General features: G+C 48.7%; 4 protein-coding genes and 2 pseudogenes across 8 annotated transcripts in view; 3 read left to right on the top strand and 3 right to left on the bottom strand.

The window, feature by feature from the left end:
• The first annotated feature begins 19,908 nt into the window (after positions 1 to 19,908).
• On the top strand, positions 19,909 to 44,832 carry Vsx2 (visual system homeobox 2). Its single transcript, XM_013125484.2, has 5 exons — positions 19,909 to 20,278; positions 21,529 to 21,613; positions 25,983 to 26,106; positions 42,603 to 42,783; positions 43,516 to 44,832. The coding sequence occupies exons 1-5, from the start codon at positions 19,909 to 19,911 to the stop codon at positions 43,896 to 43,898; spliced, it is 1,143 nt and encodes a 380-aa protein (XP_012980938.1). The 3' UTR covers positions 43,899 to 44,832.
• Positions 44,833 to 54,074: 9,242 nt separating this feature from the next.
• Abcd4 (ATP binding cassette subfamily D member 4) lies at positions 54,075 to 71,598 on the bottom strand. Of its 3 annotated transcripts, XM_005086384.4 has the most exons (19): positions 71,483 to 71,598; positions 69,497 to 69,615; positions 69,247 to 69,374; positions 68,018 to 68,157; positions 66,907 to 67,023; positions 66,446 to 66,571; positions 65,843 to 65,893; positions 62,970 to 63,064; positions 62,562 to 62,683; positions 62,392 to 62,483; positions 62,162 to 62,251; positions 58,207 to 58,415; positions 57,987 to 58,078; positions 57,367 to 57,403; positions 56,981 to 57,030; positions 56,356 to 56,408; positions 55,317 to 55,393; positions 54,650 to 54,765; positions 54,075 to 54,506 (listed from the first exon to the last, which is right to left on the bottom strand). In XM_005086384.4, exons 1-19 carry the CDS (start codon positions 71,518 to 71,520, stop codon positions 54,438 to 54,440), a joined length of 1,821 nt encoding a protein of 606 aa, XP_005086441.1. In that variant the 5' UTR covers positions 71,521 to 71,598; the 3' UTR covers positions 54,075 to 54,437. The 3 variants fall into 3 exon arrangements, 2 of the variants coding, with proteins under 2 accessions (XP_005086441.1, XP_040598696.1); XR_001197511.3 differs by lacking the exons at positions 54,075 to 54,506; positions 54,650 to 54,765 and having other exon boundaries at positions 55,378 to 55,393; positions 57,123 to 57,403; XM_040742762.1 differs by lacking the exons at positions 68,018 to 68,157; positions 69,247 to 69,374; positions 69,497 to 69,615; positions 71,483 to 71,598 and having other exon boundaries at positions 66,446 to 66,566.
• LOC106022556 lies at positions 64,555 to 64,961 on the top strand (annotated as a pseudogene).
• Positions 71,599 to 97,433: 25,835 nt separating the features above from the next.
• Positions 97,434 to 107,682, top strand: Vrtn (vertebrae development associated). Of its 2 annotated transcripts, none has more exons than XM_021223229.1 (2): positions 97,434 to 97,618; positions 105,177 to 107,682. In XM_021223229.1, exon 2 carries the CDS (start codon positions 105,180 to 105,182, stop codon positions 106,962 to 106,964), a length of 1,785 nt encoding a protein of 594 aa, XP_021078888.1. In that variant the 5' UTR covers positions 97,434 to 97,618; positions 105,177 to 105,179; the 3' UTR covers positions 106,965 to 107,682. The 2 variants fall into 2 exon arrangements, with proteins under 2 accessions (XP_021078888.1, XP_012980939.1); XM_013125485.2 differs by having other exon boundaries at positions 104,813 to 107,682.
• A 24,123-nt stretch (positions 107,683 to 131,805) lies between these two features.
• Positions 131,806 to 135,639, bottom strand: part of Syndig1l (synapse differentiation inducing 1 like) — a 21,570-nt gene continuing 17,736 nt past the window's right edge. For both annotated transcript variants that reach the window (XM_005086381.4, XM_040742761.1), the window contains exons 2-4: positions 135,357 to 135,639; positions 133,415 to 133,555; positions 131,806 to 133,265 (exon numbers count right to left, since the gene is read on the bottom strand). The exon at positions 135,357 to 135,639 is cut by the window's right edge and continues 191 nt beyond it. In XM_005086381.4, coding sequence (XP_005086438.1) covers positions 133,107 to 133,265; positions 133,415 to 133,555; positions 135,357 to 135,639 — 583 coding nt within the window. In that variant the 3' untranslated portion in view covers positions 131,806 to 133,106. The remainder of the gene's footprint in view (positions 133,266 to 133,414; positions 133,556 to 135,356) is intronic.
• On the bottom strand, positions 134,170 to 134,623 carry LOC121139293 (annotated as a pseudogene).

The raw sequence follows: 135,639 nt of genomic DNA, 5'->3' as shown, positions 1-135,639 counted from the left end.
CAGGACTGATGAAAAGACTCCGAGTGTCTACAGTAAATCCGCATCAGTATCTTCCTCTTCAAACCGCTGCTCTGAAACCAGAAGACAGCGCATAATCAGGTGCTTAGGCCCAGGGTCTGACAGAGGGAACCAGGTGTCAGTACCGAAGTGGGTGTTATCAGTGGCACACGCTGCCAGCTTCAGATATGCCAAAGACCCTTTCTGGCCGAGGGCAAGTGTCACAGGAAGACCTGGACTCAATGTTGACAGTCCTCCTAAGAGTGTTGGGTGCTGCTAGCTTTGTACTGAGTTCCTTACTGCCAGGGACGTAGGCTCTACCACACTCTTAGAAGACAGGTCCTGTAGTACTCCCATTTTGCAGATGTAAATACTGACGTTAATGGACAGCTTTGCGGTGATACAGCTGCAAATTGCTTCACTCTGGAATTCTCCAAGGCATTCTATTGCTTCTTAGGACACACTGAAGAGCACAACTGATCCCCAAAATAACTATCCCCCATAGTAATACGCTTCCCATCCTCTGGGAGTGTTTGGTGTGATGCACTCCCATGTGCCCCCAACCCCCAATCACACCCAGAATGGATGCAGTGCTGCCCCTCCTCACCCTGGGCATTCAAGGGGTCCTTTTGGATCTGGGTCCCTCTCTCCCCCACCTTCTGCTGCTACTCCTCATTTACATAAATTATCTCTCCCCAATTATCCATCCAGCTGTCACAACGGTGATCTGTGAATGAATTAAAAACGGAATATAATTTAATAATGGCTGATTAGAAGATTAGTTGTTATATAAAAAGGAAAAGCCAAGAGCCAGCTAGTTGCCCTTAATCTGAGCCAATACCATCGTTATTCAGGAAAGCTGCTCTGGCCACCATCAGGCAAGGCAGACAAGGGGGCCCAGGGCAGGAGGAGCTCAGGGGTGGGTGGTAGACCACCCCAGAGACAAGAGCCTGATTCCCACTGCGGCATAGAGACTGGGTGGCTGATGTGACTTCTACGTTGTTCAAGTGGTTCTAGGCGTCTTTTCATGCCCTGAATTCTAGGCATCCTGGAACCAAATCACTGTGCTCTCCAATGGCAGTCCCTCTTATGGAGAGCCCCTAACATTTCTATCAGCCTAGGATACAGGACTCCCAGAGCACAGAGGAGTGTGGACACACAGGTCTTACCACAAAGGAATCTGCTTCTTTAGGGTGGTGGTCATTGAAAGAATTGGATGGGTTAGCATAGAAAGGCTGCCTGGAGGCACTGCCCCAAACAGGAGACTTGGCCCAGAGAAGGGAACTGGAGTTCCCTTTTAGCTTTTCAATATCAGTTCTCTGGGCAGCCTGGGCTGGTTCCCCCAATCTCCCATGCAATTTGCTTTCTCCATCAATACCTGTTGCCACATCTACTTGGGAGACTTGCTGTCCCCACACTGAGAGTTGCCTGAGGGAAAGGACCGTGGCTTTTTTGCCTGTGAATCAGCAGCGTTCTGTGCATCAGTCAAAAATGATACCAAACCCATCTGTGACTGCCTTCATGCAGGTCGGATGCTCCTTTCTGCTCTCCCAAAACAACCCCTTCCACAATACAGCAGATCGGTCTGGAAAGATGGCTCAGCAGGTAAAGACACTTGCCACCAATCCTGATAACCTGAGTTCGATCCCAAAGACCCCACATGGTGGAAAGAGAGAACCGAGTCTCAAAAGTTGTCATCTGTGTGTACACATGACCATGCCCCACTTCACAACATGGTAAGTAAAAATGTTTAAATGCTTTTTAAAATGTAGCAAGGTGATGTTGTTCAGGATGTCTGTCCATCCATCACTCTGCCTGGGTTCAGGGGTATGCCTGGGGCTCTGGGGTCTGGGCAGTGTGGCGGGCATGAGTGGACATCTTCCAGGATGGAGGACACACCAGGGATCAAGAGGCAGGTTGCCAGCAGAAAGGCCAAACAGGTACAGCAGTGGACTTAGGCAACCCGGGCCACCATGGGTCACAGTAGGAGATGGTCTACACTACTGAGGATGGGGTCCTCCCTCAAACACTGGGAGAGACAGAGTGTGTGAAGTGTTTGTTGATTAGCCAGCTGAGATTCCCCCAAACTTTCCCAGTTTCTTTTGAGACAGGGCTGGTGTATCCCAGGCTGTCCTGCAACACAATATGGAACAGAGGGTGACCTTGAACATCTGATTAGCCTGTCTCAACCTGCTGCTCGGATGACAGGCATGAGCTACCCATCCAGAGCTTCCTACATGGTAGGCCAGTACCCTACCAGCTGAACTACAGCCCCAGACTATCCTGGTTCCCCACGTCTAGGGATCCCCAGAACCTGTGAGTTGTGCTTCAGTATTGAGAATTGGTTCCAAGATACCCATCCATAGCAACAGCTGCTCAAGTCCCTAATATACAACGACAGAATATTTGCATGTAACTCAAGAGAGTCCTTCAGGACACCGGTAGGTAGAGCTCTCACATTCCCCAGGCACTGACCACGCCCGTTTGAGCATGGCCACAGGTACATGGGGAGAGGCAGGGATAAGAAGAACGCTGACCTCAGTTTCAGCTTCTCTCTCTCTAATAAAGTATCATACGACTCCCCTGCCCGGTATCCTTGGCGTGGCTCGTTTTCAGTATTCAGACACCTCAACTGCTCTCTCTATTACTTACCTAATACAACGTGAGTGCCGTGTAAACTGTACGATCGTAATGGTTGTATTATTATTACATTATACTGTATTATTAACTGACAAGAATAACCTGTCCATGTTCTCCGTAGGTGCGGGTTCTCTGAATAGTGTCCATTCATGCTTGCCTGAGTTCTGGCCAGTGTGTTTGACAAGGGCTCTAGGTCAGTCTCTTATCAGGACATTTCTGTTTCACCCTGTCCTACCACTCAGGCCTGGGCCTGGGAGTTGCAGTGGTTTATAGGAATGGGTCTGACTGGTGACTCTATCCCAAGACCCTGACACCCATCAGCATCCTCCTTCCCAGTCGTGTCTATCCTGTGTCCCCCATAGAACCCAGAACACATCCGTCCATATTGCAATGGGGGATGGGGGTAGGAGACGCTCCCAGGCCAGCCCAGGCTATGGGATAATTTGATATTCAAATCCTGGCAAAGACCTGCTTCAAATTGCTACAAATTAAGCTGATTTTGGCCCTCTGGATGAGGGATTTGCTCCTGTGGATCAGCCTTCCCGGGACTTGATGAGGTCAGATTACAGAAGAAGGGACAAGGGAAAGAAAGCAGAGGGCTGGGAATCGAGGGGAATGGGCAGCTGAGATACTGTTGTCAGGGAAGGTTCCAAAGGCGTCCAAAAACAGCTCTACTCAGGGGGCAGGGCATCTGGTCCCAAATGGGTCAGACTGTCCCCTGGATTTCAGGAAAGCCCAGACCCTGCTGTGAACAAGGCAGTCAGAAGAAGGCCACCACCGCCCAGGTCATCCAAGCCAGGGCAGAGCCAATCACCCCATTTCACTGATGGGGAAGCAGAGGCTCTGAGGGTTGAGACGAGGTTGACTCTGCAGACCAGACAAGCTGGACTCAATGGCTGCCGCCAACTTGCTGTGTGACCTTGAGCTGTTGACTCCTCTTATAAGGAGTATTAGCCATGCACACACAGCAGAAGGCCCACGGCCAGTATTCTGTACACACTGGCCAGGGTTCCAGGCAAAGTCTGAGGCTCGAAGTGGCTGAACAGGACCCAGAGCCTGGGATACTCTGGGTTGCTCTCAGTTGCCCAGGGAAGAGTCAATCCCCTGCCTCCTCCTCACTCTACCTCCCTCCTGACAACACACCCCCCTCGCCCCCGCAGAACCTCATTTCCATCTGCTTGATCAGGGCCTGCACTGTATATTGCAGCGATTTCAAATTGCACCATTAAAGATTTTATGCTGGAGACGTTAAAATTAAAAAGATCTATGTGCAAAGAGTCACAACGAATTTAATCAACTTGATTTAATAGAAAACAGCAAATGGAATTTATGATGCTCCAAAAGACAAGGGAATTTTTCCCCACACACATACACAAAAAATAATAATAAAAAGCACTTTGTAGAAAACAGAAAGTGGGGTGTGGAGGGGGCCCCCATCTGAGAGTTTATCAGAACCTAATCTGGGGAGGACAACGCTGGCTAGGGCCGTTTGCCCGCTAATCCCAGCTGCCATTAAAATATTAAAGCTAAATCTAATCGTCTCTTTATCCAAAATAAGCGACTTTTGTGTGGAGAGAAAACGTCTAACCCCTTAGGAGGAGAATTAGTCCTAATGCATCAAATGGAATTCGGTCCAGGCCGAGGCGAAATAGGGTTTAGAGGCAAATGAGACGGTAATAGAACTAAAACCCAGAATGACAAATTAAAAACCCTCATTTACACGAATTAAAACGGCTCACGAAAGGGATAGAAGCAGAGCCCTGCCCTCCTCAGCCCCCTGCTGCCTCACCATCCCACAACTCCCCACCATGGTCTCACCACCTAGCTCATCATCACCCACCACGGGTGACCTCATCCTGCCCGCCTCTGCCATCCTAGATGCCTCCAAGCAGAGGGGCACAACATGCCCTGTCCAAACCCAAGTCCAGGGGTTCTAGGTGCTTCTAGACCGGGGCTCCTGCCTCTCCCCACAGCTCTGGAGTCAGACACAGCTCCCTCCTGTCCTAGAGGGTCACTTGTCTGATTTTGTTAGATAGGCTCTCACTATGTGTATAGGCCATGCGGACCTTAAACTGGTGGTCCTCCTGCCTCAGCCCCCTGAGTGCTGGGATTTATAGGCACGCTCCACCATCTTGTTCTGGACTATCCTTAAACTCCAGCAGCTCCTGCTAGCTTGGAGAAATAGGGGTCATAGCCTCTGTCCTCACACAGCTTCCGTCCCCAGCCTTGACCCCTCGGTGTTATTGCCTGGCCGGGCTCCACTGGATTTCATTAGGCAATATCACAGAAAGCTCTAGAATAGGCCTGGTACATGGTAACCACTTGCAGGTTCTCATTTATGGCGCCCTTCAAGACCTCACAGCTGGCTCACTGAGGCACCTGGGGAGCTGGACCTCTGTTCCCCACCCCACCCCAGGGAAAAGGGAATGTTTAGCAAGGATACCACAGGGAAGCAGAATGGGCAGCCAGCAGCCAATCTGAACACCCTGGGTAGTCACTCATAGGGGCCAACCCGTATGCTCTGACTTCTCATCAAGCAGCCCCCTGTCTCAGCACTAGCATTGTGGCTCCCCCTTCATGCTCTGTCCCCATAGGACCCCTTCATGCCCTGTCTCCATAGGACCCCATTCATGCCCTGTCCCCATAGGACCCCCTTCATGCCCTGTCCCCCTCCTCTGGCTGTGTTTCCTCACTCAGTTGTCCTCCTCCCTTCCATAGTCCCCACAGCCCTCACTGCAGGAGGTGCTTTGTGGAGGGTGTTTTCTCTCCTTCCACCATCTTCATTCAGCATTTCAGGAAAATGGCCTGGCCCTTGCTTATGACAAGAGATAGCTGGGCATGGGGTATAGATAGCCTGAGGGCCTGCCAACAACTCCAGGACGGCTGAGGGCAGCCAGGGGAGGTCTGTTGAGTGGGAGGCATCGCTCCTTCTGTATCTTAGTTCACGGAAAAGCACTGAGAGGAGACAGTCACAGGCGAAGGAGTGGAAGGGGCGGGAAAGGCGTGCGCCACCACTACCCAGCCTGGATTTCTCTGTGCAACAGCCTGAGCTGTCCTGGGACTAGCACTGTAGACCAGGCTGGCCTCAAACTCAGAGATCCGCCTGCCTCTGCCTCCCGAGTACCGGGTTTAAAGGCGTATAACACTACACCTTTGTTCTTGCAGGAAGTCAAGACGTAGGGATACTGGGTATAAGAAGGCAAGCGGACTGCTAAGAGCATCTTACCTTAAACTCCTTGGTCTAGCAACCTTCCTTTCTTTCTTTCCAAGGACATAGGCAGACATCGACACTCCTTAGCGTTTTCCTTGAGGGTCCAGAGGCGTGAACAGGGAGGAGCAGGTGTTACTTCAGCCTGTCCCATGAAGGTCATCTGATGTGGGAAATACTTAGACTAACAATTATGGGGTAATTACTTAAGTCAGAGCTAGCCAGTAAGAAACAAGCAAGGCCAACAGCTTCATAATTAATATAGACTCCTGTGTGTTTATTTGGGACTGATGCGGCTCTGGAACCAGGCTGGCAGGAAGGCTTCTCTCAAGTAAAAGGTTTCTCTTTACAGTCATCTCCTGTCAGTCAGAGTCTCTTTTCCTGAAGCTGTGATGAAATGTCCTGGCAGAAACAGTTCAAGGGCACCGTCCATCATGGCAGGGACATCCTGGGGACAGTTGTATGAGGCATGTCCCCTAGGGGACTCCAAACCCTGTCAAGTAGACAATGGTGGTGGTTTGAAAGGAAATGGCCCCCAAGGGGAGTGGGACTGTTGGAGGTGTGGCCTTGTTGGAGGAATGCGTCACTGTGGAGGTGGGCTTTGAGGTCTCATGCATGCTCAAGCCATGCCCAGATTCTCAGTTTACTTCCTGTAGCCCTTAGATCAAGTTACGTGTATTCTGAGCTCCATCACCACGTCTGTCTGCATGCTGCTTTGCTTCCTGCCATGACAATAATGGACTTAGCCTCTGAACTGTTAGTGAGCCATCCCAACTAAATGTTTTCCTTTATCGGAGTTGCCGTGGTCATGGTGTCTCTTCACAGCAATAGAAACCCTAACTAAGACACCAATCAATGTCAACCATCAGCCACCTCCAGATACAATCAGGACTAACTTAAGGGCCTCATCTGGGCAGAATCCCTCTCACTAGGTTCAGCTGCCCACAACCTCCCTGAGCCCTTCCTTACCCGTCAAAATAAAGGAAAGACACCGACACACACTGCCCTGTTCACCTACGGCCACGGTTCTCAACCTTCCTAGTGCTGTGACCCTTTAATACAGTTCCTCATGTTGTGTTGACCCCCAACCATAGAATTGTTTTTGTTGCTACTTCATAACTGTAATCCTGCTACTGTTATGAATTGTAATATAAATATCTATGTTTTCTGATGGTCTTAGGCGACTCCTGTAAAGGGGTCATTTGACCCCCCAAAGGGGTCAAGACCCATACGTTGAAAACCTCTGGCCTACAGATAGATGAAAGTATGAAGAAGAAAAGCAGGCCCTAGTGTGGAGATGTCAGGATGTAATAGAAGTTTCTAGAGGGGAGATTTGGTTTCCTCTGTTTTTTGTTTTTTTGGGGGTTGTTTGTTTTGTTTGTTGTTTTGTTTTGGGGGGTTCTTTTCGAGACAGGGTTTCTCTGTGGCTTTGGAGGCTGTCCTGGAGCTCGCTCTGTAGACCAGGCTGGTCTCCAACTCACTGCCTCCCGAGTACTGTGATTACAGGCATGGACCACCACCGCCCAGTTTGTTTTTGTTTTTGTTTTTTTTAAGAGAATTTCTCACTATGTAGCTCTGGATGTCCTGGAACTCACTGTGTAGCCCCAGCAGGCTTCAAATTCAAGATCTTCCTGCTTCATTCTGCCAAGTGCTGGGGATCCCTAGATCATAGGTGTGTGCTACCATGCCTGGCAAGTATGTATTCCTTCAACAAATATTTATTGATTATCTGCTATCTGTGAGATAATACTCTTTTATTTTAAGGATATAAATATATAAATACAAAAATATATACGAACTATATATATACAAACTACACAGGGTTTCTCTGTGTACCCCTGGCTGTCCTGGAACTCTCTCTGTAGACCAGGCTGGCCTTGAACTCAGAGATTCACTCTGCCTCCAGAGTGATGGGTATAAAGGTGTGTGCCTTCACTTCCTGGCAAGGCTTTGTTTATTTTTATTTCATGTGTATGTGTATGAGCATGCAATGCCTGTGGAGGCCTGAAGAGGGCATCAAATCCCCTGGAAGTGAAGTTGCAGATGGTTGCAAGCTGTCATGTTGATGCTGGGAATGCTCAGTTCCTCTGGAAGAGCAGTCAGTTCTTTTTTTTTTTTTTTTTTTTTTTTTTTTTTTGGTTTTTACGAGACAGGGTTTCTCTGTATTGTTTTGGAGGCTGTCGGTCCAGCCCAGCCTCGAACTCACAGAGATTCACCTGCTTCTGCCTCCCGAGTGCTGGGATTAAAGGCGTGTGCCACCACCGCCCGGCTGAGCATTCAGTTCTTTTAACCACTGAGCCATCTCTTCTCCACAAGATACTAGTTTTGTTGGCAAGAAAAATGTAGTGTAAGTAAGACCCTGCTTCACAAAACAGAGCAAAACCTCTGTTGTTAATTAGCTTTTTCTATTACTGAAACAAAATCCTTGAAGCTAGACATAGTGGCTCACACCCTTAATTCTAGCATGGGAGGCAGAGGCAGGCAGAGCTCTGTGAGTTTGAGGTCAACCTGGTCTACAGAGTGAGTTCCTGGAAAGCCAGGACTGTATAGAGAGATCCTGTTTCAAAAAAGAAGAAAAAAACTAAATAAATAAATAAAAGTGAACAAGCTAAACAACAAAAGAAACCCGAGATAATGAACTTAGAAAGAGAAAAGGACTGTTTTGGCTCAGGTTTCAGAGGCGTCATCGTGGGTCCTTTGATTTTGGGCTCAGCATGAGGCAGTACACCCTGATGAGAATACATGATAGAACAATTCTTTCCTTCTGAGGGCAATGCGCCTGTGACATGATTGCCTTCTATGGCTGGGGCCCATCTCTGAAAGGTCCCCCCATCCCAGCATCACCACACTAGGAACCAAGCTTGTAACCAAAGCATGAATGCTCTTGGCAGCAAGTGTACAGGCTTTGGGGAGAGGCCATGAGGGTTTTTCTTAGGATGAACCAGAAGGCAGGGGCCAGAGGGGAGGGCTGAGAGTAGGCTAGCCCTTGAAAGGAGCGCTGCAGAACCATTGGCACTGGGCTCTAATGGGAGACATGGTTCCTCTGGGGACAGAGGGTATCCCTGTAGGTATGCACCATCACACCCAGCTCCATGGGAATGATAAGACCTTTCCACGGTTATTGTGTGGATTGCATGGAACACCATTATAAAGCCCTATGATGGATATTATTATTGTAGGGTCATGGCCTGGACCTTACCAGTCTTGGCCTCCTACTTTTTTGGGAGAGTCTTTCCCTTGATGCCCAGCATCCTTTGCCCAACCAGAATATGGACATGGTTCAATCCCGATTTACTTGTGGTGTCCTTCTGGGTGGATGGTCATTTAACTCCTCTGTGCCTCAGTTCCCTTATCTGTAAAATGGGGACAGTGATGCTGGCCCTGGCTTTCTTAGAGGCTCTGGGAGACAGACACTCACAAAAGAGCCCAGGAGATGGGAAAGGATCATTTAGAAGTCCCTTCATTTGCTTCTTGATTACAAACGATGATCCCCTCTACCCACATGTGTTAGCTGTTTTTTCTGCCTTGTTCTCATCCGCAACCACGGCTTCCCTGCCTGCCTTTCTCAGCTCCGGTCTTGTAAGAATCCACCTGAGATTTATTCCTGTTGACTTGGTATTTTACTGTCTAGCATTTACATAGTGTTTGCACTTATCTGCTGAGATTTACAGCCACTTCTCAATCCCAGTTAATATTTATTGAGTGCTTACTAGGTGCTAGCCATTTTGTGTGGCATTAATACACAGATTACCTTATTGAATAGTCACAGAGAAACTGAAGGGGTGGATGTGTCTGCTTCTTACTGTCACAGATGAGGAAACTGAGCCACAATTTGGCCACAGTTGGCCAGCTAAGTGGCAGTGTCACTGGTGTTTGAACACGGTGAATTGGGTTGTACGGCAAGAAGACCATATATGGTACAGCAGCTCCACAACTCCTACAAATACTATGTAGCAAATGATTTTATACCATAGGGGGTTTCTCTCAGTCCATCAGGTATGCCTACCTGGATGTGGTGGTTTGAGTAGGGATGGCCCCCATAGACTTGCGTGTTGGAACACTTGGTCCATTAGGAGTGGCACTATGAGGAGGTGTGGCCTTGGAGTAGGTGTTGCTTTGTTGGAGGAAGTATGCTACTAAGGATGAGCTTTGAGATTTCAGAAGTTCAAGCCAGGCCTCGTGGCTTGCTATCTCTTCCTGCTGCCTGTGGATTCAGATGTAGAACTCTTAGCTACCTCCGCAGCACCGTGTGTCTGCATGCTGCCATGCTTTCTTCCATGATGATAATGGACTAAACCTCTGAACTGTAAGCCAGCCCTAATTAAATGTTTTCCTTTATAAGAGTTGCCATGGTTAGCTGGGCAGTGGTGGCTCATGCCTTTAATCCCAGCACTCGGATCTCTGTGAGTTCAAGGCCAGCCTGGTCTACAGAGTGAGTTCCAGGACAGCCTCCAAAGCTACACAGAGAAACCCTGTCTCAAACAACAAAAACAAACAAACAAACATACAAAGAGTGGCCATGGTCATGGTGTCTCTTCACAGCAATAAAACCCTAAGATGCTGGCCTTGCTTAAACTATGGTTTGGTTCATGATTAACTTCACGTAGCTAATTCTGGGACTGATGACTTCCAAGGCATGCCCTTCTCCTGGCAGAAGTCAAGATGGTTGGAGATTGAGCCAAATGATAATGATCCCATTAGATCCTTGGGTTGAGTTGGGTTAGCTTGTGTCTACAGGATGATGGCAGTTGTGTGGTTATTCCCCAAAACAATAGGTTAGAACGACAAGTTCACAATCCCCACCCCCAACTGGGGGAAGCAGGACACCATGTGAGTCCTTTGTCCTGTTGCTGCTGAGGTTGAAGGGTCTCTTCCACCCGACTGGAGAATGTCCTGTGATCCAGCAGTCTCTCTCAGTTGGGTTCTTTCACCCGAAGCTAAAGGAGATCTTTGCTAAGGCTCTCCACACGTTGTCTGTCGTAACTCCCATTGGAGAGAAGCCTTAGAGAGGCGTGTCTAAAGACACAGGGAAGTGAGTGGCAGAGATGGGCTGAGTCATAGTGGACTCCGAAAGCCATGTTTTGTGGCCTTCTTTGTCGGAGCAGTTTCTTCAGCCAATCTGGTCACCTCAACAGCCTCGCTCTGTTCCCAGGCTGTCACAAAGATGATGAAGAATGAGGAAGGACAATCACCCAAGTGTATGTATGCTCTGGGAGGATAAAAATTAAAGTTAAAAAAGGTGTAGATATGGAATAAAGCCAACTCAGAATAGCAGTAAGAATCCCTGGCTGACAGGCCCTTGGCAATTCTGTCTGTTCCTCTCTTGTGTTTATGGTGGAGATGGGGTGCAGAGACTACTATACCAGGCAAGCGCCCACCACTAAACCCCACCCCAGCTCTGAGAGTCTCCTCTCACCATCCAGCCTCTGGGGTGAATCATTATCTTGTTTTGTTTGGTTTTGTTTTTTCCAGACAGGGTTTCTCTGTGCAGTCCTGGATGTCCTGGCTGTCCTGGCACTCACTCTGTAGACCAGGCTGGTCTCAAACTCACAGAGATCCACCTGCTTCTGCATGTGCCACCACTACCCGGCTGTGAATCATTATCTTAGTAGCTCCAGAAACTGTCTCTTCAGGGCCATTTGTTATCTGCTCTGGGCCCTGAGCCTCATGCATTTCAGAGTCACTCCCTCTTTCCAGGGCCTCAATCCAGTATGCAAAGACCCCTGGCTACCTTCCTACGGGTTCATTTCTGCCTTCTCTCTCGCAAGGTACCGTGGTGGCTATTCTTGGTTGTCAACTTGACTACATTTGGAATGAACTAAAACCCAAATGATTGGCAGGCCTGTGAGGAATTTTTTCTTGATTACATCATTTGAAGTGGGAAGACCCTTGTATAATGCTGACTGGGAGGTGGGAGGATCTGCCTTCAATCTGGACCACACCTGCTGGCAGCCCTCCCTGGCAGGTCTATTCCTTCACTGGTGGCTTTAGCACCTATTTCTTCAGGGTTCTGGCACACACTGAGGACCAGCTGAGACACCCAGCCTCATGGACTGAACACCTCCTGGATTCTTGGACTTCCATTTAAATGCAGCCATTGTCGGATTAGCTGGGCCACAGACTGTAAGTCGTTCTGATAGATCCCCTTTATATATAAGATTTATTAGAATTAATTTATTAATTGTAAGATGAATATATATGTAGATGAATATATATGTAGAGTAACAATTCTGTTACTCTAGAGAGCTCTAATACAGCACGTGGAGATGCTGACTCTTGCCTTTGCCTCGTCAGGCTGAAGTCACCAGTAAGGCAGGGCTAAGGTACTGGCTCTGAAGTCAGCCCCTGGGCATTGAGTACAGAGCCCTGAGCATACTAAGCAATGCTCTACCACTAGGCTACCCAGCTCCCTTGTACCACTGAAGAACTGCATGACCTTAGCCTTCCTGTGCCTCAGTTTCTTCTCCTTTTTCTTTTATAATGTTTTCCTGAGACACGGTTTCTCTGTGGCTTTGGAGACTGTCCTGGAACTCACTCTGCAGACCAGGCTGGCCTTGGACTCACAGAGATCCGCCTGCCTTTGCCTCCTGAGTGTTAGTATTAAAGGCGTGCACCACAACTGCCCGGCCTTTTCTAATTTTTTGTATGTTTTTTTTGTTTGTTTGTTTGTTTTCGAGACAGGGTTTCTCTGTGGCTTTGGAGCCTGTCCTGGAACTAGCTCTTGTAGACCAGGCTGGCATTGAACTCACAGAGATCCGCCTGCCTCTGCCTCCCGAGTGCTGGGATTAAAGGCGTGTGCCACCACCGCCCGGCTCCTTTTCTGATTTTTAGGAGACATTTTTTACTGATTTCCGCAGCCACTTCCCACAGCTGATCTGTGGAGGTCAGAGGACAGCTTTCAGGAGTTGGTTTTCTCCCTCCACTTCTATGTGCATCCTCCAGGGATTGAACTCAGGTCCTCAGGCTTGGCAGCAAGTGTCTTTACCTGCTGAGCCATCTTGCTGGTCCCCCACACACACCCTTTTTCCCCATCGAGACAAGGTCTAAATAAGTTGTCCTATCTGGCCTCGAACTTCCAATTTTCCTGCCTCGTTTCCTGAGTATCTGGGGTTGTAGACATACTGGACAGCCTTCCTGAGGGAGACAGTGGCTGAACTCTGAAGCCCCAATGCTTACGGGAACTCCCTATTCTTTGCCTTGGTCTACAGTGTGAGTTCCAGAACAGCCAGAGTTACATAGAGAAACTCTGTCTTGGAGAAAAAAAAATATTAAAAATCTTTCAAGATAGTTGGGAAGATTCATTGAGATGATGTGAAGAAATCCAGGAGGCTGGGAAGATGGGTCCATGCTTAAGAACACTGGCGAGGGGCTGGAGAGATGGCTCAGAGGTTAAGAGCACTGACTGCTCTTCCAGAGGTCCTGAGTTCAATTCCCAGCAACCACATGGTGGCTCACAACCATCTACAATTCAATCTGGTGCCCTCTTCTGGAAAAAAAACACTGTATGTGTAATAAATAAATAAATCTTTAAAAAAAAAAAAAGAACACTGGCGAATCCAGGGGGCCTGAGTTTACTTCCCACGTGGCAACTCGCTGACATTTTTAACTCCAGTTCCAGAAGATCCAACGCCCTCTTCTGGCTTCTGTGAGCACAGCATGTACATGGTACACAGGCAAGTATGTAGGTAAAACACCCAAACACATTAGCTAAAAATAAATAAATCTAAAAGCCATTAAAAAAAAGAAGTATAAAACTTAACAAATGTTAATTAAATGTACATTAAATGTGAGTTAAAAGTCCTCTTGAAGGAACTGAAGGTTAGCTCACAGTTAGAAGCATATTTGCCCGGAACCATGTGGAAACAAGAAAAAGAAAAATCCCTCTCCTGGCATCTGGCTCTTTACTGAACAAAGAGAGCAGAAGACCAAGCCCAGCATCTGAGGAGAAGGAAAGAGCAGGCCATCTGGGTGTGGACCCATCCTCAGGCTGTCTGGGGAGAACTGTCCAGCACAAAGACAGATGAAAAAGCCCTAAATACACAAGAGCGTTTCACCAAGTACAGCGCAGTCCTGGGTGGCAGATTTATCATGGTGCTAATGGCTCAGCACCATCTCCTTCCCTTCCTTGAAGTTTCCAGCCCCTCCCCAAAATGTGTTGCTGACTGAGTGCTGAGTAGTGACTCATGGACACAGCAGCTGGGAAGAAGGATTTGGCTTCGGCTCGAGCAGACACTGAGGCCACACCGACACAGGAACCTCCCAAACTCTCAGCAGAGCTCAGAGGATTAAATGTGTTAAGAGGCCATGAATAATTGCATGAGTCCCCAAAACCAGGCTCCAACTCGGTGCTGAAAGACTACTCACTCCGGGGCTCAGCAGTTAAGAGCACTTGCAACCAACCCTTCCGGAGGGCTCACACTTTGTTCCCAGCTCTGGCATGGCAAGCTCTGAACTATCTGTCACTTCAGTTCCAGGAGATTCAATGCCCTCTTCTAACTTCTTTCTGCACCAAGCACGTGTGTGGTACACACACGTACATACATTTCCACCTCCTTGTCACCAGCTCAGGTTCTATGGAGGCAGGAGCTAGGTCACACAACACTGTGTCGCCAGTCTCTGAAACAGTTTCTTACTGAGTGGTTAGTCACAGCAAATACTCCCTGCAGCCTTATTTTGCTGTTTTATGTAGCAGATTGTCATGAAGTTCTGAAGGGCTGGTTTTGTCCCGACCCCTGTTTTGTGGGTGAAGAAACTAAAGGCACAGAGGGTTTGGGTGCCTTTCCCCAAAGTTGCTAAGCAAATTCTAGAGGTCAAAGCCTAGGCAGCCTAACTCTGAAATCCATGCCCTTGATCTCTGCATAGACTCAGGGTCAGCGGGTATAGACAACTCTGGGTTGTCCCATTAGTTGACTGGTTGGTTTGATTGTTGGATTATTTTGTTCTTGAGGCAGATTCCCACATTGTGCCCAAGCTGACCTTGAACTTGTGGCAATCCTCTTGTATCAGCTTCCCAAGTACTAAGATTGCAGGCCTGTCCCCATGCCTTATTATAATTCTGACATAGGTTGCCTTCAGGGAAATCAACTAAACCTGAGAGGGAAATTTAAATGATGCAAGCAGAGCCAGGATTTGAACCCACTATGATCAGATAAATGTCTCTGAAAGGGCACAGTTTATGTCTCCCAAGACCTAACCCAAGCTTTGGGAACAGTCTTTCTCTATAGACATCCTTGATGCCTCACAAATTACTTTTTAGGTGCAGAGGTTAAAACAGGGTCTCACACACTGGCCTCAAACTTGCTATGTAGCCAGAAATAAGCTTGAATTTGTAACGCTTCCTAAATTCTGGGATTACAGACCAGCACAGCCACACCCAGCTGGCAGCTGTGGGCCAGTAGCCATCAAAGCAGCATGGGGTAGCCCTCTTTACCCTGGACCCTAAAATCAATTGAGGGACCCCGTTCCCAGGGTGTCTTTGTTTGCTGGCTGACACTGGTCCCTCCCTCCACCTGAAGCAAAGGTGTTTCTCAGACAGTCAGAGGCTACTACCCCTGCTAGTAGCCTCCTGGGGCAGAGTGGTCACTGTTGCCTTAGGATTGGGAGCTTGCAGCTTCAGAAACAGGGACCGGTCAAGAGATTCTTCATCCTCATCTCCTGGCAAGAGCCAACTTCATCACTCACTCTCTCTTTTCATCACTCATGTCCTTGCCCATCGGCTGGCATCGGGCTCAGCGTGGCTGTCTCATGATAAGTCAGAAATACGACAGATGCCATTAACATAACATTTCCATCTACCCTCCCAGAGTACGGAGCATGGAGAGAAGGCCCAGAGAGGTACAGCATCAAGAGAGAGTAGATTTTTTTTCTTTTATTGGTTTTTCAAGACGGGGTATCTCTGTGTAACTGCTCTAGCTGTTCTGGAACTCAACTTTGTAGACCAGGCTGGCCTTGAATTCACAGAGATCCGCCTGCCTCTGCCTGCTGGGTACTTTGGTTAGAGTCTAGAGAGAATGGTTTCTGACTGCAGATGTTGGAGATTAAGTCTGGCCTCTGCAGCTCACTCACTAGCTAAAGTCTTGGGGAACCCAAGGGTCTGTCTTCACAGTAAGAAAGTAGCAATTCCTCCCCCTCCAGGCTAGCACAGACAACACTGCAAAGCCCAGAAACTCTGTTCACAGTGTTGTTAGTCATATGGAAAAGAGACACAGCTCACAACAATACTGTTAGCAATGCCAAACTGTGTTTTGTTTTGCTTCTTTTTTGTTTGTGCATGAATTCACTTGTGCAAATGTGCATGCATGTGAGTGCACATGCACTAGAGAACAGAGGGTTAATCTAGAATGTTCTTTCTCTAGACACCCTGGGGTTTTTTTAGACTGGGTCTCTCCCTGCCACTCAGGGGGTCACTCATCAGGCTAGTCAGAAAGTTTGGCTTCTTTTCCTATTGTTGTGATATATTCTGACAAAAGCAGCTTAATACAGAAAGTGTTTGTTCTGGCTCAAGGTTCAAAGATACAGTGTATCTTCGCAAGGTAATTCAAGGCCAGAGGAGCTTGAATATTGAATCCAAAATCAGGGACCGGAGACTGATGAGTGTGCATTGCTGCTTAGCTCCTCCCTTTTTACTTTATTTTATATGTATGTGGGTTTCGCCTACATGTATGTCAGTACCCAAGGGGGCCAGAAGAGGGTGGTGGATCCTCTGGAACTGGAGTTACAGACAGTTGTGAGCCATCATGTGGGTACTGGGAATCAAACTCAGGTCCTCTGGAAGACCTGTAGGTACTTTTTTTTAACTGCTCCACCATCTCTCCAACTTTCTAACAGGACCTCAGCCAGCACATGGTACCTCTCAAGTAAGAGGGTCTTTCCTCCTCAATTAATACAATCAAGGTAATTTCCAGGACTTAAAGACTTGAAGACATGGCTCAACAGTTAAGGGTGCTTGCTCCCAGTCTAGTGTGGTGGGGGCACACTTTTAACCCCAGCACTTGGGAGTCAGAGGCAGGTGGATCTCTGTGAGTTCGAGGCCAGCCTGGTCTAAAGTTCCAAGACAGTTAAGGCTGTTACTCAGAGAAACCCTATCTCAAAAAACCACACACAAACGAAAGAGTACTTGTTGCTATTACAGACTACAAATAATCTGACTGTGGTTCCCAGCACTCACATCAGGCAGCTCATGACTGCCTCCAACTCCAGCTTCCGGGAGTCTGACACAGTCTTCTGGCTTCCAGGGACACCTGAACTCACATATATCACACCCCTACACAGACACGCCTAAATAAAAGCAAACACATGCACACAAATAATGGTTGTTTTGTTTGTTTGTTCGAGACAGGGTTTCTCTGTGTAGCTTTGGAGCCTATCCTGGCACTTACTCTGTAGACCAGGCTGGCCTCGAACTCACAGAGATCCACCTGCCTCTGCCTCCGGAGTGCTGGGACTGAAGGCACGTGCCACCAACACCCAGCTCACAAATAATGTTTTTTTTTTGTTTTTGTTTTGGTTTTATTTATTTTTATTTTATATGCATTGGTGTTTTGTCTGCATGTATGTATGTGTGAGGGTGCCATATCCCCTGGAAGTGGAGTGACAGACAGTTGTCAACTGCCATGTGGGTGCTGGGGATTGAACCTGAGCGATCTGGAAGAGCAGCCAGTGTTCTTACATGCTGAGCCATCTCTCCAGCCCATTTGTTTGTTTGTTTGTTTTGTTTTTGCTTTTTTTTTTGTTTTTTCAAGACAGGGTTTATCTGTAGCTTTGGAGTCTGTCCTGGAACTTGATTTGTAGACCAGGCTGGACTCAAACTCACAAATCCACCTACCTCTCTGCCTCCCCAGTGCAGGAATTAAAGGTGTGCACCACCCCTGCCCGGCACAAGTAATGATTTTTAAAAGACAATCCTCCATAGATGAGCTTAGAGACTTATGTCGCAGGTGATTCTAGATTCTGTCAAATGGGCGATTATCATGACCATCACAGCTGGCTTGCACCAGCAAGGCCCAGAAAACTGCCTGCCTCTGTCTTCCCAGCACTGGGATTTCAGCCATGCGCCACCATGCCCAGTTTTTTAAAATCAGGGTGCGAGGATTGAACTCAAAGTCTGACACTTGCAAGGCAAACTTTTTACCAGTGGAGCCATATCCTCAGCTCCTGTTTTGTTTTTTGTTTGTTTGTTTTTTGAGAACAGGGTTTTAGGTAGTCTAGGGTGACCTTGAACTCACTGTGTAGCTGCAGATGATCCTGAACTCTTCCTCCTCCCTCCACCTCCCAGGTGCTCACATTAGTGGGCACTGCCATACCAGGCTCAACAAAGCCTGATTTCCACACCCCTCATAGAGTCCCAGGCTTCTCAATCTGACCCTATAGAGAGGACCAGGCTCGTGGCAGCCCACAGAGGATGGCCAGAGAGTTCCCTGTTCTTTGGAGGCTCACAGCTAACAAGACAAAACATTCTTAATGAAATCCCCTGCCAGTCTGGTTTTCCATTTTCTGCCCAAAGCAACTGACTCTGTCTTTGCCTTCCTTCTGGGGATGCCATTGAATTAAAGAAACGTTTATTAAAAATCATATGTTTTGCAGAGTGGGTAGGGGAGTTCCAAAATAAATACGATAGTCTCCAGTTCTGGAAGGTGACAGAGGCTCTAACTGGAGGGTCTATAGCGTGCACGGACACATGCTCACGTTGTCTAGTGACTGTTGGACCAGGCTCTGATCTGAGAATTGAAGTGGGAATATGTGAGAAACCAATAGCCCCGCCTCCAGCTCTCGAGCTCAGTGTACCTACTCCCCAGGCAAAGCCTGCCTGAAGCACTGTCCCTCCTCTTCTGGTTATGGCTCAGCTGGCTCCACCAACTGCTCTTATGGAGAAGGAGGAGGTCAAAGGGGCCCCACCTACTGGGGAAAGCGGCTCACTCTTAGTTACCCCCTACTCCCTCCTCCTCTACATGGGCAATCCCAGGTTCTCAGGGAACTCCAGGGAACTCCGAAGGCCAGAAGGCCCCCCTTGCCTTACCTATCTGGTTTGTGGTAGAACTCCAAGCTTTTGGCTCAAAGCTGCTAACTGAAGACCAAATAGATGCAATCCCTGAGTGAAGTTGGACACACTCCGTGATTTTTCTATGAAGAGCTTCAGAAATACATAGTTAGTTGGTCAAGTTAGTCCAGATAAAATCCCAGCACTCGGGAGGATAATGCAGGACAGTGAGTTTGAGAACAACCTGGACTATATAGAAAGGTTCTGTCTTTAAAAACCAGGAAGAGAAGTAAAGCAAGGAGGACGGGCTAGGGAGAAAGAGGGAAGGAGGAAGCCCCCATATTTGTTGTCAAAGAAAATCCTAGCTGTTCCTTTTCCCCACCAAGGCCTAATCCTATTCCTGATCCCTCTAAGGTGGCTCACTGTTCATTGAGCAGCTCTTCTGTACTGGGGAGACAAGCCCGACCCACATATCTCCCTCCCCATGCTTAAACCAATTCCTGTATCCCCATTCCCACCACACAGTTCAGGGCCCTGCAGCCTTTCTTGTCCCATATTTGAGTCTATGTGAGGCTGCTGAGTTCAGGGAGGGAGGAGGTCTCCTAGCCTCTAGTCTCTGCCTGCAGCCCATCCCAAGGCCCCCCAACCCCATGTCAGGGAATCTGTCTCCGCTAACCTCGGGACTGGTCCCAGGCAGGTTATACAACTCAAAGCCCTTATCCACTGTGCCTCAAGGAACAACCCCAAACCTAGCTGTTTCTCCTCCGCCCCCGGGATCCCTGCACAAGGGCACCCTGCAGAGCCCACAACACTTGGGCCTGCAGCGCCCTGGCCCCTTGGTGCCGGTGGCGGCGGGAGCTGCCAGCTTTTTGGAATTCCTAATCGCTCCTGGCCCCGGTGATTGGCTGTTCAGCTCTGACCCCACTTGGGCAGCCGCCTGGTTGGATAAAAAGGGAATCTCCTTGGGGCTCCAGAGCATTAGACACCGGAGGGGGCACCTGGGACCAACTTCGCGAAGCGGGGAGCCCGGAGGGGGGGTTGGGGGAGCAAAAGACCCGCGGCCTCAGCCCCTCCAAAGAACCGGGAGATGACGGGAAAAGCGGGGGAAACGCTGAGCAAGCCCAAATCCGAGGCAGTGGCCAAGAGTACCTCGGGGGGCGCCCCGGCCAGGTGCACAGGGTTCGGCATCCAGGAGATCCTAGGCTTGAACAAGGAGCCTGCCAGCTCCCACCCACGGGCTGCCCTCGACGGCCTGGCCCCCGGGCACTTGCTGGCTGCGCGCTCGGTGCTCAGCCCGGCAGGAGTGGGCGGCATGGGGCTGCTGGGACCCGGGGGGCTTCCCGGCTTCTACGCGCAGCCCACCTTCCTGGAAGTGCTGTCCGATCCGCAGAGCGTCCACTTGCAACCACTAGGCAGAGCGTCGGGGCCGCTGGACACCAGCCAGACGGCCAGCTCGGGTAGGTGAGGGCGAGGCTGCTCGCCTGCCACACACTTCTTGGAGAGCCGCAGCCTGGAGCCGTCGGCTCTCGCCTGCGAACCGCGATCTCCCTCGGGAGGAAAAGTTCGTGCAGGCCTAGGAACCTCAGCCCAGGGTTTTCAGAGGGTTTTCAGGTTCAGCTTGTCCGACCCCCTGCTCAGTTCTTGTGGGTTAGTACCTGGCCCTGCCCGATCGCATCTCTGGGTTGGGGCCCCACTGGATGCAGGGCTCGGGGTGGCTGAGTCCTTGTCGCATCATCTCCCAGGGAGCTAACTGGAGGGTTCCAGCTCTGCTGCTCACCATGTCCCGGGCCTTGGGCAGGACCTGCGCTCCTGAAGCCTGATGCTGCTCCGAGCGCTAGCGGGACAGGAAAGAGGGGCCGGCCCTGGCTCTTGCCCCAGTGTCCAAAGTTGTCTCCTTTTCCTCCCCTCTTCTCCTTCCCAAACCCCTGTTTCGCTCAGCTGAGGTCCGATTTCCTCCCCCTACGAACTGGGAAAATAAAGCCACCACGGCATCTAAAGGGCATCTATCCATCAGATCCAACCTGAGCGTCACCCTGTATCGGATCCCGATTTTTCTCTGGATCAGGGACCCTGGATGAGTTCCCTTTCGCCCGCCCTTCCAGGGCCACTTTGCTGGCGGTGTGTTCTAGCTCACCGGCTCGCAGTAATTTCCCAGATTTTTCGTGCCATTGTTCACTATGTATTAAATATAGAAGGACAATGAAAAGTGATTCATCGCAGGCTCTCCGCACTCGAACAGAAAAACGTTTTGTGGGCGCCACGAAAAAGACAGCGAACCCGCAGTCCCCAGACCTTCCCAGAGCCCCAGCTCTCCACCAACAAGTCTCCGTTCCTCAGGTCAACTTTTCGACCTGGGACTTGGACTTGGCTTTGCCGCAGGGCAGAGCTCAGGGCTGAGAGCATACTAACCCGGGTCCCTGAAACCTCATTCTGCCTCATTCTCCCTCGTCCCTGCCTGCCCGCGCGCCTGGGCCTTGGCCTTTCTTGCAACGAAATTTGTTCAAAAGCTCGGGTTTCAGAAGCAGACCCGGGGAGGGCCAGCCTGGGCTTAGGGACGGGGACGGTCGCCCAGGCCCGGGAGGGCTTGGTGGAGACCACAGGCCCGCTCAGCTCGCCCAGGCTGCAGAAGGTGGGGTCCTCACCGTTTTCTGCCGCTCTGCGGAGCTCACTCCCCATTCCGCCTCCTGCCTCTCCGCCCGCTTTTCAGATTCCGAAGACGTCTCCTCCAGTGACCGAAAATTGTCCAAATCGACTTTAAACCAGACCAAGAAACGCAAGAAGCGGCGACACAGGTAAGGGCCTCACAGTTCTTTCCTGTTCCCATCCCCAGCTTCCTTCTCCCGGGTCGGGTCACCCAGATTTTGTTCTCTGCGGATCGCAGATGTGAGGGCCCCCGGCTGCAGCGGGGCAAAGACACCTGCGTGGTTTGCTGGAGCCTGCCCCCGAGGCCCTGGCACCCGGTGAGGGTGACTGAGTGTCAGCCGGAGCAGCCGCACCATTTCGGGTTTCTCCTTGTGCTGGGGAAAGGAAAGAGCAACTGGGGCCAGACCTGAGCTGCACAAACCGGGGCCCAGAGTCACAGACCCAGTGGAGAGCAGATAGATCCCACCTCCCGCGGGAGTCAGATCCGTGCAACCTCGGCCCTGGGGGCCCCGTTCCTCATACACTGCCCGTGCCTTGTCAACTCTCCAGTTTTCTGTTGCTATCGCCCCCCCCTCCCAACTCCAGTGACAGCTGGACCTTTGCTTTCGGCCTCTGCTCGTTTGTGCTACTGAGTCGGTCGCTACCTTCCGTGAGCCTCAATTTCCTAGTCTGGAAGATGGGGAAGACAGTGGGCTGTCTGGTTCCACCTGCGGAGACCCGAGTTGGGCGGCCTGCATTGGTGTACTGACTGAGGAGAGTTGGTCAGCTCCAGGGGACCCATGCATTCTTCTGGCCTCCTGGGGCACCATGTACACATACTAATAACCAGACACATACACATATTTTAATGTGAAAATGTCTTTAAATAGACGTTGCATGTCCAACGTTAAAATTCAATGGGTCTGTCTTAAGAAGTATGCGCCCTTCGTCCTGGCCAGGGGTGGGGTGGGGGGGTCAGACTCTCTTGTCAACACCAATTCATTCCTAGCGGAAATCTTAGGAGGATTTTTTAAAGCAAAGGGAGGTGAGGGTCAAGAAACCTGAGTTTCTGGGAGTGCTGGTCCCAGCTGCTGCCCCTGCGCCCCGAGAAGGCCAGTTTCTTCACTTTTCTCTGTCCTAACCCAAGTGGGGAAGCCACGGGGACAGCGGCTCTCTGGCTTGTGGTCTCATCTCTGAGTCTGTGCATCGTGTCTCTCCCCGCCCCCACCCCGGGCTTCTCTTCGTCCTGAATTTCCCTAGCCTCCCCCCACCCGCAAGGGTCATTACTGACTCTCTTTCCTGACCCTTTAAGGGAAAGCGCACTTCAGCTTGGGTCTCTCGAAGGGGTGGGGGACCTCACTTCATTACCTGCAGGCAGCTGCTGGCTTTAGTTCAGTTCGTTTTATTCTTTTTTTAATTTATGTTTGTTAGTGGTACGTGTGCGTGTGATGGGGGGGTGAGGGAATTCACGTGAGCCACGGAAGCATACCTGGTGGTCTGAAAACAACTTTATAGAGTTGTTTCTCTCTTCCTTTTGTGGGTTCCAGGGAACCTACTCAGGTCTCTAAGGCACATGCCTTTGCCTTAATGTTGAGCCATCTGGCCAGCCCAGTTTATTTTAAACGTGAATTTTTTTATTAGTCCAGTCACTGATCTTTTTTTTAATCATCCAACAAATATTAATTAAAGCATTACCTGTGCATCTGTGTCCTCCTGGGACATGGTCAATGCAGTGGGAGGACTCTATCCCTGTCCTGGGGGTGGCATGGAGCTCCCTGGAAAAAGCACTCCCCAAGCTCTGGGAGCTCTGGAAATGCTGGGAAGGACCGCTTACTTCGCTGTCCACGTGGGACCGAGTAAGGCTGCCTTAGCTCTAAGTGTACCCAAACCCCTCATTTCCACCCGTTCTGAAAGAGAAACATTTTGGGTTTTGGTGGATTGGGAGTTGGGTAGGACAGCTCACTGATGTCAGCCAACTAGTTACCCTGGGCTTCTGTCTATTTCTGGTTCTTGAGGGTAGCAGACAATTGGAAAGAAGAATGGCTACAGATACGGGGGAGGGGGGTCTATGGAAAACAAAATACGTGTGCCCGAGCTTCGGTCACATGAGGATTTTGAAGAAGAGCCCCTGGAATCCTGTGATGAGAGATGGGCTTCAGGAAACAAATCAGTTTCAGCAGGACTTGAGGGTAGGCGGGGGAGGGGGTAGACGGGGGGGGGGGTTTGCAGGGCAGGGTCCAGGAGGGGGAGGGAGCGTAGATAGGGGTGCAGGGCAGGGTCGAGCCACAGACCCGGCTCCAGAATTTTGTTCTTGGGAAAACTGCAGATCCTCTTGCAAGAGATCCTGGACTCTGCCTCAGCTAGGAGCAGAGTTTGGGGCCACTGGGTGGGGGAAGGGACCCTCCTGAAGAGTATGTAGTCATCAATAGGAAGACCAGCTCGGAGGTAGGAATGGGGGAGGTGGGGGAATTTAGTTTGCTTCTCTCTCTTTCTTTCTTCCCTCCTTCTGTCTGTTTTCCTTCTTAGTTTTAGTTTGTGTCTTTCTTCCTGCAATGTGGTCCTGACTGACCTGAACTATGTTGATCAAGATGGCCTTGAACTTGCTCTGTTCCTCCTACCCAATTCTCCAGCACTAGTAGCACAGAGCAGTTCCCACCACACCTGAATTTTGTTTCTTGGACGAGACTCTCCCAAGTGCAGAAAGGCCCTTCATCACTCTAAATGCTCGAAATCAGCTCCCTTTGGGCTTTGGCCAGGCCACACCAGTTGTGTTCCTAAGTTTTCCTAGTTTTAAAGGGGACTTGCATATTTTGATTGATTTTATTTTGATGATCTGTTCAAGGGATCTCCAGCAAATAAACAGACAGAAATAGAGAGCGGCAGATTTTCAAAACCCCTAAGAATGAACCTTTTTCTTTCTTTTTGTTTTGTTTTGAGATAGGGTCTCACTGTGTAGTCCTGGCTAGCCTGGTGTACACCAGACTGGCCTCTAATTCACAGAAATCGGCCTGTTTCTGCCTCTGCACCAGGATAAAGGCATCACTACCACACCCAGCCTATGAATTAACTTTTCATGTATGTAAGAATCCCACATATTGCCATCAAGAGAATAGACAAAATAATTTAAAAGCAAACTAGTCATTTTCTATAAAGAACACAACCTTCCTCGCTCATACACTCTTTGTAATATCCCTGGGGATATTGAGGTCCATATTAACTCAAGAAATGGGGACTATGTGTGCACTTTTTCTATGCTCTGGGGAGGGGGCGCACAGCGGGGAGATACTCTACAAAGAAACCTGTACTGGCCTCAGGGTCCAAATCTCAGAGGCTCAAGAAGGGACATGCCACTTTTTACAAGTTCTGTTTGTAGAAACTGAACCTGTTTTGTTGATGAGGGTGTAAGATAAGGGACAGGTAAATGCAGTGATGTAAAATCCATGGAGAGAGTTTGCATCTATAAGTGAGTGGTTCCTAGTTTGCTCTAGAAGGGGGATTAGGAACCCCTTAACATTGGAGGCTTGTTATGGGGGAGAGAATGCAGCTTTTGTCAGCTTGTCGTTGTTGGGTTTGTTTGGTTTTGGGTTTTTTTTTTTTTTTAAGACAGCGTCTCTCTACATAGGCTGTCCTGAAACTTACTATGTAGACCAGGCTGGCCTTGAACTCACAGATAGCCTCCTGCCTCTGTCTCCTGAGTGCTGGGATTAAAGGTTTATCATCTCTTTAAATGAGTCAGTGGGAATCATTCTGGGGGTAGGAGAGGGGATCAGTACATCCTTGCATTTTCATGTGAGAAACTGAATCTGCATGGTGGGTCTGGGTGGTACAAAGGGCAGGTGCGGAGGATGGAGGGATGGGGGTCAGAGGGCGTGTGACTCCATTCTCACTGGACAAACACTGAAAGGGAATCTTTACATTTGCCTAGTGGGAGGAGCTCTGGATGCAGGCAGGTCCTGTGAGCCAAGGCTTTTATGTATTCGATGAGACCTCCTTTGGCTTGTCAGGGAGGAAGACTGACTTTCGGTCTTATAGAATTTTCTTCTTAACACACTTCACCCCACAGCAGTGTTTCTGGAAAGATTCTGAGTGAGATGTCACTGAAACTAAAGTAATGCCCACCACCAGGATAATGTGACACCTCTACCTCGGATAGAGGCTAGAGGGTCAACATGTGTGAATGTGTGTTCATGGTGTGTGTGTGTGTGTGTGTGTGAGAGAGAGAGAGAGAGAGAGAGAGAGAGAGAGAGAGAGAGAGAGAGAGAGAGAGAAAAGGAGGAGGGGGAGGGAAGGAGGGAGAGAGGGAGAGACAGGGAGGGAGAGGGAAAGAGAGAGAGGGAGAGAGAGAGAAGGGGAGGGGGAGGGAAGGAGGGAGAGATGGAGAGGGAGGGAGAGAAGGAGGAGAGGGGGGAGGGAGAGGGAAAGAGAGAGAGAGAGAGAGGTATCAGTTGTGACCAAGGCACAGGAGAGAGATATCCTGCCTTCTCCAAGGTGGGCTCCTCCAAGTTTCCAGGGTTCTGAGTTCCGATCTTGCTCCCTTAGGACAATCTTTACCTCCTACCAACTAGAGGAGCTGGAGAAGGCATTCAATGAAGCCCACTACCCTGATGTCTACGCCCGGGAGATGCTGGCCATGAAAACGGAGCTGCCAGAAGACAGGATACAGGTAACAGCTGCCAGCCCCTCCAGACACCTGGAGTCATCTCTATCCCCAGGGGCAGCAGCCCTCCTCTAACCACATCTGCCCTTCCCTGGGGGCAGAGTCTTTCGCCAATGACCCTGTCCTCAGTAAAAAGAGTTTATTTAAGTTGATTAAACTGACAGGCATTCGCTGAATACCTACCATGTATAGGTGGACAAGAAACTTGGTAGATATGTCCTGTCTGCTCTTGTGAGTAGCAGACTTCCTGTGCTGAGGATATAGCTACGTGGGGGCGTACTTTTCCTAGCGTGAGTGAGGTCTCGGGTTCTATTCCCAGCCACTGCAAAACCCGAATCAAAGTGCAGATGGTAGGCTTCCTGAGAGTAGGTTGCAAGGGCCGTGAGAAGGCCTGGAAATAAGAGATAGAGTTGACGGGGGCGGGGCATCCTGAGCGAGTCTGTCATAGCACGTGACTGTTTTAAGGCCAGAGGTAGGACCAGGTGGCCGCGGGTGGCTGAGAAGGGAAGCCGGCTTTTGCGGCTACCCTGGTCTGCTGCTCCTCTCTCCTCCCCATGAAGAAGCTTTGCTCTTCTCTTCCCATCCCTGGTCACGGCACCTTGCATCCGGCCGCAGCTCTGCGCGCCCCTCGTGACCAGGCAGCTGCGGTCCCTGCCCACAGCTCCTGCTCAATGCTTCTTCCTGGACTGGCCCAGAATATGGCTGGGGACACATGCCCTCTAGTGGAACTCACCAAGCCCCTCCTCCTCTCCTGGGTCCTGTGGTAGGAATGGGGGGGGGGCTCCCAGCCACATCTTCCCAGGATACAGGAACATCATGAGGCAGAGAATTGAGTGGGAAGGGTGGAGTATTTCCAGAAGAGCCGATTCCAGGCAGATTTTAACCTTAAATGAAAGCTGCCCCAGGAAGGCCTGGAGGGGGATTCCTGCTGCTACAGAACTGGGGGCAGCCAGTGTTGGCCTTTAATCCCAGCAGAGGCCGGCAGATCTCTGTGAGTTCAGGGCCAGCCAGGTCCATAGAGTTCCAAAACAGGCTCCAAAGCTACCGAGAAACTCCATCTCGAAAAACAAAAACGAGAGAGAGAGAGAGAGAGAGAGAGGGAGAGGGAGAGGGACAGGGACAGGGACAGGGACAGGGACAGGGACAGGGACAGGGAGAGGGAGGGAGAGGGGGGGAAGGGGAGAGGGAGAGAGAACTGGTGGGGGTGGGTGTTGAGGGGAGGTCAGGTCCTGACTTCTGCAGGCCCAGCATCTTCCTCCTCTCTGTCTCCACTGGAGGTTCTTTCTGTCACCAGGTGTTTGGTGGAGGAGAGCATCCCAGGCCTTCTAAAGAAGGAAGCAGAGGTTACGGGTTGGTCAGACGAGAGAACCAAAGACTGGAAATGAGGCCAGAAGCTGTTTTCCCAAAAGAGATTTCCTTTCACTAGAAGTCAATTCAGAATTTCATCTCAAGGCTTTAGACATTGACACTAACAATAAGCTCAATTATCCATAAGCAGCTTATGTTTATCTATGGAGACCTGGGGCTGCGTTCCAGAGGGGGTGACTTGGGTGTTGACTCTGAATTGTTTGTGAGTGCACACATGGGCATGGGGGGGTGTGCTCTGTAAGCCAAGGCCTGGTTTGTCTAGTCATCTCCTTCTGACCTTCATTAGCATCAAGTTGGCTTTCACAAGCAGCTTTGAGGCCATTGCTGACAGGCCCACGTTTACACAGCTCATTAGTAAGAAGAGCCTCTGTCTGGCTAGTACGCTGTCTACTCTCTGATTGGCTGTGGCACGGTCGGCAGGGTTGCTGGAAGCCGGAACCTCCCTGTAACTGCACTGCCAATGCTCCCAACAGGCCCAAGGTTAGCTTCATTAAGTTACCTGGGGGTTGCCTATAGGGAGGGGTTGGGAGTCACCACAGCCATCACAGGGAGGGGTGGGAAGCAGAGAGCATTGCTCTGGGACTCTGACGCTGACTATTGGGTGGATACAGGAGAGTTGAGGCCGGTCTTGCCAATCTCCTGGGCACTCCACAGCTAAGTGCCGCCCCTGCAGGAGTTTATTGCCCCCCAGCAATCTAACTAAGTGACCTGGGGAAGGTCTTGGTAACAATTCCAGGTATTCCAGAGTGCCGAGGGTATGTGTAGGCAAAGCAAGGTGAAATAGGGCTGGTGACACGGATTCCAGGCCAGACTCGGTGGGTTCACAGCCGGGCATCTCCCCAGAGCCTCCTGTACTCATTGGATTGGAGCGGACAGACCCTGGCCCTGGTGCAGATGCAGCAGGCTGCATGTGGACAGAGCAGAGCAGTGAGGGACATGTGTCCCTGGTCACTCAGAATCGGCTCGGTTCTCATTAAACTCGGTGACAAGCCGCAGGGTAGACCAATAGCCTCCGTTAGAGCTAGGGAAATGAAGGTTGACAGCTTCCTATGCACAATAGCTAGTAAGTGGAGGGTGTAAGACTGGAACATGGGTCTCAAAGCCCACCCTCTTGCCTTGGGCTTCTTGGGTTTGAAGATGCTGAACCCAAATCTGGAAGAACAAAGGTGATCTGAGGTCAGGAGAGGGGCCTGGGCATGCTGATGGGTGCAGCTAATGTATCTGGAGATGGGCAGCTACCAGCTTAGTGCTCCCTTGCCTGCTCCAACACAGGGTCAGCTGTGTGTGTGTGTGTGTGTGTGTGTAAGAGACAGAGAGTCTTTAGAGCCGGGAGCTGACAAGCAGAATGGACCAATGGTTGTTTTGGGTTTGGTTTTTGTGGTGGTGGGTGGGGAAGAGCTCACGTCCTCTTGCCCAGCACCCGACCCCTGAGCTAAGGGATCAGGATCAGCTCTCTCGGGATCACCTGCCCCCCCCCAAGGCTCTAAGTGGCCATTGATGTGATGGGAGTGCGGGCCAACCAGAGTTTAGCAATCCTAAGTAGACAGTTGGGAAGTTTAGCCCTTGCTCCTCCAAGCCAAGTAAACTTGTGGTAAAGCTGAGGTCTCCTGCCCAGTCTAATGACAACCCTAGGCATACCTGCTTCCATCTTTGTCCACTGCCAGCAAGTCACAGGCTGAGCCCCATGTGACTCATTTGTAAGAATAACATTTTCCCCAGTTCTTACCTTGCTGATGGGATTGGATCTGGGGCCTTCACTAAATACTCACCATGCCCTAGGTATTCAGTACCGCGCATGTCTGTGGCATTTCATCCTTCATACCCATTTTCTGGATGAAGAAACTGAGGGGCTGGAAGGTAAAAATTGGTAAGAGGCTAGGATTCAGAGCCCAGTTGAACTGCTACCCCATGAGATGAAATGACGCTATCTATACAAGTGAAGTTAGGGCGAACGGCAGTGACTGTGGACCAGGGCGCACTGGGTAGCTCTGGTCTGGGAATGCAGGGATGAGGTTCACGTGGGGAAAGAAAAGATTCTAAAGCCACCACTTAGACTTGACCTCATGGTCCTCTTCATGTGTCACATTTAGAATGTACGTTCTGGAAGCCTCTTCAAGATGTCGGTCCTGGGGAATAGGAAATGGAGCTCCAGACTAATCTTATTTTCTCTGAGGTCACATGTTGCTAGGATTGGAAGAGAGGGCTGTATACACAGCTTTTGGGGTTTGGGTTTTCGTTTTGGCGCTAGGAATGGAACCCAGGGCTGTGCCCGTGTTTGGCAAGCGCCCTGCCGTGAGTGTCACATGTCCCTGCTCCTGTGAGTTTCTATGTTTTTAACTGTGTGCACAGTGTCTGCAGAGGCCAAAAGAGGGTGCTGGATCCCCTGGAGCTGGAATTATGAGCCACTATGTGGGTTCTGGGAAGTAAACCCAGGTCCTCTGCAAAGCAGCCAGTGTTCTTAGTCACTGAGCCAACTCTTAACCCCCTTGGCTCTCTTTTAAAATATATAACTTTTTTTTTTTTTTGGTTTTTCGAGGCAGGGTTTCTCTGTAGCTTCGGAGGCTGTCCTGGAACTCACTTTGTAGACCAGGCTGGCCTCGAACTCACAGAGATCCGCCTGCCTCTGCCTCCCGAGTGCTGGGATTAAAGGCGTGCACCACCAATGCCAGGCTAAAATATATAACTTTTTTCTTCCTTAAAATTTGATTATTTTTGGGTTTTCGAGACAGGGTTTTTCTGTATTGTTTTGGAGCCTATCCTGGAACTCACTTTGTAGACCAGGCTGGCCTCGAACTCACAGAGATCCACCTGCCTCTGCCTCCCGAGTGCTGGGATTAAAGGTGTGCACCACCAATGCCAGGCAAAAATTGATTTTTGTTCTCAGTTTGTGTGGTGTTTGCGCGTGGCTTGTGGTATAGTTGCCTGTGGGCGTGCAATGCCTGCCCTCAGTTATGTTCAGAGACCAGAGGGGATGTCGGGTGTCCCACCCTATTGCTCCAAATGTCCTCCAGACAGGGTCTTCCCCTGAATTTGGATCTAGACTGGCAAGCAGTCAGCCTCAGCAATCCTTCTGCCTCAGCCTCCTAAGTGCTAGGGTTATAGGCAAGTGCCACTCAGGTCTGGCTTTATTTTCTTAATGGATTACTCGGCTATTGTTCTTAACAAAAGATTGTTCTCAACAAAAGAAACCCTTCTTGGAGAAGAGGAAACGTGCAAACTGGATGGATACAGCCCCACACTGCCCCTAGCAACCTATTGTGTGGGGGAATGATGAGTGTTCCACCTTGACTTTTAATTTTTTGTTTAATTTTTTTTTAATTTTTAGACCTATTCTTGCTATGTAGCCCAAGCTGGGCTGGAATTTGAAATCCTCTTGCCTCACTCCTGAGTGCTGGGGTGGATCTCTGTACCCAGTTACTACCCAAGACTTCTGACATACTCTTGACTGGAGACCGCTTTATAACAGGCATGGTGGCCCATGTGATCCCAGCATTTGGGAGGCTAAGCCAGGAGGACTAGAGTCCCACTATAACCTAGATTCCATGGTTAAGGCCAGCCTTGGAGACACAGTGAGAGTGTCCATCCCATCCACAAAGCTCCACTCCAGAAGTTCAAGGTAGCTGTCCTGGTGGGAAAGGGTTGTAGGACCCTGGCTTGCTGTGCTCATTGGTGTTTATTTTATGTATATAAATGCTTTGCCGTCATGTAGGCCTGTGTGTGCATGCCTGGTGACCTCATAGGTCATAGAGGGGGGCTTGGGTCCCCTGGAACTGGAGTTACAGATGGTTATGAGCCACCAAGTGCATACTGGGAATGGAACTCAAGTCTTCTATAACAACAACAGGGGCTGAAGAGATGGCTCAGTGGTTAAGAGCACTGGCTACTCTTCCAGAGGACCTGAGTTCAATTCCCAGCAACCACACGGTGGCTCACAACCATATCATGAGATATGGTGCTGTATATAATAAATAAATCTTTTTTAAAGACATTAAAAATAGAACAAGTGCTCTTAACTGCCAAGTCATGTTTCCATTTCCTTGTGCATTCGCATACAACTTTTTAGAATAACCTGTGGCACCATCCATCCAGATTTAACTGGTCTGGAGTAGAACCTTTGTCCAATTCGTTGCTTCTGTGAGTCTCAGGCTTAGGACAGGGCTGTAAGTGGGTTAACAGAAGTGGAAGCAGTGACAGAGGGGGGTGACGAAGAAGGAACTTGTCATGGTAGACAGATGCTGCTTGCAGAGTCCCAGAAATGTGTGCAGCGCTGCCCCCTAGTGGGCATCAAACACCATGACAAGCTTCATCTTGGAGCCTTAAACTGGATGGGATGGAAGAAGTCTGCTGAAATATGGTGTCAGAAGTGTTACGTGCACCGGGGAGACTGAGGCAGGAAAATTTCTGCAAGGTAAGATGGCTACCATGAGTTAGAGGCCATCCATGGCTACATGCCATATCTCAAAAAGCCAAAAAAACCACACACCTTAACTCCAGGACTCAGAGAGAGGCAGGTGGGTCTCTGGGAGTTCCAGGCCAGCCTGGGCTATATAGGGAGTTTCAGATCAGCCACAGCTATATACTGAGGCTATGTTTCAAAGAAAAGAAAAGAAGAGAGAAAGAAAGGAAAAGGGCTTTGTGACACATGCCTTTAACACCAGCTGTGAGTTCAAGGCCAGCCTGGTCTACAGAGTGAGTTCCAGGACAGCCAGGGCTGCACAAAGAAACCCTGTCTCAAAATAAATAAATTAACAAACGAACAAATAAAATAAAGGAGTTTAAGTCTGGGCTACCTGAGACCCTATCTCAAAACAAATGACCGCCCTACAACATGCATACACGCATCTGTGGGCACACTCTCGTGCACGCACAAGCACACACACACACACACATACAACACACTATGCTGTGGAATGTTAGATCACGTTAGCAATGATCCCAAGTTCACCAGCTCCCAATCAGAGAAGAGGCTGGGTGAATGTGACAGCCATAATGCCAGACACAAAGGCACACAGCAAGCCTGGAAGAGAGACACCTGGGTGTGGTGGTTCACGGCTACAAGGCAGGCACTTGGGAGGCTGAGGCCAGGAGACGAGAGTTTAGAGCCTTGGGTGGGAAATGCCGCTCAGTTGGCAGACCGCTTGCCTAATTTGCACAGGCCCAGGTTCAGCTGTGAGCACCACGTTAACCAGACCTGGAGGTTTGTGACTGGCTAGGGAGAGGCAGGCTGGTCAGATGTTCAAGGTCATTCTCAGCTACATTGTGAGTTTGAGGTCACCCAGGGATAATGTGAGACTGTTCTCAAGCAACAGCAGTGAAAATTAACCAGGGAGCCGGAGAGATGACTCAGCACTGGCTGCTCTTCCAGAGGACTCGGGTTCAGTTCCCAGAGCCCACACGGTGGCTCATGTCCGCCACTTACTTTAGTTTCAGGGGGTCCAACCTCCTCTTTTGGCATCTTCTGACCTTGAGGAACATACTGCATATACACATGCAGACACTCACAGGTACACACACACACACACACACACACACCAAACCTTAAATTAAAAAAACAAAGCAGAGCTGGGCGGTGGCGGCACACACCTTTGATCCCAGAACTAGGGAGGCAGAGGCAGGGGACTCTCTATGGGTTCAAGGTCAAACTAGTCTACAGAGCAAGTTCCAGGACAGCCAGGACTGTTACACAGAGAAAGCCTTGTCTTGAAAAAAAAAAAAGAAAGAAAAGAAAGGGAAAACAAAGCAGGATTGTTTGGAGCCAACCTGGGCTATATAGCAAAAACTTGTCTCAAAGAAAAGCAAACTTGCAGAGTGTGGTGCTCATGCCGGTAAAGGGAGCATTTGGTACGCAGAGACAGAAGGACCAGGGGTTCAAGGTTACCCTCAGCTGCCTGGGAAGTTCAAGGTCAACCTGAGCTACCAGAATCTTATAAAACAAAACAAACAGAAGGCAAAATCTGGGTAACAGAGTGACAGATATTCGAAGAGCATGTATCCTGCAAAATGTCACCTTCAGAGGGGTGATCCTGGAAGGAGCCCCATGGCATGTTGTCCTGTGGGGATACTAGGGCGGGTCTGCAGGGCGGGGCCGATGTGAGGGGGGCGGGAACAAGAGGAGTCAGTTATAGCTACAGCTACTGTCACTTACAAAGTGGGAGGGAGACCTGACCTGCTGGAGCTGCCTGGCTGGGATGCTTGCAGCAGAGTGTCATGTGGGCTATTCACCTGGGTGTCACAGGTGCCCTGTGCTAGCTGGAGAGACAACTCCACCAGCTGCTGACAGCTGGCTAGGGCCACCTGAATGCTGACAGCTTCAGGGCATCTCCTCTGAGGGGATATATACTTAGAAGTCCAGGCTCTTTCCCAAAGCCCCAAAGCATCCCAGTGCTTTGCTGGGGACTCCAAACTTGGTGGCCATTTGGGTCACTTTGGGACTTTTGCCAGGCACTCTGTAAGGCGGGACTCTGGTCCTCACCGGGACCAGATTTCCACAATAGAGGGGCTATGTTTTTTAGATAGTAGAACATCGGGAAACCCCAGCGATTCTTGGAGCTTCTCAGAACAGAGTCAAATAGAAGCGGGGGCTGTTATGAACTCTGCAGGGTAGGAGGCAGAAGGACCCCCTTTCTGGGACCCTAAAACTGGGGCTGGAAAGAGGCGTTGTCACATAGCACTAAGGTTCACAGAATCCATCACTTGTCAGGCTGGTTCCTCCTCGTTCTTGCTCCATGGCAGGCATTTCTCACAGGCTACTTTACTTAATTTCCCCCACAAGCTTGCCAGTAGGTGGCAACATAGGGCATTTGAGAAGCAGGAAGGGAGGCTGTGCATGTGCGTGACCTCAGCGGCAGCCACAGACAGAGCAGCAATCGCCAATGTAGACACATTGAGATGTAGGCTCATCTGAACCAGCTCTGGGCAGGCCAGGCTCTGCAGGTTTGCTGCCGTTTGAGCCTGGACTGGATTGGAAACGTAGAGTTTCAGCGCCATCTGTCTGGATCTTCAGATGCCACCAGGGAAACTGGAGGCTGTCTGTGTTAAAGCATGAAAGCCCAGCCTGGAGATGGCTCAGCAGCAAGGAGCCTTCGTTTTGGCAGGAAGGTCTAGGTTCAGTTCCAACACCCACGTCAGACGGCTCTCAACCTCCTGTAACTCCAGGTCCAGGGAATCCGATATCTGCTGGCCTCTATGGGTACTAGCATGTACATGGTACACATGCAGACAAGCAATCGTGTGTGCGTGCACACACGCACACGCACACACACTAAAAAAGAAAGGAAAGCCTCAGGCTTGGAATGTGGCTTGATGACGGAACACGTGCAAGGCCCGGCTCCATCCCGACATGGCAGGGAGATTATAGCCTGGATTAGTGAGTCCTCCCTTTTCTGCCTTCAGTCGCACTCACTGTCATCTGTAAGTCCAGCTTTGCTAAAGGTAGAGTGTAGGAGGTCAGAGGGACAGGTAACGGTATTGATTAACCTGCCCTTTAGGCAGTCTCCCATTGGTTTTATGTGTCTCCTTTGAAGTAATAATAGCTGGCAATTATTGAGCACCTTCTGTATGCAAGCACTGAACTTAGGCATTTTCACATATTTCATTTAATCTTCAAATAACCCTGAAATGCGTGTCCTTCGTTCGTTCGTTGTCCAGGGGGGTTAGTTCTAGCCTTTCTCCTCAGGAACACTCAAGTCCCTTGTATAAGGTGTCAGAGGTGGTGATGTAGTGCAATGGCAAAGCCCCAGCCTGGTATGTTAGTGGCTTCTATTATTACCATGGCAGAAAAGAAAGCATAGGATTTGTACATTGGCTGGGTGCTGGTGTCGCACGCCTTTAATCCCAGCACTCGGGAGGCAGAGGCAGGTGGATCTCTGTGAGTTCGAGGCAAGCCTGGTCTACAGAGTGAGTTCCAGGACAGCCTCCAAAACAATACAGAGAAACCCTGTCTTGAAGTATGTACATCCTCATGTATGCTTTAAATTATCTGCTAATTATAATATTTAATGGATGTAAATTCTATATAAATAGTTGCTACACTATGTAGTTTGGGGAAAGACAGCACACACACCCAAAGCATCTCTAGGACCGGGGTGATGGCTCAGTAGGTAAATGGTTGTTGTTCAAGCAAGTCTGAGTTCTGATCCCCACTACCGTGAGAAAAGCCTGGCGTGGGGCATGCACTGTGATCCTAGATTTGCGAGGTGGAGACAGAGTTGTATAGAGGTCTCTGGCCAGCCTGGCTAGCCAATCAGTGAGCCCCAGGTTCCGTGACAGAGCCTGCCTCAAAAAAGAAGGTGGAGCTGGGTGTTGGTGGCGCATGCCTTTAATCCCAGCACCTGGGAGGCAGAGGCAGGTGGATCTCTGTGACTTCGAGGCCGGGCTGGACCTACAGCCTCCAAAACAATACAGAGAAACCCTGTAAACTCGTAAAAACCAAAAAAAAAAAAAAAAAAAAAAAAAAAAGAAGGTGGAGAACAATCAAGGAAGGCAACTGACACCAACCTCTCCACCTCCACGTGTGTACATGAGTGCTTGCTAATGCACGCGCGCGCTCGCGCGCGCGTGCGCGCACACACACACACCGGTACATGTTTTTTCAAACAGATTTGTTCACAGTTGTTGAGCCCACTGACATGGACACAGAAGGTCAATTGCATTTTTTTTGTTTGAAAAACCTAAGAGAGTTGCTGGAGAGACGGCTCAGAGGTTAAGAGCACTGGCTGTTCTTCCTGAGGTCATGAGTACAATTCTCAGAAACCACACTGTGGCTCACAACCATCTGTAATGAGATCTGGTGCCCTCTTCTGGTGTGCAGGCATACATGCAGACAGAACACTGTATACATAATAAGTAAATGAATCTCTTTTTTAAAATATTTTATGTTTTTACCAGGGTACCAGATCTCATTCAAGGTGGTTGTGGGCCACCATGTGGTTGCTGGGAATTGAACTCAGGACCTCTGGAAGAACAGGCAGTGCTCTTAACCACTGAGCCATCTCTCCAGCCCATGAATCTTTAAAGAACAAAAAAGAAAGAAAGAAAAAGAAAACCTAAGATCACACAGCACCTTTCAGTTCTGACTGCTTTTGGCTGAGATCAAGCCTAGTGACTTTTTAGGGATTTAAGTTAATTGAATCTATGTGGGTGAGTTTTTGCCTCCATGTATAGCTGTGCACCTCATGTGGGCCTGGTGCCCAAAGAGTCCAGAAGAGAGTTCTAGATCTGAAGACACAGACAGTTAGGAACTGCCATGTGGGTGCTGGGAATGGAACCTGGGTCTCCTGGAAGAACAGGCAGAGCTCTTAACCTCTGAGCCATCTCTCCGGCCCTAGTGTAGTGAGGTTTTTGCTCATTACAAGTGTAGTGGCTTTCAAGCTCTACTCCATACACGCTGGTTGCTTCCATCAAGACAAGAGACAGGGAGCTATGAAAATGCCTGACTAATCCTTTATCTGCTTCCCTCCAAGGCAGTTATCATTTTGATGCCAGCTGCCCTAAAACAAAATTGTTTTGGCTGTCCAGGTTTCCTCCATAAATTGGAGCCACATCTGGTCTTCACAGAGAGTCAGGCATTCCAGGAACTCATAATTAAGGGTCCGGGTTCAAGCCACCAGCTGGCAGCATGTTCCCCTGGGAGAGTGTCCTGGGCAAAAGCTGATCTCCACTGTAGTGATTCATTTGCTAGAGGAGAAACAGGAAAGAGGGATCTGTTCATGAGCTCAGGATGGATCCGCAAGCCTGCACCCCCCCTCTAGGTCCTAAAATATTGTTCCCACCTGACAGCCCCACCCCGCCCCACCTCCAGCACTTCCTGGACCACCCAGGGGATACACCTTCTATGCAGGGCGGCCAGGAATGTTTTGTTATCTGCACAGTTCACAATGCCCTCTCCAGAATTCCTCAGTCCAAACTGTGCTGAAAAGAGAAAGGCCTTTAATGATGTTTAGCAACAAAACTCACTTGTGGCAAAAGCAGACTAGACCTTGTGCGGTTCACGAGTGTCTCTTAGTGTGGGTGTGAGTGTGTCTGGCTGCAGAAGCTGAGGCTGGTGGGTACAATTATGCGGCTCCAGGGGCAGGGTGGCATGAACACGTGGTCATGTATCCTTCCTTCCTTCTCGGTTTTTCCGACAAGGTCTCATTTGACCTACTGGCTTTAAATTTCCTGTGTAGTTGAGGCTGGCCTTGAACTTCTTATCCATATGCCTCTCTCTCCCAAGTGCTGGGATCACAGATCTGTGCCTCCGTGACTGGCTACATATATTTTCTTCAAAGATTTGTCTTCAATTCTGTGTGTGCCGGAGCCTGGTTAGGCCATAAAAGAGCAGTGGATCTCCTGCAGCTAGAGTGATGGGAGGGTGTGAGTTGTCTAATGTGGGTGCTGGGACCTGAACTCAGGTCCTCCGAAGGAGCAGCCATCTCTCCAATCCAGGCTACACATAACCTCTAAGATCCCAGATATCCTCTGGCTTCACCTGACCTCGATGGCTTCCAAAGCACTGCGCTCCTGCTGGACTGGCCGTCTCCTGATTATGCGTAATTTTGGTGGGTGGAATCTGTCCCTGGCTATTCTGCACTGTCTTGTATGAGGAGCTGAGGACATGGGAAGTCACTTATACTCAGGTTAGATTCTGCCTCTGTTGGGAGAAGGAAGTTTGGGACAAGTAGGTACTTTGTAGATGGGGACGTGAATAGATGGGAGACAGAACAAGACGAGTCCCAGACAGACCTCACACCCAGATACAGCAGACAGGCAGGCAGCCGTGCGGAGGACCTACACACAGAGTGAGACCAGGCAGGACCAGCAGATGGCTTATAACGCTGATGCACAGAGGACGGCCATCTAGTGGCCATCACTTTTTTTTTTTTTAAAGATTTATTTATTAGCCGGGCGGTGGTGGCACACGCCTTTAATCCCAGCACTCGGGAGGCAGAGGCAGGCGGATCTCTGTGAGTTCGAGACCAGCCTGGTCTCCCGAGTGAGTTCCAGGACAGAGTCCAAAACAATACAGAGAAACCTTGTCTCGAAAAACAAAAAACAAAAAACAAAAAGATTTATTTATTTATTATGCATATAGTGTTCTGGAAGAGGGCACCAGATCTCATTATAGAAGGTTGTGAGCCACCATGTGGTTGCTGGGAATTGAACTCAGGACCTCTGGAAGAGCAGCCAGTGCTCTTAAATTCTGAGCCATCTCTCCAGCCCCAGTGGACATCTCTTTCTATGAGCTCTTTCCCCCTGAGTTTCCCAAAGTGGTGGGGCACCAGGAGGAGCTCTTGTGTCTTTGCTCCCCGGATCTAAGCAGAAACTACAGATTCTAATAGGTGGGGGTGTGTCAAAAGTGCCACCACCCAAGAAGGATCCAGCAATGGCTTTCTAAAGTTTTTGGTCACTGCTAGGATGGGGAGCTTCTGAGGCTGTGATGTTTCCATTTTGATTTTATTTCCTTTATTTATTTGTTTGTTTTTGAGAGAGTCTCACTGTGTAGCCATGGCTGGCCTAGAACTCACTCTGTAGACCAGGCTGGCCTCAAACTCACAGAGCTCCACCTGCCTCTTTCTCCCCAGTGCTGAGATTAAAGCCCTTTCCTGTTTTTAAAGGCTCCTAGTTATTTGCAAAGAGGTCCCTAAACATGGCCATATGGGTTAACTTAAAGGTACTGTAAAAGATGAGGTCTTTCCCAACTGGGAATGTGCTTCCTACTGGCACACCTTACTTAATAAATAGCGTCAGGAGCGCCCCCTGCTGGGTACGGCCGGCTCTACTCTAGACTATACTGTTAAAGAATGATAAGCGCTTACTGCGCCACCTGGCGGCAATGGCGAGAAGCGCCAGTGAGCCCTCCTGCTGAGCCCGTATCCGAGCCTTGGCTCCCGGCTGCCCAGGCAGCAAAGGGTTAAGCTGTCAGCCGTTCGAAGTTAAACAGGTGTCAAAGGCGACCCATATATCTGCAGATTGAAATCAAATTCTTTGCCGTATAAAAAGATAAATTACCCAGGCGCTGCCGCGCGTCCCACTCATCACGCCAGCGCCAGACGGCAAGCAATTTTTTTTTTTAATGTGCTAACGACCTAATCAAGCAATCAAGTCGGAGAAGATTGCAGAGTGACCGGGGCAGCCATCTGCCGGCGAGCCCCGCATTCATTTCTGCGCCCCCGCACCGGGCGGGGGCCGGAGAGGGAGCTGCCGGGGGAGAAGTGGGGGGGGAATCCTAAACAAATTAACACCCAATTTTCCTCGTCTAATTAGTTAAATGAGAAGTGTTTGGGGTCCCCCGGGGAGGGGGAGCAGCTCACGGTGAGGCGATCACTGCCTCCCCAGCATTAATTAGTGCGGGTCAATGCTGCGGCTCCCAGGAGAGAAGCCGCTTTAATTTCCCGTGATATTTCAGTGCCTGAGGCCCATCGATTCAAACTGAAATTAACTTATTTTTCAATCAGCCTAGGGCTGCCCCTGGGGGTGACTCTTCTTTTGCCGCCTCCTGAAGAATAGAGCAGGAGCAATTTTTCATCAAAAGCTGATACCTTGGCCGCCCAGGGCGGGGGAGGGGCCCGCAGGGGAGGGCGGGGGCGCCAGAGGCGAGCGGATGGAAGGCGCCCAGGAAACTGCTTTTCTGTTCCTAGTTTCTTATCCTGGGTCAAGATGGGACCAGAAGTACCCGGGGCCCTCCAGCCCCCCCCCCAGTTTCCCCGAGAGAGCATTGAGGATGGATAAGTCTGGGTTCTCTCAGCAGCTGGCATCAGGAAGGCTGCTTGGGAGAGAGGGACACACCCTGAGCCCCTCAATAGAGCTGGGTGATTGAATTTCCTCCTGGAAGCTGCTGTGGGGTTGGGGACATAGCTCGGTGACAGAGTGCTTACCTAGCAAGGGGCAAGCCCTGAGTTCCATTCCCAGAGCTACAGATGATGGTGATGATGATGATGATGATGATGATGGAGGCTGCAGCTGCAGACGCCCCCAGGGACCCCAGTGTCATTCCTATTCAGCCAAATATTCCGTCTCTAGGATGTCGCCTACCAAACCCTCTGCTAGGTCCCTACTCTTCTCTTCCCTAGTGCTCTAGAGAATGTCACATTCCTTACCTGACCCAAGAATGTCGCCCATCTTTCCAAAATTCCATTCAAAGTTAGGCCTGAAACGGAGGGCAGCAAATCGTGTGAGAGGCTATGGTGACTCAGTTGGCAGTGGTCAGGGAAACATGGCAGGATCAGTATTCAAGAAGTCTGCAACCTGTTGCTAGACCCCCAGACCCCTGGATGGTGATATCTCAAGTGTACCCACTCTTCTGAGCTCCACAGACTCACACTCTTGTTCTCTTCCTGGACTCTGGCAGATAACAGGGCCAGGGAATTTGTTCTTTAAAAAAATAAAAATACCCAGCACTCGGGAGGCAGAGGCAGGTGGATCTCTGTGAGTTCGAGGCCGGGCTGGACCGACAGCCTCAAAAACAATACAGAGAAACCCTGTCTCCTAAAAACCAAAATAAATAAATAAATAAAAATAAAAATAGCTGGGTGGTGGTGGCACACGCCTTTAATCCCAGCACTTGGGAGACAGAGGCAGGTGGATTTCTGTGAGTTCCAGACCAGTCTTACAAGAGCTAGTTCCAGGACAGCCTCCAAAGCCACAGAAGAACTCTGTCTCAAAAAAACAAAAAAAAGAAATAATCTGCCAGAACTGATATACACAGAAACCATGCCTCAAAAAAAAATTCTTGCTGGGCAGTGGTGGCACATGCCTTTAATCCCAGCACTCTGGAGGCAGAGGCAGGAGGATCACTGTGAGTTTGAAGCCAGCCTGGTCTACAGAGTGAGTTCTAGGACAGCCTCCAAAACAATACAGAGAAATCCTGTCTCAAAAAACAACAACAAAAAAATTCTTATTTCATTTAATGTGTATGGGTATCTTGCCTGTGTGTATCTCCGTGAACTTCTTGTGTGCCTGGTACCCTCAAAGCCAGAAGAGGGTGTCAGACTACTGGAACTGGAGTTATGGAAGGTTGTGAACACATATGGGTTCTGGGAATCAAACTTGGGTCCTCTGGAAGAACAGCTAATGTTCCTAATCACTGAACTATCTCTCTAGTCCCTGGAATTTGTCCTTTTGCAAACCAGAGGGTCTGTTACAGGGATGGCCTGTGGGTTGGACAGCTATGAATGTGATTCAACACGAAATTATAAACTTAATTAAAACAGGATAAGGTGGGCTGGAGAGAGAGACTCAGAGGTTAAGAGCATTGGCTGCTCTTCCAGAGGTCCTGAGTTCAATTCCCAGCAACCACATGGTGGCTCACAATCATCTATAATGAGATCTGGTGCCCTCTTCTGGGCTGCAGACATACATGCAGGCAGAACACTGTATACATAATAAATGAATAAATCTAAGAATAAAAATCATGGCCGGGCGTTGGTGGCGCACGCCTTTAATCCCAGCACTCGGGAGGCAGAGGCAGGCGGATCTCTGTGAGTTTGAGGCCAGCCTGGTCTACAGAGCGAGTTCCAGGACAGCCTCCAAAGCCACAGAGAAACCCTGTCTCGAAAAACCAAAAAAAAAAAAAATCATCATGATAGGGTTTAGGCTTTGGGGGGGCATTGAGACAGGGTTTTTCTGTGTAGCCTTGGCTGTTCTGGAACTCATTCTGTAGACTAGGCTGGCCTTGAACTCACAGATCTTCCTGTCTCTGCCTCCTGAGTGCTGGGATTAAAGGAGTGTATCACCACCACCTCTCTGGCTTTTATATTTTATTAAATTTGATTGTGTGGTACTCAAGCCAGAGCTTCATAGATAATAACGGCCTGTTGCAATGTCAGGAGGCAGGACACACCAGTACACTGAAGGTGTGAACGTCTGCAAGACCCTCCGCACTTGGGTGGGCATCCTGGCTGCAAACGGAGGACCATACTAGATGCTGCCCACCTGCCGAGCCTTGACCAGAAGTGTCCTTAGCCTATCTCCCCAGAATGACTTTGATCTAAAACAACAAAAAGACCTGTCTCGTCTTGATGCCACCCTCCCTGAATCAGATACCTCGGGGACTCCATGGGTTAGAGGAACTGGGTTAAGAACCCCCTCTGAGGCAGACAGGGTACGGGCCTCGAGCTTCTCAGAGCACGGCTCTGACCATTTCTCTGCACTGCCAGGTGTGGTTCCAGAACCGCAGAGCCAAGTGGAGGAAGCGAGAGAAGTGCTGGGGCAGGAGCAGCGTCATGGCCGAGTACGGGCTCTACGGGGCCATGGTGCGGCACTCCATCCCCCTGCCTGAGTCCATTCTCAAGTCGGCCAAGGACGGCATCATGGACTCCTGTGCCCCGTGGCTACTGGGTAAGAGCCCATGCGGGCTCCCTGGGGGAGGGAGCAGAGTGCTGGGTAGGGAGCCCGGGCCACAGTGACCCAATGGCAGCTCTTCCTTTGCACCCACCTAGGGTGTCGAGACTCCCACTCTGGAGTCCCTGGCTTTGTTCCGTGAGGAGGATGTGACTTTGTATTCCTTTCTCCCTGACTGAAAATGGGCTTACAGTGAATGATACAGCCCCCTTTGTGTTAAGGGTACTTCCTATGCCCCCTTATAGTGAATATATATGTCCCCTTATAGTGAATATATATGTCCCCTTATAGTGAATATATATGTCCCCTTATGGTGAATATATATGTCCCCTTACAGTGAATGATAAGCTCCCTCTGTGTGGTAAGGGTACTTCCTATGTCCCCTTGGCCGCTTCTCTTGTTTTGCCCAAGAACTTCTTTGCCCCAACCCTTCCCATCTGCCATCTGCCATCATCTGTCATCCGGGCATCGGCTCATCTTGGGGTCCTGGAGTCCTTTGACAAAGGGGGAAGGGAGATGCCCTGCAGGGACGGTTGCTCAAGCCCAAGGATTTGGTGTAGAGAACTCTCCCGAAGGGCTGGTCCCCAGCCGGTGGCCTGAAATTCTAGCCCTACCTGCCACCCCATCGCCCCCGACCCCGGTCCAGCTGTGGGACTTGACTGTGGTGTGTGAAGAAAGGCTTTCTGCTCCTCCTTAATTCTGGCCTCTCTCTATCTTTGCCGTTTTCAGTTCAAGATGGCTTTCCCAGGCGCTTTTCTAAACCCGAATACCAACAATTCTTTTTAGGGATGCACAAAAAGTCGCTGGAGGCGGCAGCTGAGTCGGGAAGGAAGCCCGAGGTGGAACGGCAGAGCCTGCCCAAGCTCGACAAGATGGAGCAGGAGGAACGGGGCCCGGATGCCCAGGCAGCCATCTCCCAGGAGGAACTGAGGGAAAACAGCATTGCCGCCCTCCGAGCCAAAGCTCAGGAGCACAGCACCAAGGTTCTGGGGACTGTGTCGGGGCCGGACAGCCTGGCCAGGAACGCTGAGAAGCCGGAAGAGGAGGAAGCCATGGACGAAGACAGGCCCGCAGAGCAGCTCAGTCCGCCCCAGCTGGAGGACATGGCCTAACTCAAGAGGAGCTGGCTCTGGAGCCCCGGAACTCTGCTCCTCTCGGGCCTGTGGTGCAGGGAATTCTCTCCGAGGCAAGGCCAGGGCTGGCCTCTGTCTGTCTTTCCTACACCACAGGCTCTCTATTACCCCATCAACTCTAGGCACGGGCCAGTGCTGGCCATCGCGTTGGACCATGCTGACACAGTCTCCTCCTGTATCGCTCTCTTCCTCGTCCTAACAGCCTGCCTCTGGAGCCGTCTTGCCACCCTTGGTGACTCTGGTTGTCCCAGCCTACCCCTTGCTGTCTGCTCCCTAGTTTTCCCTCGCAGCCTCGTGGACTCCACCAGCCCATGCCTAAAGCCTGTTGCTGTGCGCCCACAGCCTGGCACAGCTGTGACTTGGTCCTGAGCACCCCGGAACTCAGGTCCCCTCCCGCTCCATCGATTCCTTTTAGCAGGCCTGGACCTTAGGTCCGGCTGTGTGAATATATTGCTCTACTGGTCCGTGTGTAACCTCTGCATATTCTGCCCTGATGACCAGATTCAAGACTAAACGGGCAAGTCTCAGACTGGGGTCCTCCCCCACCCTGTCTCATGCCATGCTGCGGACCATCCTCAGGCGCTTGCTCATAACCAGCCTGCCCTATAGGTTCCTCCACGGAGGTGGGCAACACCGATAAGCACCAATGCATAGACCCTGCATCCTGCGAGAGGGGGCACTTCTCCCCAACGCTGTGGCTCAAACCCTTACCCAGAGCTCTTGCGCCCCAGGGCCTGTGTTTCTGAAGCATTCTGACTCTTCTGCCTGTGACTTTGATCTGCTGTGTAAGGCTTCCTTCTGCTAGAGAGTCTTGTAACCCAGTGGTTCTCAGCCTTCCTAATGCTACAACCCTTTAATACAGTTCCTCATGCTGTGGTGACCCCCAATCATAAAACTATTTCGTTGCTACTTCCTAACTGTAATTTTGCTACTGTTATGAATTGTAATGTAAATATCTGACATGCAGAATATGTCTCATATGTGATCCCTGGGGGGGGGCGCGACCCACAGGTTGAGAACCCCTCTTGTAGCCTATTGGTTCACATGTGCCTGCTTTGGAGAAACACGGTACAGCTTGGAAGCCAAAGACTTGGCCTCACCCTGACCTAGGCATTCCTAAAAGGTCAAACCTAAAGCAAGCCTGGGCTATGCGTATGTATCACGGATATGTGACAAGGCAGGTTCAGGGGAAAATCCATAGGAAAACAAGGCAGGTGGCCAGTGAAAAACCCTACACTGAGCCGCAGGCACTCATGGCTTCCTGCTAGCCGTTTGGCCAGAAGCATGCCCATAGAGAAGGAGCCATGTTGGACTGAGGGTAAGTGGAGCTGTCCATACTGATGTCCTCTCTGCAGATGCCCCTCCCCCGTCTCTATATTGGTAACAGGTGCCCACAGCCTATGGAGGCCTCTGCTCCTGGATTCCCAGGCCAACCACAAGGCCCCCTTCACCCTGTGAAGTTAGGCACCCACCCACCTTTGCAGAGACTGCTTCACAAGAAAGGCCTGAGACAGTGAGTTGTGATTTTAAATCTCTTTTGACAGTTGGTTTCTGCTTCATTCCGTTCATAGAACTCTCCCTCTCCCAAGTTCTTGTCTTCTTCCAGCCTGAGATTTCAGACTCTAGCCCTGGCGTGTAAATAATGTACATAGCGTGAGAAGGAAGAAACTGGATGTTGAGGTGTTTGAAACACCGAACTGTCATAACTTTTAGGTTTTCCAAGCATAATTTCTGTGCTGTTTTCTGTAAACACACAAGCAAGAATAAAATTCGAGCGAAGACTGCTGGAAATGGACGGAGGGACTGTTTCTAGGTGGGGTCAGTTGCTTCCATGTGTTCATAGGTGGCATAAAAAGTAAATCCACAAAGACTTTTAGGCCAAAACTAGGTTTCCTCTTTCAAAATTATTCCCAACTCCAGCCAGGAATGGTGACACACGCCTTTAATCCCAACACTTGGGAGGCAGAGGCAGGTGGATCTCTGTGAGTTTCAGGACAGCCAGGGCTACATAAAGAGACCCTGTTTCAAAAAACAAAAGCAAAACAAATTACTCCAGACTTCAAGGAATAACTGGTTTGTCTCTCAGTGCTGAGCTCATACCACATTTGTGTGACATTTGTCAGTGTATTGTGGGACCATTTTCCATTGCAAGCCCAATTTACATCTCCTGAGTCATTACCTATATAAGCTCGACCCCACACAGAAAGGCGACATTATCTTTTTTCCCTCTGGTACTTCTTTCTACTCAAGGCTGTCTCTCTGGAGATGCCCACAGTTCACAGCCTTGCCTCATTTAGTACACCCCCGTGTGCTTGAGTGTCTCACCTTCAACCAACACAGCAGCACATAGGAAAGGTGCATGCATCAGACGATGGTAAGTCCCTGCCAAAGAGGAAGGGGGACCAGAGAGATGACTCAGCCATTGGAAGTGCTCTCTGCTCAATTCTAAGGACCAGAGTTCAGATGCCAACACCAGCATAACAAGCCAGGTGCCTTGCAAAATGCCTGTAACTCCAGCTCTGAGGGATTCTGGCCTCTTGCTCAAAGGTACAATCACTATGCACATACACAGACACACAGACACAGAGACACACACAACAGACAGACACACACAGACATACACATCATACAAACACACAGACACACAGACACAGAGACACACATAACACATGCACATCATACAAACACACAGACATACATAACAGACACACACAACACACACACAGATACACACACACACAGACATACCCAGAGACACAGATACATATAACAGACACACACAGAGATAGAGACACACACAACAGACACAAACACACAGACATAAACATCACACACACAGACACACACGACAGACACATAACAGACACACACACAGACACGCACAACAGACACACATCACACAAACAGACACACACAACAGACACAAACACACAGACATACACATCACACACAGACACACACAACAGACACAAACACACAGACATAAACATCACACACACAGACACACACGACAGACACACACACAGACACGCACAACAGACACACATCACACAAACAGACACACACAACAGACACAAACACACAGACATACACATCACATACATAAACACACAGACATACAAATCACACACAAACACACAGACATACACATCACACACACACAACAGATATACACACAGACATACACACACACAACAGATATACACACAGACATACACACACACAACAGACACACACACACAGATACACACACAGACATACACATCACACACACAGACACAGGAGGAGGGGGCAAAGAATCGGCAGTTCCCAGAAGGTGCATGAAATTGCCTGCAGACAACTGTGCCCGCAACTTGATGATGTCTTGAGTGGAATTATAAGATGAGAGAGTGCAGCGAGCCCTCTATATGGGTGGTATTTGGGTTCAAGAAATCTCATAAGACTGTTTCAAATTGGCTCAAATCGTGGAACTCTCTGGCAGAAGGGATTGCTGGCAGCCCATCAAGTTGAATGACAGGAGGGGGAAGTCTTCATCCCGATCAGCCCGGATGTGACCCTCCTTATCCTGGAGCCGAGGGTACCAGTGGGAACCAGCTGGCTCCTAAGTGGTGAAGGGACAAAACTCGTCCTGCCTGATTGGGCTCCCTATGCAAAGGAGACCCCTTCTGCATTCACACCCCTCAGTCTAGGGAGGTCCTTCCTCTTCCTACCACACCAGCCCTCCAGGAAAGCGCACTGCCACTCCCCGGTCCTGTCCCTGCAGTCAGGGTTTATGGTCTCCACTCTTCACAGCACCTAGCACACCACACCATTCTGGCATTTTCCCTATCACCGTGTAATTTTTAATTTGCAAGTCTATCTTCCCCACCAGATTGATTCTCTTAAGGGTAGAGTCTACATCTAATTTATCCTTTGATCCCAACACCCATCAAAGGGCCTGCTACTCAACCATTGTTAAGTGAATGGATGGATGGATGTTCCATGTATAACTTATTCATCAATAGCTTACCAAGATTTACTGATAATCTAACGTGTATGAGATCTAATACTCATCAGCCTCTGGCGTGCATCATCGGGAAGGCACCGGGCAACAACGGTAGGCAGAGCTGGCCTGAGTGTCTGTTCTCATGGAGGTTACAGGCAGGGGAGAGACACTGATCCCAGGAATCACATGTAAAACAGCAAAGGTCCTAAGGTCTCAGAAGCATAAGGGACCACAAAAACAAACACTACAGTGACATGGCCATCTGGGGGACCCAGGCCAAGGCGCTTCACCTGTGAACCCTGCCTTCTTCCATCTGCTCCCATAGCTCTGGAAGGAAGAATGGAGGACTCTGGGAAAAGTCCCACAAAAACACCAGCCAAGGTCTGATCCCTTAGTGGCTGCTCCATCCCTAGGTAGATCTGGGTGACAGACAGCTGGAAAAATCAGGATGCTTGGGGGATTCTAGCAATCACCCTGGACCTGGAAAGAGGTAGACACTGGCTATCAACAAGCAGCATGAGTCAGGGGGCTGGCTACCAACAGGAGGAGGGCCGGCTACTGCTCTCCAGATAGTCAACAGCAGCAAAGCTGGCAGGGATGGCCAATCAGGACAGAGCACAGAGCGTGGCTGGTCAGTGCAGACCCTGTAACCCCACCCCTGCAAGGGCTAAGGCACTGGGGCCGCAGCCCCGCTGGCTGCCCGGAGAACGTGATAGAAAGGGCAGGAGGGACTGATTGATGAGGGCTGTCCGAGAGCTGCTGCGAGGGTCTGGCAGGGATAGATGAGGAGGAGGCCAGCGGGGACGGGAGAGTGGAGCATAGGGAGGGGGAACTCCTGAGGCCAGGGCCTGTGGCTTGGAGAAGACGCTGACAGGAGAGACTTGGTCTGTGTAGCCACTGGGACCTGGTCTCCACTCCATGCTGGCCTCTCCAGCCTCCTATGTCACCTGCACCCCACCCCACTGTGGCGTTGGGGTCTTTCTCTTGCTCCATGAGAGATGCAGTACTCTGCCTTCCCAGACACCCCTGTGCTACACCCGGCCCATCAGTTATTACTAAGGAGGCAAAATAATGCCAGATGTTAATAATTGGAAGTGGACCTCAGTTCTCAGTTCTGAAGAGCCAGGTGTGGGGAACACCTGTCACACAGCCCTTAGTAGGTGGCATCTTTGGATTAGAAGTTCCAGACCTGCCCCTTGCCCTGTCCCTAGTCCCTAGGCCCCTGATTACCAAGTTGGTCACCTGGCACCCTCTGGTCAGAGGTCAGTGGCCTCTGTTTCCTGAGGGCCTCTCTGCGGTCCTCTCCACCACCCCTGTCCCTTCCTATGCTGTTTCTCATCCCAGGCATCAGGGCAGACTGTTTAGTCCCAGCTGAGCAGAACCAGTGGCCCTCCCTCCGTTAATTTCCCACTACGAACAGTCCCTCCAGTGCCGATGGTTCGTGTGGATTGGCGGCCTCACCCCCTCCCTACTCCTCTCTGCCGTGCCTAGGAGCCCCCTATTAATCTCCATGGCTTTGTTCCCAGTGTGGTTGAGCTAGGTTGTGTGTGGACCTCAGGGAGTCTCTGCCACAGCAAAGGGGTCAGGAATGGTGAGGTAGGTGGCCTTGTGCTAAGCTGTCCTGTAGTACATCAGGTGGACATTACCCTCCATGGTATTTTGAATGAGAATGATCCCCAGAGGGCTCATATATTTTGGATGCTTGGTCCCTAGTTGGTCAAACCATTTTTTTTTTTTGATTAGGAGTTGTGTCACTGGGGGTGAGCTATGAGGTTTGAGGTTTCAAAAGCCCAGATCCAGTTTGTCTCTGTCTCTCACTGTGTGTGTGTGTGTGTATGTGTGTGTGTGTGTCTGTCTGTCTGTCTATCTGTCTGTCTGTCCTAGATCAGATGTAAACCCTCAGTTACTGTTCCAGCACCAGGCCTGCCTGCTACCAGGTTCCTCGCCATGAAACTCTGCAACTGTAGGCAAACCTCTAACTAAATCCTTTCTTTTTAAGTTGCTTTGGTTAAGGTGTCTCTTCACAGCAATAGAAAGGTGACTAAGAGACCCTTCTACCACGGCTTGGGGCTTCTTGAAGCCTGGGAAGGGGTGGTTGAGCAAGGTGGTCATGGTGGCCTCACTTGTGACAGGTGGAGTAGAGCAGGTTTGTATGTGATGCTGGGGATCAAATTCAGGGCTGGATCCTGCTCAGAAGCAGAAGTGGCCTGGAGAGATGGCTCAGTGGTCAAGAGCACTGGTTGTTCTTTCAGAGGACCAGAGTTCAATTCCTAGCACACATCCAGCAGTTCACAACCGTTGTAATTCCAGCTCCAGGGGATCTAGTGTCCTCTTCTGGCTTCCAAGGGCATCACATACACATGGCACACACTTATCAATACACACACACACACACACACACACACACACACGCTTTAGAAAAAAGTGGCTCAGCTAATTGAAATCGCAATGACACAGGAATTAGATGGACAAAACAAGAAATTGTTAGGACGGGTGCCGAGCTGAGCAGTAATAGACACAGGGTTTGTTCAAAGGCCCACATTCTTCAAAGGGTCTCTTTCCCTATATCCCACGTCCTTGTTCCCCACAGTGTGTTACGGATGGCTCGGCAGTAAGTCTGCCCAGGGTTTCCATGTGTGCACAAGGAGCACGTCTCTGTGAAGGGGTGGTACAGAGCAGCATGAAAGACAAGGCAGGGAATCAACTTTGAGCCAGCACAGAGAACTCCCTCATCTGGGGATTCCTATGCTTATGCCTAGGGGCAACAGCATTCCACAAAAACAGTGCTGCCTGGCGATGGGAAGAAAGTCAGGGTAGATCCGAAAGATGTCACTTTAGTGCAAACTCTTACCTCCAACCTGATGGCGATGGGAAGAAAGTCAGGGTAGACCCGAAAGATGTCACTTTAGTGCAAAGTCTTACCTCCAACCTGAGATGGCAGAGTCATCTACCATGACACCACCTCACAGGGCACTGCAATTGTCTGAGGAGATGGTGAGAAATGATTGGCACTAAACTACTTCCCCTGAAGTGTGTTTTCAGTTTTGCTGATGGATTTCTTCAGTTGTTATTTCAGTTTTGTGTTCAGGAGACCAGATCTCATGACTCAGGTTGGTGTCAAACTAGTTACTTATCTGAGATGCCAGATGCTCCAGCCCTGTTCTCCCAAGTGCTGGGATTCAGGCACAGGCCACCATGTTTGCTTCTTTCCAATAGCTACACTACAGCCTGTAGGATGGCTATGCCACACCCCAACACTCGCTTCTAGCAGATGAAGAGAAATGGATGGAAGACTTGTTGGCCCTGGACATGGGTTGGAACAGGGAATGAATGGGTGTCATAAGAAGGGGTTGTTCTGTGGGATGTGGCACATGACTTTAATCCCAGCACTTGAGAGGCAGGAGCAAGTGGATCTCTGTGAGTTCCAGGCTAGCCTGGTCTACAGAGCGAGTTCCAGGACAGCCAGGGCTGCACAGAGAAACCCTGTCTTAAAAAACAAAAACAAAACAAAAGAATGGGTTGCCCTGGGGGCTGGAGATACAGCTCAGCAATTAAGAGTGCTTGTTGCTCTCGTGGAGGACATGAGTTCAGTTCCCAGCACACACACACACACACACACACACACACACACACACACACACGCATGCACATCACACCCACGGTGGCTCACAACTATCCCTAACTTCAGTTCAAGGGGACCTGACATCCTCTTCTTAATTCCACAGGCATCAGACACACATGTGGTATAGATATAAGGAAAGCACTCATGCACATAGAAATAAAATAATATATCTCTTTAAAACAAAAAAGAATGATTTGTGCTGGGCCGGATGTGGGAGCACACACCTTTAATCCCCACAAGAGGAAGAGGCAGGCAGGTCTCTTTGAGTTCCAGGTCAGCCAGAACTACATAGTGAAACTCTCAAAACAAAGGGGCTATTCTCACTGAGGCGGCTGTCTGGACAGTGGCACTGGTTGACTTCACGGGGAAAGGCCACCAATTTGCTTTGGGATATTTGCAGTGTTAGTCTATTTTCTGTTGCTCTGAGACAGTGAGTCCCAACCCCTTTGGGAGTTGAATGCCCCTTTTACAAGGGTCACCTAAGACATCAGAAACATTCATAATAGTAGTAGCAAAATTAGTTATGAAGTAGCAACAAAAATAATTTTATGGTTGGGGGTCACCACAATGTGAGGGTCACAGCAGTGGTTAAGAACCACTGCTCTAAGAGAATACCACAGGAAATAGAAGTTTATTTTTGTAAGACATTTTATAATAAAATATAATAAATTATAAAATAGAAGTTCATCCTGGGACTGGCAAGCTGGGCAAGCTAAGACTAAAGAAGTACATCTGGAGAGGGGCTTCTCCCTGGGTCACAGTATGTGAGGTAACAAGCAACAAGGCAGGGGGCATAAGGAGAGATGAGAAAGGACACAGAGGCAGAGAGAGGGAAAGAGATCAGCCCCCGCCCCTTACAATCAGCCCGTCTATACTGTGACTGACTCAGAGCACTCAGGAGGTCAACGCACTCTGAACCTAATCACCTCTAGGTGTCCACCTCTGGGCCAGTGAGATGGACAGCGGGTAAAGGCGTCTTCTGGCAAGTCTGACCATCCAGGCTTAGTCCTAGGGACTTCCGATAGGAGAGAATGAACTCCTGAAAGTTGTCAACTGACTAGAACAGCATGTTCACACACCAGTGCACATGCATACACACATACATGCACTTGCACACAAATAAAAAGCAATTTTCTTTCTTTTGGTTAAAGGTCCCATCCAAGTCGGTGGTTTAACCCTTTAATCCCAGCACACTCAGGAGGCAGAGGCAGGAGGATCTCTGAGTTCAAGTCCAGAACTGGTCTAAATATTGGACTATTCTGGTCTAAAAAGTGAATTCCAGATAAGCCAAGGCTACATAGGAAGACCCTGTCTCAAAATAAAAACAAAAACAACAAAAAAAAACTTGGGTGGTAGTGTACACCTTTAATCCCAGCACTTGGGAGGCAGAGGCAGGAGGATCTCTGAGTTTGAGGCCAGCCTGGTCTACAGAGTGAGTTCCAGGACAGCCAGGGCTACACAGAGAAACCCTGCCTTGAAAAACAAAAACAAAAACATGGAAAGGATCTGAAAGAGATCAAAATACATTGTATGAAAAAACTTAATACATTTTTTAAAAAGTTTTAAACCATGTCTGTGGGAACAACAGACTCTGGCCGGAAACCCACTCCTCCATCAGCCTGGCAGCAGGCAGCTGCGAGACAATGTTTACTGAAAACAATCCAGTGCCCTAAGAAATGTTTACCGGAGCCATAAATTCCTGATAAAGGCTCGATAAGGGCTTGCTCACTAAAACACCCTGACTTTGATCTTCCCGGTGGCTAGCCACTTCCTGCTCCCTGCTGTCACCGATTCTGGTGTCAGGGATTTAACCACCAGCCAGGAGGAGAAAGAGAGATGTGTGGGAGATGTGTGCATGTATGGATGGCAGACGTTTTTCTGAAGGGAAGCGTTTTCTTGGGACGTTCTCTTAAGCCGACTTGGGGAGCATAAAGATTTCTTAACACAACCGACCTGTCTCTGTGTCATCAGTCCCGACACCCTCACCACACTCTCAGATACAGGCTGCACAGCAGGCGCAGCACATGTCCTATTCTCCAGCAGTGAGGCAATACATATGTACATACACACGTAAAACACAGAAATCTGGCAAAAAACAAAATCTTTATTCTTTTGAGGTGTGCCTATTTAACTTGTAGGGATCTTATTATGTAGCCGAGACAAATCTTAAGCTCATGATCCTCCTGCCTCTGCCACTATCCTTTTGGGATTACAGGTGTTATTTGGGATTACACTTGGACTATAAAGACAGCTAGGTAGGAAGACAGCTCAGTGGTAGAGCACTTGCCTGGGATTCGTAAGGCCGAAGGGTCAGTCTCCATCCAGTAATGAAACAAACAAACAAAAGATAGCAAAGACAGAGGGTCCCCAGGGTCAGTGGTTCAGGCACTGGCCACACTGTGCCCTCTCCAGGCCGTCTGGTGGAGGGGGAGGGACCCAGGGTGAGCGGAAACGCCCATCAGGTGCAGGGCAGGAGAGTGTACCTTTAAACCATGACGGACAAGTCTGGAGGCTCAATCAGAAAGACCACTCCACGGTAGAGAAAAACCACGTTTTTAATGTTTATTCTTTTTTTAAAAACTTACAAAATTGAAGTGGTTAATTAAAGCTAAAGAGTCTGACTGAAATTTAACCGGCTTTCTCGAGTCCGATAGTCGTCTCAGGGTGGTCTTTCACTTCTTAGCTCATCCAGGTTTTCTTCAGCGTCATCAAGCAATTGGTAGAAAATCTTAAGAGCAGCACTATGAGGACCTCCGAGGTCCCTGCAGGGCCACCCCTGGGCAGGGTCTGAGCTGCTGGGGTTCCCACACAGGACCCGAGGCTCCTTCCTGCCTCCTCAGTCTTTGGCGTCTGCCCCGGGCACTGCAGGCCTACCCAGGGTTTGGCCGTCCTGCTGTAGCCATGTTTGGCTTCATTCCATTTTGATTCTAGTCAGTTCCCACCTTCCTCCTCCACAGAGCTTCAGAACCCAGGAGTGAAACTGCAAGAGACCGTTACCCCACTGAGGTCAGGTGGCTGCCACGGCAGCCACCCATGCCCTCGGCCACCCAGTGCCGCCTTTGAGGGGCCTCTGGTCCCCGCCAGGCCCAACCATTGTGTTCTTCACCCCTGTCACATGGGCACCTTCTCAAGGCTGGGCCGATGTCCCACGCTGATAAACGTCATTCCCAGTTGCTGGCCAATGCGATAGAGCTCACTCTCCACATCCTCTGTCAGGGCACTGGTGGCTTCATCAAGCACTGATGGCAGCACGTGGTGACAAGGGGTCACAGACCTGCCCTTGCCCTCTGTCACTCCTCCAACCCATATTCACCCTGGGGTGTGCAGGACTGACAGCTACCCCAGCTTAGAGGATCCCTGTCTCCAGGAGGCGACTGTCCAAGAGCGCCACACCAGGACAGAGGACACTCCTGTGAACGTCACCCAGGTCTCCCAGCCGCCCACAGATAAATAACATTGCGCCCTAAGACTGTACAATCCAGGACGTCCACACCTGTCATACATACACACACACCCCTGCCAGGCACAGCTGGGGGGTTGCCTACTCTTCTATGACAGAACCCCAAGAGCTATAGTCACAGCCCCTCTAACTGAGGCTGCCATGGCAGGAAGCTTAATAATGGGTATTTACATTCCCAGGGCTATGCCAAAGTGCCAAGCACTGCTCATCACAGGGAGGGGACCCAGGGATGCCTGGCCGTGCACAGGTGTGCACAGGAGGGTGAGAACATGCTGTGGGTACCTGGGGGTACACCCGGCGCCTTGCGTGTCACCCACGTGTGCACCTCACCTGCGTACTTCGGCTGCAAGTAGAAGAGGCGGGCGAAGGACAGTCTCTGCATCTCCCCTGGGGACAGGACGTCATACCTAGGAAAGCAATGAGAAGGGGTCCTTAAAGACAGGACGGTGTCACTTTTGCCAGGAATAGGCCTTGGAAGAAGGAAGTTCCCTGCAGAGGTTGGCTCTCGGACAGGGGCTCTCCCACTTAGTGACATGAGAGGTGAGGCCCAAACTACACCCGAGGTACAGGTCCCAAACTACACCTGAGGTACAGATCCCAAACTACACCCGGGGTACAGGTCCCAAACTACACCCGGGCTACAGATCCCAAACTACACCCGAGGTACAGATCCCACACTACACCCGGGGTACAGATCCCAAACTACACCCGAGGTACAGGTCCCAAACTACACCCGAGGTGCAGATCCCACACTACACCCGAGGTACAGATCCCACACTACACCCGGGCTACAGATCCCAAACTACACCCGAGGTACAGGTCCCAAACTACACCCAAGGTACAGATCCCACACTACACCCGGGCTACAGATCCCACACTACACCCGAGGTACAGATCCCAAACTACACCCGGGGTACAGGTCCCAAACTACACCCAAGGTACAGATCCCACACTACACCCGGGCTACAGATCCCAAACTACACCCGGGGTACAGGTCCCAAACTACACCCGAGGTGCAGATCCCAAACTACACCCGAGGTACAGATCCCAAACTATACCCGAGGTACAGGTCCCAAACTACACCCGAGGTACAGGTCCCAAACTACACCCGAGGTACAGGTCCCAAACTACACCCGGGGTACAGGTCCCAAACTACACCCGAGGTACAGGTCCCAAACTACACTCGGGGTACAGATCCCAAACTCCACCTGAGGTACAGATCCCAGATCCCAAACTACACCCGAGGTACAGGTCCCAAACTGGTGGACCAGCCCCACAGCTGGCTGTTGGGGTCAAGAGTCATTCTGTTTACAGGCCTGCTGGGACCACTAACTTCACGGAGGAGCTGCCTAAAATAGCTCAACCTTACCAGTTCCAATCCACCTGCTGGTCCAGACCGCCTGTCCTTGCCACCAAGCTGGACTGTAACAGACAGAGGACATAAAGTCCACACACAGTTCAGCCCTGGTTTCTGCAATCCTAGCTCCCCACCACAAATGTCTGTGACACAGACACCTCAGTGGTAAACCAAGGTGGGCATTGTCACCTGTACTCTAGGCTTGCTGGAGTATGGTGACAAGAAAAAGCAGACAGATCCCATCAGTTTTCTTATTGTTTTAAAATTTTCCACGGAGGCAAGATGGTTCAGTGGGTTGAGTGCTTGCCACACCAGCCTGCCTGGCAACCTGAGCCTGTCCCTGGGACCCACACAAAGGCATCCTCTGACCTCCACGTGTACAACGTGGCATGCACACCCACACATGTATAACACAGTATAACACACGCCCCCAAAAATGAAGACACCATCTCTACAGAGAGCAGGAGCACAGCTCCTTACTGTCTGTACCCCGCCTGCAGTTCCCACTGCTAACTTGAACTCCCACTGTTTGCCCCAGTCTTGGGCCCAGAAATGGCAACGGCTCTGACGGCCGGCAACTACCTGTGCCCAGTGCTCTCAGTTGGGCCCGAGTCCCTAGGGTCCCTGTCCTACTCACCAGGCCTGCTAACTCCAAGAACCTCATGATCCTCTCATCATCAGCAGAGCCTGCAAAACAGAGGCTTCCTCAGCACACGGGACCTCAGGCCGGCTGGGGGGGGGGCACGCATCCCAGCAGGGGTAGACGCCCCAGGACAAACCTCATAGTAGAAGGGCCTGTGAAAGGAATACTCGCTTCCCTTCTCCAATGGGGGTCTCTCCTCAGGAAAGGAAGACAGGGCAAGAGGAGTACCCCAAAATAGTGAACAGATAACGGGTGAGACCCAACCTGAAACCAACAGCCTGGCTAGACACCCCGGCTAGACACCCCGGGCACCGGGAGGCCAGTCAGGCAGAGCAGGGGCAACTGTGATGAGAAGACACAAGCTGAGGAGGGCGGCTCACCTGAGTCAGGGTAGATCTCCTTCAGCGGGTATATCACCTGAAAAAAACGTCTCTGGCTAGGACAGGTGATGACGGAGAAACAGCTGCGCTCAGAGAGAACAGCTGCACCTAACCCACCCCTTAGCGTCCCTAGGAGCCACCCCCCAGAAGCCAGCCTCCTCCCCGCCTAAGCATCCAGCAGGAGAGAGAGATGCAACCAATGGGGCAACAAGAGCCTTCAGAAGTGTGCTTGGGAGGCAAGAGTCGTGGAGCCTCCTGAGGGCAAACTCTTTTTTTTTTTTGGTTTTACGAGACAGGGTTTCTCTGTATTGTTTTGGAGGCTGTCGGTCCAGCCCAGCCTCGAACTCACAGAGATCCTCCTGCCTCTGCCTCCCGAGTGCTGGGATTAAAGGCGTGCGCAACCACCGCCCGGCCGAGGGCAAACTCTTAGTGTCCAACAAACAAACTGATGAGATACCATAAGAAGTGACTCTGGGCTCAGTCCACAAATACTGCATAGCATGTTCTCAGAAGCTGGGCGCTCCCTAACCTCCTAGGGAGTGAGGCCTGTCACTCTCTTAGAAGTCCTAGATACACGTGGACGGCATGAGGTTGGAGGAGGGGACCCTCGCCCTGCTGACCTGCTCCCGAAGTGTCCCATCAGTGAAGAACGGCTTCTGTGGCAGGAACAGCACCCCATGGGGCCCAAAATCAGCCAGCATCTGCACTGAGCCTGAAGAGCCCACAGAAGCCTCCATTGGGAGACCTCGCAGAGAAGGAAACCGCCTTTTCTCTCATCTCACCCGCTGCCCACCGGGGTCAAGGCTGCGTGAGGGGGGGGGCGCAGGAGGATTGGCTCACCCTTCATGCTCTCCCATAGGCCTCCCAGCACCCGCAGCAGGGAGGTCTTGCCGGTGCCTGTGTTGCCTGTGATGAGCAGACTCTGCCCCTCACAGATCTTCAGGCTCAGGTCCTTGATCAGGGGCTTATCAGAGGAGGGGGCCACAACGGAAACCCGATCAAGCAGAAAGGCTGTGTCTGATGGCTCTGCGATTGGCCACCCTGGGGCCCTAGAGAAGGGAGGTGGAAATACAGGTCTTGTGAGTGGTACAAGGGAGGTGCCTGGCCTACAGGCATTACCTTTGTCCTGAGGGCCTTCAAACTCAGACACTGACTGTCAATCCCCATGCCTCAGGGTGTAAAGGCATTTGGGAATGGGGTGATATTAAAATGAGGCTGTTAGAGTGTGACCCTAGGAATAGGACATTTGGAGAGGCCAAGTGACAACAAATGTGAAAGTGACCATCTGTGAGCCAAGGGAAGATGCCTTGGGAGGAAACCAAGCTCAGCCACTGTAACCTGGACCTTGAATTTCTAGTTGGCAGAACTATGAGGAATGTTGTCATCTAAGCTAGTCTGTGGTATAATGCCACAGCAGCCTATGAATTATCAAGGACATGTAGCTGGAGCACTAACATGACCCACTGTGATCAGCCCTGCCCTACATGACTGATCTTAATCAGCGGTAAATGTTGCCCTGCTTGGCAGATAAAACAAGCTCAAGTAGCTAAGTGACTTGCCCAGGGCTACACAGCTTCACTCTGGTGTTAGTGGGGTTTTTGTTGTTGTTTGTGTAGCCCAGGCCATCCTGGCACTTACTACGTGGACCAGGGTGGCCTAGAGATTCTCTGCTTCCTGAGTTCTAGGATTAAAGGCATGGGTCACATCAGTCATATTTCTATTTTTGAAAGCTTACTAGGTGGCCACTGTCCGAGCACTTTCCAAGGATGATATCTAATCTTTACTTCTGAGGAAGAAGATTTCGTTATTATCCTTTTTAGAGATGAAGGAAATGACGCTCAGAACAGGTAAGTGATTTTCCATGAGATGAAACAGGGAAGCCAGAAACATTGCGGGCCCCAGAGACATATGAATAAAGACATCTCAGGGTCTGAGGGACGCATGGAAACAAGGGACACCCTAGGAAAGGGGCAGTGGTAGGCTCAGCAGGAAGACACAAAGAGGGCACCATTCAGACTTTTGTTCTTTTTTAAGAAAACAAAACATCATTTTTGTCCTGTGTGGTGCATGCAAGTGTGTGTACATGTGTGGATACACATGTGATATCAGAGGTCATGTCATATGTGTTCCTTCTTTGAGAAAGGATCTCACTAAACCTGAGCTCACTGTTTGCCAAGGCTGACCAGGTATTGAACCCTTGATAGCTACCTGTTCCTAACACCCCATGCTAGTGTTTATTACAGGCACACACACTGCCACACCACCCTGTGCTAGTGTTTATTACAGACACACACACTGCCACACCACCCTGCACTAGTGTTTATTACAGACACACACACTGCCACACCACCCTGCACTAGTGTTTATTACAGACACACACACTGCCACACCACCCTGCACTAGTGCTTATTACAGACACACACACTGCCACACCACCCTGCACTAGTGTTTTTTACAGACACACACTGCCACACCACCCTGCACTAGTGTTTTTTACAGACACACACTGCCACACCACCCTGCGCTAGTGTTTATTACAGACACACACACTGCCACACCACCCTGTGCTAGTGTTTATTACAGGCACACACTGCCACACCACCCTGCACTAGTGTTTATTACAGACACACACTGCCACACCACCCTGTGCTAGTGCTTATTACAGACACACACACTGCCACACCACCCTGTGCTAGTGCTTGTTACAGACAAACACACTGCCACACCACCCTGTGCTAGTGCTTATTACAGACACACACTGCCACACCACCCTGTGCTAGTGTTTATTACAGACACACACACTGCCACACCACCCTGCACTAGTGTTTATTACAGGCACACACTGCCACACCACCCTGCACTAGTGTTTATTACAGGCACACACACTGCCACACCACCCTGTGCTAGTGCTTATTACAGACACACACACTGCCACACCACCCTGCACTAGTGTTTATTACAGACACACACACTGGCACACCACCCTGCGCTAGTGTTTATTACAGACACACACACTGGCACACCACCCTGCGCTAGTGTTTATTACAGACACACACACTGCCACACCACCCTGCACTAGTGTTTATTACAGACACACACACTGCCACACCACCCTGCACTAGTGCTTATTACAGACACACACACTGCCACACCACCCTGCACTAGTGTTTATTACAGACACACACACTGCCACACCACCCTGCACTAGTGTTTATTACAGACACACACACTGCCACACCACCCTGCACTAGTGCTTATTACAGACACACACACTGCCACACCACCCTGTGCTAGTGTTTATTACAGACACACACACTGCCACACCACCCTGCACTAGTGTTTATTACAGACACACACACTGCCACACCACCCTGCACTAGTGTTTTTTACAGACACACACTGCCACACCACCCTGCATAGTGCTTATTACAGACACACACACTGCCACACCACCCTGCGCTAGTGTTTATTACAGACACACACACTGCCACACCACCCTGTGCTAGTGTTTATTACAGGCACACACTGCCACACCACCCTGCACTAGTGTTTATTACAGACACACACTGCCACACCACGCTGCACTAGTGCTTATTACAGACACACACACTGCCACACCACCCTGTGCTAGTGCTTGTTACAGACAAACACACTGCCACACCACCCTGCGCTAGTGCTTATTACAGACACACACACTGCCACACCACCCTGTGCTAGTGCTTATTACAGACACACACTGCCACACCACCCTGTGCTAGTGTTTATTACAGACACACACACTGCCACACCACCCTGCACTAGTGTTTATTACAGGCACACACACTGCCACACCACCCTGTGCTAGTGCTTATTACAGACACACACACTGCCACACCACGCTGCGCTAGTGTTTATTACAGACACACACACTGCCACACAACCCTGCGCTAGTGCTTATTACAGAAACACACACTGCCACACCACCCTGCACTAGTGTTTATTACAGACACACACACTGCCACACCACCCTGCGCTAGTGTTTATTACAGACACACACACTGCCACACCACCCTGCGCTAGTGTTTATTACAGACACACACACTGCCACACCACCCTGCGCTAGTGTTTATTACAGACACACACACTGGCACACCACCCTGCGCTAGTGTTTATTACAGACACACACACTGCCACACCACCCTGCGCTAGTGTTTATTACAGACACACACACTGGCACACCACCCTGCGCTAGTGTTTATTACAGACACACACACTGCCACACCACCCTGTGCTAGTGTTTATTACAGGCACACACTGCCATGCCTGGCTTCTGTGTGGTTGCTAAGGACCTGAACTTAGATCCTCAAGCACTTTACCCACTGAGCCATTTCTCCAACCCCTGTCTTCTTTTCTTTCTCTTTTATTTAATATAATCTTTATTGATAAATTAAAAAAATATTTATTTTATTTAGGCAGGATCTCATCATGTAGTTCAGGGTGGCTTTAAACTCAAAGCAATCCTTCTGCCTCGGCCTCCTAAGTACTGGGATTAATAGCATAAGCCACCACGCTTGGCTTTTTCTTTTGTGTGGTGCTGGGCAGAAGGTGTGTGCATCTGCTTGCCCTGGCTGGAGAATGATGCAAATCTATCCAATGGGTGCCAGAACGAACGAAGGTGTCAGCCAACAGCGCACGCTTGATAGAACATGGAGATTGCTTCCACCCTATAACTCTGCTACCTAGCTGGGAGGGCTCCATGTTAAAACCAGCTGGTGATGATTGTATTCTCCCAACCACAGTGTAGCTTGGTACTCACTTGCTCAAATCCCACTCACTCTCGCCTAGGCTCTCCCAGTCTTGTGATTTTCGGGACATGTCCAGCAGGGCCTCCTGAAGCTCTCCAATCCTGGGCAAGAAGTAAGAACGAAGGCAGGGTCTAGATGCCAGGTGAAGGGGAACCCCTTCCCGTCTCACGGCCACCAACACTCAGTGGGGCTTCTGTGCTTTTCCCACTCAGCACTTTCAAGTGGCGCACAGTCTGCTCACCTGTGCGTGTAGCCAGCGACGTCTGAGAAGGTGGTGGACAGGTCAATGAGCTGGGTGAAGCAGTTGATGAGGTAGATGCTCACAAAGGCATTCTGGTCAGAAAGGAGAGCAGTTAGTGCAGGCCCCAGATCCTGGGCCACAGTGTAAGCATTCATCAGAAGGGACCTCACCTTGCTGACCAGGATGCTAAGCTCTGAGGGGCTCAGGTCTCCATAGATCCCATTGAAAATGGGGATTGCGATGACAACATAACTCAGAATGCCGCCCAGATAGTCAAAGGTGTTGATGCCAACTGTAGGAAACAGACTTTGTGAGACCCAGGAGACACTCGTGTGATCTGCAGGGGACATAACCCTGAGGGTGGGGAGCATAAGCTGGAGGAAGGTCACACTTCCTCCAGCTACATTCCCCTAGGATACCCACAGCAAAGGCAATGGCTCCCCCCGGTTAGTCCTTTTAGTAATGGAACCCTGACCAGGTCAGGCAGACTGTAGGGTGTGTGGTGACACGGTGTGCAAGTGAGGTGTTAATGGACCATCCCCATGCTGCAGTCCCACTCCCAGGGCCCCTCTGCCTACTGTAGAGCCAGAGCTCTCTGGACATCAGCTCTCTCTGGGTTTGAAGGAGTCTCTGCAGCCTGCGGTCTGTCCTCATGTGTTCTACGAGCCCAGCTCTGAGGGAATAGGATGAGGTGTCTATAGGACCCGCAGGGGCTCAGCAAGGCGGGGTCACCCACTCCCCCCACAGCCTCCATGCAAATGATCTTAGCCGCAGACACTTCTTCCATGACACTCATCCACAGCTTGAGCCCCACGACCCAGTCTGGGGTCATGAACTCTGAAGCTGACCAGACCTGGTTCAGATCCAAAACGCTAGCTCGTTTCTACTACGGTAACAGTTACCTAAGCTTCTAACACCTTTTTCTCACTTTAAAAACTGAACTAGCGGCACCTATATAGTAAGTTAGCTCGTGATTTAAGAGGTCTGTTCCCAGGGGCAGTGGCTCACACCTGTGATCCCAGCACTCCAGAGGCAGAGACAGGCGGGTCTCTGTGATTTCCAGGCCAGCCTGATCTACAGAGTGAGTGCGTGCCAGGACAGCCAGAGCTACACAGAGAAACCCGCCTGGCAAAACTAAAATTTTTAAAAATTAAAAGCAATTGAATTAAAAAAAAAAAAAAGGAGCTAGGCATTGTGAGTTCGAGGCCAGCCTGGTCTACAGAGCCAGTTCCAGGACAGCCTCCAAAACAATACAGAGAAACCCCGTCTCAAAAACAAACAAAAAACAAAACAAAACAAAAAAGGAGTTCTGTTGATTTTTTTTTCTTTTTTGTGAGTCTCATACATCTAGGTCAGTCTTTAGTTTGCTATGTGGCCAGAATGACCTTGAATTACTGCCTGCCTCTACTTCCTAAATGGTAGGACTTACCGGCATGTGCTACCTACCACACCTGGTCTATGTGGTGCTGGGGACCGAACCCTGGTACTCAGTCACACTAGGCAAGCACTCTGCCAGCTGAACTACATCTCTAGCCGTAGAGTTTCTGAATATAAAGCGCCATGTACATGAGGGACTCTGAATAAATAAGAGCTATTATTGTTGTTGTTGTTATTGTTGTTACTATTATAGTGTTGGGGCTAGAGCTCAGGACAGTGCGCATGCCTGGTAAATGTTCTACCACTGAGCTGCACCCCCAACCTCAAGAGCAACATTTGATACAGGGTTTCTCTGTGTAGCCCTAGCTGTCCTGGAACTCACTCTGTAGACCAGGCTGTCCTGGAGCTGACAGAGATCCGCCTGCCTCTGCCTCCCATGCTAGAATTAAAGGCCTGCGCCACCGCACCTGGCCAAGAGCTATTATTATTAAGCAAATTAAATGGAGCAGTCAAGCAGCAGACCCTGTGCCGGCAATCATCCAGTGTAGTGGAGAAGATAGATGGTCCCTGTCTTTAAGAAACTCGCAGTAGAAGGCAGGTGACCTTGCTACATTCTTCACTAATCACCAGGAATATGGAGCGTCAAGCACGTCCTTAGGACTACGGCAGCAACAGGCGTGTCCACAAAGGGAGTCTAGGACAGCTCCCCAGGGGAGGTAACTTAAGGCTTCAAACACAGGCAGAAATTCCCCAAAAGAAAAGTCGGAGGGGCTTCTGCCCTAGACCATGGCCAAGTTCATCCTTAACTTCATGGAGAAGGCCGGTGCTAGTAAGCGCTGCTGTGACTTATTTGAAGCCTCGTTTGGCCACATTTTGGCACTACACCAAGGTTGGACTGGTTCCCGCAACTCCTGCTGAACTCCCTGCAGGTATTCAGAGTGTGAAAAAAATAATTCAAAGGGTTAAAACTAGTAGCTTCAAACAGCTTACAGTTAGGGAATCTATGCTGAATGGTTTGGTCGCTACTGAGGTGTGGATGTGGTTTTATATTGGAGAGATCGTAGGCAAATGTGGCATATTTGGCTATGATGTTTGAAGACTGATCTTTAACATCTGATTTTAATTGAGTTTTTATTTGAATGTTCTTGAACCACATGTAATGAGACTGCTATCTGAATAAAATACTAGCTGTCTAGCTAAAAAAAAAAAAGTTGAAGGGAAGAAGGGGGTATTTTAAATTTTGCAGAGTTGGCAGAAGAACCTGCTGCAGCTGTAAGAGCGAACCTGCCAGATTCTCACCAGCAGAAGCTGTAGATTCCAAAGGAGATTAATCGCTGGACTCATCCTACCACCACAATCTGGGTTTTATTATCATTACTGTTGTTGTCATCATCAAGACAGAGTCTCACTATGCAGCCCTGGCTGGCCCTCAACTCATATAGATATGTTTGCTTCTGCCTCCTGAGTACTGGGATTAAAGGTGTGAACCACCACGCCTTCCTAGCTCATCTCAGATTCTTAGTGTTCCTGGTGTCCCCAAGCGGAGATGACTGCTAACCGCAGTAGACACTGATGGAGAGCAAAGGATCTATTAAATTCAACCCACGAACAGGTGATCCAGGGAATAACTGAGTTCCTTAAATACAGCCCATGCCACCAGTCCAGACAGCGACACCAGAACCTGCCCTGGTCTAGGAGGGCAGCAACTTCACAACACCCAGAAAGACACCAGGCCCTTGACTCCGGCAGTGTGAGGAGCCTATCCCCACCTGCTTGCTGCAGAGACGAAAGGAAGCCATTCCACAGACAGGAAAAGAGACAAATGCAGTACCTCAATCAAGATGAAGCCACCCGCTCATTTAATTCCTTGGTCATTTTAGACCCCATGTTTGCCACTAAGACTAAGGAAGCCACCAGCTTCAGGAGCACTCCCTGTACTTGAGGACAGCGAGAAGGCCGGGGAGAAGGTCACAGCTAAGTGTGACAAGCTCCACGGTGCCAAGAGGGTTGTGGACTTTATCTCTCCTTTGCTAACACTAAACGTGGGGAGGAGAACCTCCTCCACTAGACTCACCTGTAGAAAGCAGCGGGCTCGGCATTCACTCGAATCTGCATGTGCTTGAACCTGGGTAGACAGAAGGGAACCGCTGATGCTGAGAGCCCTGGATGGCGAGGAAGCCCACTCCCACACAACACAGAGTCCAGCTCCACCCCAACACTGTGGCTGCCTTTCCCTGGACTGTCACAGGGTGAAAACCCCAGGGCTCTGGTGGGGCAGCAGGGGCTGTACCAGCATCGCTGACCTCAGCTTTGAGCTGACCTCAGCTTTCTGGGATGGGCCAGGTGTATTCTTGTGTACGGATCTCATGCCCCACGTCTAGCTTAACCAGGGCAAGAGGCACAGGGCAGGGGCGGTGTAGGTCAGACTGGGCAACTGAACCATGAGCTTGTGAAAATGTCCCCAGAAGACGCTGTGATTGCCAGCCCATACCTTCCTTACATGCCTGACCTCCTTAGGTCTCAGTTCTCTCGGTTGGCAAGGACATCGTTTACTTCAGAGATGAGAGAACGGAAATCTCAAGAGGCATAGGACACCCGTTTCCCCCACGAGGTGACACATGGCTGGTAGCTGGCACAGCAGTGACCCTGTCCCTTAACCTCAACCAAGAAGACGCACCTAAAATCCCCCTCCAACTTCTCCTGCTGCACCAGCTTCGTCACGATGGGCCCCATCAAAGTTTTGTTCACTATGGTTCCCAGGAGGAAATAGCCAAAGATGCTCACAGGTCCAAGCCAGCCTGTGCTGAAAAGGAGAAAGGGAGGGTGACAGAGGATATGGGATGCCACACAGAGAGCTCTGTGAGCCTCCTTCGGGTCTCGTCCCTCTCAGGGAGGCCCTGCGTGAGCTTTGTGTCACTGTGACATCTGACACCTGGTTAAAGCCAGAGTCCCTGGCAGTGAACTATCACAGGACCAAGAGGGGGCGGGGTCATGAGCATGTGAGCTGGGAAGACTCCCTGTGGTGCGTGTGGGAAAAGATGAGCCTCCCTTGGACTGGACCCTGCCCTGCCCTCTGTGTGGGAGGCTCTGGGTAAACAGCAGGCTGGGGATGAGGGCTCCTGGAGGGACAGGCTGCACCTTCGGAAGCACTGGTATGTGTAGTAGGCCAGCGTGAACGGGGAGATGATCAGCTTGCTGGTCACGCTGCTGATCTGCCGGCAAAAGCGCTCCACATCCTGGCTGATGCGCTGGTCCCTACAGCCAAGGACACAGGGGCTGAGTCCAGTGAGCGGGGAACCTCCCCTTCTACCCCTGACTCAGATGGACCCAGACAAATAGTTCTTAGACTCTAACCAGGATTCCAGACAGCTGTCTCACTTTTCCCCATGGGGGTGGGGTTGAGGGAAGCCAGCAGAAGACCCAAGGGCCTGAGCCAGCTCTGCAGAGCCTAAGGAAAATGTGAGCATAGAGCTGTCTTTCTACATGGCCAGGATCACGGTCTCCTTAGTCTCAGTCCTCCCCTGTCTCTCTATGGACCCCAGGCCACTCCAGGTCAGGGTTTGGTTGTGACAGCTTCTCCGGGAAGCCCAGCCAGAGCTGAGGAGACAGACGTCACCATCACCGAGGCAGGCGGCACCTGCTGTGACCTGGTAGGTGTGAGATCCCCCAGCTCACCACCAGGGCCACACTGACCCGGATTCCCAGTGGGAGACAGGAGTTCGGCCAGGTCACTTGCAAGCCCTCACCTCTGAAGCTCACACTGAAACTCCTGATGCGGGTACCACATTGTACCCGCCAGGGACGGTGCTAGTTCACCCCCACTACGTCCTTTGAGACAGGAACCATTATGATCTTCATTAGACGGAAGATGAAGGTGGGACTTACTGAACGTAAGAGTTAGAGGCAGGAAGGTGACACCTGACTCTCAGACAGCAATAGTAGTTTTCTTTTTCTTCTGTCTGCCCTCCTGCCCCGAGGCACATCCAAGAACTTGTTTCCTGGCAAGGATGCTTTCTTCATTTGCTTCATTTCAACTCGAGACACAAAACGGACTACAGAGACCTGCTCCTAACTGCTTCCTTTCAGCTCGCTATTCTCTGCCGCAGGGTCTCTCTGCAGAACACCTTCCCTACACTGCTCTCTGGGCAGCAACTCTGGCCTCCTGCCGATAAGTGTGGCCAGGAGTCTGCAGGACTAAGCTAGTGGGATGGGGCACTCAGGAGACAGCAAGGACGGAGAGGGTGCCTACGGATTATCGATGTCATCCCGCAGCACGTTGAGGGTGTAGTACACGCGGGCCCGGAAGTACAGGTTATGCAGGTGCTCGGTGAGGTCCTTCCTCCAGCTCACATACAGCAGGTTGCAGGTGTACTGGTCAAAGCTCTTCAGCTGCACATGGGGAGTGGACGGGGTGGATGGGGGTGAAGGGGGAAGGGGGTGGAGGAAGGCAGGGTAGGAAAAGATAGCTTCCTGCAAGTCTAGGTTCAAAGCTCAGAGCTGGCAGGAGCTTCTGCTGATAAGGCAGAATCCACTTGGATGGCTTCGGTGCAGTTCCCTTTTACAGCTTCCCATCACGAGATTTCCTTTCCCGTTCACTCAAGTGCCTATTCCTTCAACAAATCTTAGCCCCTCTCTACAGCGCATGTGTCACACTGAGAGCAGAGGTGCGGCTGGAGACAGGGAACCATACGGTCTGCTCCGTTTACAATTTACCTCCTCTGGTCCCAAGCGTGGGAGAGGTCTTACCGACAGGAAGCACACACCCAAGTGGCCACATTAGGATAAGAAAGGGCAGCCCGAAGAAACTGCTAGAGGGATGGGTCTTGGTAGAGCCTTGCTCCGTCCCCTGCCATTTCTAGAGGGCCACATGCTAAGCACTAAGGAAATGGTGAGGAGTTCACAATCCAGCCAGGAGTAGAAGATGACAAGCGTGTAAGGAGTGTGGCAGCAGCTGTCAGCTCAAAGAGTAAGTACATACAGAGAAGGGTTTGAATTTGATCGAGGAAACAAAAACAAAGTTGAAGAAGACTCAAGAGAGGTACCAATAAAGGTATCTTGAAAAACAAGTAGGGTGTTGCCAACTCAAGCAGAAGGCAGCTACCGGACGAGAAAGAAGCAGGTAAGAGGGTTGGAGGTGTGACACCACTCAGGATTGTGTCACGGCCTCAGCTGCCAGAGTAGCAGCAGCTCTCTGGCTGCAGATCTGGGTTCTAAAGGGCTCTGGGCTCCCTGAAATGAGAGTTCTACGATGGGAAGGGGCCTTGACCATTTCTACTGAATGTTAAACCAGAAAATCCATCCCAAGTAGGCCAATAGCAACATCAAGGTCCTGCCTCAGGTTCTGACCTTCGGGGAAACTATTAATTCCCAGAAAAGGGCAGAGACAGCCAGAGCTTAGTTCCTGCTTCCTGAACACAGTCCCCCAGGCATTCCACTAGGCTGGAGAAGGGGACCACAGGGAAAAGGAGAGTCCTTTACCGTGGAGTTGAGGACAATGAGAACCACGGCCAGGAAGGTCAGTGCCTTAAATCCATCCAGGTCTTTGTTTCCCAAGACCCCATAATACTGACTGGGGATCAAGCCAACTTGGTAGATCACCAGTTGCTCTGTGGGGAGGGAGAGGAGCCAGAAATCAAAGGGGGAAGGAAAGACACTTCTTCCTGCCAGAGACAAGGGAAGGAACCCTACGCCCAGGCTCCTCCCCATCCCCCAAAGCCCATTCACTCACCCAGGAGGGTCACACACAAGAGTGTCATGAACATTAAGGTATTCTGTGATGACCACGAAGGAAAGAGAACCTTCTGTATCCTCAGGAACCGCCGGACAAGTTGCAGATCCAACCTGGGCCTGCAGATGTCAGACATGAGAGAAGGCTCAGAGGACAGTGGAGCCGTACAGGAGGTACCCGCCTTAGCCTCATAATTTACAGAGGGTCCAGGCTTTGGACCAAGAATGGCTGATGAATGTTGAAGATGGTGGGCTACAGGACATCAATGTAAAAAGTGGCACTACTAACCTAACAGAAGCAAATGCAAAAAAAATTTTTAATAAAGATACCTTAATACATTTCTCAAATAAGATCCCAAACCTACAAACTATACAGGGTAAAACTTATGGGCTTAATTTACAATCAAGTATTTTTATTCAACACAGTACCACAGACTTTGGTTAGATGAGAGAAGGCATTTACAGAATGAAAGTTGTAAGGAATTACAATCTGGAGTATGCAAGGAATTTCTGCAAGTCAGAATAATATTTCATGGGAAAGTATATAAACAAGCAGTCTATGAAAGGGACACTCCACAAGCCAAATACATGTATTAAATCAGCACAATGTGGAAAAAAATCAGCACAACGTGGTTGACAAGATGTTTTGTCAGTAAAAGTGTTTGTCTTTAAGACCTGAATTCCATACCCAGAAAGAAAGAACCAACTCCTAAAAGTTGTTCCGTGACTTCCATACATGTGTCATAGCACACACATCGCATGCACACGCACACACACACACAAAATAAAAATAAAGTTAGTACAATAGAACACTATCTTACACATCAGACTGATACATTATTAGTAAAAAACAAACAAACAAACAAAACTAAGCCCGGTGTTGGTGGCGCATGCCTGTAATCCAGCACTCGGGAGGCAGAGGCAGGCGGATCTCTGTGAGTTTGAGACCAGCCTGGTCTACAGAGCGAGTTCCAGGACAGGCTCCAAAACAATACAGAGGAACCCTGTCTAAAAAAAAAAAACAAACAAACAAACAAAAAACAAAAAAAGAAAAGAAAAAAAAAGAAAAACTAAAAAAATTAATAGTGCCAAATATTGGGGATGGAAATAGGAAAACTAGAACCTTTATATACATACTGCTGTCAGTAAGTATAAACTGTTTAACCACTCCAAAGAGCGACCTTGTAGAATTAATTAAGTGCAGCTCAGCATCCTATTTCTAGGATGGATAGCCCAGGGTGGGAAACAGCGATATCTACCAAGAGACAACTCCAGGGATACTCATTACAGTATATTTTGCCGTGCTTTTAGTATGGGAAGTAATCTACTAGGGAAATGAGCGAAATAATCTAAATAATAAGGCTGATACCAGGGAACATTCAGGAGTGAAAACTTATAGCGTGGCTGATCTCAAAACCCAAAGCTCAGTTTTAAGTTTTTGGTGCCTTTGTTTGTTTGTTTGTTTTAAAAATCACAGCATATAAATCAGACAGTGGTGGCGCACACCTTTATTAGTCCCAGCATTCGGGAGGCAGAGGCAGGTGGATCTTTCTGAGTTTGTGGCCAGCCTGGTCTACAAAGTGACTTCCAGGACAGCCAGAGCGGTTACACAGAGAAACCCTGTCTTGAAAAAACAAACAAAACCCCCAAATCACAGCATATTACTTACATGAATTCAAAATCAGTATATGTATACCTAAGGTAACATGACAATTTAAGTGAGGGAGTCTGAAAAATTAATATACGGGGGGGGGGAGGTGAGGGGGTTTCCGAGGAGCCGATTGGGATCGAGAATGTGAACCACGGAGAAAGATACCAGAAGGAGGTGTCCGCGGTACCAAGAGTGGAGCCGAGTCAGCTCCGTTCTGTGAAGCGAGGTTCCAAAGAGCGCGGAGAACTGAAAGGACCCGGCGGGGACAGCAGCCCCTTCCCCACTGCCAGGCGGGGCGTCCCCGCCAACCCGGCCGAACTCACTAGCCCTCCTCACCTGGCGCGAGCCCGGGTTGCGGGCCCTGGGACCGCCATAACCTGCGATGTGGCCGACGAGCCAGCAGGGCCAGCCCGGGGTCCACTCCGGGCAGAGTCCGCAAAGCTCGGGGGCCCCGCCCCGCCCCGCCCCGCCCCGCCCCACCGGGGAGGAAATGGGAGGGACTCATCGACCACAGAGACGCGGCGGATAGAGAGGACGACTCCGGCGCCGCGGCCGCTCCCGGAAGCGCAGGCTTTCCGGAAAGAGCAAGAGAATAGTCAGTATTTATGGGGCTGGCTCGGCGTCTAGAGCGTCCCCTCTGGGTCTGGGAGGTTTCTTTTGACAACTGGTAGTTTGGAATGTAAATAAAATGTGTGTGTGTGTGTGTGTGTGTGTGTGTGTGTGTGTGTGTGTGTGTGTGTGTGTGTGTGTGTGTGTGTGTGTGTGTGTGTATGCATGTGCTCATGCGAGCCGCGAGCCAGGGCACAAGTGTGGAAGTCAGAGGACAACTTCAAGGAGTCAGTTTTCTCCTTCCATTCTGAGGGCTCCTGGGAGCAAACTCAGGTTATCAGGTGAAGGCAAGAGCCTTCACCGGGTGAGCCAGCTCATTAGGCCCAGCACAATTTCCATGATTTTTAAAAAAATACATAGTTTGGATGTTTTGCCTGCCTGGGTCTGAGTAACACGTGCGAGCCTCGTGCTTGCAGAGGCCAGAAGAGGGCATCAGAGTCCCTGAAACTAAAGTTACAGACCCCAAATCTCAGAAAGAGCTGAGCTGTCTCTTCAGATCGTTCAACTTGATTTAAGATGTAGCTCAGGGGTAAAGAGCTTGCCTGAAATACATAAGACCCCAGTTCAGTTCCCAGCGCTTTAAAAACAAACATATAAGTCAGTTTTCCAGTCAAACATGGCAGCTTGAGCCTATAATTCTAGAACTGAGGAGGTATAATAAGCAGGAGAATGGAGAGTTCAAGGTACCCAGTCACATGGAAAGCGCTGAGTTCATAACCAGCCTGGACTACAGGAGACCTGCCTCAAGAAAAAAATAAGGAGGGGGGAGTATTCTGACTTAATCATTGCTGCTTTCAACACTGCTAATGTTTCGTTTGTTTGGTTAGTTGGTTGGTTTGGTTTGGTTTTTGTTGCTGTTTTGTTTTGTTTTTTCAAAGCAGGATTTCTCTGTGTAGCCCTGGCTGTCCTGGAACTCACTCTGTAGACCAGGCTGGCCTCCAACTCAGAGATCCACTTGCCTCTGCCTCCTGACTGCTTGGGTTATATATAGTGTTTAAAGATGAATGATGGTTTGAGGCCAGCCTGGTCTATAGAGCTAGCTTCAGGAAAGCGAGGGCTACACAGAGAAACCCTGTCTCAGGAAAAAAAAATGAATGGATGAAATTCGTATCAACTGACTGATTTAAGTACCCAAAGAAAGATTCAAGAAATCAATAATATCAGCCAGGCGTTGGTGGCGTATGTCTTTAATCCCAGCACTCGGGAGGCAGAGGCAGCTGGATCTCTGTGAGTTCAAGGCCAGCCTGGTCTACAGAGCAAGTTCCAGGACAGCCTCCAAGACTCTGTCTCGAAAAACCAAAAAAGAAATCAATAACATCATCTCAAAGAGCCCCAAATTTGATTCTAGATGTGTCTTCTTATTGTCCTTCAATCCTTATGATCAACTCTTAACAAACACTCGATAGGTCTACAGGTCAGCACATATCAATTGTCTTCAGGAGCTTCTAAGTCTCCAGGAAAGGTCTGCCAGGTGACAAGCACAGGTGTCTTTATGGAGTTCCATGTCAAAGATACAAAACAACAACAACAAAAACCCAGGCTTCCCCAACTTCAACACCAACAATTGTTGGGGCCTGGTCTTTGTTGGATGAGTTATAGGAGACTGAGCAGTGCCTTAGGATAGAACAGCTATAAGACACCCATAGCACTGCCCCGACTCAACCAACAAAATGTGTTGCTAAATGTCCCTTAGCAGAATGGAGGACCAAAATTCTGACTTCACTAACATTGGAAAGCAATGTTTCTGAATGCCAGAGAGGGGCAACCAGCCCAGGATAGAGAAACAGAAATCCAGGAAAACTGCAGAAGAGGATAGCAAGGGTGATCTCTGCAGGGGGAAGAGCTTAACACTCCAGGACATGATTTTCTAAGACTTGTATTTAAGGGAATGAAGGAAGGAAACAACCAGAAACATCAAGATACAAATGCTGAAAATCAATAAGGTATGGGGCTAGAGAGATGGCTCAGCAGTTAGGAACACTGACTTCCAGGGAGCCTGGGTTTGGTTCTTAGTATCTAAAAGGAAGCTCACAATTGTCTCTGTGACTCCAGTTCCAGAGGATTGCAGGCCTTCTGGCCTCCATTGTGCCTTCTCAAATATGGTGCACACACACACATACATGCAGGCAAAACACCTATACATATAGATAATGCATAAAAAGTAAAAGGAACAAACAATGGAGGAAAGACATCTGATGTCGGTTTGGGTTTCTAAGTATACCCACACTGGCTAGTATATACACCACACACAGGAACCTCTCTCAACACACACACACACACACACACACAGAGAGAGAGAGAGAGAGAGAGAGAGAGAGAGAGAGAGAGAGAGAGAGAGAGAATGAGAGATGCAGCCTTTTTTTTTTTAAAGATTTATTTATTACATATACAGTGTTCTGCCTACATGCCAGAAGAGGACATCAGATTGAATTGCAGATGGTTGTGAGCCACCATGTGGTTGCTGGGAATTGAACTCAGGACCCCTGGAAGAGCAGTTGGTGCTCTTAACCTCTGAGCCATCTCTCCAGCCCCAGAGATGCAGCCTTTGTGTTAGAACTCGCCCAAGGACTTCCTGACAGTGATGTTAGTTGTAAAGGCACTGGAGCACAGAAGGTGACAACAGTGACAATTCATTCGGCTGTAATTAATACTTGTGGACACAGTTATTCTGCTATGTCAGGCCTGATCCTAGGGACTGGAGACATAGCAGTTTCAACATCGTTTCTCTCTGGTTGTGTGGTACACAACATTTGGAAAGTAGAGTACGAGTTGAAAGCCAGCCTGAGCTACTTGAGACCGTTCTCAAAATAAAACCAAAACAAAACAAAAAAATAAATACTAAAAAAATTCTCATCTGGGAATGGTGGCACATGCCTTTCATCCCAGCACTTGGGAGACAGAGGCAGGAGGATCTCTGTGAGTTAAGGCCAGCCTGGTCTACAGAGTGAGTTCCAGGACAGGGCTGTTACTCAGAGAAATTCTGTCTCAAAAAACCAAAAAAAGGGAAAAAAATTCTCAGGGGCTAAGTACAGATGCTCAGTGGTTATGAGCTCCTGCTACTCTTGCAGAGGACCCAAGTTTGGTTTACAACATCATGTCAGGTGGCTCCCAACTTCATGTGACTCCAGTTCTAGGGAATCTGATGCCCTCTTCTGGTCTCTGCAGGCATCTCTACACATGTGGTGCACATATCTACATTTAGGCACACATATTTTAAATGATGAATCTTTAAATTTTTTCCCTACTTTCATAATTGCATTTGGCCTTAAGTCCATACAAACAATAAACAAATGAAATGATACACAGATCAGATCATACTAAGAAACCATAGCAAGCTGTCAACAGTTGGGTCCATGGTCCATGCTTTTAGTCCCTATGACATTTTTTTGTTGTTGTTGTGCTTTTGGAGACAGGGTTTCTCTGTGTAGCCCTGGCTGTCCTGGAACTTGATCTGAAGACCAGGCTGGCCTCAAACTCAGAGATCTGCCTGCTTTTGTCTCCCCAGTGTTGGAATTAAAGACATGTGCCACCATGCCTGGGCCCTTTGATATTTAAATGAACGTTTTTGGGATCACATCTGTGGAAGAAAGCAACATAGGAAATTCACCATGTGAGGATTCAGCTTCTTGGGACATCTTAAGAAGTTCCAGAGCGCCGGGCGTTGGTGGCGCACGCCTTTAATCCCAGCACTCGGGAGGCAGAGGCAGGCAGATCTCTGTGAGTTTGAGGCCAGCCTGGTCTACAGAGTGAGTTCCAGGACAGCCTCCAAAACAATACAGAGAAACCCTGTCTCGAAAAACCAAAAAAAAAAAAAAAAAGTTCCAGAGCTAAATGGTGCATCTAGGTTGTTCCCTGCTGGGCCTGAATAGATGCCCTCTCTTCTCTACTTGGTAAGTCTTAGAATCTATGTTATTTCAAGAAGTCCATGGCCTCAGGCAAGTCTGCTCCGAAGAAGTCTGCATGAGGCTTTAGGTCCAGTCCCAGAACCACAGAGAAGAGGAAAGGGTAGAGGGAGAGAGCAAGGCCGACCAGTTCTTAGGTGTTGTTGAAAGGTTCTGGGTGAAGATTGAACTGTCCCCTGGCATTGCCTAGAGGAGCTTATCCATGTCCATGGGGCGAATGGAGGCTGAGGGAGGACTGTAGATACTTCAGAACTGTGCCATAAAAAGAGGAACAAATAAAATGCCAGTAGCTAAGAGGAGAATACGGAGTCAGACATACACATGCACAAACCAGAGGACAAGATTCCGGAGGGGAAATGCACGGTTGTTACCCTATTTTAATTACTTACTAAGACTTGGGAGCTATGCTGGACTTTTTTTCTTGTTTCTTTTTCTTTTCTTTTTCCTCTTTGAGACAGGGTCTCTTTATGTATCCTTGGCTGTCTTAGGACTCACTATATAGACCAGACTAGTCTTGAGCTCACAGAGATTCATCTGTCTTTGCCTCTGGAGTGCTGAGATTAAAGGTGTGGGCTGCCACTGCCCGGCAAGTGTTGCATATTTTATTTGAACCATTTACTTTAATCTGTAAACTCAATCTGTAAGACTGGTCATTTCTTGTAGAGGAATCAGTTACATAAATTCAGTCTTTGACTGCTAAGTGAGGGAGGGATTGGGGATATAACCAAGACTTCTCTCTGGCTTTGGAGCCCATAACTTACTTCCATTTTAACCCGAACTATCTCTTAGTTCAAATTTTGACTCCTGGCTAATATTTATGCCTGTTACCGTTATAACTACTGGTCTTTCAAGACTAGATGAAGCAAGGTAGTGGTGGCATACACCTTTTTAAATTTTTTCATTTATTATTATTTATGAGACAGGTTTCTCTGCATTGCTTTGGAGACCGCCCTGAAACTCTGTAGACCAGGCTGGCCTCGAACTCACAGAGATCCGCCTGCATCTGCCTCCCGAGTGCTGGGATTAAAGGTGTGCACCACCAAAGCATGGCTAATAAAACAGTCTTTTAAAAAAAAAGGTGGACTGTGGTACTGGGGTTGTACTCAGTGCTTGATAACTTGTCTAGCATGCATGAGGCCCTGAGGTCTATTTCTAGTATCGGGGTGGGGAGGTAAAATTCCTGAGTAGTGTAGCATGTACTGATGGAATATGTGCTGATGGAGTGTGTACTGATGGAGTGTGTAATGATGGAGTGTGTAATGATGGAGTGTGTGCTGATGGAGTGTGTAATGATGGAGTGTGTAATGATGGAGTGTGTGCTGATGGAGTGTGTAATGATGGAGTGTGTAATGATGGAGTGTGTGCTGATGGAGTGTGTGCTGATGGAGTGTGTGCTGATGGAGTGTGCAATGATGGAGTGTGTAATGATGGAGTGTGTATGATGGAGTGTGTAATGATGGAGTGTGTAATGATGAAGTGTGTGCTGATGAAGTGTGTGCTGATGGAGTGTGTAATGATGGAGTGTGTTATGATGGAGTGTGTATGATGGAGTGTGTTATGATGGAGTGTGCAATGATGGAGTGTGTATGATGGAGTGTGTTATGATGGAGTGTGTATGATGGAGTGTGCAATGATGGAGTGTGTATGATGGAGTGTGTTATGATGGAGTGTGTAATGATGGAGTGTGTGCTGATGGAGTGTGTAATGATGGAGTGTGTACTGATGGAGTGTGTAATGATGGAGTGTGTTATGACGGAGTGTGTAATGGTCGAGTGTGTGCTGATGGAGTGTGTGCTGATGGAGTGTGTAATGATGGAGTGTGTAATGATGGAGGGTGTAATGATGGAGTGTGTACTGATGGAGTATGTATGATGGAGTGTGTAATGATGGAGTATGTATGATGGAGTGTGTAATGATGGAGTGTGTAATGATGGAGTGTGTGCTAATGGAGTGTGTAATGAATGAGTGTGTTATGATGGACTGTGTACTCATGGAGTGTGTTAACGATGGAGTGTGTATGATGGAGTGTGTAATGACGGAGTGTCTACTGATGGAGTGTGTAATGATGGAGTGTGTGCTGATGGGGCTGGAGAAATGGCTCAGAGTTTAAGAGTACTGACTGCTCTTCCAGGGGTCGTGAGTTCAATTCCCAGCAACCACATGGTGGCTCACAACCGTCTACAATTAAATCTGGTGCCCTCTTCTCATGTGTAGGCAGAACACTGTATATGTAATAAGTAAATAAATATTTAAAAAAAAGAGTATATACTGATGGAGTGTGTAATGATGGAGTGTGTACTGATGGAGTGTGTAATGATGAAGTATGTGTGTACTGATGGAGTGTGTACTGTTTGAGTATGTATTGATAAAAGTATATACTGATGGAGCGTGTAATGATGGAGTGTGTGCTGATGGAGTGTGTGCTGATGGAGTATGGGTCAGATCCCCAGCACTGTAAAGAAAAAGGAAAAATAAACAAAGGAAAGTGAAAAGCCTTAAGCTTATTTCCCCACACAATATGTCATGGGTACGGTTTTGCATTAGTGAAGTAGGACTCTTGCTTTGCAAAGAATTACATATTCTCAGCACTAGCAAGGCTGAGGCAGGAAAATCAATGCAAGCTAGAGGTCATTCTGGGCTATACCGTAAGTTCCTGGCAGCTAGGGCCACATAGTTAGGTCCTGTCTCAAAAACCAAGCAAATGTGTCAGGGGAGACGGCTGTGCATGTAAGCTGCCAAGCCTGGCAGCCCTTATGGCACCATTTACATACAAGTCTTTCAAGTAGCCCTCTGACCTTCACATCTGCATAGTGGCCTGTTCACATCCACACACATCACACAGATACATACATACATACATACATACATACATACATACATACACACACACGTAATTTTAAAATTTAAAACCAAACTATCCCATGCTCTAACAATGGAAGTCAGGAGGTAGGGGAACTTGGAATTCTATCAGTGACCATTTAGGTTGGGCTCCCAATAAAATGCAATGTTTGGGGCATACTATCCTGAAACATTATGAGTTGCTTACATTCAGTTCAAAATGCAGTGGGTGTCCTCCATGTGTCTAAGCTCTACGTGGCAACCTCCCAGCTGGGTGATCCTGGCCAGGCTGCATAGCTCCTTTGAACTTCTTATCTACAAAGTGGAGAAGCTGGGACATTCCTCAGGGTGGTGAGAGTTAAGTAGGATCTTCATGTAAAGGTGCTTAACACAGCAAATGGCACATGGTGAATACCCAAATAATGAGCTATTAGAATTCATAACTTTCCTTTTCATTTCTGTATCTCCTAGAGCAGTTAAGTATAACCTATCACATTAGATTTGCATCAGCTTCTCAGAAATGCATCAGTGAACAGTGAATTAAGAGGAGTCTGGCCTGTCTGGCAGCTGTCTGGGAGCTTGAGTCAGCCCTGGGCCCCAAAGAGATTAGTGACACTAATTTATCAATCAGATGGAATTTCTTCAAGGGGCAAACCAGGAAACAAAAACAACAGCAAGCTTCTTGAAGAAACCACTGGGGGGAGTGTGTGCATTTTGGACCAGATCTGGGATACATTACAAGTTGCAAGCTTTCCATAGTTTGAGAACAAAGCAATGCATAGGGAAGCCCTGGGAAGTGCCTGGCTCCTGAAGGAATGTGGAGCTGCAAAATGCCCAGAAAATCAGTCTGTGTAAGACCATTGCCTGTGGAACATCAATGGGGAGTAAGACCATTGCCTGTGCAGCATCAATGGGAAGTAAGACCATTGCCTGTGCAGCATCAATGGGAAGGGGCAGGAGAGGAGAGACCAGGGCAGTGCGTCAAGAAGGGAAAAAGAGGATGAGTACGCTGAAAGAATTTAAAAAATTAAGTTGTGTAGCAGATTCCAGAGTTCCGGAATGTATAAAGATCCCATTACCAGCTAGGTGGTGGTGGTGCATGCCTTTTATCCCCCAAGTAGAGCTGGGATATAGCTTGCTAGAAAAGCACTTGCCTCCAATGTGGGAGGCCCTAGGCTTGCTCTCAGCTCTGCAAAAGAGAATAAAGTAAACTAATGACCTCAATTTGGAGGAAGGAGAGGCAGAAGGGTCAGGAGTTCAAACCTAGACTGGACTATTTATATGACGGACTCTGGAGGGAAAAAAGACGGCAGAGGATGGGATACAGGGATGGATTTTAGTGGTACAGTCCTTGCCCAGAATGTGAGGCTCCGAGACTGATATAATTAATTAAAGGATTTCTGAAGCCTTTGAATGACTTTGCTCCATGGGGCTTTAAGGGGCCCTCTTCTACTCTGTCCCCCTTTTTAATAGTTGAGGTTCTAGGCTGGCTCAAGATGTGCCTTAGATGGGATTACGATCTGACAGGACAAAGTATAGGAGCCCTGAGGGTTGCATATGGGGCTTTGGACATGTCTTTAAATGGGGTTTCTGGTGAGAGTCCTAGGAAATTGCAAGAAAGCAGGAAGGCATATGTTATTAGCTGTGTGGCAATTCTTTATTCTTAGCTGATGAGAGATGTCAATCAAATTCTCAGTTGAGGGGCTCTGTCCTTCACATCTGCATAGTAGCAGGAGAATCAGGAGCTCAAGGTCAGCCTGGAAATGAAGAGCTGGGCTGAGCTCAACAGAGGGTTTGCTAGGGAGCACAAGGCCCTGAGCTTGACGCACAGCAAGGCAAATATAACAATAACAAATAAGTAAAATGAACTGTGTGGAGGTAAACACCTGTAGTCAAAGCACTCAGAAGACTGAGGCAGGAGGATTCTCTGCTTCATGGAGAGTTCAAGGCCAGCCTGAGCAGCTTGAGATCATATCTCAAAAACCAAACCAAACCAAACAAGGGCAGTGGTTGAGTGTTTGCTGCTCTTGCAGAGGATCGCAGTTTGGGTTCTGGCACCCGCACTGGGTTGCTCGCTCATCACCTTTCTTGGGATCTGATACCCTCTTCTGGCCTCTGTGGGCAGTGGACACGCGTGGTGCACAGACACGCAAGCAGGAAAAACACTCAGACACATAAAATTAAAATAAAGATAAAAGCGGGCTGGAGAGATGGCTCAGAGATTCAGAGGACTGGCTGTTCTTCATCTGTAGTGAGATCTGGTGCATTCTTCTGGCCTGTAAGCAGACATGCAGGCAAAACACTGTATACATAATAAAAAAATAAATCTTAAAAAAAATAAAAACAGCCGGGCGGTGGTGGCGTATGCCTTTAATCCCAGTACTCCGGAGGCAGAGGCAGGCAGATCTCTGTGAGTTCGAGGCCGGGCTGGACTGACAGCCTCCAAAACAATACAGAAAAACCCTGTCTCGTAAAACCAAAAAAAAAAAAAAAAAAAAAACAGAAATGAAAAAGCCTGCTTTTCCGACAGGGACAACCTCCCTAAAAGAACACGCCAATTGCAAAGGCTGTCCCTCATCTCTCTACAGAGAAGAGAACATACAAGGACAAATGCCCATACAGAGCCCCACTCCTATTCATGGATGTGACATGCCCAGGATGCTATAAATCATCCCTGTCTTTGGCTATGCACAAACCTCATAGTCTTTGAAAGTCCTGCTAGCCTATAGGTGGGAAGGCTCAGGGAAGGGGGAAGGGGGGAGGGGGCAGTAAGGTGGCCAGCCAATCTAGCCCAAACAGCAAGCTCCAGACTCAGTGAGAGATAATTGCCTTATTTCTGCTCAGAAAATATGAGGCATGAGCTGACAGGATGCTTCAGCTAGGAAAGACTCACCTTAAAGCTTGGAGACCAGATTTCAGTTTCCAGGACCCATATACAGGCAGAAGGAGAACTACATCCACCAAGTTGTCCTTTCAGACTTCCACACATGTGCTGGTGGACTTCATACGCTGTCTTTTCACACTTGCACACATGTGCCGATGGACATCACAAGCATGCTTTCTCGGGCACACATACATACACTTTTTAAAAGGTAGAGAGATGGGCATGGCTGCACATGCCTTTAATCCCAGCACTCTGGCCACAGAGGCAGGTCTATATAGAGTTCCAGGCCAGTCAGGACTCATAGTGAGACTTCGTTTCAAACAAAATAGAACAAGGTAAAAGCCATATAAATTTTTTTTAAAAAATTGAAAACACAAGTAAAAATGGTAGAGAACAACAGAGGATACCCAACATTGACATCTAACCTCTAGATGAGAGTGTAGGGATATGCGCAAACTTACAAGTAGGTATGCATATAATGCACACACACACACTATACAAACAGTTATGTATATAATATATAAATAAGATTATGTATAACTATGTATAGTTATATAAAACTATATAATTAGCCGGGCGGTGGTGATGCATGCCTTTAATCCCAGCACTCAGGAGGCAGAGGCAGGCGATCTCTATCTCTGTGAGTTTGAGGCTAGGCTGGACCTACAGCCTCCAAAACAATACAGAGAAACCCTATCTCGTAAAAACCAAAAAAAAAAAAAAACCAAAAAACTATGTAATTATATAGAACATATTGTACATATAATTATATATATGTATACATATATGTATGTATATATACTCCAGCAATGCTGGAGTTCATGCCTTGAATCCCCATGATTATTAAAGGAAGTGACAGCCAGCAACCACTGACTGTGTTGCACCAAGAGCTTTCCAAACATTAACTCAAGCCAGGAGTAATGACTCATACCTATAACCTTAGCACTCAAGAGGCTGAAGCAGAAGGGTTATATTGAGTTTGATGCTACTAGTCTGGGCTACACAGTGAGTTCCAGACCAATTTGAGCTACTGGGTGAGACTTTGTTTCAAGAAACAAAAACCAAGATATTAATCCAGCAGTTAATCTGTACAAACCCTCAGGGAATGAGGAGTATGATGCGAATTTTACCTGTGGAACTCAGTGTTGGACCTATCCAGGCTCCCTAGTGCACTGCATTTCTTGGATGTACCTTCCTCTTTCATAGTATCTCTATTTCTGTAACTGGAATAAATAGTTATAAAAGAAAGGGTGAAAAGAGAGAAAGAAGGGATGAGAGGAAGGAAGGGAAAGAAGAAAGACAACCAAGTTGTCATCCTGTCTGGGGTTCACCGGACTGGAAAGGAGACGTGGGTTTGGACCCAGGTCCAAGTCCATCGGCTCCCGACACTGGTTTGTGTAGAACCTCAATAAAAGTGTCAGTTAGCCTCTGTGCCTGAAGCTATGAGTACCAAGCGGGAGAATCATGGAAAAATTAAAACAAGACATCTTACAAACTTCAGAAAATCCAGCAGCCCTAGTTCTGGGGCCCTGGAAGCGTCTGGGGAGGATTTGGGGACTGGAGAGATGGGGGCTCGCAATGACAATGAAGGGTGGGGGACTCAGTTTGTGACCAAATTCTAATAAGCAGGATGGAGTCTGGCTGGTCTGGAAGTTCACAAGCTGGGAGGCAAAAAGCTGTGGAATCTGTTTGTCCGGTCCAGGGCATGCTGAGTCTCCATTCTCATTTCTAAACCTTCCAGGACTTAGTCTGCAGAGCCCTCCCCCACTATCGCACCTGCTGGCAGCGGGGGCTCCAGTGAATGGACAAGTTCCAAGAATTCTTGCCCCTTCCCCCACCTTTTACATAGCCAAGCCCTGAGACAAAAGGCGCCCGGAGTCTAGAGCTCCTTCCTTGGCCTCTGCCAGCTCCGGGGAGTGCCAGACAGCTGGAGCCGAGTCCCCGCCACACCATTTACACTTTTACCGCCTGCCCACCCCACTCCCTTCTCTCCACCCACGGCCCCGAGACCCCAGCCGCCTCCTCATAGTTATCCGGAGGTTGAGGGTGGCTACCTGTGAAGTGGGCGGGGAAACCAGTGCGCGTGGAACATTCACGGCTTAGACTGCAGGTGCAGATTTTTTTGTATGGGGCAACACAATGGGACACAGCCGCGACTGGAAGGACAAGGATAACTGTGTTTCTTACCTGGTCACCGCACTGATTTCTGGCCTCACTTCCCCGAAGGACATTCATCCCCATCTTTCTCAGACAGCCCCTTTATCCACTGATAAATATACTCCCTGAGCCCTTACTGTGTGCCAGGGTAAGAGCTTTTGAACTTGTTTCCCCTTCTCATATCAGCCCAAGCTAAAGTAAGTATGCGCCCCATTGAGGAAACAGATCAGTTCTGTTCTCTACAATGTCAGCAGTAGCATCAAGATAGGAATCCAGGTCTTGAGTGCAAGACTAGGGGCTGACGTCTTGTCCAAATCCCTCCAGTCTGTGCTGTTTACCTGTACACGGATATTCCCAGATCTGTGGATAAGCATCATCCTGCCTTGGCCTGGTCCTCAAGAGTGATCCAACGCGGCTCTTCCTAACCTCTGAAATGTACATCGTGTTCCCATCGCACAGTGCCAGAGCAGGCTGGGAAAAAGGACAGTTACTCCTCCGTTCTGGGGAGCTGGGGGTTCCACGCTTGCCTTGGATCAGCTGCCACAATTCTGCCTCCCTCTTGCAAGTTTTGGCCCACTGGACTAGCTCCACCTTAAGAGAAAATGAGAGCTGGTTAACTCTTGTCATTTAAGATCCGCCCAAAGTGCTTCCAACTCTGAAGTGGGCCAATGTATCGAAAACAGTCTTGTAGGGGCAGGAGGGGCAGCTGGGCACTGAAGACTTAAGACAGCTGCTCTCGTGTTTACACATTATCATTCCTTGGAATCATAAAAAGGGAATTATTCACCCCTTGGACCCCTTCCTGGGAGTTCTTTGTACTGTCCCTTAATAAATCTGTTGACTGTGCTCACACACACACACACACACACACACACACACACACACACACACACACACACACACACTTGCTTAGTATGCATGTAGAGGTCAAAGGACAGCTAAATGGAGTTAGTTTTCTCCTTCCACTTGGAAGGTCCCAGGGATGGAATTCAGTTCCTCAGACTTGGTGGCAACCACCTTTACCCCTATCCCCTGAGCCATTGATCTGGCCTGAAGTTATTACTCATAATTGCATTCTATGTAGCCTCAGAAAATTTTAATTTAGAGGCAAAGGGGCTGACTTTTTGAAATAGGATCTCCTTTGTAGCCTAAGCTGTCCTGGAAGTAAGCATGCATGTAACCCATAATGTTGGCTGTTTTCCTGACTCAGAGCTGGGATTACAGGCATAGGCCTCCATACCCATCTTCATCTTTTGAGTTGTTCAACAATACCTAAATGAGATAATGAACCACTCAGAATGAATGGTTTAAGGAACTCAGTAACTATCAGTATACTGTCATTTATGACCTCTTGTTTAAAATGCAAGCCCTTGAAATCTTATTAATGTATCTCTTAATTATTATTTTTTTTTTGGTTTTTTTCGAGACAGGGTTTCTCTGTGTAGTTTTGGAGGCTGTCCTGGCACTCGCTCTGTAGACCAGGCTGGCCTCGAACTCACAGAGATCCACCTGCTTCTGCCTCCCGAGTGCTGGGATTAAAGGCGTGTGCCACCACCGCCCGGCTCTCTTAATTCTTTTTAAAATATCTTTAAAATTATATGTGTGTGTGCATCATGTGCATGTGTGCATCATGTGCGTGTGTGCATCATATGCATGCAGTGCCCATGGGTCCCCTCGAACTCAGTTACAGACAGTTGTGAGCTGCCCTGTGGGTGCTGGGAATTGAACCTGGGTCCTCTGGAAGAGCAGCCAGAGCTCTTAACCACTAAGCCATTCTTCTAGCCCCCATCCCCCCTTAATTCTTTTTTGTTTTGTTGTTTTTTGTTTTTTCAAGACACGGATGGTCAAAGAAAGATGGTCACTCCAGAATGTAATCTGGCTTTGAGGCATGGGGAGGAACGGTTTCTGTTGGACTGAGCCCCAAACAGCCATGCAGAAGTGTATTTATTGATTGTTACACGACTTGATTTTTGGATAAAACAAGTTCTTCATACTAAAGCCCTGGATCTAATCTATGTTTCGTGAAGGAAAACATCACACTCTAGTTCTTACTGTGCACTGTTTGCAGTAGTCAACAATGCAGGTTCCAGGTTTGCCAGGACCATCTGTGAGGTTCCGTCAGAAAAACAACTCCAGCAGGGCGATGGTGGCACACCCTTTCATCCTAGCACTCAGGATGCAGAGTCAGGTGAATCTTTGTGAGTTTGAGGCTAGCCTGATCTACTGAGTGAGTTCCAGGATAGTCAGAGCTACACAGAGAGACCCTGTCTCAAAAAGCCAAGAAAAAGAAAAACGAAAAAGAAGAAAAATAACTCTATAAATTACAGAAAACAGTTTTCTACAATGATTTCTTCAAGGTCTAAGTGCTTCCAGACAACAGCTATTTCATTCTAATGTTTACCCTAGATACAATGACTCTACTAGATTTCCCTCTACACACATCACACTCATCCAGCAAAAGATCAGCAGTCGCTTCCCCCTAGAGCTGTGTCCTTCCTAGTCATGCGCTTCTGTCTTTACAGGGTCAGATGTGAATTTTCCCTCATGGAGCCGTCAGCGAATCTAACCGGAAAGCATTGGTTACTCCAATATAGACTTGCCATTATTGTACCAGTGAACTTACCTGGTCTGGCTGCTCAGCACGGTAGTACAAAAAGACCACAGGTAAGTAAGAGTTTTGCTTTTTGGGTTGTTTTCTTTATTGTTTTTTTTAAATATTTATTTATTGTGAACACAACATCTTGCTTCCATTATGTCTGAACACCAGAAGAGGACACCAGATCTCATTACAGATGGCTGTGAGCCACCACGTGGTTGCTGGGAATTGAACTCAGGACCTCTGGAAGGGCAGTCAGTGCTTCTAACCTCTGAGCCATCTCTCCAGCCCTCTTTATTGTTTTTTGCTATATCCTGCATGTCACTGTAAGGGCTAGCCAGTAGGGAGGAAGCTTTCGGCTCAGTTTAGTTTAGTCTATTTCCTCTGACCAAGGCATATGTGGTATCTTTATGATAATGGTCTTACCATCCAATTCTCATGTGCGACCAACAGTAACAATTGTCTATATTGTTTGGGGGCCTGGGGACTTTCCTGGCCAACAATTCATAGAGCAATAGCCAGCACTGGGATTTTCATTTAGTTACCCATACTTCTGGGAGCAGCTTTATTCATTCACACAAGCTTTTTAAAATTCAAATTATTATTGTTATTTTATTTTTTGATTAGTTTATCAAGTACCAGATTTCCTTATGGCTCTTCCATGCACCGTCAGATGACCCTTCTTCCTACCCCTCCTACCCCTCCTACCCCCTCCTACCCCTTCTCGTCCCCTCCTCTTCCTCACACCCTTCTGAAAACCTGTCCACCCTGAGATTACATTAGCTCTTTGTGCATCTTCCATAGCACTCAGTAGACTGCCTAAATGCATTGGGTTGAGCTTTCCCAGTATTCGGAGATTCTCTATAGCCAACAATAATATTGGTTGTAGCAGACCATCTCATTGGCTCTGTAAAGAGGAGAGAATTGCCCTCATTTAATAGAGGATATAGTAACTTGCCTGAGGTCTCATAACTGGGAAGTGAGGAAAGCCAAGACCCCATCAAGTTTGGCTGACTCTCTCAAGCCTGGACTAATTGATCATCTACTTCTTGGTAGTCCTTTAGCTTTTAGCATTTATGTAGTTTATTATTTTATGTTCATGAGGGTTTGGTTTGTATGTCTGTGTACTGCATGCCTGGTGCCTGTGGGGGCCAGAAGGCGGCTTTGGATCCCTGGAACTGGAATTACAGATGGCTGTGAGCCAGCACGTGGGCGCTGGGAACTGAACACCTGTCCACTGGAAGAGCAGTCAGTCGTCTCGACTGCTGAGCCGTCTCCCCAGCCATCGTGGTAATCCTGATGGCCTCTGATAGGATAGTGAAGCCTTGAAACCTGGTTAGAAGAAAAGAGGGTAAAAGAGAAGGGTGGGAGAGAGAGAAGAAAGAACAATTAGGAACAAAGAAAAGGAATCCAGGATTTCCCAGTGCCATGGAAGTGAAAACAGGCAGCTACCAGAGTGGCACTAAGGATGCCCGTGAAGTCTTAGGAGCCTTCGATATTGCAACATGATGTTATCATCTGCTTGTTTTTCTTTCTTTGCCTCTTCTCTCTCTCTCTCTCTCTCTCTCTCTCTCTCTCTCTCTCTCTCTCTCTCTCATAAATACCTCTCCATTGAGTTTTTAAAAATAGTCACAAAGGAGCTGGAGAGCTGGCTTTGATGCATGCTGTTCTTGCAGAGGACCCAAGTTTCATCCTCAGCACACGTCAGTGAGCTCTATCTGCCTCTAACTCCTGCTCCAGGGGTTCTCATATGCTCTTTTGGCCTCTTTGGGCACCTGTACACTTGTACACACACTCATACACTCCATGTCATTTAAAAATTAAAAGAAAATTAGAGTACCATTAAAAATAGTATTCCTGCCAGGCATTGGTGGCACATGCCTTTAATCCCAGCACTCGGGAGGCAGAGGCAGACAGATCTCTGTGAGTTCGAGGCCAGCCTGGTCTACAAGAGCTAGTTCCAGGACAGCTTCAAAGCCACAGAGAAACCCTATCTCAAAAAAACAATAAATAAATAAATAGTATTCTCCCAGAAACCCTGAGTTTGGTCCCCAGCAGCTGTATCAGATGGCTCACAAACATTTGTAATTCTAGTTCTATAGGATCCAATCCCCTTTTCTGGGCTCTGAAGGCATCTGCGCACGCATGAGTGCGCGCACATGTGCACATACACACACACACACACACACACGCCAAATAAATCTTCAAAAAAGATGTTATACTGTTTGAAGCAAGTTTACAACTTTGTGTTGTGTTGTAGTCATAGCTCTCCTTGGCTACATGGCCTGTGGTCTAAAGCCTAGAGTCATGTCTATATATGATTGCATGCACATCATTGTAGATGTGTAGCCTGGGACCATACACATGTCAGGTGTGACACACTTCCAGACCCGACATGTTAGAGGCTCCCTTCTGACCTTAAACTCTAGCGCATGGACCCCAACAATACCAGAATAGAAGCAAAGACCTAATCCATCAAATCCATCAAGGACCTAGTCCATAGTCCCAGGAAAGTCTTTTTGTCTTTCAAAGACCTAATCCATCAAGGACCTAGTCCATAGTCCCAGGAAAGTCTTTTTGTCTTTCAAAGACCTAATCCATCAAGGACCTAGTCCATAGTCCCAGGAAAGTCTTTTTGTCTTTCACGTGCAAAAAAACACATCCTGGTTGTCATACTTCAGTTAGCAAAAAACAGAACTACAGAAATCAAAAAGCAAGGTTAGCACATTTAGAGACTTTCCCAGGAAATAAAAACTTTCTTTCTGCTTTTAGAGTGTTTGTGTGGTGGTCTCAGGCCTACCTTCACAGCATTGGGCTCCTGAGTATCTGCCCAACTGGTATCTAGACACAAGTGAGTGAATGATGGATTACATTGCATGATACACATTATTTTCAGTAAATCACTGAGTGGTTGAAGTAATGCAAAAGATGGGAAATTCTTTTTTTTTTTTTTTTTTTTTTTTGGTTTTTCGAGACAGGGTTTCTCTGTAGCTTTGGAGGCTGTCCTGGAACTAGCTCTGTAGACCAGGCTGGCCTCGAACTCACAGAGATCCACCTGCCTCTGCCTCCCGAGTGCTGGGATTAAAGGCGTGTGCCACCAACGCCCGGCTCAAAAGATAGGAAATTCTTGATTTTCCTTTTCTACTTTTCTTTCATCTCTTTCTTTTCTTTTTATTTTTTTTTAGATAGTCCCTTATCGCCATGTCCAGAAACAAAGGGATGAATTCTTTAAATCTGTATTGGTCCAGATATGGTAGCAATCACCTGTCATCCCACACTCAGGAGGCAAGCAAGAGCAGGAAGATCAATCCAAGTCTGAGGCCAGTCTAGTCTGTAAAGCCAGTTCTAGGCTAGTCAGGGATACATAGTGAGAACATGTCTTTTTTTGCTGTTGTTAAGATTTATTTATTTACTATGTATACAGTGTTCTGTATGCATGTATTCCCTGCAGGTGAGAACACGTCTTAAAAAACAAACTGGGATTGGGTCGGTGGTTAAGAGCCTGGCTGCTCTTACAAAGGACCCAGGTTCAATTCCCAGCACCACACCACAGCTCACTACTGTGTATGACTCCAGTCCCAGGGAATCCTACACCTTCACACAGATATGCATGTAGGCAAAACACCAGTGCACATAAAAACAAGCAAGTAATAATAATTTTAAAAAAAACAGACAAACTGGGAATCAAAGAGATGGCTCAGTGATTAAGAATACTTCTTGTTCAGTTCCCAGCACTCACATCAGGTCATGGTGAGCTCAGATAACTTCCAGCTTCAGGGAATCCAACGTTCTCTCTTGGCCTCTGCAGGCCCCTGCATTCAATACATGAACCCACACTCAGGTACACATCCATATACATAGTTAAGAAGAAGGGTAGTGAGTAGGTAAGAGCATTAGCTTATCAGCAGGGATGGCTGAGCATGGGTGTGGCCTGCACTGCAAAGGTCACAGCAGCCTCTTTTCCACCCACAGCAACCTAGTGAAACCGGCTCCTGTGGCTCAGAGAGCCTGCCCAGTGTCACACGGGACAAAGCTGGAGCTGATACTACCTTTCTACTGGACACCTGGGCTTTTTACCACTTATCCGTGTGCAGCGAGTGCTTTACCACCACAAATGTGGTTTTGGTAGAAGTAGGAACAGGTGAGCTGTGAACTCTCCGCTAAGCTCTGCCTGGGAAGCTGTAACTTCCAACAGTCCATTCCCTAGCTTCCTTTAGTTTAAAGATAGCCTTTCTTCTGCATGTCCCTTTATAAGTGACAGATCTCTGTTGACTTACCTACTTCCTCATCTGGATTTTGTTCAAAGCCAGGAATGTATTTACTAAAGATGTCTGCTTGTAGACACCAGCTTAATTATTGCTAGGAACTTGGGAGTTTTTGGTGTTTAAGTAAGAACTTTAGGACCAAGGCCTCAGGTCCTTCCTTTTGTGAGACCCCACTGTCTGTTTTTGTGTATGCTTGAGAAAGGGTGTTGTTATGTAGCTCAGGCTGGCCTGGAACTCATAAAAATCCTGCCTCAGCCTTCTAAATTCTCAGATTTACAGGTGTAAAAAGAGCCACACTTGGCACTTTTTTTGGGGGGGGGCATGTTTTAGGAGTTGAACATAGTCTACTATTGAGCTTTGTGTGTGTATGTGTGTATGATTTTATTTTATTTTTGAGGAAGGGTCTCACGTAGCTCAAGATGTCCTTGACCTGAGGGGCAAAGAAACACATTTTCTGCCTACTGGATTGACAAAAAGTACAAAGAATTTTTGTTGGGCATGATGGTAACATTCACCTTTAGTCCAGACCTCAAGAGGCTGGGTCAGGAGGCTTGTCATTAGTGTGAGGCCAGCCTGAGCTAAGCAATGAAATTCTAGAACAGTCTAGACTGTCTCAAAAACAAAACAAGCAAACAAAACCCAAACAGAGTTACTTCATTGCAATTCACTTTAGCATAGTTTAATAACAAAATATGAACACAATTTTTTTGTTGTTGTTGCTGTTGCGGTTTGCTTTAGAGACAGAGTTTCTCTGTGTAGCCCTAGATCTCCCTCTGTAGACCAGCAGTCCTCAAACTCAGAGATCTGCCACCTCTGCCTCCTGAGTGCTGGGATTAAAGGTGTGCACCACCACTACCTGACTTGAAAACAATCGTAACCATTATCAATAGCTCAAGACAAACTGCTTCATGCCCAGTTCATACTGTGTGTACATTTGTAATAACATAGATGTCATTAGCTTATGAAATGGGACACCCCAGCCAGACATGGTGGTGCAGGTCCATAATCTCTGAACTCTGGGGCTGGAGGCAGAGGATCTTGGGTTCCAGACCAGCCAGAGCTAGAAGAAGTTGTCTCAGAAATAAAAAAAAATTCGAGCGGTGTGGCACACGCCTTTAATCCCAGCACTCAGGAGGCAGAGGTAGGCAGATCTCTGTGAGTTCCAGACCAGCCTGGTCTACAAGAGCTAGTTCCAGGACAGCCTCCAAAACAATACAGAGAAACCCTGTCTGGAAAAACCAAAAAGAAAAAAAGGAAATAAAGAAAATGTCAATGTTAACAAACAGTTGTGGAAAGAAAGAAATGTAAGTTTGGGGATGTGGCATCATTCGTAGAGTTCTTCCTAACACAAATAAAATCCTGTTTCCATCCCTAGCACCTTGTACGGGCCTGCACACACTGCCTTGCTTTCTAAATCCATCTCTGGAAAGATACACTAAAAACAGTATTGACTGGAGTCTTAGTTAGGGCTTCTATTGCTGTGATAAAAACCAAGACCGAAAGCAATTCGGGGAAGAAAAGGTTTATTTTATTATTTTATCGTACATTTCCAGGTAACAGTCCTTCACAGAGGGAAGCTGGTGGTTAATCAAGCAGGATGGGACCTGGAAGTAAGAACTGAAGTAGAGGTCATGGTGAGGAGCTGCTCACTGACGTGTTACTCATGGTCTGCTCAGCCTCCTAGTGCTCAGGACCACCAGCCTGGCATCACCCACAGGGCCTGGCCCTGCCCACATCAGTCATCAAGTTTTTTTTTTAATGATTTATTTATTACAGTGTTTTGCCTACATACCAAAAGAGGGCACCAGATTGAATTGTAGATGGTTGTGAGCCACCATGTGGTTGCTGGGAATTGAACTCAGGACCTCTAGAAGAGCAGAGCAGTCAGTGCTCTTAACCTCTGAGCCATCTATCTGGCCTTTTTTTTTTTTTTTTAAAGAAGTCATCAATTAAGAAAATGCAACACAGCCTTATCCTCAGGCCAATCTAGTGGGGCATTTTCTCAACTGAGATTCCCTCTCCCAAAAGGGCTCTAGCTTGTGTCAATTGACCAAAAATGAGTCAGAACAGGTGGCGTTTACTTAGAAAGAAACTACTGTCAGAGGACAGGATTCACCTTTGAATTCCAGATCTTTTTTTTTTTTTCTTTTTGAGACAGGGTTTCTCTGTATTGTTTTGGAGGCTGTCCTGGAACTCACTCTGTAGATCAGGCTGGCCTCGAACTCACAGAGATTTGCCTGCCTCTGCCTCCTGAGTGCTGGAATTAAATACGTGCACCACCAATGCTCGACTGTATTCTAGATCTTTTCAGAACATTTTGAGTCAAGGTGTATAAATATTTTGAATATTATATATATATTTATTGAATTTAAAAATTATGTGTATTTATGTGTGTCGGTGTGAATGCATGCCACATATGTACCTGAAGAAGCCAGAAGAGAGTGTCAGATCCCTGGGTTGAACTACAGGTGGTTGTGAGTCATCCTATAATTCAGGTACTAGGTACTGGGAGGCATTCTTTTTTGTTGTGTTTCGAGGCAGGGTTTCTCTGTATAGCCTTGGCTGTCCTGGAACTCTCTCTGTAGACAAGGCTGGCCTCAAAACTAAGATCCGATTGGGTCTGCCTCCTGAGTGCTGGGATTAAAGGTGTGCACCACCACTGCTGGGCTAGCAGGGAACATTCTTGATCTCTGAGCTGTCTCTCAGGTTCTGTACATTCATTATTTGTTGTATGTGTGTGTGAATGTGGGCAAGCACCATGTGGGGGCCAGAGGACAACTTTCAGCAGTCAACTCCGCCTTCCACTTTGTTACAATTTGTCAACAATAGAGGCAGCACCTCTATTGTTCCTGTTCTTGCTAGGCTTATCACTGGCTAAATGGCCGCCATACCAGGCCTGGGGTTCAGGTTGTGGGATCAGGTTGATCATCAGATCTGTAGGGCTAGAGCTTGTGTAAGCTGTGCTACCTTCCTGCCTCTATTATGTATATTTTATACATATCATGACACATTATTTATTTATTTAGGTTTTTTGAGACAGTGTTTCTTTGTACCTTTTGGAGGCTGTCCTGGAACTTACTCTGTAGACCAGGATGGCCTCGAACTCACAGAGATCCTCCTGTCGGTCTCTGCCTGCAAGTGCTGGGATAAAAGGCATGTGCCACCACTGTCTGGCTTATTGTTTATGTATTACATATGTATATAATGCATTTGATCCCAATTGTAAAGTCGTAGCTGTCTGATGGTTCAGGTGTGTGATCCTAGCTACTTGGGAGGCTGAAGTAGAAAGGTTGAAAGCTTACGGTCTTGCCTGGGCTACAGATAGAGTGAGTTCAAGATCAGCGTGGGCAATGCAGTGAGATCCTGTCTCAAAAAGTTTGGGGAGGCTGGGGCTACAGCTTTGCGGTAGAGCTCTTGCCCTGTGAGTGCAGCCCTAGGTTGAATTATCAGAGTTGGAAAAAAAATTAAATCCTTAACACAGAACAAAAACATCCAACCAGAGAAAACATCCTCAGATAGAAATACACCGAGATGGCGCTGGCGGATAGATAGGGACAGTGCTGAGCGTGGGAAAAGAGGCTGCTCAGATTACTCTATTTTTAGAGACCCATTTCATTTATTCCGGTGTGTGTGTGTGGTGTGTGTGTGTGTGTGTGTGTGTGTGTGTGTCATGTACCATGGCACACATGTGGAGATTAGAAGGCAATTTGTTGTAAGCTTTCTCTCCTTCCACCACGTGGTGCCCAGGGACAGAACTCATCGACAGGCTTGATGGCCTTTTCCGGCTCAGTCATCCCAGAGTCTTCTTCACTCTGTTTTTACTCTGTGCCACTTGAATCTTTTTTTTTTTTTTTTTTAAAGAAAATGCTTAAGTTGCTCTAATCATAAGGGGGAAAAACTAGATTAGGAACAAAACATATAAAAATGTTCACAATAGCTGCCTTTAAATCATGAAATTACATGTAGTTTTCTTTCTTTCTTTCTGAAGTAACATTTTTGTAATGGAACAGTCTCCAAGCTCTTTTTCTCCAATATGTCTTCTTTAAAAAAACATTTTAAAAGATTCCATTAGCCTTTTAAAGAATTTTCAATTATCCTCATTATTTAAAAAAGATATCAATCCATACAGCTCCTTATAAAATGTCAAACAGCACAGGAAGATAAGTGAAAAAAGTTTCCTGTAATTCTATCTCCTTCTATGTGATTCCCACTATTCTCTCAAACTTTAAAAATACTACAAATTTACATTAAAACATAAAAAGCAATTTCAAATCACCAGAAGGCTTCAGAGTTCAAATATACTCCTTTGGTGCCATGCAGAATCTAAGATACTTTCGATTGATTGGGCATCAAATGCTATGCCCCAGTAACCAAGAAGTCAGCGTTCTGAGGGTTAACAATTTGCCCAAGGCTGGCATTCAAATCCAAGATGGAGAGAGTAGCTAAACCACTGCCTCAGGCCATTGCCATCCCGGTGGGTAGAGCTGGTAACAGCCATCATAGAGCCCTTAACTGGAACGGATGTCTAAGAAGGGATTTTTGAGTGATATGAAAGCCCATAATTGGGTCTGGGAAAAATGGTAACAGTGACTTTGGGTATAATGGATCCCGAGGGGCAAGCGGCTACTGAAGGGAGGGACCCTGGTCGACATGGAAGCTTGGGTAAGAAATGAGCTACTCATAGCACTCCAAAGGGTTAAAAACAGGCAGGAAAACTCCTGGAGAGAACCCACTTCCAAAGGCCGCCATTGGAGCTCCTCACCTCCCCCACTGCCAAGATCCAGACAGGCAGCTGGGATTGGATCCTTTTGGGATTATTTAAAACCCCCAGGGCCCTAGGTGCACTGCGGGAGGGATTAAAGCCCTGTGGGCCCAGAGTTTAGGTGTGTGGAGTTGCACCCTGCCCCCCAGCCCCTGCCAGATGCAGTTTAGGCCTAGGCAAGCTTTGGGAAGAAGTGGTGTTGAGCCCCAAGCCTGAGGGACGAGCGAGGAATGGCGGGACATTCGTTTGGAGAAGACTCTGTGAGGACCAGGCCTACACCAAGATGGGGGCAGGGAGCCGCTTCCCTGTTTGACCGCTCCAGTCTTGTAGGGCCTATTTAGGCAAGCTGGCAAAGGCAGAAATGCATTTCAGGGGTTCGGAAAACACCAAAGTCTTTCTCTACTCAATCATCCATGGCTTTTTCGGGACGACAGCAAACTGTCACTCCCCAGCCCTCAAGCTTAACTATAAACTTTTCTCTTCCTTCTATCTAGTCATCTTTTCCTCCCCTCCCCCCAAACTTTTAGGAAATCTTTCGATTTTCTTTTAAGTTTTCCCTGGGCCGAGAGGGGTCTGTTTCAGAGCTAGGTCAGGGCATTTTAACGCGCCCAGCGGGGGACAGTGGGTAAGACAATAGCCGCTATCACTTTACCATTGGAAGTGACCCCCGAATTTGCACCTCTTTCATCTTGGGACCAGAGCCCTGGAGGTGGGCGATTTCCTGGGGGGAGTGGCTTAAACCACTTCCCCACCAGCCAGTTGGCTGTAGGCCGGTCCACGCTCAATGGTCCACTACAGATTCGAGACTGGCGTGGCCTTGAGCGTGGAGCTCCTCAAGGGACGCTCTCCGGGAAGGCCTCTCGCTGTAGGGTGGCCTAAATGACCCAGGCTGGAAGGTGGAGAGAAGAGTGGATGCTCCCCAGGGCTCTGGACCACCCTCGAGGTCAGTAAAGCAGGATTATTTTTTCCAAACTAGAAAGGGCCGGCTCCTCGTTCAGCTTGACGCCCTAGGCGCCTATGGGTTGACTTCAGCATAGTAAAGGGCTCAGGTCTAAGGCCCACCGGTGGAGATGCTAGGGAACTGCGTGGTGGACAGGGACGCGAGGCATTGTTTTAAATTCCCCCTACCCCCACACCTCCTTCCCCACCCCCCGCCGATCAGCCTTTCTTCCCTCCCCAGCCGGCAGGCACAATGGTTTGGCCTCAGCCCCTCCCCAGACCTCGAGCTTCTAAAGTTAGGTCCCTGGTTTTGCCGCTCCAGGTGGGCCAGCTCTACCCAGCCACCCAGCGTCTCCTGGCACCCCCAAGGGTGCCTGGTGGCCAGTGTCACTTCCCTTGTGGACTGCCCTCACCCTTGTCCCCTCCAGACTCAGGGTCCAGTAAAGCAACTGAACTTGGTAGCTAGCCACTGAGGTCCTTCCCTTGGTGCACCTGAGGTGCACCCCGTTAGTTCGTGGTGAGAGCTTCGTTAGGAAGTCTAAAGAAGCCACCAGTGAGTCCCAGGAGCCTGCTATGTCTAGTTTGGTCTCCAGGACACAGAGGAGGGAACCAAGATGGCTGGCAATCCCTTGGTCTCACAGTCTGGGCAGCCAGGCCACTGTGCCCTGGTTAATTGGAGCCAGGCTGCCTACACAGGTAGTAGTAGGTAGCAACCACACTTACTGAGCCCTAAAGTCTGTGGGCCCACATGCTTGTGGGTTTAGCAGATTACAGATTGCAGGGTGTGCTTTGAGAGGGACAGGGAGAAAGGGGGAGTTCTCCCAGAAAGCTCTGGATGCTCAGTTGGCCTCCTCGGAGCTCAGGATACAGTTGGTAGCCGAGGAGCTTCTTTTCTCCTCCTTATCCTACACGGAGCCCTGATTTACTAACACTCCTAAAGCGCAGGGAGTAGAAGCCCGAACCCCGCTCTGCCGCTTGGGTCTGCTTGCAGACAGGGAGCTGAGGCGCCTGGTGAAGGTGAGGAATAGTGTTCTGTGGCGCCAGACCCTTCCCCAGCAGCAAGACGATGTCTAAAACTGGTGGCCCAGACTTAATACTTCCTACCTGAAGTCTGTATCATAGCAGGGGTTGCCTCTTTGGTTTAATTAGTACCTTTTCAGACCCTTTCCAGGAGTCATGTGGGGATTCAGGGAGGCCAGCCGCGGACTGGACTCAATCCTTGAGTGCACCTGGCCCTTCGTACACTTCAGGAGGGGCGCCATTGCCAAAGTGCTGCACCTGAACCCCATCACCAATTAGCTACTTAAGCTTCCTCCTGCATCCCCCGCCCTGGCTGTCTCCACACTGGCTGCCTTCTGGTAGTCCAGTCCTATTTTGTATGCAGCTGCTTTTTAAAATTTTATCTTAGAAACAGGGTCTCCCTACTAGACTAGGCTGGACTTGAACTCAAGAGTCTGACGAGTGCTGGCATTGTAGGCTTGTGATGCTCCCAGCAAGTGTTTGAGGAAGCCAGAAGCGAGGTACTGCTACTTACATCTCCCTCTTGGGGGGGAGGGCGGGAGGAAAGAGGGTGGAGTCGGTGTGACTAGGCCAGGGAAGATGAGGTAGGGTAGGACCCGGGAGGGTGAGGAGGGTAGGGCTGTACTGGGACCCCTCAAGTGTGCAGCACCTGGACGCTGTGTTGGACACTGCTGGAGGATTTCAGGCAAGTCAGCTCTATTCTCTGCCTCCGTTTCCTTGTCTACGAAGTGACTGGGTGCATCTCAAAATGCCAAGGAGTTCTCTGGATCGCTTAAATAAAAGCTTTAGAGAATTTTATGTGATAGAATTGCAGCAGTTAGGAGTGCTGGAGTCAGCTTTTAATAGCTGTCTGTTCTTTCTTAATTTAACCCCTGCCGAGCCTCCTTCTCCAGGTGTGAGCTAGGAATGTTGACGCCTGGGCCCCGGGTAGGTGTGATAGAGCTGTAGTTGCAGGGAGGAAGGTGAGGCCTACAGGGTAATAAAATTACCTTTGAAAACCTGGAATCCAATGCTCACTGCCCCCAGAAGTCCACAGGAACTTGCGATCACCCTGGGGAGCATCTCCATACACGTGGAAAGAGAAGCAGGGAGAATCGGTACATGCTTTAGATTGTTCTTTCTGAGACTTTGGTTGAATTACCTGAGTTAAATGCATTTAGTGCAGAGTCAGTAAGTGGCAGCTATTTTCCTAATTTTGTTTGCAAAGTATCTCAAAGCACTCATTTGCATGCAGCTGTATAACACTACTTAATGAGTGACATCATGTAAGGAAAACAGAGACCATTATCCTGTTTCTTGGGATGATTTTTCTGACAGTGAAAAAAGCTCTTTGTCTTTAGAACTTGTTTTGGGGGTTCCGGTTTTTCTTTGTGCATGTTAAGTGTTCTAAGGATCTGTATATAGTTTATCTCCCAAGTACAAAGAAAAATAAGATTTTTTTCCCCATCTTTTAAGACAAGGTTTCTCTATGAAGCCCTAGAACTCACTCACTCAGAGATCTGCCTGCCTCAGCCCTCTGGGATCAAAGGCATGTGTCATTACCACCAGGCTTAGATTTTTAAAATGTATTATGCATGTATGTGTGTTGTTTATATGATATGTATTTGTGGGCATGTGTGTCCCACCAGATGTGGCAGTTAAAGGACCATTTAATGTGAATTCCAGGGATAAAACCCAAGTTGCCAGGCCTGGGTAGCAAGCACTTAACCTGCTCAGCCATCTCAACAGCTCTGCTATAAGAATCTTCAAACCTGTAAAATGCACGCCTTTACCAGCACTTGGCAAACACAGCAGGTGAATCTCAGTGAGTTCGAGACCAGCCTGGTCTACAAGTTCCAGGACAGGCAAGGTTGGGGGACAAGGGGCTCAAGGGTGCACTTCTATAATCCCAGAGGCTGAGGCAAGACTATCTCATTCAAGACCAGCCTAGGATGCATAATGAGAACCTGTTGCTTAAAGAATAGCAACAAAATCTATACCCTCCCCCCCAAAAAAAACCAGAAAGCAAAAAAAAAAAAAAGAATCCAAACATTGCACAAGTATGAATTTGGTGATTTTATGCCAGATTGTTCCTAATATACACATGTGTCTTTTCCAAAGACAGGGTTTCTCTGTGTAACAGCCCTAGCTGTCCTGAAACTCCTCTGTAGACCAGGCTGGCCTTGAACTCCCAGAGATCTGCTTGCTTCTGCCTCCTGAGTGCTGGGATTAAAGGTGTGCACCACCTGGCTGGGGTATAATTCTTACATATATTTTCTTAATATGCACATTTTGAAGACTTGACAGCCTGTAATGTTAACTAAGGGTAGCTCTGCTTGTCACTACTGAGAAGGTTCTCCTTTCTTGCCATCTAGGAAAATTCTGGCCGCCCCTTCCGTGCTTGGAAACTCTCTTTTGCCCACCTTTACCCAATTACAACTTCCATTCCAGTGCATCTCTCTTACGTATACAGTTTGAGCTGAATCAAGTATATGGAAACACACTTAAAGTGGGGGCTAATTAAAGCAGTGGGCTAGGCTCTGAGAACCGATCTGGGAAGCCAGAGAAGAAAACATTCTCTTTTCTCACTTAAAAGCTGTCCACAAAGGAATGCCTTGGCTTGGCAAATCCTGAAGGTGATTGACCTGTATTGGAAAGCAGACTGTCTGGTTGAATGGGAGAGTACAGCACCTGGCTAGCTCATTCACTTGTGATATTTTAGACAAATTAGGCTGCTGCTAATTGCCTCAGTTTCTCCACCTGTGGATTGGGGCTAGTGATATTATCAGTTTTTTTTCTTTAATTTTGAGACAGCGTCTGAGGTATTTCCAGACAAACTTCAAACTGTAGATGTAGCCAAGGACAACCTTGGGCATTGATCCTCCTGCCCCCACCTCCCCCGTGCTGGAATTTTAGGTGAGTGTTGGGGTTGCTGTTCAGGAATTGCAGGCATGCGCCACCACACATCTTTGTGTGGTGGTGGAGATGGAATCCAGGGCTTCTTGCATGCTAGGTAAGCAGTCTGCTAGCTGAATTATATCCTCTGCAGCCCCTTGCACACCCTTTTTAAAGTCAGACTTGTCGAGGGAGGCACTGGCAGTGATGATGAATGCCTTTAATCCCAGTACTCAGGAGACAGGTAAGTGGATCTTAGCCAGCCTGGTCTACAGGCTATCCAGAGAGAAACCCTGTCTCAACAAACAAACAAAACCAGGGACTTGTTTATTTATTTATTTTTGGTTTTTTGAGGCAAGGTCTCTCTGTGTAGCCCTTACTGTTCTGGAACTCACTCTGTGGACCAGACTGGTCTCAAACGCAAGATCCACCTGCCTCTGCCTCCAGAGTGCTGGGATTAAAGGCGTGCACCACCACCGCCTTGCAATTTATTTTATGTGTATGAGTTTTGCTTGAATGTATGTCTGTGCCACATGCATGTCTGGTGCCTGTGGAAGTCAGAAGAGGTTTTGAGTCCCTGGAGCTGGAGTTATGGAGGTTATGGGCTGCCATGTGGGTGCTGGGAATTGAACCTGGGTCATCAGTGAGAACAACAAATGTTCTTAACTGTTGAGGCCAGGATTATTATTTTTTAAATTATTATATTTATTTATTTTGTATGTAGTGGGCATACATGCCATTGCTCACATGAGGCAGTCAGAGGACAATTCCCAGAGTCTGTTCCTGTTTTCTACCATTTGGGTTCCAAGGATTAAACTCAGATCATCAGGATTGGTGTCTCTGTGTGTGTGTGTGTGTGTGTGTGTGTGTGTGTGTGTGTGTGTGTGTGTGTGTGTGTGTGTGTGTGTGTGTGAGAGAGAGAGAGAGAGTGTGTGTGATGTGTGTTTGTGGGAGAGTGAGTGTGGAGGGGCATTTGATGCTGGGTGTCTTTCCTGCATTGCTTTTCATCTTTCCTGCATTGCTTTTCATCATTTTCGGGATAGTTTCTCTTCCTCATTCAGCCAGCTGGGCTGGTCAGCAAGCCTCAGGGACCTTCCTTCCTGACTATACAGGTGTGTGCCACTTCCCCTGACTGTAACTGATTCTGATGCTCTGAGCTCAGGCCAGGTTTCTGGGCAGCACTGTACCAACTGAGCTCTCTCCCCATCTGTTTTATTTTTTGCAGTCCTGGGGACTGAGCATAAGGTCTCCATCACGCTAGGCAAGTACTCCACCCCTGAGCTATCCCAGTAGTTGCAACGCTGTTGTCCTGCTGTTGGGTTTAGAACACAAGCAGTCTCCATCCACAGTCCTCTGCTCCAGATGGTCTTCCTTGGTCCCTCTGGGAAAGACCACATATTCCAGGGCAGCAGCTCTCAACTCTTTGGTTTCAGGATCTCTGTTAGCTCATTAAACGAGGAGCTTGAAGACTGTTTATCTCAGTGTATACTATAGCAGAATGAAAACCAAGGGGCTGGTCTTGCATGTTCGAGGCCCTGGGTTCAACTCCTAATATTAATTTAAAATGAAGTAAAAAATGAAATAGTAACAGACAATCACTGACATGAAAAGTAACTTTTCCTAGGCTACGGACATAGCTCAGTGGTAGGAGTTTACCACTGGTGACTTCAAGGCCCTGGGTTTGATCCCTAGAACTAATTTAAAAAAGAAAAATTTCCATAGAAAAAGTAAGAACTATTTTGTATTTTTTTCAGACCTCTTTGATACTAGTTTAGTAGATCCTCATTAGTCTGTCTTCATACCTGGTTTTGTTGGGGGGAAAAACAGGAAAATCTGACTTTAATCCCTTATTTATTTTGTTTTGTCTTTTGAGACAGAGTTTCTCTGTGTAACAGCTCTGGCTGTCTCGAAATGCACTTTGTAGACCAGGCTGGCTCAAAATCTCAGCGAGCCACCTGCTTCTGCCTTCAGCATGCTGGGGTTAAAGGTGTGTGCCACCACCACCCAGCTTTGGTCCCTATTTGAAGGTGCCTTTGATGATTTTTCAATGGATCTTTTTGCTATTCTATGTAAACTCTGCATGACAATTGGTCAAAGCTTAGTTATGATTCAGGTTTCAAACAGTTACTATTCCCAGCTCTTTGCAGAGGCTCCAGAGATCCTATTTAAAGAAAAAAGTAAAACAAGAAACCCAAATGCTATGTTATACATTGCATATTTTACAAAGTGCTTGACTTTGTTTTTTTTTTTAAGATTTATTTATTTATTATACATATAGTATTCTGCCTGCATGCATATTTGCAGGCCCGAAGAGGGCACCAGGTCTCATTATAGATGGTTGTGAGCCACCATGTGGTTGCTGGGAATTGAACTCAGGACCTTTGGAAGAGCAGTCAGTGCTCTTAACCTCTGAGCCATCTCTCCAGCCCCGACTTTGGTTGTTTTTGTTTGTTTGTTTTTTGAGACAAGGTTTCTCTGTGTAGCTTTGGAGTCTGTCCTGGAACTCGCTCTGTGGAGCAGGCTGGCCTCGAACTCACTTTGTAGACCAGGCTGGCTCAAAATCTCAGAAAGCCACCTGCCTCTGCCTCCCAAGTGCTGGGATTAAAGGTGTGTGCTACCAACTCCCAGCCTAAAGTGCTTGACTTTTAAGGCTTGACATTACAGTTATGTAGTAATAGAGATTTTTTTTGTAATTTAACTCTTTAATAGAAATGTCGACAATATGATTACACAGTATAGAAACCATATTTAGGTATTGGGAAGTTGTCGAGGTTACTGTAGTAGATATGAAGTTTAAAAAAAAAATTAGAGGGAGTTGATACAGGATCAGCCAGGCTGGTCTTAATTTTACTACAGAGCCCAGATTGGCCCTGAACTCTATCTCTCAAATGTTAGGATTAAAGGTATGTGCTGTCTGCACCTGGCTCTATTATTATCTTTTGATAGACAGTCTTAATGATATTTCCTAGACTAGCTCTGAATTCCTGGGCATTGTGATTCCTCTTCCTATTCAGGAAACTCAAACTTAAGTTACAGTCATATAGTTAACTTTGAAGAGATAAGCTTCTTTTTTGTATTATTTAAAAAAATTTAACCCCAAGACTGGTGGTGGTGGTGATGGTGGTGGTGTACACCTAATCCCAGCACTCGGGAGGCAGAGGCAGACAGACCTTGGTGAGTTCAAGGCCAGCCATGTCTACAGAGTGAGTTTCAGGAGCCAGGACTACACAGAGAAACCCTATCTTGAAAAATAAAAACAAGAAAGAAAGAAAAAAGTTAACATTTATTTTATGTGTATAAGTGTTTTGCTTGTATGTATATCACATGGATGTATTCAAGGAGGCCAGAAGAGAGTGTTGGGTCTCCTGGTACTGGAGTTACAGATGCTTGTGTGGGTGCTGGGAACCAAACCCAGGTCCTCTGCAAGAGATAAGCCATTGAGCCATCTCTCCAGCTTATGACCTGATTCATTTTGAGAAAAATCTGTCAAGTATGCCTGAGTCTCTATAACCCATTTCTCTATCTCTGCGGTGGTTTTCGGTTTTGTTTGTTTTTAAGTCAGGTTCTGTAGCCCACACTGACCTTGAATTAGCTTTTGTTTTGTTTTTGGAGACAGGGTTTCACTGTATTGTTTTGGAGGCTGTTCTGGAACTCGATTTGTAGACCAGGTTGGCCTCAAACCTCGAACTCCCAGAGATCTGCCTGCCTCTGCCTCCTGAGTGCTGGGATTAAAGGCGTGCACCACCAACGCCCGGCTTATGTGATCTCTTGAACTACTACAGAGAAAGTTAAATTTATATATTTTAAGACAAGATTTCACTCTGTAGCCCTGACTGGTCTGGAACTTGGAGAGATCTGGCTGCCTCTATCTCCTAGATGAGTGCTGGGATTAAAGGCATTCATAACCATGGCCAGTAAAGGTGTGGTTTACACATCTGCCATGTAGTATGTATGTATTAGGTAATGGTGTATGGTGAGTGCTAGGATTAAAGGCATGTACAACCAAGCCTCATAGAAGTGTGGTTTGCATATCTGCTGTATATGTATTAGATAATGGTGTATGGTAACTAACATTCTATACTGCTTTACTATGTGTCTGCTACTGTTCTAGGGAGGGACATGGGACATAGAAAAGCGCCTGTGTTTGTCTGTTTTTTTACCTAAGAATCTGGCTAGGTAGCCCAGGCTAACCTTGAATTCATGATCCTCCTGCCTTCACAGTCCCAGTCCTGGGATTGAAGATGTTCATTTTAAACTTTCATTGTATCAGCTATGCCCATAGATTCTCTAAGGTAGGCACTCATGTTACGGTGGGGGGTGGGGTGGGGGACAGAGACAGGGACTGGGACAACAGAAGGCAGGAGGTTAAGTGTTTTGACAAACCCACATCAGAACCAGGATTCTAAGCCAGGTTCCAGAGTATGCTTTTCCTCAAAACCACTGAAACCACTGAGTGACTTAAACAAAGCCAAGGTAGCAATTAGCTGTTATCTCTTCAGGGGAAATAGGAGTAAATGGACATTACTTCTAGGACAGTGATTCTCAACCTTTCTAATGCTGCAACCCTTTAATATTGTGGTAACCTCCAACCATAATCACTTCATAACTAACTTTGCTACTGTCATGAATTGGAATGGAAATATGGTTTCCCATGGTCTTAGCCCCTGTGAGAGAGTCTCCGACCCCTAAATGGGTCACGATCCACAAGGTGCGAACCACTGCTCTAGGGAGAAGTTACAGGAGTGCATGGGACATCCATTATTGTTGGGTATCATATAGGCATCTTGTTCTGACCTCTGCCCTCTCTCTCACCCTGTCAGGATGACTTCTCGGGATCAGCTGGTGCAGCAGGTGCTGCGGGACCTGCAGGAGGCTGTGGAGTCCGAGGGCCTGGAAGGTCTCCACGGCGCCGCCCTGGAGGCCAAGCAGGTCCTGGCTTCCTTCACCCTCCCGATCTGCCAGAAGGGTGGCCCTGGACCCCAGGTGCTGGAGGTGGACTCTGTGGCTCTGAGTCTATACCCAGAGGATGCTCCACAGAACATGCTGCCCCTGGTGTGCAAGGGTGAGGGTAGCCTGTTGTTTGAAGCAGCCAGCATGTTGTTGTGGGGGCACACGGGTCTCAGCCTGGAGCTGCGGGCCCGCACCGTGGTGGAGATGCTGCTTCACAGGCACTATTATCTCCAGGGTATGATCGACTCCAAGGTGATGCTCCAGGCCGTGCGCTACTCCCTGTGCTCTGAGGAGTCCCCTGAGATGACCAACTTGTCCTCTGCCACACTGGAGGCCATCTTTGACGCAGATGTAAAGGCTACGTGCTTCCCCACCAGCTTCTCCAATGTGTGGCACTTGTACGCCCTTGCCTCCATCCTTGAGCGCAATATCTACTCCATCTACCCCATGCGCAATGTCAAGATCCGACCCTATTTTAACCGTGTTATCAGGCCTCGCCGCTGCACCCACGTGACCTCCATGTTGCACATCATGTGGGCTGGCCAGCCCCTCACCAGCCACCTCTTCCGTCACCAGTATTTTGCCCCTGTGGTTGGGCTGGAAGAGATGGAGGCTGATGGTGCTGCTGCCCTGGACCCCTCTCCTCCAATCCCGGGTCCTCTGCTACCACCAGCCAAAACCCTGGAGCTGCTCAACCGTGAACCTAGCCTCAGTTACTCCCACCTCTGTGACCGCTCCAACATCACCAAGAGCACCTTCTACCGCTGGCGGCGGCAGACCCAGGAGCACCGGCAGAAGGTGGCCACGCGTTTCTCGGCCAAGCACTTCCTGCAGGACAGCTTCTACCGTGGGGGCCTTGTGCCATTGCAACAGTTCCTACAGAGATTCCCGGAGATCTCCCGTTCTACCTACTATGCCTGGAAGCATGAGCTGCTGGGCTCTGGTGCCTATCCAGCCCTGGTCCCTGCCACTCCACCCAGCGAGGCACTAATTGTGCCAGAGCTGGAGAACCTCCCAGGGAAGAAGGCTGCCGAGGGGCTGGGGTGCTCCCCACCAGCAGTGGCGGTGTCTAGCCCTAGCATGGTCTTAATGCAGCGTGCCAAGTCGTACCTAGAACATTGCATCTCCCTGAACAAACTGGTACCCTATCGCTGCTTCAAAAGCAGGTTCCCTGGCATCTCAAGGTCCACCTACTACAATTGGAGGCGGAAGGCCCTCAGGAGGAGCCCCAGTTTTAAGCTGGCCCCAGCCCTTGAAACCACTGAGTCTCTGCCCCCAACAGATGTTGGGGACGCGGCCCTACTCTCTTTGAAGGGTGAGGTGGGAGAAGAGGGGACAGGGAAAGCAGTAGGTGGAGACCCTCCTACTTCCCAGGGGCCCACATCCACAAGGATGCCCTTGTCTCGTTGGCAGAGGCGACTGCGCAGGGCTGCCCGCAAGCAGGTGCTAAGTGGGCACCTGTCCTTCTGTCGCTTCCGCCTCCGCTACCCTAGCCTGTTACCTTCCACTTTTTGGGTGTGGAAAAGTCTTTCCCGGGGATGGCCCAGGATGCGGGCCTCCTCTGTGGGCCAAAGGAGGCAGGAACCAGAGGAACAGCAGAAGCCAGCCGAATGGCAGGAGATGGAAGCTGTTGAGAATAAAACCTCTGTGATGGCTCCTCAGGTGGAAACGCTGCCGGTGGCCGCTTTTTCAGAAACGCCCCCAGAACATGCCCAAGGAAGGCCTAGAGAGGGGGTCATTCAGGAGACAGCTATGACCCAGGGCCAACCCCACAGTGGATCCCTATCAAGCCATGCTGTGGCGGCGGCAGCAGGTGGCAGGGATGGCCAGGTGCTGGTCATGGACATGCTCACCACCACGAGGTTCAAGGCCCAAGCCAAGCTGTTCCTACAGAAGCGCTTCCAGTCCAAGACTTTCCCCTCCTACAAGGAGTTCCAGTCTCTCTTCCCGCTCACTGCGCGCTCCACTTACTACATGTGGAAGCGGGCTCTCTTTGAAGGCCTCACACTGGTTGATGGCTGATGGCTGAAGGAGAGGCTTGAGTTGTCTCCTGACTTGGCCAGGACGCCCTTTACTCTGTCTTCCATTATTTGTCGGCTTGGGGTGGAGAGGTAGAAATAATGAAAGCTACTGGAGTGCCAATTGGCTCATTGTTGGATGGCCATGTATTTTTATTATTTAGTATTTTTTTTTCTGCTAAGGTGGGTTGGCAGGACTTCCTTGCCAGTGGCTGTGGAAGTTGCCATTGTGCCACAGATACCTGCTGCAGCTTTTCCTGGGCCCACAAAGTATTATGGCATGGCCATTATCTTCTCTCAGGCAGAATATGTCCTTACTTTTTTTTAGGGTGATGTCCTTTTTTCTCAAAGGTGACTTCCAAAGGGTCAAGGGAACTGAATGTGAGGAAGGTGTGTGTCTTTGTCTCATGCCTCCAGTTGGAGAAGGTGCCAGGCTCTTCATGATCATAAGCTGGACTTCACAGAACAAACCTTGGTGGCCTCTAAGCCAGGGAAGTCCCTAAGCCCTGGAGACACTAGAGAGGAAGGCTTGCTCCCTCTGCTGGAGCTCTCTGCTGGTCCCTGCCAGCCTGGCTGGCTGTTGGGGACCTGCTTTTGTCCTGAGTCACATCTTTGGCAAGGAGTCACAAGTTTACAAAGCTGATGGGAGGCTGAATTTTCATTGTTCAACAGCAAAGTTCAAAAACCAAAGAAATAAAAGTGTTGTCTTGCTCACACACTGCCTGAGGTCTCTGGGATTTGTTTGGCTAAGATGTGACTGCCCGTTCCTAGGCTCCCTTTCAGCTTCAGGGGGTTGGGTCACCATTTCTGTCTTCTGATAGTACATGCTTGGGACCTGGGCTGGTGGGACTGTTATGAACTGGATTCAGAATTGACAATTTGGTCTGGCTGACTATGACACTTCCTCCTCCACATGCTGGGTGTGTCAGGCAGGCTGGGCCCACAGCAGATGAGGGCTTTGTCTATGGAGATGGCCGAGTTACATCCCCTGACCCTTTTTTTTTTTTTACTTCCAAATTGATTCAGAATTTTCCCTTTGCTCTGCTGGCCCAGGACACAGCTCCCTCCTCCTTCCCCTCCCATATGACCCAATCTCCAGAGATTTTGGTGAAATTAGATCCTGTGACTTCCTTTTCCTCACAGAGCTCCTTCCTTGAGAAGGGCTGTGTGAAATGTGGCCCTCAGCTCTCTCCTCCCCTTTTCCCTCTGCCCGCTGTTCCCAGTCCCACTGGCTGCCTCTGGTGCTGAACTCCTGTTCTCTTCTCTGCTCTGGGACTTCACGTACTCGATCCTTTGGTCCAAAGTGCTCTTTCTCCCTCCCTCTTCCTCTTTGTTCCTCCCTCTCCTCATTTCCCCCTCACCTACTCTCTTTCCCCTTTCTTTTAAAACTGGTTAATTTTAGACATGGTCTCACTAGCCGTGGCTGTGTGGACCAGACTGGCTTTGAACTCACAGAGATCTGCCTGCTTTTGCTGGATTAAAGTTGTATGTCCCCATGCCGACCACGAATCCCAGATCGTCATGCCTCAGCATCCGGCAGAATGCTGGCATTATAGGCCCATACCAACCACCACAGCCAATCCCAATGTCTTCCCTGTTACCTGTACAGCAGATGTTATCTCTTGAGTCACTATAACATCACTCTTTGGAATTCTCTGGTAGGTTCTTGTTTCTATTGTTAATTTCCTGTTTGGTTGCACCCAGTAGAGGGCTGTATGAAAAAGCAATTTTTTTTCTTTTGCTGACAGCAGTGAATTCTATAGATGATAGATTAATTCTAGCCACACAACAGGTGTTAATACTTGAACAGAGAAAGAATGGGTTGGGACTTTAATCCTTTCTTACTGTTAATTCCATGAGATCTGGTTTTTGCAAACCTAATCAGTGGTTTTAAATATTTCTCATAGGCCAGTTTCCCCCCTCCATCTTCACAGCCACCCTACAATCTGCAGGCAGCAGCTTGCCTTTATACTGTATTGTTTTTCAAATCGACTCTGGCTCCACTCACCCCAAACTAGTAAGGCCCACCTCAGACCAGTCCCTACCTACCCCTGAGTTTATTTCTCCCTCACACTCATGGTATGTCCCTCACCCAGAATGGCCTTTCTTTCTCCTGCATGTATCTCTCTCGTCCCATAGGACTCACCCCAGGTCCCTGTTGTTGATACTGGTGGATTTTATGCTCTGGGGTCACCACAGAAACCCTGCCACCTGTGAGGGTTTGGTGACAGGATTGAACAGGGGATTTTTAAAATCTAACTCACAGTGGCAACCTCTAGCCAGCGGGTGGCAGTCCAGTGCAATCAATTTTGGCCATGAAGTAGCCCCAAGGTCCCCTCTGAGAGTATCATTTTTGAAACTACATTTTCTTGCTTGCACTCAGTACCAGAACTGGCCCTTTGAGGCTGGGAGCCGAGTCTCCTAGTGGGACTTAAATAACATCATGGGATTTTGGATGCAGCTCAATAGATAGCCACTTACCCAGCGTGGGTGATGCCCTGCGTTCAATCCCTGGTACTGTAAAACAAAAACATGTATAGATTGCTACCTGGAGGAAACAGGGAGGACTTGTCAGGAATGTGGGTTCCAGGGCCCCACCCAGATCTGGCAATTCCCACCTTAGACATTCACGTGCCTCCTTTTTCCCATTTGAAGACAGGATCACAGTCGTACTCATGGTATAGCAGGCACCATCACCCCTTCTAAGAGCCTGAGTTATGGAGGCCCCCTGGAGTCTGATTTCTGCTTGAGGCATGGAGGGCAGGCAAATGCCTGAGATGCTTGCTGGGGGTTACTGTCCTGTAAAACACACCTGGGTCCAGAGATGGAAAGATCACTTCATCCAAGCCTCGTGTGGAGCCCTAAACCTGCAGTGGAAATGTTAGCTTCTTTTTCCAGGAAAGAAATATAAATCATGTGTCAGTGTCATTGGGAAGGCTCTAAAGTTACAGAGAAACCCTGTCAAAAAAACCAAAACCAATAATAATAGTAATATCTGCCAAGAAAGGCAAAGGTACCTAAACTGTGTCCATACTTGTCACTGATGTTCATGCTCAGGAATCACTATGTAGCCCTGCCTGTCCTGGAATCCAGCCAGATGTTAGCCTCAAAACCAGCAGGCCATGAATCTCTGTGAGTTTGAGGCCAGCCTGATCTACTATCATGGCCTGCCTCTGCCTCTCAAGTGCTGGGACTAAAGGTGTGCACTACCACTGCCAGGCTTCATGCTGGTTTTGAGGCTAACATTTGGCTGGATTCCTATGGAGAGAAAAAACTGAGAGCTACATCCTAGATGACTGTAAGGGAAGGCTTTATTTATTTAGATGTACTGTTTTATGTGCTTGGGTGTTTTGTCTGCACTTACGTCTGTGGACCACATGTGCACTTGGTCCTGCAGAGGCCAGGGGAGGGTGTCAGATCCCCCTGGACTGGAATTACAGACGGTTGAGAATCACCACCATGTGGGTGTTGGGAATAGAAGCCCTATCCTTTGGAAAAACAGCCAGTGCTCCTAACTGCTGAGCCCATCTCTCCAGTCACCTGGAAAGAATATTTTAAATATGCAAGTTTTCCCATCACTCCAATGGCAGAGGCAGGCAGGTCTGAGTCCAAGACCTGCCTTCAAGTGGATCTCTGTGAGCTGTAGACCAGCCAGAGCCTGTCTGAAAAAACTTTCACCCCAGGTCAGATGAGATGCCTCAGTAAGGTCACTTGCTGTTGAGTCTGAGGACCTGAGACTGATCCCCGGGACCCACATGACAGAAGTGACTCCTACAAGTCGTCTTCTGGTCTCCACATGAATGCTGTGGCACATGCCTACAGACACACCAATAAACAAACAAATAAATGTAATTTCAAAACCAGGCTAAAGAAATAAAAATTTCCCTTTTATTTCTACATTTCCCATTGAGGAAATCAGTCTTTTTACGGAGATTACCTTGTCTATGGTGACACATGATTGCTGCTCAGATGTCTAAGAACGAGCCGGGTGTGGTGGTATATGCCTGTAATCTCATCCTATGGAAAGCTGAGGTGGAGGCCAGCCTGAGCTACGTAGAGAAGGATACTCCATCTCAGAAAAAAAAAAAAAAGAAAAATCAAAGACCAAGAAAGTCTCTCTGGAGTTTAGTACTTGTGTGTTCCTGGGATTAACGGTGGCTTTCAGGTCATGAGTGGCCACCAACTATCCATTCCATGTCTGTGGGAACATGACAGGCTTTGCAAGATTATCAGAGAACCCTTTATTTAGTCCTCATACCAGCCTGTCCTAATGTCTGTGGCTGAGTGCAGGTCAGTCGTCTGGCTCCAGGGGAGCTGGCAGGTAAAATCCATTCTCACCCAGGGACCTCTGAGAGCCATGTGCCAAGGAAAGTCACTTGGCTTCAGTTTCTCCAAATCTGTTGGTGGGCAGGCCTCACTGTGGTGACAGGTTACATAGGTTTTTTTCTTTCTTTCTTTGTTGTTTTTTTTTGTTTGTTTGTTTGTTTTGGTTTTTCAAGGCAGGGGTTCTCCAGGGCTTTGGAGCCTGTTCTGGAATTCACTATGTAGACCAGGCTGTCCTTGAACTCTCAGAGATCCACCTGTCTGCCTCCGGAGTGCTGGGATTAAAGGCGTGTGCCACCGCCACCACCTGGCTTCTTTTTAGTATTTATCTTTATGCACATTGGTGTTTTACCTGTATGTATGTCTGTGTGAGGGTACCATATCTCCTGGAACTGGAGTTACAGACAGTTGTGAACTACCATGTGAGTGCTGGGAATCGAACCTTGGTCTCTGGCAGTGCTCTTAACCACTGAGTCGTCTCCCCAGCACCTGGGTTTCTAGCTCAAGCTAGGTGGGTTTACCAGGAAGCCCGTGCTGATTTTTTTGCCTGGCATCGGGGTTCATCCTGATCATTCCAACCCATAGCTGCTTAGGCGGCTGGGGTGTGTGGGGTGGGGCACTGGGCTGTAGCTCCATGGTGAAGTGTTTTCCTAGCAGATGCAAAGCACCAAGTCTGACTCCTCCTCGAGACTGAGTTTGCTGAGTCCATAGGGAGGCTGCTAATCTGAGGGGCAGCTCTGGCAGCACAGCAGTCCTTAGGAAGGATCAGGAGGCTGAGAAGCAAGGCTTAGTGCATGCAGAGAGGAGCCCGCTGCACCGCCGATGGCTTTCTGCCCCACACCTCATAGAACCTTCTCCCCAGCCACGGACATCAGGCCTGCCCGTAGGGTGTCACGAGCAGGATCCTGGTGTTCCGATTGCTATTTACCTCATGGAAGAGGAGTGGAGCTTTTAGGGAAATGATGAACAGCAAAAAAAGTAGGTTTAATGGTGTACAGAATTTTTCCACGGAAGATGACTTTGAAAATAGCGTGAAATCCGCTTAACTCTGGCGGTGCCTCTGCGCGGAGCAGAGCGCTGGGGGCCTCGAAGGCGGGAGACTCAGCAGGAGATACTCGGAAAGCAATCTCTCTCTGCCTGGGGTGACCACTGGGGTGGCTGACAGTGGAAAAGCCACACATTGAGGTCCTCCCAGTGCTTCAGCCGTGGTTCCAGACATCAGCCGTCGGTATTGGGATGGGGGCTGGGAGGAGGAAAAGCGGGGGGGGCGCGGGCGGGGGATGTGGGCATCGTGAGGGAGGGAGGGACATTCTGGAAAGAAAGGAGAGACTTTGGGTTCCCTTCCCCAACTTCCCAGGCTGGGTTTCTGTCTTCTGTGACTTGTGAGTTTTGATGATTTCCAGGTTCCCTGATTTTGGCAGAAGTCAGAATCGGGGACACACGCGGCTAGGTTGCAGGACAGTGTTCACCACAGGTGCTGTGGGCTTGCACTGATCTTCAGAGCTCAGTTTTCTGAGGACAGGACGGAGGCTGGTGTCTGTGGGATATTAGGTACTTCATTCCACTCGTGGTTACCAAACAGGGGTAGGGCACGCACTGCGGGTGTGTGGCTCAGTTGGTTTGCATAGCCAGCGCAAGGCCCTGGGTTTGATCTCCAGTGCTGTATAAACTGGATGTGGTGATGTAAGCCTGTAACTCTAGAACTCAGGGAGCAGAGGCAGGAGGGTCAGGAGTTCAAGGTCATCTTCAGCTACATGGCAATTTGAAGCCAACCTAGGATATAGGAGAGACCCTGTCTCAAGCACAGGGCCAGTGAGATGACTCGGTGCGTCTTTTTGATTGTTTGCATGCTTTTGTTTTCATACAGGGTCTCACTATGTAGACCAAGCTGGCCTCAACTTCAGAGCTCCAACTGCCTCTACCTCCCAAATGTTGAGAATAAAGGACCGAACCACCATGTCCACACCCAGCTGAAACAGCTCAGTGGGAAAACTTACAAACCTGGTGGCCTGCATTTAATCCCCAGAACCCACAGAAAGGTGGAAGAAGAGAATAGACCCACAAAAGCTGTTCTCTGAACACATGTGTGCCCCCATTAATACATTTAAAAATAGTAATTAGTCCCAGAAAATAAAGAATAAAAAGGAGCAACTGACTTGAAGTCCTGACAGGAGGTAGCTGAATAAAGATGGAGGAAAGCCCCCCCCCCCCCCCCCCGGAGAGATGGCTCGGAAGTTAAGAGCACTGGCTGCTCTCCCAGAGGACCCAGGTTCAATTCCCAGCACCCACATGTTGGTTCACGACCATCTATAATGAGATCTGGTGCCCTCTTCTGGCCTGCAGGCAGGCATACATGTATACATTGTATACATAATGAACAAATGAATCTTTAAAAAATGCAAAGGCACCGATTTATTATTAAAAAAATAGATGATACCAGGACTCTTGGCTGGTGTGTAGGACCAATCCTGCCTCTGCTGGGAGTTGGGACAGGCTTCTGAAAACTTAGCAGGCGAGACTGGAGAGACGGCTCCGTGGTTAACAGCACTGTCTGCTCTTCCAGAGGACCTGGGTTTGATTCTCAGCATCCACATGGCAGCTCACACAGTCTGTGACTCCAGTTCCAGAGGATCTGACGCCGTCTCATGACTGGCATATAAGAGTACACAGACGGGGCTGGAGAGATGGCTCAGTGCTTAAGAGCACTGACTGTTCTTTCAGAGGATCCGGGTTCAATTCCCAGCACCCACATGACAGTTTAAAACTGTCTGCAATTCTGGTTCCACAGGATCTGAAACATTCATACCAATGCACATAAAATAAAAATAATAAAGTTATTTAAAAAAATAAGAGTGCACAGACATACGTGAAGATAAGACATCCGTAATCATAAAATAAAAACTAAAATTCAATCGGTGCAAAGGCTGGGATGGAATGCTTGTCCAGCACAAGACTCTCAGTTTGATCCCTAATGCTAAGAATAAAACCCACAAGCAGGGCTGGGCGTTGGTGGCGCACGCCTTTAATCCCAGCACTCGGGAGGCAGAGGCAGGCGGATCTCTGTGAGTTCAAGACCAGCCTGGACTACCAAGTGAGTTCCAGGACAGCCTCCAAAGCCACAGAGAAACCCTGTCTATAAAAAAAACCTACAAGCAGTGTTCTGATTGGGGAAACTGGGGAATGAAGGGACTGAGAATGTAAGACCTGTTAAACCCATGAGGGTGAGATTGTCACACAGAGATTTGGCTCCAGAACTTACAGGCTCCAAACCATTTAAAATGTCAGCTTTCTAAAAGTGACTATGTTGGCCATGATGTGTTTATTTTATGTGCATAGCTGTTTTACCTGCATGGATGTGCACCATGCGTGTGCCTGGTGCATGAAGAGGCTGGAAGAAGGCATTGGGTCCCCTGGAGCTGGAATTACAGATGGTTGTGAGCCCACCATGTGGGTGCTGGGAGTCCAACCCAGGTCCTCTTTGTTAGTTTGTTTGAGACTGGCCTCTCTATTATGCAGCCCTGGCTGTCCTGGAACTGGCCATGTAGACCAGGTTGGCCTTGAACTCACAGAGATTTACCTGCCTCTGCTTCCTGAGTGTGGAATTAAAGCCGTGCACCATGGCCAGGTCCTTTTACAGGGCAGCAGGTGCCCTTAAACCACTGAACTATCTCCAGTTCTAGCTGCGATGCATTCATACCGTGGGATCTGACAAACTTTATAAACCAGCCAGATAGGAAAGGCTTCTAGGCCTACTCATGTTATCCACTGAGGCCTAACCCTATTGACTCCGCCCATTACTGTCACATCTCTCCATCTGAGTTAGTCCTTCCAGAGAGTTGGGTATAAACCTGCAGATGGCAGGATCACGTGTGATGCTGGGTATAAATCTGCAGATGGCAGGATCACGTGTGATGCTGGGTATAAACCTGCAGACGGCAGGATCACATGTGATGACCCTGCCGTCTACACAGTGCTTGATGAGCAGTGAGTGCCCAAGAATCCAGACTGAGTTGAGAACTGGGTGTGGGGCAGGGCCTGTGTTCTTTCCAGTTCTGTGCTGGAGTCCCTGTGTGAGCTGTCCTGCTGAGGCAGTGAGCAGCGAGACAGGGAGCCTGTCCTGGTCTTCACCAGACCAGACAAGCATGAGACAGAGGAAGAAGATAGGGGGAGAAAGAAGAGGAAAGTCCCTGTTGGTCTAGAACCTTCAGAGCAGTTGAAAAATGGATCGAACCCACGCAGGTGTTAGGGATAGTTCTTACTGTATGTATTAAAAAGAAAAGAAAAGAAAAAGGAAAAATAATTAGGCAAATAATTTATACCCAGTTCCATTTGAATTTCAGATAACACAGGTTTTTTTGTTTTGTTTTTATTTATTGGTTTGTTTTGGGGGTGGGGGTGGGGGGGTTTCACTGTGTTGCTTTGGATAAGTTGGAACTGGCTATGTAGACCAGGCTGGTTTCAAACTTACAGTGGCAATCCTGACTCTGCCTCTTAAGTGTTGAGATTAGAGGCATGCACTACTGGGCCTATTGAAATATGTTTTTTAAAAAAATATTTACTTGTGAACCAGACATGTTAGTGCACCCCCAGCACTCGGGAGGCAGAGGCAGAAGCAGGATTCCTAGGTTTGAGGTCAGCTTGAACCACAGAGTTTCAGGACAATCATACTATACAGGAAACCCTTCTTAAAAACCATTTAAATAAATAAATCAAATATATATTTGTCATTTTCCTTATTTTGATGTGTATGAGTGCTTTCCCTGCATGTGTGTATGGGAGACACATGGGTGCCAGGCGCTTTCCAAGGAGGGAATCAGATTCCCTGGAACTGGACTTACAGATGGGTGTGAGCCGCCATGTGGGTGCTGGGAACTAAACCCAGGTCCTCTACAAGGACGAGTGTTCCTAACCACTGAGCCAGTTCCTGAAACAATGGCTTTTTAAAAGATTTATTTTTATTTTTATTTTTTATTTTTTTTTGGTTTTTCGAGACATGGTTTCTCTGTGGCTTTGGAGGCTGTCCTGGAACTAGCTCTTGTAGACCAGGCTGGCCTCGAACTCACAGAGATCCGCCTGCCTCTGCCTTAAAAGATTTATTTTTATTCATATTTATGCATATGGGACGGGGCCCATGTGACATTAGTGCTGGGAACCAAACTCAGGTCCTCTGGTAGAGTAGAAAATTTTCGCCACAGTGTCATCTCTGCAGTCACAGTCTCTGGGTGAGCTTGGAGTTCAATGTTTCCATTAGGCTGGCTGTCTGGCCAGCGAATCCTCAGAATTGGCCCTGACTTCATGCTCCCTGCCAGCACTGGTGGCAGATGTATGCCAACATACCTGGGCTGTAACATGAGTCCTGGGAATCCAGACTCTGGTCCAGCAAGCAAGCACTTTACCAAGTCATTCCCAGCCTGCATGGAGCATATTTACACAAAAAATGTTATCCCACTACCGTGAAAACATGCACACACACACACACACACACACACACACACACACGTGCGCGCACACACACACACACACACACACACACACACACTGAGGGGGGTGTACAAGGTGCTCCCGGGATGCTTCAGTCATACTTGAACCATTATTCAGTGTTCACTGAGTATTCTTTCTGGCTCCACTAGCTTCCCCCTGTTGCAGCTGTGGTTAGTCCTGTGAGCACTGGGAGGAAGGCAGGGGACCGTGTCTCCCACTAGCTCCATTGCCATCTTTGGTTGCCTGAGAGACATCCTTTCCTAAGGATGTAGAACAAGCGATGGGCTGCCTTGCACCTCACCTGTAGACAAACATAATCACCAGGGTGCTTTCAAACCCGGCGTTGTCCAGGCCAACTACACACCAATTAAAATCACAATCTGCATGGGCTAATTAGCATGTCCTGTGATTCTCACCTTCTAAATATAGACTCTGTCCTTTCATTTCAGCCTCACATTAGACTGAGACGTACTCCCAACTAATTTCCCCACATGCACACACACTTTCCTTCCTCCTTCCCTCCATCCCTCTTTTTTTTTTTTCTTCCATAACTAGGCCTTTCAATGAGCGTGCTAGGCAAGTACTCTACCACTGGGCTGAACCCCAGCTTAGCCACCTTTGATTAAAAACTGTTTTCATTTTTTAGATCTATTTATGTTTATGTGTATGTTTGGCCGGCACGTACGTCAGTGTAGTACATGTGTGCCGTGCTTTCGGAGGCTAGAAAGAGGGCGTCAGATCCTCTGGAACTGGAGTTACACACTGCTGCGAGCTGCCATGTGGGTGCTGGGAATTGAACCCAGGTCCTCTGCCAGACCAACAAGTGTTCTTTACAGCTGAGCCATCTCTCCAGTCCCTAGTTTTAAAAAATTATTTGCATGTTTGTCTGTGTGGGTGTCTGTAACCACTGAGTCGTCCCTCCAATTTATTTGCATTTTATTATTTTTATTGCTTTATATGTATGTGTGTTTCGCCTGCATGTATATTCACACACCAGGTGCAGTTGTTGAGTCCTCTGGAACCAGAGCTGCAGGTCACTGAGCTGCCTTGTGGGTAATGAGAATCAAATCCCAGGTCCTCCGGAACAGCAGCCACTGAAGCATCTCTTCAGTCTCCTGTGTAGAATTCTTGTGAGATATTTGTATTCTCAATTTAGCCCTGAGAAAACACCAGACAAGGTGGGCATGGTGGCACACACCTTTAGTCCTAGCACCGGGGAGGCAGAGGCAGGTGGCTCTATGTGAGTTCGAGGCCAGCCTGGTCAAAAAGTGAGTTCCAGGCCAAACCATGTATGGTGAGGCTTTGTCTACAAAATAAAACAAGACAAAAATGTCAAGGTCTTGTAAAACAAAACTGAGAAACTTTCACAGATTAAAGGGGACTAAAGAGACTGGACGCTTTGGTGCGGTGTGAACCCTGCATTTGAGGCACACTGGAAAAGAGACATAAGAAGAACCCTGGTGAAATATGGGGAAGTCCCACGGGCTAGTTGACAGGGTCTTGCTCTTATTCTCCGGTTATGGCCATTTTTCAGCACACTTCAATGATCCCTGACAATACAGGAAACTGGGTAAAGGGCCTATGAGAATTCTGTGTACTATGTTTTTTTTTTTTTTTTTTTTACAATTTTTTTTTGTAGGCTTAACAGTACTTAAAAGCTAAAAAGAAAGTGTTGGGGCTGGAGAGATGGTTCAGTGGTTAAGAGTATGCCCTAATCTTGCAGGGGACCTGGGTTTGGCTCCCAGAATCCATGGAGGACAGATGACAACCACCTGTAACTCCAGTGCTAGCGGGCCTGACACCTCTTTTGCTCTCCAAGGGCACCAGGCACTTATACCCGGTACACATCCATGCATACAGATAGGCAAATGCTCACACACAGAAAATAAAGATAAGTAAATCCTTTAAAAAGAAAAAGAAATATTTTAAGGCCAAGGATGGGCTTAGCGGTGTAGTGTTTTGAAGCGAGAATTTACAAGTCTTTATTATGGGGATTGAATGGGAAATACAGACTCACGAAGACAGGACAAGGTGGAAGTTGCTGTGGGTTCAGATGCTGTGTCCTGCCGTCCTGCCCAGGGGAGATATGAACACCTGCAAGACTTGCTTCTGCTCCAACCTCCCAACAGCAAGTGAGACCCCCCCCCGTCTCCCCAGAACTATTGGCAGAGTGAATTCTCACAACAGTGTTTGTCAAGAATGCCGAGGCCTAGGGACAAACCTCAGCATGGGAAAATATGTATTGGAAATCTTGTAGCAACACTGGTGGCACATTCCTGTAATCCCAGCATTTGGGAGGTGGAGGCAGGAGGATCAGGAATTTATAGCCAGCCTGGGTGATGGAGAATGTCCTTCTGAATGCTGTGAGTATATGTTTCTCTCATTGGTTGATGAATAAATGCCGACTGTCCAGTAGCCAGGCTGGAAGTACAGGTAGGGCTACCAGACTAGGAGAATTCTGGGAAGAGGAAAGGCAGAGAAGCAGTCACCAGAGGGAGATGCCATGCAGCTGCTGAAGGAGTAACATACTGGAGTATTACGGGTAAGCCACAGCCTTGTGACAATGCATAGTTTAATAGAAACTGGTTAATAATTAAGAGAGAGATAGCCAATAAGAAGCCTGAGCCATCGTCCAAAGTTTATAATTAATATAAGCCTCTGTGTGCTTATTTGGGACTGAGCGGTGGCAGGACAAGGCCACACAGAGACTTTCGTGTTCAATAAGGACATTCCCCATCACCTGGGGTACATAGTGAGTTAGAGACCAGCCTGGGCTGCACGACATCCTCTTTCAAAAAAAAAAAAACAGCAACAACAAATTAAAACAAATGAGCCAGGCAGTAGTGGGCCATGGTGGCACACACTGTTAGTCCCAGCACTTGGGAGACAGAGACAGGTGGATCTCTGGTCTACAGATCAAGTTCCAGGATAGCCAGGGCTACAGGGAGAAACTCTGTCTTGAAAAACAAAAGCAAAAACAAAAAGAAAAGCACCCCTGCCCCCCAAGAAACAAAATAAAACAACAACACAACAAAACCCAACAACAACAACAACAAAAATCAAACAAACCAAGAGTCTACTTTCCTCCATAAATCATTTTGCTCAGGTGTTTCATTGCGGTGAAAAATAAAAACCAAAAGCGACACAAAGATCAACATACCCATGTAACTGGGTTTCCATATACCAGCAGTGAACAATCTGTAACGTAAATTTAAAAAGCCAATTCAAGTAAAACAACATTCAAAAGATAAACTACCCAGAAGTAAATTTAGGCAGGTGGTTAAGGATTTCCCCCGTGAAGTCATCAAAATGACGGTGGATGGAAAGCCGCCTGATGTACAGCCACATCCCAGCCATCCCAGCAACCCCAGCACTCAGAAGAGGGAGGGAGGATCTGGAGCTCATAGGGTTATCCTTGGCTACCTAGTTAGTTAGCGGTCACCCTAGGCTAAATAAGACTGGAAAATTGGAAGTTTCAGTTTTGAAACTATGAAGAAGCCCGTGTGTGGTGGCGCACCCCTGCTATCCCTGCCGGGAGGACTGTGAGTTCCAGGCTAGCCTGCCTCCACAGGGACACCTCACCTCAAAGAAACAAACACACAAACTAGATAACAACGTAAAAATAACTTACTACAAAAACTATAGCTATCAAAATGAAACAAACATCATAGGTAATGGGGCCGGAGAGATGGCTCAGAGGTTAAAAGCACTGGCTGATCTTCCAGAGGTCCTGAGTTCAGTCCCCACCACCCACATGGTGCCTCAACTATCTGAAACTCTAGTATCTGAAACTCTAGTTTCAGGGATCCAGTGACCGATTCTGGCCTCCTAGGGTACCAGATCTGCAAGTGATTCACCCATACACATAAATAGCAACAGAAATACATTTAAGTAAGAAGAGATTCCAAAAACAAACCACAAATATCTTTCTTGGTGTTGGACAAGGGTCCTGAGAACATTCCAAGAAGAATAGAGCTTTTTGCTTTTTTGTTAAATGATGCTTTTATACCTGGACAGTTACTTGCAAAGGCTGGACTGGGACTCCTACCATATCCCATATATAACCCTAACTCAAAATGGAGCAATAACCTAACTGTAAAACCCAAGATTATAAAACTATGACCACAGGTGTGGTAATAGATTCTTAGATTTGACACTAGAAGTGTGAACAACAAAAGAAAAACTAGACCCATTAAACTTTATAAAAATGAAAACAAACAACAACAACAAAAACCAGGGGAAAATGACAATGTCTGCTTGTAACCCCAATACGTGGTTGGAGGGTCTACAGGTTGGCCTCAGCTTCATAATAAATTTGAAGTTAGCCTGGGCTACATGAGACTTTCTGTCTCCTAAACCAAAACCAAAACCAAAATAATCTAAATGCTTTTATATGCCAACTGACACCCCCCCACACACACAAAAAAATGCAGAAGATGGGCTTGGGGGATGGCTTATTAGTTAAGAACACCGTCTGCTCTTCCAGAGGATCTAGCTTTAATTCCCAGCATCCACTTGGCGGTTCTCAACTGTCTGTAACTCCAAGATATGATACAGACATACATGCAAGAAACCACCAATACAAACAAAATACAAACAAATAAAATTTTAAAAAATGCAGAAGAGCTAGATGTGATGGCAAACGCCTTTAGTCCCAGCACTTGGAAACTTGGAAGACAGAGGCAGGAGGATCTCTGTGAGTTTGAGGCCAGCCTGGTCTTCAGCATGAGTCCCAGGACAGCCACGGCTACAGGGAGAAACCCTGTCTCAAAAAACAAAAAACAAACAAACAAACAAAAAAGGTAGAAGAGACAAAATACAAAAACGAAGTAAAATATTTGCAAATTAAAAATCTAAAAATAGGGACTGAAGAGATGGCTCATGAGTTAACAGTCTTGGCTGCTCTTCCAGAGGTCCTGAGTTCAATTCCCAGTAACCACATGGTGGCTCACAACCATCTATAATAAATCTGGAGCCCCCTTTTCATGTACAGGCATATATGCAAGTGGAACACTGTATATGTGGTAAATAAATCAATTTTAATTAAAAATCTAAAAATAGTTTAATACCTGGAATATAAAATAAACTTCTTAAATAAAAAAGGCAGAGAAGTGAATTAGAAGTTGGGGTTTGAGTAGACATTCTCTCGAAGTGCTGGGTGGGCAGATCTGTGCATGCTTAGCTTGCTTAAGAGCCCCAGAGGTGGGGGTGGGGAAGAAAGAATGAAATAATGATACAGGCTCCAACTTGCTTGGACAAATCTCAAAACCATTATGCTAAGTAACAGAAGCCAGACACAAAAAGGTCACATATTGTCTGTTTGCTTTTGTGTTAAATAAGCAGAAGGTAAATACACAGAGACAAAAATCAGATTGATGGTTGCCAGAGGGGAAACGGGAGTCATTTCTTCATGACTAAGGAACATCTTTCTGGGGTAACAAAATTTTGAATAAAGAGAAGTATTGGTTGTACAACATTCTGAATACAGCAAATGTAAATTATACACTTATGCGGCTGAGGAGATGGCTCAGTGATTAAGATCATAGTGATCTTGCAGAGGACCCAAGTTCAATTCCCAGCCCCTCCCAGGGGATCTAACACCTCTGGCCTCACACACACACACACACACACACACACACACACACACACACACACACACACACACACGCCTGAATGCCTTTAATTCCAGTACTAGGGAGCCAGAGGCAAGTTGATTTCTGAATTTGAGGTCAGTCCATTCTACAGAATGAGTTCCAGGACAACTAAACCTACACACAAAACCCCCCAAAAAACAAAAGCCAAACAACCAAACAAAAAAACAGACAACCACACACACACACATAATTAAAAATAATAAAAACCAAAATCTTTAGAATTTGTCCATTTTTAGATGGTCAATGTCAACTGTATGTTACAAGTCAGTTCAATTAAAAAATATATCTGGGTGGAGCTGGAGGAGGAGTTCAGTGACAGAGCACTTGCCTGGTGTGAGGGTTAGGTTTAATAGTCGGGATTGTGCAAAATAAAAGTAAACACACAGACACAGAGACACAGACACAGAGACACACACACAGGCACACACACATACACACACTCACACAGACACACACACAGACATAGAGACACACACAGACACACACACAGACACAGAGACACACACACAGAGACACACACACAGGCACACACACATACACACACTCACACAGACACACACACAGACATAGAGACACACACAGACACACACACAGACACACACACAGAGACACAGACACAGAGACACACACAGACACACACACACATACACACACAGGCACACACGGACACACACAGGCACGCACACAGAGACACACACACAGACACACACACACACACTGAGACACACACACACACACAGCAGCAGCAGCAGCTGCTGCATTCCTAAGATCCCTACCCAGTCCCACTCCTCATTCTTCCCTGGTCTAAAACCCGAGACTTCCATCCTGGAACTAAAGAGGATGAGCACATGTTTATTGCATGTTCAGTCCCTAAACCAAAGACAATGTTCCTACTAGATGGGGACAGGGCCCAACATCTCCTTGTCCTCGTTACTTCTCTCTTTACACGGCAGCCACTTGAGGACAAGGGCACATTTCGGCTCACAGTCGAGGGCTTGTCACACTGTGTCAGCAGCTGAGTAGCTGAGAAAGGTCAATGCTGGTGTTCCACTTGATGTAACTTTGTTATCCAGCCTGGGGCCTCAGCCCATGGAATGATGTTGCCCATAGTCAGGATGGGTTTCCCCATCTCAGTTAACATACTTTGGAAAACCCCTCACAGTCACGCCTAGGGGTTCGTCTCCCGGTGATGTTTCTTTCAAGTTGACAGTTGGCATCAACCCTCACTCACACCCTAAAAGCGCTGTCTGGGTTTTGGGGGGGATACTGGGAAACAGAAGCTCCCCAGGCGTCCTCCCTAACTAGCTGCCACTAGAATTCTGTTAAAGGTCAGGGACCAGCTATGTGTCCGTTGTGTCAGGCTCTGCAGTGTTTGGGTAGTGGCCGAGTGGTCGGATACGCCGACTGTGGTAGCGGATACCATTTACCTTAGAAGTCTGTGTCAGGTGGAAGACTTAATTAAAATTAAATCAGATTTAATTCAATAGAATTAAGGATTCCTAGGGGAAGGAGGTAGCTTCTAGCTGGTGAAGAGGAAGAATTCCTCAGAGGAGGGGCATCATAGGTTCAAAACCACCCAGAATATAGGAAAGCAGGTGTTTGGCTTTGGGAAAACATGGGTGACAGGGTGGGGGGTGAGGTCAGGGCAGGCTCTGTCATAGGCCACAGTAGACTGTGGCTATAGGTTTTCTAACCTGGGGAGGCTCTCAAGGTTGTGAGCCTGCCTGCAAGTTATGTAGAAAATTATGTAGGCAGAGTAGGGCATGGTGGTATACCCCCAGAATGCCAGCTCCTGGAAAATGAGAATCTGGGGTTTCACATTTAGCCTTGTCTGCACAGTGAAACTAAGGCCAGCCTGGCTCAAATGAGACTCACCTCAAAAGTTAAAATAAAAACCACTAAGGAAATTGCCTCTTGTTGCTCTCTCCTAAACTCCTGGGTTCTATTCATCTGTTTAGTGCTAGCTGCAGGGTGTGTGTGTGTGTGTGTGTGTGTGTGTGTGTGTGTGTGTGTGTGTGTGTGTGTGTGTGTGTGTGTGTGTGTGTGTGTGTTTCCTGTCTAACTATTTCCTGCCTGATCATCACACCCAGCCCACCCAAGGCTGTTGACCCTTGGGCCTCTGTCAGTGCCTGGAAGCAGGTAGCTTTCCTGCCAGGCATTCATACCTACTGCCTCCTCCTCTAACAGCTAGGATCTCCTTCACCCAGCCCTCTCCTGAAGGAGCTCTCAAATGTCACTCATGAGTGATGAGCAATGTCCCAGGTGCCAAATCTGAAGTCACCTCAGGGCACCACCTCCTCCTCCTCATCTTATGCAAAACTCCCCCTCTCAGCCAACCCCGCCCCCGACATCCGGGATCTCCTGCTTTACCCCTCTGTTGTCTGTTGACTTTGACCTGTGTTAAAAAACAGCCAATGACGCTTGGGTAGGGTCTCACTGAGTATCAGCAATCCTCCTGTCTCAACCTCCCCTGTGCTGGGATTGCAGGTAGGCACCGGCATGGCCGTGCCTTCTTGGTGTTTTTCAACTAGTTCCTGATGCTGATCTTGCATCCTGCAGTTTTGCTGAGTTCATTTATCAGTTCTAACAGCTTGCTGGTGTTCTTCACTTTTCCTATATGCATAAAACCATGACATCCTGCAAAAATCGATAGTTTGACTTCTTCCTTTCTAGTTTGAATGCCTGTCATTTCTTTCTCTTCCTGATTGTCCTGGCAAGAACTTCCAGGAAGTGTGGTTTTTTTTTTTTTTTTTATCTAAGAGAAATGGGCAGCCTTTGAAAGCCCCACTCAAAGAAAGCTGATTCTATTGTGTTTGCCTTAGGAAAAGTTTGTTTAGGGCCCTGAGAGCTGGCTTAGCAGTTAAGAGCACTGGCTGCTCTTCCAGAGGACCTGGATTCAATTCTCAGCACCCACATGACAGTTGCACAACTGTCTGTAATTCTAGTTCTGGGGGATCCAACACTCTCACACAGCAGGCAAAACACCAATGCGCGCGCTCGCGAGCACACACACACACACACACACACACACACACACACACACACACAAAGTTTGTTTAAACTAAATGGAGGTCAGGAAGAGAAGGAGAGTTTCCCTTCCCTGATCTTTGAGGACAAGCAAGATGACACGCATCTTTAATCCTAGCACTCAGGAACTCAGGAGGCACAGGGCAGGCCAATCTCTATGAGTTCAAGGCCAGCCTGGTCTGTTTAGGGAGTTCCAGGTCAGCCAAGGCTACACAGTAAGACCCTGACTCAAAAAACAAATTATCTTTTAAAATGAGATAAGAGATGAGTCTGGTGCTATAATCCTATAATCCCAACTACTCAGAAGACTGAGGCACGAGGATTAGAATTCAAAACTAGTTTAGGAACAGAAGAGGCTGGACATATTTATCATCGCATTAGAGTTTTTGGTTTTTCTTGTTGTTGTTTTGTTTTATGAAACAGGGTTTCTTTGTGTAACCCTGGCTGTCCTTGAACTCCTTGCAGCAGACCAGACTCAGATTCACCTGCCTCTGCTTCCCGAGTGCTGGGACTAAAGGTGTGCACCACCACTGATCAATTACAACAGAATTTCTTTTCTTTTAATTTTTAATTTTTTTTGAGACAGTGTTTCTCTGTGTAGCTTTGTAGATCAGGCTAGCCTTGAACTCACAGAGATCTGCCTGCCTCTGCCTCCTGAGTGCTGGGATTAATAGTATGTACCACCACACTTAGCTATTATCCTGTGTGTGTGTGTGTGTGTGTGTGTGTGTGTGTGTGTGTGTGTGTGGTGTGTGTGTGTGTGTGTGAGTGTGGTGTGCTAAGTTCAGTAATATTAACTATATTCATGTTGCTATACTACTGGTCAGCACAACTTTTCATCTTGCAAACCGAGCTGTCATCATTAAGTGTGAGCTCCCTGCACTCCAGAAACCTCACACAAGCACACATACAGATGCCTTTCTGAGATGTCCTGTTTCCCTCGCACAGCAAGCAGCAGGACCCCTAAGGTGCCCCTGCAGGCCTGTGAGGAGGATGGAAAGAAACTGAATCAAGGGGCTTGGGAGGAGAAGGTCAAGTCAGAAAGAGTGCCAGGAGGTGAGGTGCTGGGGGGAGGGGACAAGCTCCTGCTTTGGCTTTGGTTTCAGATAGGAATGTGGAGCAGCTGGTGGCAACCATACTCGGAGACTCCTTTGGAGAACTAGGCCCAGAATGATCGGGGGCGGGGCTGTGAGCAGAGGACATCCTTATCCCAGATGATCCAGGAGACCAAAGAGAAGCAAGCAGTCACTCTAAGTCCTTTGTCTCTGTTTGTGACCTGCAGGGTGCAGACTTCACAGCACCGGGAGGTGGCCTTTGTGGCATCCCAGATGAAAGGCAGAAGGAGTGCAGATACCACCAGGCTGGGCATTCCAGGGGTCCACATTGTTGTTCCTGATATCTTCACCCTCCCAGGAACTGAAAACCCTTCCCATCTAGAAATCCCTTTCCTGATTCCCCATAGCTGTGGAAAGGGCCTGCCCCTGATGGTTCATATGGCCAGTGAGAACGTGGCTGGTGTCTATCGGAGGCAGCCTGGAGCTAGACCTGATGCTGAGTTCAGAGACAAGCCCACCTTCAGGAGAACCACACTGTGTGGTAGCTTGGCAGCGGAGGCAATTTGAACAGATGTGGCAGTGGCTCATAAAAGAGGCTTGGTGTGGGGGGAGGGTGGGTTTTCAGGAAGTGCTGCATAGAAGAGATTTTTTGCAGCATATCTAGGAAGAATGGAGGCAGATAAAGGCATTCTAGGCTCAGGGAGAGACGGAACCAAGCTCAGGAGATGAGCGCCAGTTTGCTTCAGTTTGCTGCCAGTGGGACCTGGCCAGGAATTAGCAGGAAACGGGCGGCCAGAGCCTGAGTTGAGTGTCTCTGGCTATGGAGGGGATGGGAAAGGAGAGCTCTAGCTTGGAGACCATTTGGGGAATGTCTCCTGGGGGTGGGAGGGGTGGATTTTTTAAATTTTATTTCTTTTTTTGAGATAAGGTCTCACGTAGCTCAGGCTGGCCGCAAACATGCTAGTTATGCAGCCAAGGATAATCTTGAACTGTCCATCTATCTCTTGAGTGCTGGGACTATTGGCACGTGCCCCCCCCATGAAATTTGTGTGGTGCTGGGACAGAGCCCAGAGTTACTGCACAAGCACTTTGCCAACTGAGCTACACCCCCAGTTCCCAATGAAAAAAGTTAAAATGACAGCAGGGTGGCGGTGGTGAGAGCCTTTAATCCCAACACTGAGGGGGGCCGGCAGAGGCAGGTGGATCTTTGTGAGTTTGAGGCCAGCCTGGTCTACAGAGCAAGTTCCAGGATAGGCTCTAAAGCTACAGAGAAACCTTATTTCAAACAAAACAGAACAAAACAAAACAAAACAGTTAAAATGACAATGCCAGGTGGTGGTGGTGTACACCTTTAATCCCAGCACTCAGGAGGCAGAGACAGGTGGGTCTCTGAGTTTGAGGCCAGCCTGGTCTACAGAATAAATTGCAGGACAGCCAGTGCTACATAGAGAAATTCTGTCTTCAAAAATCAAAACAAAAACAAAAAAAATTTAAGAAATTCTATATAATAGTTGCTTATTTTTTTTTCCTTTATTTCGTTGTGAGGCAAGGTCTCAGTTTATAATCCAGATTGCCCTGGAAGTCATTATGTAGACAGCCTGGCCTCCCACTTGAAGCCATCCTCCTGTCTTAGCCTCCAGCATGCTGGGATTACAAGTGTGCATCCCACCCAGCACAGCACTTGGTGCTGCTGTAGGAGGCATACAAGTACTCATTTATGTACAAACACCACCAGCCCACTGCCCTTTTTTGTGTGTTTTCGACACAGGGTTTCTCTGTATAGCTCCAGCTGTTTTGGAACTCACTCTTTAGACCTGGCTGGTCTTGAATCACAGAGATCCACCTGCCTCCTGAATGCTGGGATTAAAGGTGTGCTCCACCTCTGTCCCGCAGGACCCCTATTTTTGCAGATGGGAAAATGTGGAGGAGCAGCTTGCCCAAGGTTACACAGAAGGGGGGATGTAGATTTGAGCCGGGGAATCTGTCTCCAGGAAGCTGTGACCTCAGCCTTCTGTTATTCTGAGTCCCTGCCCACCGATGAGCAGGGCTGGGAGTAGAGGTGGCCAGACATTGGTTTCAGACAGGACATAGGCAGTGTGTGATGGCTGCCACAGGCTGCGCTTCCTTTTACTGTGGTAAAGACTTCGTTAGCCTCAATCTCCCTGTTTGTAAGATGGGGAACACGAGTAGCCCCACTGAGGAAGAGAGTTTGTTGGAAGTCCTTTGTGTACTCAAGATGCCCTTGTCCCTATTTCACTGTGGGCAAGCGTCTGTGGTCCCCTTTGCTTCCTTCTGGGATGCTTCTGGGCAGACCCTGCTCCTGGGAGTTTCCGCCATTTCCCTGCAGAGCTGGAATTGGCTCTGAAGTCAGCCCTGCTCTTCAGAGAGAGGGTTTTCAGGGACAGAGGGTGGAACGTTGGAAATTCAAATGAGCCACACGAACACCTTTTATTTCTGTTCGGAACATCTGAGTCTCCCTGTGGGGACTCCTCTGCCCAGAGTAGTTTCTTCCTCTGTACAAGAGAGGATGTGAGAACCCTGGGAGCAGGCTGAGGCAAGGTTGCCACCCTCTCACCCACCCTGGGCCTTGCCACCAGAAATAGCAAGGGCCAAGGTGTCAGCCCTAGGGAGGGGCAGCTGGGGAAGCCTTTGAACTGGGAGATCCCTGGGAGCTAAGGCATCTGTTAATGTGGGCGCAGGAAGGCGGCAGCAGGTGGCCCTGGGTTTTCTTTGCCTTCAGGAAGGCAAACATCACCAGCTCAGACGAGCAGCACCAGGACCTGGGAGTGAGGCCGAGGCTTAGCTCATAACCTGCGACACTGGGTAACTCATGTCCTTGCTGGGTTTCTGTTGTTTCTTCTACAGCCCGGTCATCGGCAGCACGGTCACGTATGGATTCGTCCTTCTGGGGCCTTCCTAGATTCATGCCCTAGAAGACTTGTTTGTTGCCTTGTTGCAGCACTGTCCTTCTCCCTACCTTGGGGTGGGGTTCAAGCCTGGCCAGTCTGTGTCCGGGGCTGAACTTGGCATGTGAAGGTGATAGGTTTCCCACAGCTGCCTCCTGGGGGAGCTGCTCTAGGGAGGGGAGAGGCTTGAGCACAGACAGATGGACTTTGCCTTCAGGGCCAGGGACACTTAGATGTTCAACCATCAGGGCAGCCCAGATGTAGACCTGTACATTTGGGGAAGCAGACTACTATGCTGCCTGCTAACTCTTGAGTTCTAGGGTAGGGGGAGATCTGGGGCCTTGGACCTGTAGCTAGGGAAAGAGAAACAGTATTTGGGAGGACAGAACCTGCTTGTTAACTGGTGTGGTAGTGCTGTGTGACTACAAGAAGACTTGGTGTCCATTAGCACGCTGTGGGAGGGCAGGTCAGAGAAGGCTGCGGGAGCCCTGGGAACTGGCTTCTGGTCATCAGAAAAACCTTTCCTTAGGACAGGGACAGGTGCTGTCCTTACTTGGCCCAGTCCCCACCCTTCTGCCTATTCTGGGGCGGTGGGGAATGGCTTTCTCACCTGGACTGGGGTGCAGAGAAAAGACGCTTCCTCCCCTCACTCACAGAACCCTTGGCTCCGTGGCTTACTTAGGGCAGAAGCTTGGCAGCTGCCAGCCACAGGCCAGATGGCCTGAGCCCCGGCTCCCCATTGTCTCTTAGTCCAGCCTTTTGTCCTCCGTAGCACGGGCTACCCCCCTCTGCCAGATGCCTCATCCACTAAGCAAGGACTTTTCTTGTCTTCATCCTTTGCGGCCCTCGGAAAACCTCGAGATGATGGAATTAGAAGGTCTGAGGGGCAGGGGGAACAGGTGCAATTTAAGGGCAGCTGGTGAGGGGAACCCTGAATTCTTGGTGTGTGTGTGGGGGGCTCTGCTCTTCCAGCTGCCCTGACTTCCCTGTGCAGCAATTTCAGTTTCTATTTTAAACAGTTTGGGTTGGTTGCTTCCCTGCCTTCCTGCTGGGTGTTTATAGTGAGGAAAATAATTGGTAATATTTGCACAGATGTGCTGGCACCGCAGCTCATCACGGGCACCTTTACCCAGGGGACTGCCCCAGTCCCCCCAGCCCCCAGTCTCTCCGCCAGCCAGAAGAACCAGGGGAGGAAGGAGAGGAAGCCAGGACACAGGAGGACTAAAGTGCCCCAGGCATGCCAGAGGCAGGGCCTCATCCGGAGCAGGGGAATGTGGGTGCCTGTACTCCAAGGACTCTAGGACAAGCCAGGCCCACGGAACAGGCCTTTCCGTGGGAGTGGGAAGCCCCCAGGGCCCTGCCTCTCATCCCATTATCTTTGGTGGAGCCTAAATTTGTATCCAGGATAGGGATGGAAGCGAAAAGGATGTGAAGAGGATGTGGGGGAGGGGGCAGGGCAATGGCTAGGGTGGAAAATAGTAAATCAATCTAGGTAAGGTGCCTACAGGAGGCAGCCTGAGAGACATATTGGTCTCAGTCTTAAGAGACAAGGAAAGAGAGAAAGGAAGGGAGGGAGGGAGACACAGGAAGTCATAAGTTTCCCTTTCCTTCTTCTCAAGGCCCAGAACATCACACTGGGAGACTGGGAAGGAAGGCAGAGTTGGCTGGGCTGTGAGGCCTTGTGCCAGCCTAGAGAAGGAGTGATGTCTCAGGGTAGGCAGAAATGGATGGGAGCCTGCCGTCTTCGCCTCTTGAGCGTTCATATGCTGCGTGCGGCCTGCATGTTTCACGGCTGGGCCCGTGTGGAGGTGTGTGTGTATGCAAATGTGTACACATATGGTGCATACACATACATATATGAATGTGCATGTGTGTGTCTGGGTTTGGGTTCCCTCAAAGCTAACCCTGAGAGACATCCAATGGGGAGTCATTTCAGGCTGTGAGTACAGCAATGGGAAGGACAGGGAGGAAGGTAGCCAATGAGGGCCAAACTTTCAATGAATTGCTGCAGTGAAAAGCAGAGGAGGTCCTGCTGGGGACCCCAGAGAGCTAGGGTGCAATGTGCCTCACCTTCCATCCAAGGGGCAAGACATCACAGCTGCTTATCTACATCAGGCATTGAGTGAAGGCAACATCGCCTCCCCTCCTGACCCCCAAGGCCCTTACACCTAGGAGAACTTTTTCTGCAGGCTTGCCTTGTATGAGTCAAATACAATCCATGCAATCCATCCACCTACATCGCAGGTACCACAGGCCGAGCAGTCTTAGGGCGGCATTGGCTTCTGGCCCCTTTTCTTGAGGCCCATATGGAGATCCAGAACAACAGTCGGGGGATGATGGAAGTCGGCATTGGAGAAGCATGGGGTACAGACACAGTACAGCAAGAGGCCCAGATGGCGCCAGGTGTTACAGAAAAGTTTATTATCAGGATAAATAAAGACAGAACGGGGACATTAAAATTGCCAGTGCAGGAGTGGAGCGTGGGCAACACCTGAAGTGGGGGGGGTGGGGGTGGGACCAAGGATGGCCAGTGGTGGAACCAGGGCGAGTAAATGACCAGGGTCCCCAAATCGTGCACAGTCCTCCTGCAGGCTGAGTCCCGGGGGGCTTCCCTTTCCTCTGCTCTTGATGTCTCTGGAACTGTCATTCCTTAGTGCCTTGGCGCAGAGGGGCTTGGAAGCAGTCCTGAGTGGCAGTTATCAGAAGGTGCTCAGGGGCCATTACCACCATTACCCCATCACTCAAAGATGGGAAAATATCATGGGTGGAGAGAAAGGCCTGACCTTCCTGCTTAGGTTGATGGAGGATTTAGAAATGGCTACAAAATTGCTCCAGACCAAATAGTCCAGACAGAATCCAAACAGCCTGGAAACCTCCACTGGAGGCTCTTACATACCCTTGCCCACCAGGATGGAGAGAAGCAAATCCCTTAGGTGAATTCTTTTTTTTTTTTTTTTTTTTTTTTGTTTTTCGAGGCAGGGTTTCTCTGTATTGTTTTGGAGGCTGTCCTGGAACTCACTTTGTAGACCAGACTGGCCTCGAACTCACAGAGATCCGCCTGCCTCTACCTCCCGAGTGCTGGGATTAAAGGCGTGCGCCACCAACGCCCAGCCCTTAGGTGAATTCTTAGTCCTCCTCTCTGGCACTGTACTTGCCTTTTGCCTGGTGCAGAGAAGCCCCAGGAACCCGCCCTCAGTACAGAGCTCACCAACCCATCTCTACCCTGGGAGTCACTGCTGAGACTATCTTCCACACTAGTACCCGGAGTCAGAAAGAGCAAGGGATGGTTTCTTTCCTGATTGGAGGGTCTTGGGCATCATGGGGGAGGGGTTAGATGTACACCGGGGAGAGCCCTGTGGCCTGAAAAGGCTGGCCGCATCCTTTGTTCCTTTTCTCCCCGGAACCTCCTGCTCTTTCTCTGTGGCTAGTGGGGGACTGAGCTGCCTGTGGGACTGAGGTCCTGTGGGGAGTGGGCTAGGACTGTGGGACAATGCTGCTTCCTGCTTCCTGCTTGGCTTGCACTGGACTGGGAGTGGTGGGCAAGAGGGCCTTGTGAGGCGCAGAATGGGAGGCCTCCCCTCAACAAGCCGTTGTCACAGGCTCGCTTCCGGGTCAAGGCTCTCCGTGGAGCACACAGTTCCAAGCCTTACAGCCTCCCTCTGGCAGGCCAGGAGAGTCAGGACGAGGGTCCTACTGACCATTAGCCATGGCCATTCTGGGACATGTAAGCAGCCAGAGCCACCACTACAGCCACATAGAGACCGGCCCCCACAGCGATAGAGAGTGTGGCCAGGAAGAGCGCCCGGCGGGAGGTGGTGCTGGCCAGGCGGAAGTCCCCTTTGGAGATGGCCTTGCTGGTCTAGGGAGACAAAAGACTCATATAAGGCAACATCCCCACACCCAGCAAAACAGCCAAGTCCACCAGGCCCTTCCCATCCTGCAGGTGAGTGTCCCCAGCTGAGAGAGGTGGCCAGAGGGGCACCGCCGCTGAATCCCCGGTACACTTACCCCCTGGGAGAAGTAGAAGGCGGCAATGCCCAGAGGCCAGAAGCAGCAGAGCATGGAAAACAGAGTGAGCCCCAAGTGGTCCCTGGGAGGCAGGGTGAGGAAGGTGTCCTCACTTTCACTCTCTGTGGAGGTCGCATCGCTCTGCAAGAGAGTGGGGTTTGGTGGCACAAGCAGGTCTCTGACAGACTGAAAGGAGTCAGTTGAAAACACGTGGATCAGCCGGGCGTTGGTGGCGCACGCCTTTAATCCCAGCACTCGGGAGGCAGAGGCAGGCAGATCTCTGTGAGTTCGAGACCAGCCTGGTCTACAGAGTGAGTGCCAGGACAGCCTCCAAAGCCACAGAGAAACCCTGTCTCGAAAAAAAAAAAACAAAAAAACAAAAAAAAAAAAAACAAAAAAAAAAAAAGAAAGAAAGAAAACACGTGGCTCTTTTGCCAGCTACTAATCCCTGGGACCCAGCAGTGGAAGGAGATAATTGACTCCCACAGGTTGTCAATGGACTCCCACATCTATGCTGTGACCATACATACAGTAGATAGACAGATAGATAGATAGACAGACAGATAGATAAGTAATGTTTAAAAATGCAACAACAAAACAGGAACTATCCAGTGGGCGCATTCAGAGCAAGCCTCCTCTGCTGTTGAGAGTGGAGACTGGTCTTGTCACACTCGGTCACTCCACTCAGAGTCTTTTATTTATTTATTTATTTATTTATTTATTTATTTTTACTCGAACAGTCTTTAATGGAAGCTGTGTACGAGACGCCCCTACTCCCGCATCTTCTCAATGGTTTCTTCCTTGTATTTGCCCTTCCCCCTCGCCTACTTGTCGGGACTTGGCTCTCCCTTCCAGGATCTTCTTGCGGTCTTTGTCCAGCGTTAGCCTGGTGATACCCACCTTGCTGGGGTGGATGCCCACGTGGACAGTGGTGCCATCAGCCTTTTCTCACTGCACTAGTTCACTGCAGATGACGTATTTCTTCCTGTACACCTGGACCGCTTGGCCAATCTGCTGACCTTTGTAATGTCCTCGGACAACCTGAACTTCATCATCCTTTCGAATGGGCGTTGGTGGAACATCGTACTTCTGTCTCAGCTCTTTGGAAAGAGGGGAAGACATGATCTTCCTCCGAATGTGAGAAGGTGCATTGAAATGCCGTTTGCGGTTCTTGCTTCGGTCAGAAGTCACGAAGGGATTGAACTTCATTTTGGCGGCTGCGATCCAGCGATGGCCGCAAAAGGAAAGAGGTGAGTGGTACTTTTAGGAACTTCTCACCACGGAAGAGCGCAAGTTTCTGAATGCAGAGGTGTTCACCACAGGAGAGAGACTGGCGAAGATGGAAGGCATTCTCAGTGCCCAAAGACGGAGTGATCAAGTTAACAAACAACGGACGAGCTCACAATGAAAGACCCCGTCACTTTACAAATCACCTTGTAGAACATATTAAATTACAAGGAGCCACATCAGAAAATCGGGTTATAAAGGCACACACTTTGTGGGAGAGAGGCAGAGAGGAAACATGATCAGTCACCAAAATAATCCCATTATTCTCAAGTGATTAATAGCTGCTATTTGCAGTGGTTGTGATTTATCTGATAAACAGTTAACCCAAGCTAGTGCTTTTCTGCCTCGTTCACCTCCTCGTCCTTCAACAGCGTATCATGTAGCCCACAATAGCCTTGAACTCACCAGGGAGCCAGAGCTGGCCTTGAACTCCTGATCCTTCTGTCTCCACCTCCCAAGTGCCATGAATACAACTGTGCCTTCTTTTTTGAAGTGGGGTCTTACTCTATAATGCAGGATGAGTTTGAACTCTATGTAGACAAAGTTGACATCAAATCCCTCGTCTTCCTGTCTCAGCCTCCTGAGCGCTGAGATTAAAGGCATGTCCCATCACGCCCAGTTTAGAATCTACATTAAAAAAAAAAAAGCTGCTTACCTCCTCCTCCTGACTGCCCTCCTGGCCCTGCAGCTCCTCTTGAACCCCATAGGACACGGTGTGGATGGTGACATCCTCCTCAGTTTGACCAGGTTCTGAGCTGTGCCCTGCGGGTCCCACTGGAGGCTCCCTGGCTTCGGTGAAGCTGGTCTCACAGCTGCCTGCTTTGGGTTCTTTGACCTTGTCCTTTCCCAGGAGGCAGCTGGGCCGATACCAAGCCTCCACGGCCAGCTGCAGGGACCCGGGGTCCAGGAGCTGGTGGGTGCGAGCAGGACCAGTACCT

The sequence above is a fragment of the Mesocricetus auratus genome, unplaced genomic scaffold (assembly GCF_017639785.1).
Source record: "Mesocricetus auratus isolate SY011 unplaced genomic scaffold, BCM_Maur_2.0 Super-Scaffold_15014, whole genome shotgun sequence".
Taxonomy (NCBI): domain Eukaryota; kingdom Metazoa; phylum Chordata; class Mammalia; order Rodentia; family Cricetidae; genus Mesocricetus; species Mesocricetus auratus.
Note: the sequence above shows the minus strand (reverse complement) of the source record. Positions and strands in the feature narration are given on the sequence as shown.

Bases quoted from the DNA above. Each gene is read 5' to 3' on its own strand.
- Vsx2 (XM_013125484.2), top strand. From the start codon at position 19,909: ATGACGGGAAAAGCGGGGGAAACGCTGAGCAAGCCCAAATCCGAGGCA. The intron at 20,279-21,528 runs GTAGGTGAGGGC...CCCGCTTTTCAG, and splicing joins CAGCCAGACGGCCAGCTCGG to ATTCCGAAGACGTCTCCTCC. The intron at 26,107-42,602 runs GTAACAGCTGCC...CTGCACTGCCAG, and splicing joins TGCCAGAAGACAGGATACAG to GTGTGGTTCCAGAACCGCAG.
- Abcd4 (XM_005086384.4), bottom strand. From the start codon at position 71,520: ATGGCGGTCCCAGGGCCCGCAACCCGGGCTCGCGCCAG. The intron at 68,158-69,246 runs GTAAAGGACTCT...CCCCATGTGCAG, and splicing joins TCATTGTCCTCAACTCCACG to CTGAAGAGCTTTGACCAGTA. The intron at 57,031-57,366 runs GTGAGCCGCCCT...TCTGTTTTGCAG, and splicing joins GGAGATCTACCCTGACTCAG to GCTCTGCTGATGATGAGAGG.
- Vrtn (XM_013125485.2), top strand. From the start codon at position 104,814: ATGACTTCTCGGGATCAGCTGGTGCAGCAGGTGCTGCGGGACCTGCAG.